The sequence below is a fragment of the Chiloscyllium punctatum genome, unplaced genomic scaffold (assembly GCF_047496795.1).
Source record: "Chiloscyllium punctatum isolate Juve2018m unplaced genomic scaffold, sChiPun1.3 scaffold_293, whole genome shotgun sequence".
NCBI lineage: Eukaryota > Metazoa > Chordata > Chondrichthyes > Orectolobiformes > Hemiscylliidae > Chiloscyllium > Chiloscyllium punctatum.
In genome coordinates this window covers 17,359-161,537 of record NW_027310027.1, presented here as the reverse complement: position 1 = coordinate 161,537, position 144,179 = coordinate 17,359, and the positions used below count along the sequence as shown (strand labels likewise).

The window sequence follows — 144,179 nt, the reverse complement described above, 5'->3', positions numbered from 1 at the left end:
CACAGAGAAACCAGGGCAATGCGGGATTCAATTACATGCTGAAGTGGAAACCCATCTACTCAGTCAAACTGGGGACAGACTATTCAACAATCCCGTGTGTGGGAAGGGCTCAATGAGCAGAATACTCCAGAGTAACCAGCAAGATTACATATACTTGAAGGAGATCAATTCAACTGTCAATGCTGCTGTTAATCCCAACCAGCTGTCAGTTTCATAGCGTCAAAGTCATGGACTCAAACAGCATGAAAACAGGCCTTTCACTCCTACCAGCTCATACTGAACATAATGACAAACTAAACGAGTCGCATCTAACGGCTCTTGTAACTGCTGAGGGTTAATAATGCCCTTGTGATATTATTACTGCATTGTTAATATGAATGTCCAGATATAATTCTGTGGACACGGGTTCAAACGCTGGCATGGCAGATGCTGGAATTTTATTTAAATAAATCCCTAGAGTCTAATGTTGATGCTGAATCAGTCCATCTGATTCATTAATGCCTGATAGGGAAGGAAACTGTCATACCTATCTGGTCTGGCTGGTATGTGACTCCAGATCCATAATATCGTGGTTGATTCTGATCTTCGCTCTGGGCAATAAATTATGTACCAGGCATGAATGAATAGCTTTTGTTAATTCCACTGATACTTTCCTATTCATTTATCGATCCAAATATCCTGTAAATATTGTAAATGTACTTTCATTCATCACTGCCTCAGGAAGTGAATTGCACACATAAACCATCCTCTGTTAAAAAAAGCCTCTCATGTCTTATTTTAAATCCATCTTTTCACTTTAAACACTTGAGGTGCCCCTCCTTGGAGAAAAGACAGTTACAGTTAACTCCAGCCGAACTCTCAATAATTTATAAATTTCTATCAGGTCGCCTTTCAAACTCCAGTGCTCGAGTGAAAATATTCTCAGCCGATCCTGCTTTTCGTTATAAGACAAACCTTCCCCACTAGCCATACGCTGGTATACCTGTTCGAAACCTACTCAAGCTGAATAATTTCCTTGCTATTACTGGGCGGCAAGAACTGGACACAGTATTCCAGAAGACGCATCACCCAATGTCCTATTCAACTTCAACAGAACGTACCAACTCCTACGCTCAAAGGACTGAACAATGAAAGCAAGATGACTTTTTTTTTAACCATTCTGTCGATATATGAAGCAAACTAGAATGAATTATGTCCTTGCATTCCTGGCCTCCGTGTTCCACAACACGATGCAACGCCCGATCATTAATTGTATAAGCATACTAATATTTGATGTAGCAAAATGCAATAACTTCCATTTATCCAGATTGAAATTCATGTGACATTTTTCAGCCCAAAGACGCAATGGATTAAGATCCTTCTGGAATCTTAGATCACCTTCTTTACAGTCTCCAATTCTGCTGTCCTCTGCAAGCTTAAGAACCATGACTTCTATGAGTTCTATTGTATACTCATATAGGTCAACGATTTTTAATTATTTGTCGTGGCCATCATTTAGCTGTTTGCAAATCAGGTAACAATTAGGCATGACCTTAACCATGAGGAAGAGAGCCATAGACTGCAGGGAGATTGGAAACAATTGGCAAGAAAATGTGCTGAAAGGATTTCAATCCAGTGAAGTGGGTGATAATGAATTTGAGGACGCACAATGAGAAAAGTGTGAATACCGAGTGGTTTAAAGTAATAAAAGAGAAATTGGAGTAGACATTCACGAATGTTTGAAGATGATTGGACAAGGGATCAAGTGGTCTCGAGAGGTTGGAGATACTTTCTGTTCTTGACAGCAGGTGGGAATATAAGAGCAGGGAAATGATGCTGGAACTTCAGCAACGGCCTATTCAAGATCAATAGACAGGGGAATCAGATGGACGGAAGTGCGTACTGCAGGTGCTGGAAATCAGAATCAAGATTAGAGTGGTGCTGAAGAAGCACAGCAGGTCAGGCAGCATCCGAGTTGCAGAAAAAAATAACGTTTCGGGCAAATGCCCTTCATCAGGAAAAAAGGTGGGATCCTCGTGGGTGGAGAGATAAACGGGAGGACTGGGTCTGAGAAGAATTTAGCTGAGAGTGCAAGAGGTGGATAGAGATGGGGTGAAAGGTGATAGGTCGGAGAATAGGGTGGTGCGGATAGGTGGAAAGGAAGATAGACAATGGGACAGGTCAGTAGGATGGTGCCAAGATAGAAATTTGGAACTCGGATAAGGCGGCCGTGGGGAGATGAGGAAACTGGTGAAGACCACGTTGATGCCCTGGGGTTGAGGGTCCCGAGGTGAAATGTCTGGCGTCTGGTGGTGAGGGAATGGTGGTGTAGGAGACCCAGGAACTGCATGTCCTTGGGAGAGTCGGAGGGGGAGGGTGTGCTAATTGATGTTTTTGGTCATGGGGCGTTGGAGTTGAATGTTGTGGGTGCCCTGGAAATGTTCTCTGAAGCGCTCTCCGAGAATGTGTCTGTTGGCCCCAATGTAGAGGAGACCGCATCGCGAGCAACTGATGCAATAAATGACATGTGTGGAAGTGCACATGCACATGTGATGGATGTGGAAGGCTCATTGGAGCCTTGGAAGAATGTGAGAGGGAAGATGTGGGTGCAGGTTTTGCATTTCCTGTAGTGGCAGGGGAAGGTGCCGCGAGGGGAGGTTGGGTCATTGGAGGGCGTGGAATTGACGAGGTAGTCGTGAAGGAAACAGTCTTTGTGAAAAGTGGATAGGGGTGGGGAGGGAAATATAAATTTCCCTGTCACTGTTGGAATTGCAAAACCTGCACCCACAGCTACCTCCTCACCTCTGTCCAAGGCTCTAATGGAGGCTTCCACATCCATCAAAGTTTCTCCTGCACTTCCACACATGTAATTTCTTGTACACGTTCCTCCCGATGTGGTCTCCTCTAAGTTGGAGAGAGGAGATGTGTTCTCACACAACACTTCAGAGGATATCTCCAGAATACCTACAAGAATCGACCCCAGTGCCCCATGGCCAAACATTTCAACTCCCCCTCCCACTCTCCCGAGGACATGCAGGTCCTGGGCCTCCTGTATCGCCACTGCCTCACGACCCGATGCCTGGAGGAAGAAAGCCTCATCATCCGACTCAGGACCCTTCAACCATTTGGTATCAATTTGGACTTCACCCGTTGCCCCATTTCCCCTCTCCTACCTTACCCCAGTTCCCACCTTCCAGCTCAACACCATCCGCCTGACTTGTCCAACGTGTGTATCTTCATTCCCACCTATCCACTCCACCTACTTCTCTGACGCATCATGTTTACCCCCCGCCTGCATCCACTTACAGCAATCTCAGCTCCCTTCTCCCCAGCCCCACCCCATTACCATTTATCTCTCCATCCCATGTGCTCCCAGTCTCATTCCTGATGAATGGCTTTTGCCTGAAACGTCCATTTTTCCTGCTCCTCAGATGCTGCCGGACCTGCTGTGCTTCTCCAACACCACTCTAATCTGAAGGGGAGTCTGTTGATTGAGAGGGTTTTCGGATATTTTCTATTGTTGAACACAGGCTGTGGATGATAGCAGAACTTTTACAACCACCAGTTTAGGGAACAGCTAAAGTACTGAGCACAAGTCTGGTCATGGCATAAATCAACATTATTCCTAAAATTGTCAGATAAAAGATGGAAGGCTGAAGTATGCACCTTTGCCCATCAAGACCGTTTCACCAATGAGTTTCTCACTGATTCCTTTCCAAGTCAGGGTGCAATGGGCCTTGGAGGGTAACTTGAAAATGGTGGCGTTTCGTTGCATCTTCCAACCTTGTCCTTATAGTCAGTACAGCTGTTGAGCCTTGAAGGTTGTCAAAAATGCACGAATGACTTACTCCAGTGCATCTTATAGTTGGTGCACTCTGCTGCAATTGTGCCTTAGCGGTGAAGGGAATGAATATTGCAGGTGTTGAAGAGGGTACACTCAAGTGACTGCATTGTCGTGGACGGTGTCCAGTTCCTGAAGTGTTATTGAAGTTACACCCATTCAGGCAAATGGAGAGAGTTATATTCCACGTCTCATTTGTGCCTTGCAAACGATGTAGGATTCACAGAACAATGAGTTGAGATTATAATCAAAAAAATGTCTCAAGAACATGTTATTGTTGTCAAAGCGTTTATGTAGCCAGTTTCTGTAAGATTTTCCCCCCGAAATAATAGCTCTGTGGACGATTACACGGGGTTATTTGTTTACAGTAAAGTTATTGAATGTCAATGAGATATGATTAGTTTCTCATTTGTCAGAATGATCATTACTCTATTTCGTCCTTGTGTGGACCAATCTGATTCCAGTCGCTGTCTGATTTCAAGATCCAATTCCCGTCTGTGCTCGAAATTTCAACCGTTTCTTCACATACATGTCTCCACCTGCCTTCGTAATATGTTAGGATTCTACAGGGGACAGCAGAGATAATGAACATGTTGTCAACACTGGAGAAAATGGAGCTTCATGGAATGATTGGTTAGGCTGGGATAATTCTCCTTGAAACAAAGGAGAGGGAGGGGAGCTCTATAATCACATAATAACATTTATAAACGTTCAATATTCATGGGATCTTGACAGGGTCGTTACGGGCAGGTGGTCCACCCTCTAGTATGAGGAGAGCACCAGAGGACATGAACTCAGAATTAGATATTGCCTATTTAATTCAGAAATGAGGAGTAATTTCTTTGCTCAGGGGCCAGTGAATCGGTGGAACTCCTTGCCGAAATTGTTGTTGAGGCTGCGTTGTTGCGTATTTTTAAACTGTGCCAGACAGATATTTAACCAGAAAGATGATGAAGCTTTGTCGTGGCAATGCTGGAGAATGGAGTTGAGGATTATTAGATCAGCCATGAGTTCGTTGAATGGTGGAGCAGACTCAATGGGCTGAATGGCCGACTTCCATTCCTACATCATTTGGTCTAACGCCCTATTTGATTGATACCTTTAGAATTCTGAGGGGATGGAATGATGTAATAGAAAAGGTTTCTCAAACTGATCAGACAGATCAGGAACTAAGCTCATAATTTCATGACCAGGAAATATGCTGTGACCTGGATACAACAAATGGCACAGGGCACGCCGAGGATGGGTATGTGCAGATAATACACAATAGACAATAGACAATAGATGCAGGAGTAGGCCATTCAGCCCTTCGAGCCTGCACCGCCATTCAATATGATCATGGCTGATCATTCCCAATCAGTATCCTGTTCCAGCCTTATCTCCATAACCCTTGACACCACTATCTTTAAGAGCTCTATCCAATTCTTTCTTGAATGAATCCAGAGACTGGGCCTCCACTGCCCTCTGGGGCAGAGCATTCCACACAGCCACCACTCTCTGGGTGAAGTAGTTTCTCTTCATCTCTGTCCGAAATGGTATACCCCTTATTTTTAAGTTGTGTCCTCTGGTTCGGCACTCCCCCATCAGCGGATGTTGTGATTGCTCAAGAAAATTGTTGCCAACTTGGTGATCACGCTGGATGATTGATCGCGGTATGATTCACACAGCAAAAGGTTGTGAAATAATGAAAAATTCGTTTCATTGGAAAAGATTTCTGCGGTTCCAATTCAATTGACTGTTTAAAATACTGATCAGAACTTTGTGTGGAGTGTTACATTAAAATTCACAATCCCACTAGATAAACTATTGCACCTGATCTCTCCTTATTTGTACCCCTTTCATTCGATGTAAATTCATAGAACGTCAAGATGGAATGAAAGGAGAAAAGAAACGTTTGCACTCGTTTTCATTATCCCAATGTAACTTACAACAGAATCAAATTGCTTTATTTCGACTTTGATGAGGTATCGATTTATCACAAATCTCCGGTGCAATGAAGGGCAAGAGAAAGATTCTCCACGTTAAATGTTGCATTCAATTTTGCTCCGAATTTATTTCAGCTTAAAGAAAATACTGATGAGAAAATCAGAAGGTTGAACTACAAAACAAGATGGCAGTTTTGATGCTCAGTTACTTTGGCAGATTTCAATGGGTATCAAATGAACCCAACATCATGGCGATCGTCCTCCCATCTTTAAGGCATGGGATTAAAGCAGGAAATCGATCTCCAAGCGACGGGTCACTTCCTATTCATTATGGAATAGCTGTCATCGACAATAGACAAAATCTGCTCAGTTTCATTTATAATGCTTTATGTGGAATATTAATAGAAATCTTTCAAAACTATGAAGTTTTTTTTGCTGAATCTTACTCAGCTGCAGACAATTCCGATATTCCTTTGCACCTGAAGTCGTCCAAATTAGATATTGTTTCCTCGCACCTTCTAGCCCCTACACCCTCCTTTACACTTTTACCTGGCCACAGGCTATCTCTCACCTGGTGAAAATCACTGCTTCTGTGTCTCTAAATGTGCCTTTCCAAATATTTTGGAAACGGATTGTCTGAGTGACAGAAATTCTACTCCCATTATGTCTTTGCCCTACATCGATGGTTTTGAAATCTTGACTTTCAGAAATTTATGAACTTGAAAGAGTGAATATACTCTGGAAAACTTCCATTCGGTTTTACTTGGTTTAGTTTCAAATTTTCCAAAACACAAATAAATAAAATTCCATCCCCACTAAATACCGTCTGCATCGTCTCCAATGTCTTAGCAGCCGAGTAAATGATAGCAGTGTCCTCTCTGATAGAATCACAGGTTCCCCCTACAATGCAGAAAGTACAGTTCAGCCAATCGAGTCTATAGTGAGACTCTGAACAGCATCTCAACCAGACCTAGCTCCTGTCTCTATCCGCGCAGCCCTCTGGCTTGTGATTTCAAATAAACCTGCTGGAATAAAACCTGGCATCGTGTGACTGCTGACCTTATCACCGCGTTACCCATGGCTAATTCACTTAACTTACTGAATTCACTCCCTGGACACATCAGCGCAATATAACATGGCAGATCCACCTAATCTATAGACTTAAGAGCAGTGTGAACCACTGAGCAAATGTACCATCACATTGACCACGATCTGTATCATGTGTAACGGCTTTACACACTGGGAACTCCGCCTAGTGAAAGCAAGCTGCGCCCACCAACCCGAATTCAATGCATCCAAACGCGGTTCTACGCTGTACAACCTCAGTAGTTCTGCTGGAAATGTCTCTGCGCTCAGATCTGAATAGGTTTATTCTGTTTTCTTCCTCAGATTCCTGCTTTAAATAAACATATCAGTCAGGAACAACTCTATATAATGGTTTTCATTGCAACACAAACACAATGTGCAGTTTGCTGAAGTTACGTGTTTGCACTTTCACTGACACTCCGTCTCGCCAGGAGCTGCAGCCCTTCCCCAGCTGATTCAGACACCACTGTGCTTCCTGTGACATGTCCCATCGAGAATGGAAGGCCAGGTATGAATAACCTCCACTGGGGAACAGAACGACAGCTTTAAAACTTGACGATGCCCCCAGGGGAGAAATGAGTCATGTGACGGGTGGGGACACGAACCAGGATACTGTGGAGGACAACAACATCGAAGGAGGCCCTTCAGCCTGTTGTGGCCTCACTTGTCAAACACAACTGCTTAACGACCTGAATCACGTTTTCCATCGTTTAGCCCATAATCTTACATGTTTTGGCATCGCAAATTAACATCTCAATTTTTTTAAGGTTAGAATGATTTCCGCCTCTTTGACCCTTTCCGCAAATCTACTCAAACCTTTCTGCCTTTTCCCGAAATCTCTTGGCCGCAGTGTTCGATCCCTCCATCAATAACAAAAGCTTCTTTCAGTCTATCCTATCCATATCCCTCAGTATTTAGTACATCTCAGTCATGTCTTCTCCAATCTCCTCTGCTCGGCGACAAACAACCCCAGTCTGTCCAATCTCTCCTCACAACTGAAACTCTTCAGCCCAGACAATATCCCTACTGCAACGTTCCCAGTGCGATCACATCCATGCAGGACTCTGAATTGCAGAACTGCACACAGTCATCTAGCTAGCTCCGAATGAACTTTTTTTTTCTATTCTGTTACAGTATGAGGGCGTCGCTGGCTCAGCAGTATTGATTGGTATCCCGAATTGCACAACGGGCAGTTGAGACTCAACCATATTGTCGTGAGTCTGGAGTCACATGGAGGCCCGAGCAGGTAAGAATGACAGTTTCATTCCTTAAATGACGTCAGATGGTTTTGTTTTTTTTTCAACAATTGAACATGGATATATAGGAGTTATAAGATTCGTAATTCCAGATATTTATTGAATCCCAATTCTACCACCGAGCATGATCGGAGTCAAACCCAGGTCCCTGGTGTCTGAATTAACAGTTCAGTGTTCAGTGGTAATAGCGCTTGGCCATTACAGAAAAGCAGTGAAACTGATCTTATCCAATGAAGTCACTTTTCCCCGATACTGTCCCGTGCCATTTTTCTGACCTTGACCTCCCAAATAATATCTGGTCCATATCAGTAAAAGCTGCTCCATGAGTATTGATCTCACAACAGTGGTAACCATTTGGATCAAATGGTCTGCAGATCCCGATGGTAGGGTTGGGGCACGTTCACCCAGCAACAGTGACCCCAGCCACACAGACTAATCGGTATCAATCTGAGAGTCAGTGTTAGATTCTGCAATACCTTAGTGAAATAGGAAATGACTCTGAAAACACATGAGGAAAGAGCAGCGCTCCAAAAGCTAGTGCTTCAATTAAACCTGTAAGATCATAACCTGGTGTTGGGTAATTTTTAACTTTGTACTCCATAGTCCAACACCAGCATCTCCAAATTAATGAAATGCGGGTATGGGATGGAAAGTTCGGTTAGTGATCGTAGGAGGGAAAAAATCTCTGAGAACGGGTGGATTTGAATTCTGACATATGAAACACAGAGATGTGAGCGAGCAGAGCTTGAAGGAAAAAAAAACTCACATGGAGAAAATCAAAACAACTGATTTATGTGGGCCTCACAGAAGACTGGGAGACATAGATGAATTATTGCTGTGACTCGGATTCGAACCGAGGCTGCTGCGGCCACAACGCAGAGCACTAACCACTATCCGATCATGGCAACCCACAGACAAACATCCTAAGCGCGTGCAATAAGTACAGTGCCATAAGAAATGTTAGGCAGCGACCAAATGCACAATATCAGTGCTTAGCGAACAGTTGCAGATATGTGGGAACTCAGAATGAACTGGCAGTTTAACATCGGTTCCCCCAGTGGCTGTGGTGATTCTATCATTAATGTGTTGAAGGCTGAGATCAATAGATTTCTACAAAACATCAAAGATTCCGGGGTCAGTGCAGCTTTTGTTACCTGCACATCCACCAATAACATTTATTGTATCCGTTGCTCCCAGTGCAGTCTCTGGTACATTGGGGAGACTGGGCGTCTCCAAACAGACCGCTTTAGGAAACATCTCTGGGACACCCGCACCAATCAACCACACCGCCCCGTGGCCCAACATTTCAACTCCCCCTCCCACTCTGCCGAGGACATGGAGGTCCTGGGCCTCCTTCACCGCCGCTCCCTCACCACCAGACACCTGGAGGAAGAACGCCTCATCTTCCGCCTTGGTACACTTCAACCCCAGGGCATCAATGTGGACATCAACATTTTCCTCATTTCCCCTTCCCCCACCTCACCCTAGTTTTAACTTCCAGCTCAGCAATGTCCCCATGACTGGTACGGAGTTGTCCTCCCTGCCTATCTTCTATTGCACCTATCCATTCCACCCTCCCCCCAGACCAATCACCTTCACCCCCTCCCCCACTTACCTATTGAACTCTATGCTACTTTCTCCCCACCCCTACCCTCCTCTCACTTATCTCTCCACCCTTCAGGCTCTCTGCCTGAATTCTTGATGAAAAGCTTTTGCCCGAAACGTCGATTTTACTGCTCCTCGGATGCTGCCTGAACTGCTGTGCTCATCCAGCACCACTAATCCAGAATCTGGTTTCCAGCATCTGCAGTCATTGTTTTTACCAAATTTTTGTTGAAATGTATATTTCAATAGCAATGCAGTTTACCATCGGTTACTTCACGAGTTTCCCCACACAAGGCAGTAACCACTGTTGCCACATAGGCCCATTTCCTAGCCCCAGAATCAGAGGAACTGAGTGGCGCAGTCGCAAATAACCAACTTGATATCAAGATGGGAATGAGGTTGCAGAGATACTCGATGGCTCAAGTGAGGCAACCGGAGAAAGCACGGTGTTTCTATGACGGTTTAGAGGCGTAAGCAATTCCGAGGTTGGGAGTGCTTCTGGTCAAAGGCGGGGCAGAATGGAAAATTTGTTCCAGTTTATAATAACAGCAATCTACATTGCATCTTGCTAAGACAGCTGAGTGCCACAACTGTAGCGGGGGCAGCGGGTTTGAAGTTTAATTTTGCTTCATTATCACCCAGTTCCCTGGAATGAATTGCTTTCACCAGTTCTATTTCCAATTGTTTAATATCTCCCTGTAGTCTGCGGCTTTCTTCCTCATGGTTAATTGCATGACGAACTGTTGTATGATCTGCACACTGCTAAATCACGGCCACGACAAGTAAATATGACTCATTGATCTATATGAGAAAACAGTGGAACACACAGCAGGCATGCTTCGTAGGTATGCAGGCGACGCCAGAATTGTAGACAGTGAGGAAGATTATCTAAGTTTCAAAAGGATCTTAATCCAATGAGTATTTGTACTGAAAAATGTAACATGGAGTTCAATCTGGATAAATGGAAGATATTGCATTTGGTACAACAAAAAAATATGGCTTTGCGTATGTTGGAGAGCACGGACGTTCGGTGTGCAGGTACATAATTCCTTGTAATTTGCATTACCAACAGACAAGATTGTTCAAAGGCATTTAACATACTTCCCTTCATTGTTCAGTCCTTTGTGTATAGTAGTTGGGACGTTATGTTGAAGTTTTGCAGGACATTGATGAGGCGTCTTCTGGAATATTATGTCCAGTTCTGGTCGCCCATTTGTAGGAATGATATTATTCATTGGTGTAGTATCACAAAAGGTATACACGCTTGTTGCCTGTGGAAGGTTTGAGTTATAATGAAAGGCTGGATAGGCTGATACTATTTTCAGATTCGAGATCGGGGTGCTGGAAAACCACATCAGGTAAGGCAGCATCCCAGGAGCAGGAAAATATTTTTTTTCGCGCAAGTGTCCTTCACCAGGCTCTTCCCCGAAACGTCGATTCTCCTGCTCCTCAAATGCTGCCTGATCTGCTGTGCTTTCCCAGCACAACATTCTCGACTCTGATCTCTCATCTGCAGTTCTCACTTTCTCCTAGTTGAGAGTGTTTTCACTCTAGCTTAGGGGTTTGAACGGCCACCTGACAGAAGTTTATGAATTATTTAGAGACAAGTTTAGAGTTAACGAAGGCGGCCTTTTCGCAAGAGGGGAATGTCAAGTCGAGAGGGCATATGTTTATGATGAAAAGAGAGATCTTTAAAAAAAAGACATGTGCGGCATTTTTTGAGGGACGGTGTTTTACATGTGTAATTAACTTGCTGAGGAAGTGATTGATGAGGGAATGTTTGCAGCATTTAATGGACAACTGATTCCAAACATGAATGGGCAAGTAGGATTTTAAAAATAAATGTATTCATGCCTAGTAGGTCATTTATTTCCCAGAGCGCATTTAAGAGTCAACCACGGTATTATCCATCTGGACTCTCCTGTGGGACAGAGCAGATGAATAGGGCAGTTTGCTTCCCGAACTGGCATGAGTGAATCAGATGGGACTTTCCACACAACTGATTCAGGTCATCACGAGAGTCTTCAATTCCAGGTGCTTATTGAATTCAAACTCCACTATCTGCCATGCCAGGACCTGAACCCTTTGTCCCCAAAATATTACCTGTGCTTTGGATAAACAATGCAGTAATAAAACTACAAGGGCATTATCACCACTCAGCGGGTACAGGAGGAGGCAGACGGGAATGGGTTAGTTTGGCAGTATGTTCAGCATGGATCGGTTGCACTGACAGGCCTGTTTTCATGTTGTATGACTCTGACTGACGCAATGGAGCAGGCAGCTGGTTGGGATTAACAGCCGCATTGACATCATAATCGAACACCTGATGGGATATGTAATCCTGCTGGAGTCTCCGAGGTTGGTTTGCTCAGTGATCCCTTCCCACACACGGGACTGGTGAACGGTCTCTCCCCAGTGTTACTGGTTAAATGAGATTCCATTTCTATGGTGAATTAACTCTCTTCCAGCAGTTACCACATTGCCCTGCTTTCTCTGTGGTATCAGTGTCCTTTTTTTCTACACAGGGAGAACGATCCTTTTAAATTGTGTCCACACAGATACAAATCCTGTTTTCCATGTTATGAATGTGTTTTCATTCTTCCTCATTCTCCCACAGGGTGTGCGTATCACTGGTGATGACAACATTTATTCTTTGCCCCTCGTTCGTTGCTGTCTGGCTACACCACACACCCGGATGTGATCCCAGCCTCGGGTGTCTGTCTGTGGGCAATCTACACATTCTCTTTGTGTTTGCGTTTTTATTTCTCCCTCTGACAAAAGATGTGCCAGTTACAGGGATCAACAATGGGAAATGCAGGCTTTTGGGACAGGGAATACCGTGGGGTCTGGTGGAATGCGCTTCGGCTGTACCGTGTGGACTGGAAGGTCCGATTTGACTGCTTCGCCACGCGGTGGAGATTCTTGAATTAAGGGTCAGCTCATGTTTTTCTGGTCCTGGAGTCTCTCGTAGGCAGGACTGGGTGAAGATGGTTGAATCCCCTGCATCGGGGACATGAATGAATGGGATTGCAGGAAATTAAAGTCATGATCTCTGTTCCTGAGGTCAGGCTTGTATTTCATGTTTTATTTGTCGAACGTCAACATCAAAATTTCCGGTGTCCCAACCCACAAGGTAGACTAGTTTAAAATATCACTGCCAGCAGCACCTTCTCCAGGTTGAAGTCTTGACTGTGTGGAAGAAACTGAGCTGATGCGAGCAAATGTAGCTGCCACCGCCAGTGTCGGAAACACAGACCCAAACAGCAAAATCATCTTTGCAGCAAGACCATTGCAAAGTTAAGGGCTCAACACGCTCCAACTTGTGCCACTCAGCTGTCTTCGAAAGATGCTCCGGAAATCGCTATGATAGTATAAACTGGGACAACCATTCCCTTGAGCAGGAGCACACTCAACCGAGGAATTTCTTGCGCCTCTATACCATCACAGAAGGACAGGACGCTCACCTATTGCATCACTGGAACCAGAGAGTAACTCCGCGCGCACATTCCCATCCCCATTTCCGGTTGGATCTGGGCGGCTGTGCTGATGTTAAGCTAAAATGCTATTGAAGCATACATTTCAACAATATCCTGTACTGTCCCCCGAGTCTTTGATGTTTTGTCGAAATCGATCGATCTCATTGTCATTCAAGGGATCTCCACAGTCTCTGAGGACATCGAACTGAAAGATTCAGCTCATTCTCAGTTCCCACATGTCTGTCACTGTTCGCTGAGTACTGATATTGTACATTTGCTGTTCTTCCGAACATTTCCTCTGCTAGTATACTTATTGCTGCTTGCAAGCATCCAGTTCAATGATTGCTGTGATCGTGGTTGTCGGTATTTTGCATTGTGACCACAGCAACCTCGATTTGAAACCAAATCACGGCACGAAGTGTTCTCTCCGTTGTCCTTTTTGTGACACATGCTAAGAAAGTAATTGTTTTACCTTCAAATTCCACTCTCTTACATCTCTGCGTTTCATATATCAGGATTCAAACACGCCCGTTGTCAGAGATTCCGGTCCTTCCCACGATCATTAAACCTCCTTTCTGTCCCTCCTCCCATTTCTCTGAGGCAATGCCCAATCTATCACCCTCTTTCACATTCATACTGTTCTGTCTGTGCTGCTGCTGCGGTCACTGTTATTGGGTGAACGTGCCCCAATCCCACCATCCCTTCAAACAAGTCGATCCATTTGGATACCGCGGCTGTGAAATCAATCCCCGTGTAGCAGCTTTTACTGACATAGGCCAGAGACAATTGGAGCGTCAGGCTCATGGAAAATACCCAGGGCAGTTTTGGTGAAAAGGCATTTTGTTGTTCAAGATTAGCTTTGTGGCTTTCTGTGTTGGTCTTCTGGTAATTTCATAGGACTGATAATCCAAAGACCGAGGTAATAGTCTGGGTACTCGGGCTTGAATCCCACAATGCCATTATCGTCAAATTTGGATTCAATAAATATCTGCATTGAAGAATCTAATGACTACTATATATCCAATGACAATGGTTGATAAAAAAAAATCTGTTTCATTGATGTTATTTCGGGATGGAATTTGCTATCCTTAATTGGTCTGGGCTGCATGTGACTTCAGACTCGTAGCAATATGGTTGAGTCTCAACTGCCCTCTGGGCAATTTGGAATGGGTAATAAACTCTGCCCAGCCAGAATTGCCCTCATACTAATCCAGAAATTTTAAAAACAAATGCTCATTAGCCTCAAGCAAGAGTATTGTGTGCAGTCTTGCAAGTCACATTATAGCAGGGATGCGATCACACTGAGAACATTACATGAGATATTTACCGGGATATTGTTTGGGCTGAAGAGTTTCAGTTTGGAAGAAAGACAGGACAGAGTGGAGTGTTTGTCGCAGTGCAAAGGAGATGTAGACAAGACATGATTGAGTTAGGGTGTGGTCAGTGTTGACTGAACGAGTTTGCCATTGATGGAGGGATCGATCAGTAGGGGCCAGAGATTTAAGGAGAAAGACAGAAAGGTTTGAGAAGATGTTCGAAAAAGCTTTATCAGCCAGCGGGGGGTTGGAATTTGGAATACACTGTCTGCATTGTTCAGAGCGGCAGAAACCCTTATAGCCTGAACAAATATTAAGATGTGAACTTTTGATGCCAAGACAAATCAGGCTGTGGGGTAAGCATTCTGAAATGGGATTCAGTTCATTAGGCATTGTTTTTGACAAGTGTGGCCACAATTGGTGGAAGGGCCTCCTTTGACACTCTTGTCCTCGGTAGTATAATGGTTAATATCCCCGCTTGTCACAGGGCTCAATTCTCCACTGGGCACGATGTAAATATTTTTAAATTGTCGCTCCATTTCCAAGTGCGGGTATTGATACCTGTCCTTCCATTCTCGATGGGTCATGTCACAGGAAGGACAGTGCTGCCTGAATCAGTGGAGGAAAGGGCTGCAGCTCTCAGGGAGGCAGGGTGTCAGTGAAAGTGCAAACACGTGACCTCTGCAAACTGCACCTTTTTACTGTGTTGGAATGAAAAGCATTTGACAGACTTGTTCCGGATTGAAGTGTTTATTGGAAGCAGGAAGGTGAGGAAGGAACAGCGTAAAAGCGTTCAAATATGAGTGCAGAAACATTTCCCGCAGCACGAATCAGATTGTAAAGCATGGAGTAGTGTTTCGATACATTGAATTTGGGTTGATTTGCTTTGATGAGGCTGAGTTACCAGGATATAAAGCCATTAAGAATGATACAGGTTTTGCTCACGATGATGGAACATTGGCTCAGTAATTCGCATTGCTGTTCGGTCAGAGGGTTATATTGATTGGCCAAGTTAAATTGCCCTCTCGTGTCCAGGGATTGAATTAAGTAAATTAAGTGAATTAGCCATGGGTAACGCGGGGATAATGCCAGAAGTCACAGGACGCCAGGTTATAGCCCAACAGCTTTTTTTTTTGATATCATAATGGGGAGGGTTGCCCCTTCTTCTGGTGAAATATGAAGAAATGGGGAGGGGAGCTAGGTCTGGGTGAGATGCTCTTCAGTGTGTCGACACCGGCTTGATTGACTGAAATGCTCTCTCTGCACTGTAGGATTCTGTGATTCTCTCGGAGAGGGTTATGAAGGTGTTTGCTGGGGTGTAAAGCCTTTAGAGACGATGCTGAGACGGGGTGTACTGAGGATGAGATTTTATTCACTTGTTGTCTTCGAAAAATTAGAACAGTTATCCCTGAACCAAGAAAGACTTAATTGGGGTAGGGGGTTCATGTTATGAGATGTTTGGACAGAGTAAATAGGAGGAAAATTCCATATTTCAATTGAGTAAACGTCTAGACGTCAGGCATTCAAAACCTTTGATGAAACCTTTGAAGGACAAAGAAATGATGAGAGCAGAATCGCTGTTACTCCGAGAATCTGTTTTTCAAGATATTTGGAAAGGCACATTTGGTGACATACAAGGAAAAAAATTCACAAGGAGAGAGACAGCGTGTGGCTAGGTAAAGGTGTAGGGGTGTGGTGTAGTCGGTCGGAAGTTGCGGGGAAACAATGTCTAAGTGGGTTGACTTTAAATGTAAAGAATTTCGTGAACGTGTGCAGCTGAATATCATTCGATTCCAAAACCTCTGGACTTCGAAAGATTTGGCATAATATTCTACCTGAAGCATTGTGAATGGAACTGAGTGGATTTTTCTTATTGTGAAGGGAAGATATTCCATAATGAATAGGAAGTGACCAGTTGCTTGGAGAGCGACTTACTGCTTTAATCACATGCGATAATGATGTGAGGACAAATACCATGATGTTTGGTCCATTTAATACTCGTTGAAATCTGCCAAAGCAACGAGCAACAAAACTGGTGGATTTTCTTTTGCACTTTAACCCTCTGATTTTCTAAGCAGTATTTTCCTAAAGCTGAAATAAAGTCTGAGCAAATTTGAATGCAACATTAATCGTTCCAAGGAGATAAATCTAATTCACTTGTGATTATTACAATGAACATTGTGAGGTTGCAGCAAAATTAAAATGAAACGAACAAAACAGTGTTTCTTGCGATTTAATCCAATTCAGGTTCAGCCATATGAGAAAGGCCATTGAGCCACAACATCGCCTTTATTTCCCTCTCCATGGCTGCTTCTTGACGTGAAAGAGAAAGTGACTGAAGAAATTATGAGTCAAATGTAGATGTGATTATGAGGGAAAATTCTTGTTCTCTGTTTCATTCCGACACAGTTCTGACTCAGAATGTATCAATGACAGCTATTCATTCGGACGAGCATGGCGATTTGTTGGCATTTGCTGTTATTATAATTCAGGTGCAAGCAGAATCACAATGGTGTGGATTTGATTCCGCTCTGCAAATTTCTCATCCTTCACTTTCACCACATATAACCTGATGAGGTGACATGTCACCGCTCTACAAAATGTGCTGAGAAGACTGAATGATTGTGGTGGTGGGTTATTACACCACTGTGCTCCGCATTCACGAGTTCGAGTCACACTCTGGTTGCTAACTTCACAAACCGCTCCAGCAGTTTTTATTGGCACCTCACACGTCTGGTATAGAATGGATAGAGAATCTTGTTCTTGCCCTTCACTGCACGGGAGATTCACGAATAATCGGCATCACATTAAAATCGAAATGAAGAGTGAGAGCAGTCATTCTATTCAATTGTAGATTAACTTGGTGTAATGAGAAAGAACGCATTTTTCTTTCCGCCCCACATTCCATCTCGTCTTTCTATGAATTTGCATCGAAAGAATGAGAAACAAATAACAACAGATCGGGAGCACAAGTTTATCCAGTGGGGGGTGGGGGGGGGGGGGCATGAGTATCTTAACCTAACACTTCACACAATGATCTGATCAGTAATTCAAACAGTGACTCGGAATTGGAACCACAGAAGACTTCTGCAATGAAACGAACCTTTCATTCTTTCACAAGTTTCTGCTGTGTGTGAATCATACAGCGATCCATCACCCAGCGTGATCACTGACTTGCCAATTTATAAGGTCTACCAACTTTCTTCAGCTTTCACAACTTATGTATGCAGCCACCTGTGCTGTGCCCAGTGCCATTTGTTATCCCCAGGTCACAGTACATTTCGTCCTCCTGAGATTATGAGCCTTGTTCCTGATATGTCTGATCTGTTTAATAAACCTTTTCTATCACTTCATCCCATCCCCCCACAATTCTGAACTTATTAATAAAATAAGGCGTTTGACAAAATGTTAAACAAAAGGGAGTTTGCCATTCAGCCCATGGAGTCTGCCCCACCATTCAACGAACTCATGTTTGATCTGATAATCTTTAACTCCTTTCTGCCCACTTACCTCGTCAAATTTTCATCATCTTTCTGATTAACTATCTGGCACAGTTTGAAAACACCCAACAACACTGATGGCACAGATTGTTTGGCCACTGAGCAAAGAGTTGACTCCTCATTTCTGAATTAAATGGGCAATATCTAATTCTGAGATTATGTCCTCTGGTGCTCTCCTCACAGCATGGGGCAAACCACCTGCCCGTATCTATCCTGTCAAGATTCCACGAATATTGAACGTTTATGATTCGTGTTATATGATTTTAGAGCACCCCTCCACCTCCTTTGTTTCGAGGAGAATAATCCCAGCCTAACCAATCATTCCACGAAGGTCTATTTTATACAGAGTTCGCAACATCCTCGTAAATCTCTGCTGTCCCCTGCAGCGTCCTTACATATTCTTAAGACAGGTGGAGAAATTTCTGTGATGAAATGGGTTGGAATTTCGGCCGCAGACCAAATACAGCAACGATAACTCTGACAAATCAGAATCTAATCATATTCGATTGTCATTTGATGGCTTCATTGTAGCTGAATTCCTCCGTGTAATCGTCCTGACAGCTAGTGTTTAGGAGAAATGGAACCTGATCGTGCATAAAAGAAGTTGACGACAAAAATATGTCCGTCGGTCGACTTTGTTTGATTATTAACTCAACCCTTGTCTCCGTGAAGCCTACATCGTCCACAACGCACACATTAGATGTTGAACAGAACTCTCTCCATTTGCCTAGGTGGGTGCCGCTGAAATACCACTGAAGGAACTGGAAACCCTCCACGACAATACAGTCACTTACTGTACATTGTTCAATGCCTGAATATTTATTCACTTCACTGCTGAGGCACAATTGCAGCAGAGTGCACCACCTAGAATATTCACTGAAGTAAGTCATCCAGGCTTTGTTGACAGAACCTTCAAAGCTCAAAGACTGTACCGACTATAATGACAAGGTTGAAGATGCACTGAAACGTCACCATTTATGAATTACCCTCCAAGGCACATACTAGCATGACTTGGAGAGGAAGCAGTGGTAAATTCATTGAGTGGTGAAGCGGTCTTGATGGGCAAAGAGTTATACTCGAGCCCTCCACATTTCATTTTACAATTTTGAAAAATGTTGTTTATCGCATTGACCAGACTTGTGCTCATTCCTTCAGTTGTTTCTAAAACTGGCGTTTGCTAAAGATCGAATATCATTCTCAGACTGTGGTCAACAAAGAGCCTCTCGTACAACTGATCTCCCTGCCCAACAATCTTCAGAGATCTGTGAATATCTACTCCAAAATCTCTTTGGTCCTGTACACCACTCAGAATCCTCACTGCTATTGTTTCAACTCTCCAAATTCATTACCACTTATTGGTTTGGATTCAATTCCATTCGCCGTTTTTCCTTTCCACCTGATTGATACATCCCTGCGATCCCTGATATTATTCATCACAGTCACCAAGACGACCAATTGTTGCATCATCTGTAAACATCTAAACGTGACTCCTACAACTATGTTTGAATTATTGATCTACATCAGGAAACAGTGGCACTTCACTGGAAACAGGCATCCAAGCATGGTTCATTGCTGGATGGGATGAACACCTGCAATAACAGCAGAATCGGACCCTTGCTATCTTTTGTAAACCAGATTGCAACTCAGCAGGTTGGTCTCCTGACTGATTCCTTCTCACATAGGGGAGTGGTGAATGACCTGCCCACATTGTGACTGAGGAAGTGAGTTTACATTTCAGCCGGTAATTAAATCCCTTCCTACAGACCCCGTCCCCATGGACCTGACTTCTTGGAGGCGTGGGTATTCTTGTGTCTATTTAGTTTGGATAATCAGCTGAATTTGAGACCACGCTGAGACGATTCCCAATTTTCCCTGTCATCCATGTATCTTTTGTATCCTTCCTTATTCTCCCAGGAGTGTGACCATCATAGTCTGAACAGCATTTGTTGTTCATCCTTAACTCTCCTTGAACTGAGTCAGAGGGAATGTATGGGTGAACCGTACTATTGTGGGTCTGGAGTTATATGTTGGCAGGTCTCTTTAAGGACGGCAGATTTCCCTTTTGAAGGTACATGAATGAATGGGTTTTCAGCAAATTAAAAATTTTTGTCAGCCTTCCTCTGAGCGGGTTTATATTCCAGATTTTATTCATCGAATCTAATTACCAGCAGCTGCAATGTTCCAGTCTCCAAGGGTTGCTCGCCCAAATATCGCCATTATATTTACAGATGACACGAAGTTTGGTGGAGTAGCAGAAAGCATAGTGGACTGTCAAAGAATGAAGGAGAATATAGATGGGGCAGTTGAGCGGAGAAGAGGCAGATGGAGTTGAATCCAGGCAAATGTGAGTTGATGCATTTTGGGAAGTCTAATTCCTGGACAGATGCATGTGTAGGAAGAGTGCAGAGGGATGCTTTGGAATTGGGTGATAGGTTTAGACAATGGATTTGGATCAGCTCAGGCTTCGACATCCAAAGGGCGTGTTCCTGGGCTGTAAATTTTCTCTGTTCTTTGTTCTTCTTTGTTCACTACTCTGTCAACTTCATGCTACATTGCTGCATCTCAGAGAATGATATTGTCAATTCTAATTTTCACAGAGGGAATGAGAATATGACATGTGGCTGTGTCGGAATGAAAGTGATGTACGCTGGTCTGGAGTGTTTACTGGGAGCAAGCGGCTGATGTGGAGATGATGTGATCAAAAACAGCTCGTACTGTCGAAGTAACAAAACAGCGCATTGTTAAGAAAAATTTCAGAGAATGCTTTCAATTAATCGATCTCTCGCTGAAGGCTCCAGCACGCTTCAGCTGATCCAATCTGTATTGCGGGTTAATGCTGGTGTTGTATCCTAATACAACAATTATGCTCTTCGTCCCCGCCTTTGACCAGGAGCACTCCCAGCTTTGGCATTTCTTTCGCCTCGGTGCCATCATAGAAGAACCAGGTGCTCATCTTCAAGCCAATCAATCCATTTCGATACTATGGTTGTGAGATCAATTCTCATGTTACAGCTTTTACCACATGGACCAGAGATTATTCGAACATCAGGCTATGGAAAAGGACACAGGGCAGCACTGAGGAAAAGAAAATTTATTCGAAAATACTTCTGTCTGTGGACTTCTACATCATTTATTCCACTTGCTCATTTAGCTCTGTCTTGTCTATTGTGTGCAGTTCTGCTATTCGCATTATAGAACGGATATGATCGCACTGGAAATGATGTAGGAGAGATTTAACAGGATATTGTCTGGGTAGAAGAGTTTCAGTTGTGAAGAGAAATTGGACAGACTGGAGGCGTTTTTCTTAGAGTTGAAGAGATTGAGAGGAAACATGATTGAAATGCATAAAATAATCAGGAATATGGATGGCATAGACTGAAATCAATGTTTTTCTTTGATGGTGAGATCGATCACGGGGGGAGGGGCAGGGTGGCATAGATTTAAGGATAGAGGAGGAAAGGTTTGAGTGAATGTGCAGACAAATGTCTTGAAACAGCCGTGGGTTGAAATCTGGAACTCATTGCATGCACAGGTTGCAGAGGCAGAAATCCTCAGAACTTTCAGAAGTTTTCCGATGTGAATTTGCCAAGACATACAAGGCTATAGGCCAAGTAATTTTAAAAAGTGTTCCGATAGTTAAGCGAATGTTAATTTCCAGTATTAACACTTAGGCTTATTTTTGCATAGAATTCCTGGGTAGTACCACCGCCTGTCACTGCGTGAGGTCGGGTTCAATTTGCTTCCAGGACAGTCGCTTGCATATTGGGAGGTCTCAGTGGGTAGAACTGCACCATTCAGCGTCAGAATTCCGCCTTCGATTCAAGTCTTGTGTGACTGACTGTGTGGAATTTGCACACTCCTGCTCTCTCTCTCTCTCTCTCTCCCGTGTGAGTTTCCTCTGGCTGCTCTGATTCCTTCCCACAATGCAAATGTGTGCAATTCAGGTAAATGGCAAACAAAATCTGAATGGACTGTAAGTGCTGTAAATAAGAGACAAAATTCAGAATTGCAGGTCGGGGAAAACAGAATGACCATTTCGGGTCAACAGACCCTTCGTAGGACCTGATTTTAATTCTCAATGTTAATTCTGATTTCTCTCCACTGATGCTGCCTGACTCGCTGAGCTTTTGGAGTAATTTCTATTTTTGTAGGTGCACCATAAATGCTGGTTTAGAAAGATAGAGTGGAGAGTGTGAATCTCTTCCACGGCACAGTGCAGACTCAACTGGCCAAATGGTTTCTGTATGCACTGTGTCTAATTCCATTAACTCTGAATCTAGAAGTTTTTGTCCTTTTTTTAGTCTTTGGTTTTCACATCTCTCCTGTCATGTGAATTGCAGAGCAGGACAATCGACGGTTCGGACATAAGCCACCACCAAAACTTTACCACCTGACGCCTGGAAGATGAACGCCTCATATTCTGCCTTGGGACCCTGCAACCACACAAGATAAATGTGGATTTCAGCGGCTTCCTCATTTCCCCTCCCCCCACATTATCACAGTCTAAAACATCCAACTCAGCACCACCCTTCGGACCTATTCATCTCTACCCCTCTGACTTATCACCTTCTCCCCTCCTCCATCCACCATTTGCTTTCTCAGCTACCTTGCACCCAACCCCAACTGCCTCCCAATTATCTCTCAGTCCCCACCCTCAAGCCTCATTCCTGATGAAAGATTTATGCCAGAAACGTCGATTCTCCCGCTCCATGGATGCTGCCTGACCTGCTGTACTTTTCCAGCACGACACTATTGCCATGGCGAAGATAGACAAGCTCAGTTCAGGCTCTTTATCTGGGAGCGGAGAAGGCTAAGTGAGGAAGTGATTAAGGTGCACATTAAGGGGATCGGTATGTGTGATAGGAATGAGCTTCTTATGGGAAGAGTTAACATCCAGGGTTTTCTGTTAAACGCAAGGGAGAGAGGATGCTCAGATGAGATATAGGAAGAACGTTTTCACTCTGAGAGTATTGTATCATTGGAAATCACTGTTTGAACTGTGGTAAAGCTATGAGTCATCAAAATATTTCAGGAGTATTTAGCCGAATACTTGAGAAGCGAGAGCACTCTTGGATAAGGACCAGTTACCGGAAAGTGGGGTGAAGATGTCTGATGAAAGATCGCAACACTGCACAAAAAATACAGAGCATGAAAGCATGGGAAGGTTAAAGGCATGGAAACGACTGGCCAACTGTTACAAGGGGTCTCCGGAATGCTACATTCGTCAAAAGGTCACTGGGGCAGGATGGGGCCGCTGTGGCAGGATGGGATAAGTGTAGTGGAATGCTCCTACACCAATTAGCAGAGTCAGACTGAGGCTGAAAGGTTACTATGGCAGGCTGAGATAATATCAATTATATTATATTCCTACTAAATATTATCATGGCAGTTTGGGAAACGTCGTGACAGTACATACTTAGGACATGAATTTAAATAATTAATTGATAATAGAGTCAGCCTGCTTGAGACACTTGTAGCAGGATATGGCATTAAATATCTAATTAGTAGTTCGTAGAGTCAGCTTGGGATAGGAAAACATTGTGATAGATGGGGTAGGTAAATATCTAATCATGACAGGTTAGTCTGGGATGGAGGTTCATTGTAGCACAGGAGGCAGTAGAATATTTAATAGTTACAGTAGAATAAATTAGGAAAAACAATAGTGGCAGAAGTAGAACGATAATCGGAATTAGCACCATTGGTTTATTGTATAGCTGGAGTGAGGTAATTCTGACTAACACAGTTGGCATTCTGATAAGCTAACAAGACATGATTAAAGAAAAAGGTATAAAGTGATGGAGTTTAATTCAGATGCATGTGAGGTGCTGAATTTTGGGAAAGCAAATCTTCACAGGACTTATACACTTAATGGTAAGACCCTAGGGAGTGTTGCTGAACAAAGAGACCTTGGAGTGGAGGTTCATAGCTCCTTGAAAGTGGAGTCGCAGGTAGATAAGATAGTGAAGAAGGCATCTGGTATGCTTTCCTTTTTTGGTCAGAGTGTTGAGTACAGGTGTTGGGAGGGCATGTTGCGGCTGTACAGGACATTGGTTAGGCCACTGTTGCAATATTGCGAGCAATTCTGGTGTCCTTCCGATCGGAAAGATGCTGTGAAACTTGTAAGGGTTCAGAAAAGATTCACAAGGATGTTGTCAGGGTTGGAGGATTTGAGCTATAGGGAGAGGCTGAACAGGCTGGGGCTGTATTCCCTGGAGCTTCGGAAGCTGAGGAGTGACCTCATAGAGATTTACAAAATTATGAGGTGCATGGAAAGGATAAATAGACAAAATATTTTCCCTGGGGTTCGGGCAGTCCAGAACTAGAGGGCATAGGTTTAGTGTGAGAGGGTTAAGATATGAAAGAGACCTAAGGGGTAAACTTTTCACACAGAGGGTGGTACGTGAATGGAATGAGCTGCCAGAGGATGTGGTGGAGGCTTGTACAATTGCAACATTTGAGAGGCATGTGTCTGGGAAGGGTTTGGAGGAATATGGTCCGGGTGATTGCAGGTGGGACGAGACTGGTTGGGATATCTGGTCGGCATGGACAAGTTGGACAGCAGTGTCTGTTTTGATGCTGCACATCTCAATGACTCTATGACTCTATGCCATGGACCCTGAGTTTCGTGCGAGTCAAAAATTTGTTTTCTGAATGTCACTGTTTTTGTTTGCCAATAAAAGATCTCCTTGAAAAACTCCCCATCTCCTGGTGATTGTCGACATCTTCTCGATGACAACCGCAACTTTGGGTGCAGTAAAATTGTGGCGAGTGCAGCTCTGTGGCGCAATGGAAAGTGTGTTAGATTTCTACAAATTTTGGAACTTTGCAATTCAATGTTTGTGGGTTTGAACCGCACTAGAATTGGAGTTAAATTCAATTTTCAGCTGAACCGTTGAGTGTTGTGCTGTTTCATCGCTAATTCCTATCGTCTGGAGTTCTCATCCCTGCTACTGACCAGAGGAAATTCATTACCTTCTTGGTTGTGAGTTTTTAAAGAATCACATCGTTTGAATAATGATCAGATCAGAATCAGATGCTCATCGGCAAAACCTGCAAAATTCGTGCAGAAACCCACTGTGCGACGTGTTCTTGGATGTCCGAATGGTGAAGATTATTGACGGATACAATATGTATCATGTTACCTGTATGAACAGAAATTTTCGATTGCTTAAATGTCTTTATCGCATTGTATGACAGGTTGTTGTGGATGAGCTGGGCAAAGACATTGACATGTTTGGTCAGCCATGATCATATCAAACGGCGGATAGACAGTGAGAGGATTAATCCCACGCTGTTGGTCTCATTTTTCTCACAAACCAGTTCGTCAGCGAACTGAGCTAACCGACTTCCATTCAATGCAGAGCTAAACCAAACAGATCAGTGCATTTGAATTATATAATATTTCATGTAGAATGAGCTGCTGCAACTTCCAACTACATTAGCTCTTCTTACACTTAACATTTTCAATTGCAGGTGTTATGCAATTTCTTTCCTATGAATGTTAACCACTTCCAGAGTGTTTCCCTTTTGCACCCCCATCCAGGCAGCCCAGAATCACTGTCGCTGTTTAATTCACTTCTTGTGTGCCTGCACGCGCTTTTCGAATATTCTGGAATCAGCTCCTAAAATGTTTTTATTTCTGAAAATTCATCTCTGAATGCAATAACTCTCAGAATATAAAATGCCTGACCAAAATTATTTCCCATTCCCTGCTGGGTTTGAAGTTCTAACGTCTAGTTTCCACTCACTGAAACGAGGAAACTTCCCTCATATTTACTCTTAAGATCTTCACATCAGCTGGATAACCTCTATTCGAACACAACTAAGTCTCTCCTGATTTCTCCCGCATTATTCTTTATCTATGCCATCATCCCATTAAACCGTCTCTTTTCTTTTCTGGTGGCTTTATCTCCCAGTAAACCTCATTTCCTTCATTTCGAACAACATGGTATCATGGGCGTGTCATTCCTAACGTCTTTGTATTTCAGTAAACGGTGCCCGTGTCATTATTCATGTCATTATATCCCTGCAAATTTCAACCTGAGAAAGGATGCTGGGTCGAATTCAATGCATGAAACCTCACCACTAATCTGTGCAATCTTATTACCGAAACAGGAAAGGTGGAAGCAATTTCAATTACAGCTGCAACAGAATCGGGTCAAATCCCAGTCACATACTTGACTGTTGTTCTTATAGTTATTTCTTCTCTACGTGTGCTGAAGTTACACAGTGAGGGATCAATTACTATTGCCAGACATACATAAGGGGGCGTATGAAATGCTGAAGTTGTGAGACCGGAGCAGGTTTTTATTGACATAGACCATTCACTGTTCGAACATCAGTCTTAGGAATTAGACAGAGAGCGATTTTGAGCAAAATTTGAGCAGGGACATTTACGCCATAACGTAATACCAAATTATGTGGTTACTTTGTTTTTTTACCTCATTTGTGTGTTTTGCCTCATTGAGGATTTTGAAGTTATCCTCTCTATACAAAAGTTTCGTGCTTTTGCACCATTATACAAAAGATGCAGTATAATAACACCCAATGCTGTTTCAGTCTACTTGTACAGATATTGACCCCTGGAAACAGAACTATGCACTCACCTCGAGTCTGGAAAATAATTTGTTACATTCCCATTCTTATGGATCTTTTCATTACATCAGCTTCTGTTCTTCACAGAACCCGATTCAGCAGATCTTGTCACTGAGTCATTACTTTGTATGTGTTCAGATCATGTGAGCAGAATATCACAGTCCATAACCCTGAAGTCAGACCACACTCAGGAAACTGTACTCTGCTCTCGATCATTTCATGAACACCAGGAAGAAATATCTGTGATCTTCAAAATTTACTCACCTGTTTTTCAGAAGCAAGATAAACAATTCCAGGTTTCTGCTTTTGTTGTCACACCGACAAGGTTGTAATTGCTGGAACCAGTTGAGACTGTCCGCTCTTCCATATCAATTTTCTCCCCAGGAAGTGTAAAGATAATCGTCTGAATGGGATTCTCCAAAAAAGAAGAATCTTTTTATCGATTGATTTCTGGTTTAGGGCCGACCAGGCTTCCGCTGGGCCTCTACGCTAGCGCTGATCACGGCAGTTTCCCGCAGTCTTCAGCGTTTTTGTAGCAAGTACCTTCGAGGATGACATCAAAAGATATTTGCTGTTACTGTATGATACTCTACCAATAAAGACAGCTCTATCAATGGAGGCAACTCAGTCTGCTGGGATGGGAAAATTTCTGCAGTGTGTCCTGCGGATCAGATACAGTGCACTTTATCATTCAGATCATACAGAGTGAGAGTGCTCGAAAAGGCAAAGCGAGATTTCCCCACAGGAGTTTATTGTAGGTGGAACAATACCAGTGGCACTACCCTAACCGAGGAACGAACAGTCTCAGAAGTCCATTTGGCAAGTTTACTTTTCAGACTCTGGTCACCATGCTCCACGAGCCCTGCAGCCTGTGGGCAATAAGCACAATGAAGTTGGTGGTGGATCCCAAAATGAAAGCATAATTCTTCATTAATATGCCCAATAAAATGGGGGTGAGGGGCTGGGCATTGTCAGAAGGTAGACAATATCAAATACCAGAGCAGGTTATAATCTCCTTGAGTAAAATATTTACAACAGTTTTAGCAGTAGTGTTGGAAGTGGGGTAAGCTTCAACCCATCAAGGAAAAGAAAATGAACAATGACCAAAACATAATTATAATGCTGACACCTTTGCAACTCAATGAAGTCTTTAAACATCTTTTGCAGTTGGCATTAGGTGGTCAGAGGTCGACTCACACTTTTCAGAGAACATAGAACATAGAAAGTACAGCACAAAACAGGCCCTTTGTGGTGGTGGTGTGTGTTTCTGTGTATATCTGTTCAGTGGCAGGTGACAAGATGGTCATGAAGGTTTGTGTGTGTGTTCCTGCATATATCTGCTCAATGGCAGGAGGCACGTTGTTCATGGAATGCTGTGCTTGTGTGTGTGTTTCTGCGTGTATCTATTTAATTGCAGGAGATAGGGTGGTGGTGGAGGATTGTGGTTGCATGTGCGTTTTTGTGTATATCTGTTTAAGGGCAGTAGGCAGGGTGTTCGTAGAAGTTTGTGTGTATATATTTCCGTGTATAACTGTTTGATGAGAGGAGACATGGTGGTCAAGGAGGTTTGACTGAGTCTGCGTGTGTGTTTCTGTGCATATGTGCTTAATGGCACGAGACAATTTGGTGTGTGTATGTTATTGTGTATATCTGTCCAATGGCAGGAGGCGGGGTGTTCATGGAGTGTTGTGCATGTGGGTGTTTCTGCGTATATCCTTTATAATGGCAGGAGACAGGGTGGTGGTGGAGGATATATGTCTGTGTTTGCGTGTCTAAGTGCTTATTGGTAGGAGACACGTTGGTTGTGGAGGTTTGTGTGTGTGTGTTTCTGTGCATATCTGTAAAATGGCAGGAGAGAGGGTGGTGGTGGTGGAGGGGTGTGTGTGTGTTACTGTGTATATCTGTTTAATACCAGGAGACAGATGGTTGTTGGAGGGTTGTCTGTTTGTTTGTTTTTTTCTGTGTCTGTCTGTTTAATGCTGGTGTTAGGGTGGTGGTGCAGGGATGTGTATGTTTTTCTGTAAGTATCTGCTTAATGACGGGAGACAGACTGGTGGTGGTGGAGGGTTGTGTGTGTCTGTTTCTTTGTATATCTGATGAATTGCAGGAAACAGTGTGGCGGTGGAGCGTTCTGTATGTATGTGTGTTTCTGTGTATATCTGTTTAAGGGCAGGAGACGGTGATGGGAGAGGGATGTGTGCGTGTTTCTGTGTATATCTGTTTTATGGGTTGGAGAGAGTGTGGTGGTGGAGGGGTGTGCGTGTGTGTTTCTGTGTATATCTGATGAACGGCAGGAAACGGGGTGGTGGTCAAGAGATGTGTGTGTTTGTGTGTTTGTGTTTGTGTATATACCTGCTTAAAGGCAGGAGACAGGTGGTAGTGGAGAGTATAGTGTCTGTATTCCTGTATCTATGTGCTTACTGGCAGGAGACAGGGTGTTGGTGGACGGTTGTGTATGCATGTGCGTTTTTGCGTATATCCGTTTAAGGTCAGTAAGCAGGGTGTTCATAGAACATAGAATATAGATCATTATGGTGCAGTACAGGCACATCGGCCCTCAATGTTGCACTGACCTGTCATTCCAATCTGAAGCCTATCTAACCTACATTATTCCATTTACGTCCATATGCTTGTCCAATGACGACATAAATTTAATTAAAGTTGGCGAATCTACTACCATTGCAGGCAAAGCATTCCATACCCTTACTACTCTATGAGTAAAGAAACTACCTCTGACATCTGTCCTATATCTGTCACCTCTCAATTTAAAGCTATGCCCCTCGTGCTCGCCGTCACCATACTTGGAAATAACTCTCCCTGTCCACCCTATCTAATTCTCTGATTATCTTATATGTCTCTATTGAGTCACGTCTCAAACTTCTCTCCAACGAAAACAGTCTCAAGTCCCTCAGACTTTCCTCAGACGACCTTCTCTCCATACCAGGCAAGATCCTAGTAAATCTCTTCTGTACTCTTTACAAAGCATACTTCGTATACTTCTTATATTGCGGTGACCAGAACTGTACACAATACTCCAAGTGCGGCCGCACCAGAGTTATGTACAGATGTAGCATAACCTCATGGTTTCAGAACTCGATCCCTATATTAATGCCTTCCTAACAACACAGTCAACCTGGGTGGCACTTTCAAGGATCTGTGTACCTGGACACCGAGATCTCTCTGCTCATCTACACTACCAAGAATCTTATCATAAGCCCAGTACTTTGAATTGCTGTTCCTCCGACCAAAGTGCATCACCTCTCACTTGTCCACATTAAACTCCATTTGCCACTTCTCAGCCCAGCTCTGCAGCTTATCTATGTCTCTCTGTAACCTACAACATCTTTCGTCACTATCCACAACTCTACCGACCTTAGTGTTGTCTGCAAATTTACTAACCCACCCTTCTACTCCCTCATCCAGGTCGTTTATAAAAATGATGAACAGCAGTGGACCCAACACCAACCCTTGCTGCACATCACTAGTAACTGAACTCCAGATGAACATTTCCCATCAACCACCACCCTCTGTCTTCTTTCAGCAATCAATTACTGATCCAACCTGCTATATCTCCTACAATCCCATTCCTCCGCATTTTGAACGATAGCCTACTGTGGAGAACCTTATCAAATGCGTTGCTGATATCCATATACACCACATCATCCAGTTTACTCTCATCTACCTGTTTGGTCACTTTCTCAAAGAACTCAATACGGTTTGTGAGGCACGACATAACCTGCACAAAACCGTGCTGACTCTCCATTATCAAATTATTATTTTCTAGATGATTGTAAATCCGATCTGTTATAACCTTTTCCAACACTTTACCAATAACTGAAGTAAGGCTCACTGGTTTATAATTATCAGGGTTGTCTCTACTCCCCTGCTTGAACAGGGGAACCACATTTGCTATCCTCCAGTCTTCTAGCACTATTCCTGTAGACAATGACGATTTATAGATCAATGCCAAAGGCCCAGCAACATCCTCCCTTGCTTCCCAGAGGATCCCAGGCTAAATCCCATCCAGCCCAGTGGACTTATCTATTTTCACACTCTGCAGGATTTCTAATACCTCTTCATTGTGAACCTCAATCCCACCGAGTCTAGTAGCCTGTATCTCAGTCTTCTCCTCGATAACATTGTCGATTTCTAGAGTGAATACTGTCGAAAAATATTCATTTAGTGCTTTCTCTATCTCCTCCGACTCTTCACACAACTTCCCATTAATATCCTTGATTGCCCCTAATTTTACTCTTGTTATTCTTTTATTCCTTAAATACCTATAGAAAGCTTTATGGTTTACCCTGATCCTATCGGCCAACAACTTCTTATGTCTCCTCCTGACTCTTCTGAGCTCTCTCTTTCGGTCTTTCCTGGCTACCTTGTAACCCTCAAGTGCCCGAACTGAACATTCACATCTCATCCGACCGTAAGCCTCCCTCTTCCTCTTGACCAGAGATTCCACTTCCTTCGTAAACCACGGCTCCTGCGCTCTACAGCTTCCTCCCTGCCTGACAGGAACATATTTATCTAGGACTCTCAGGAGCGTTTCCTTGAATAAGCTCCACATTTCTAATGTGCCCATTCCCTGCAGGTTCCTTCCCCATCGTATACTTCCTAAATCTTGCCTAATCGCATCGTAACTGCCGTTCCCTCAGCTGTAAATTTCGTGGAAGTTGTGTGTGTGTGCATTTCCATGTATAACTGTTTGATGACAGGAGACAGGGTGGTCGAGGAGATTTGAGTGAGTGAGTGTGTGTTTCCATGTATATGTGCTTACTGGCACGAGACAGTTTGATGTGTGTGTTTTTTGTGTATATCTGTCCAATGACAGGAGGCAGGGTGTTCATGGAGTTTTGTATGTGCTTGTGTGTGCGTGTGTGTGTATGTTTGTGAGTTTCTGCATACATCTTTTTCATGGCAGGAAACAGGGTGGTGGTTGAGGGATGTGTGTGTGTTTGTGTGTATATCTGCTTAAAGGCAGGAGACAGGGTGGTGGTGGAGGGTTGTGCATTGGGTTCAGTGTCTACCTGTTTAATGTCAGGAGGCAGGATGGTCATATTGGGTTGAGTGCATGTGTGTCAATGTGTATATATATTTAAGGGCTAGAGACAGGGTGGGAGTGGATTGTGCTGTGTGTGTGTTTCTGTGTATAACTGTTTAATGGCAGGTGGCATGTTGGTGTGGAGGGTTGTGTGTGTGCTTCTGCGTATATATGCTAAATGGCAGGTGACATGATTGTGTGTGAGTGTTTCTCTGTATACCTGCTCAATGGCAGGAGACAGGATTGTCATGGAGGGTTGTGTGTGTTTCTGCGTATCTCTATTCAATGTCAGGAGACAGTGCTGTTGAAGGGTAGAGTGTCTGTGTTTCTGTGTCTGCGTGCTTAGTGGCAGGTGACAGGGTGGTGGAGGATTGTGTATGTTTCTGTGTATACCTGTTTAAAGTCAGTAGACAGGGTGTTCGTGGAAGGTTGTATGTGTGTTTCTGTGTATATCTGTTTAATTGCAGGAGACGTGGTTGTGCTTGAGGGTTGTGCGTGCGTTTCTGTGTATATCTGCTTAATGGCAGGCAACAAGATGTTGGTCGGGGGTTTTGTGTGTGTTTGTGTGTGGGTGTTGCTGTGTGTATTTGTTTAATGGCATAAAACAATGTGGTGGTTAACAGTTGTGTGTTTGTGCATTTATACGTATATCTGTTTAATCGCAGGGGACAGGTTTGTGGTGGAGGGTTGTGTGTGTGTGTTTCTGTGCATGTCTGTTTAATGGCAGGAGACAGGATGATGGTGTCGAGATTAGTTTGTGTTTCTGTTTATATCGGTTTAATCGCCAGAGAGAGTGTGATGCTGGAGGGTTGTGTCTGTGTGTGTTTATGTGTACGTCTGATTAACGGCAGCAAACGGGGTGGTGGTGGAGGGTTCTGTATATGTGTGTGTCTCTGTGTATATCTGTTTCAGGGCAGGAGACATGATGGTGGTCGAGGGTTGTGTGTGTGTACTTTTATATATATCTGCTAAATGGCAGCAGAACAGGGTGGTGGTGGACGGACGTGTGTGTGTTTGTGTGTATATCTGTTAAATGTCAGCAGACAGGGTGGCGGTCGAGGATTGTGTGTGTGTGTGTGTTTTTCTATGTATATCTGTTTAGTGGCAGGAGAAATGGTTGTGGTTCAATTGTAGAGTGCGTGTTTGAATGTATATCCACTTAGTGGCAGAAAATAAGGTTGTGGTGGAGGACTGTGTGTGTGTTTCTGCATGTATCTATTTAATGGCTGCTGACAGGGAGGTAGTGGGGGGTTTGTGTGTTTCTATATATATATTAAATTGCAGGAGACAGGCTGGCAATGGAGGGTTGTGTCTGTGCTTCTGTGTATATCTGTTTTAGGGCAGGAGACAGGGTGATGGTTGAGGGTTGTGTGTGTGTGTATTTCTGTGTATATCTGCTCAATGGCACGAGAACAGTGTGGTGGTGGAGGGTTGTGTGTGTGTGTGTGTGTGTGTGTGTGTTCTGTGTATATCAGTTTAATGCCAGGAGACAGAGTGTTGGTGTAGGGTTGTCTGTGCGTTTTTTTTGTGCCAGTCTCTTTAATGGTAGTTGATAAGGTGGTGGTGCAGGGTTGTGTGCGTTTTTCTGTATATATCTGCTTAATGACAGGAGACAGACTGGTGTTCGTGGAGGGTTGTGTGCATGTGTGTTTCTGTGTATATCTGTTTAATGGCAGGAGACAGGGTGGTGCTGAAGATATGCGTGTATGTTTCTGTGTACAACTGTTTATTTGCAGGAGACAGTGTGTTGGAGGAGGATGGTGTGTGTGTGTTTCTGTGTATATATGTTTAATTTCAGGAGACAGTGTGTTGGAGGAGGATGGTATGTGTGTGTGTTTCTGTGTATATATGCTTAATTTCAGGAGACAGTGTGTTGGAGGAGGATGGTATGTGTGTGTGTTTCTGTGTATATATGTTTAATTTCAGGAGACAGTGTGTTGGAGGAGGATGGTATGTGTGTGTATCTGTGTATATATGTTTAATTTCAGGAGACAGTGTGTTGGAGGAGGATGGTATGTGTGTGCGTTTCTGTGTATATATGTTTAAGGACTGGTGACAGGGTGGAGGAGGAGGGTTGTGTATGTATTTCTGTATATCTCTGCTTAATAATAGGAGAACAAGGTGGTGATGGAGGATTGTGTGTGTGTTTCTGTGTATATTTATTTAAGGGCAGGAGACAGGGTGGTGATGGAGGATTGTGTGTGTGTTTCTGTGTATATTTATTTAAGGGCAGGAGACAGGGTGGTGATGGAGGATTGTGTGTGTGTGTGTTTCTGTGCATATCTGATTAATGGCAGGGAACAGGGTGGTGATGGAGGCTTGTGTGTGTGTTTCTGTCTTTCTCTGTTTAATGGCAGGAGACAGGGTGGTCGTGGAGGGTTGTGCATGTGTGTGTTTCTGTGTATATCTATTTAATTGCTGAGGACAGGGTGGTGGTGGAGAGATGTGTCTGTGTTTCAGTGCATATCTGTTTAATGACAGGAGACAAGGTGGTGGTAGGGCGATGTATGGGTCTGTGTTTCTGTGTATATCTGTTTAATGGCAAGAGACAGGGTGGTGGTGGAGGGAGTATGTGCGTGTTTCTGTGTCTGTCTGTTTAATTGCAGGAGACAGGGTGGTGGTAGAAGGTGGTGTATGCGTGTTTCTCTGTATATCTGAAAAATCGTAGGAGACAGGGTGGTGATGGAAGTTTGTGTGTGTTTGTGTTCCTGTGTATATCTGTTTAATGAAAGGAGACAGGGTGGTGGTGGAGGGTTGCTGTATGTTTCAGTAAATTTCTGTTTAATAGCAGCAGACAGCGTGGTGGTGGAGGATGGTGAGTGTGTGTTTCTGTGTATAACTGTTTAATAGCCGGAGACAGGGTGGTGTTGGAGTTTTGTGTGTGTATTTCTGTACATATCTGTTTAATTACAGTAGACAGGTGGAGGGTTGCGTGTGTGTTTCTGTGTATACCTGCTCAATGACAGGAGACAAATTGGGTGTCAAGGATTGTGTGTGCGTGTGTGTGCTCCTGTGTACATCTGTTTAATGGCAGAAAACAATGTGGTGGTGAAGGGGTTTGTGTGTGTTTCTCTGTATATCTGTTTAATTGCAGGAGACAGCGTGGTGGTGAAGGGTTGTGTGCGCGTGTTTCTGTGTATGTCTATTTAATGGCAAGAGACAGGGGGATGGTGTCGAGATGTGTGTGTTTCTTTTTATACCTGTTTAATTGCCGGTGAGTGTGTGATGGTAGACCATTGTGTGTGTGAGTGTGTGTGCGTGTGTTTCTGTGTAGATCTGTGTAATGGCAGGAGACAGTGTGGTCCTGAATGATTGTGTGTGTGTGTTTCTGTGTATATCTGCTTGTTGTTCGGAGGCAAAGTGTTGGTGCAGGGTTGTGTGTGTATGTGCTTCTGTGTATATCCGCTTGATAGCATGAGACAACGTGGCGGTGGAGGCTTGTGTTTTGTGTTTTAGTGTATATCTGATTAGTGGCAAGAAACAGGGTTTTGGTGGAGAGTTGTGTGTGTTTCTGTGTATATCTACTTAATGGAAGGAGACAGCGTGATGATGGAGGGTTGTGTGTGTTTCTGCATATATTTGCTTAATGGCAGGAGACAGGGTAGTGGTGGAAGGTTGTGTGCTGGTGTTTCTGTCAATAACAGTTTAATAACAGGAGACAGGTATTGGTGCAGGTTGGTGTGCATGTTTATCTGCATTTTACGTGAACCGTACAATTTGCTGCAGACACATTCACACATGGAAACGAGCCACATTGATAACAACTGAGTTGGAAACGTTTTGGAACTGAGTTGGAAGAGTGTCTTTTTTTAACGTTTTCAAGATGTCAATTACGCTGAACAGCAACGCGCTATTGGAAACAGAAAGGTGAACGGTACAATGGCTTCAACTTTCAGTGCTGAATGCCACTGAGCCGCAGGAGGAGCGACTGCGGCTTGTTTCTGTCGTGTAGCGGTCATCACGTTCGGCTTAAGTGCAAAACGTCCCCAGTTCGAAAGTGGGCAGAAACTGCTTTGTTCCACAACTGCAGCCTTTGACGTAGACAAGAGCCGAGCTTTCTTGCTTGCTTTCCCTTCTGCAAACCTGCCTTCGAATTTGCTTGAAGAAATCTGCTCTCGAAGTGCACTGCAGTACAATTCCATTTAAATACTGTGCAAAGAATTGCAAATGATCATATGCCTTCTGTTTGAGAGTGTAGTTACCCCCTTCTGATCCTTCCACGAAAAGCAGTACCGCATTTGCATTCCTTGCGCAGGCGGCCCGGTTCAAAGACAGGGAAGAAGCTGATGCGCTGGTGTCACAGCGCACCACGGATTCCTGAACTTGTCTGTCTGTCAAATGTATCCCAAAGTCGTCTCTGAAAGACCTCATTTGGAAGGTGTCTGTCGTTATTCAACGTACGAGAATTGGCACCAGAGGTCCTGAATCATGTTTTGGAGCAGTTCGCACGTTAGTGGCTCATTCAATCAGCAACAGCAATGAAAGAAATTACACTCTCAGAGGAACCTCTTGACCTGTGCTTTCATAGCGTCGCTAGTATTAAGGTGCGCCCCGAGATCTAAACCACGTTGGAACTGAAACGGAGGAATCGACAGAGAGTCTACAGAATGACATTGCATCCATTTGGTTTTCTTTAAATCACTGAGGAGCAGGAAAATGTAAACGGGGAGGGCGACTGGGGAAGTCAGGCAGTCGCAGCTCTGGAGAAAATCCTTCTTTGTGACTCACTCAGCAACCAGACACGTGAAGGTGACTCAGGCGTGAGAGCTCTTCACATCGTGAACAAAAAGCAATCAAGGGCCCTTACCACCTCTTCCGGAGTCGAGGTGGGGTGAGGTAATTACCTTTTGACTTCTGTTACTATTTTCAGAAACTGCCTTTCAGATTGAGGTGAACAGAAACTGCATTTCTAAAAAGCACCATGGAATTTGTTAAACTTTATTGAGTCGCTTCTCGTCGATTCCCACACAGGTTTCCAACTCAGTTGCTATTCATGAGGCTCATGTCCAGGTGTGAACATCTCTGCAGTGAATTGCACGGTGAAGGCAAAAGGCAAGGAAAGTGGCATCTCGAACCGGCCCCGAGGTCAGACCTTCCTCACAATGTAATCTGTCGTTCTCGGATTGGAATGCGACCTCCGGTTTTAGGGTGGAACTTTCTTTGGGAACCATATTCTGCAAAACAGACAGAGTGACTGAAACTATGCTGCACGGTATGATTTGGGACACGGCCTGCTCAGCTTTGGGCATTTTCCCTGTAGTCCGGTGTGTTTCATGTTCCGTGCAAACGTGAAAGTTGTCCTGTTTAGAGCAATGGGTGAAATCATTTAGCAAAGCAAGAATCCGAATTGCAGTAATGTCAAGCAGCTGATGGTAATTTGACCCAATCATAACCGATCATATATTCTCACGCAACCACAGATACATTTGTAGCTGAATCCAGTCTGAGAAGATAGACTCAGCTTACCATTGATTTTTGTCTGATTGATGGGCTGTCTTTATCTGCTGAGAAATTGATATTGTAGACGGGCACATCCGAGCAGCTGTGCGAGTCGGAGAGGGATCAGAGAACCCTTTTCACGTGAGTTTGCATCTGTTGTTATGCAGGAGCACAATTGGAATTGCAAGAAAATGACGAGCAGCGCGTGTTGGTAGTGTGGCCGAGCGCTCTCTATCGCTGGATTAAGGCTGCAGTCTCGGCCGAGGCGTGGGTTCAAATCCCACCACTGCCGTTTCCTCTGAACATCTCCAGCGGCGCAGCTTGATTATATGCTGTTTCGATTCCTGCTGCATTTCTGTTTAAAACAGAAGAAAAATGGATTTGCTTCCCGGGGAATTGACTGCGGTGTGTGAAAGCGCCGAATTTTCCAAAGTGTCTGTGCTGTCGTGATCGTGTTCACCTCCCGCGCGGAAAATCGCCAGCAGCTCTACTGTTGCTTTCAGTTACAGGCAAGTTGAGCTTTTACTGGAACCGAATGGAGACTGTTATTTCATCGTTGTTGCGAAACAGAGTCCTACGGTGACTCGACTCGCCGTCATTCGGTTTTCTGGCCAATGTGAAAATCGTTCCAATGTATTTCGATGTCATATGTTATTGAATTTCTCCCACTTTCTTCATTTCCGTCCTGGAGTCATCGGAAGGGAAAGGTAATCTAATCGAGACTGCGATTGGTGAAATTCACTTTTTATGGCCCATTATTATGTTCTTTCTTTGTCTCTTTGCAGCATTGTCTGGGAAGTGGTGGTGCACTCAGGCTCCAGTATGTTAGAAAGAGTAGTTTGGAATTGCCCTGTTGTTAGTTGTGTGATTACTTTATGGCTCATGCCCCCGGACTGTCTCACATTTAGCATTCATGCTCGCTGTGTCTGAAAATGCATTTGGTTTTCCAGTTTTGTTTGTGTTCCGTGTTAAATGCTTTCTGTTTTGCGATTCGCTCAATACATTACGAATTAACAGGGTTTCTGAGGAAACTTCCAGCTGCAAAAATCTTCAACTGAGAATCTGGTAAACTTTCACGGAGTATGGTCAGTCGGAGCAAAAGTAAGGATGTCGTTCGTTTCTGCAGTGTTTCACAATACTACCTTTCCCGTGAGCAGTCGAACAGACTGAATGATTTTGCCACAGACTGCGACGGTAAGGTCCGCAAAAACGTAATTCTTTAAAGCAGGTGTGAGCAACACAACGTTATGGGGTACACCGCGTGGAAACAGATACTTCGGTGTATCTCGTCCATGCTCACCACATAGCCAAATTTAAACAAGTCCCCATTCAACAACGAGCTCATGGAAACAGAAAGGTGAAAGGTAGAATGGCTTCAACTTTCAGTGCTGGATGCCACTGAGCCCCAGCAGAGACGGCTGAGGCTTGTTTCTGTAGTGTAGTGGTTATCACGTTCGCCTTACACGTGAAAAGTCCCCAGTTCGAAACTGGGCAGAAGCTGCTTTGTTCTTCAACTGCAGCCTTTTACATGGACAAGAACGGAGCTTACTTGCTTGCTTTCCCATCTGCAAACCTGCCTTCGAGTTTGCTTAAACAAATCTGCTCTCGAAGTGAAATGCAATGCAGTTCCATTTACTAACAGTGCAAAGCCTTGTAAAGTTTTTCTCCAACCTGGTTCTGATCAAATGCCATTCTGTTTGAGAGTGTAGTTACCCCCTTCTGATCCTTCCACGAAAAGCAGTACCGCATTTGCATTCCTTGCGCAGGCGGCTCGGTTCAAAGGCAGGGAAGAAGCCGATGCGCTGGTGTCACAGCGCACCACGGATTCCTGAACTAATCTGTCTGTCAAATGTATCCCAAAGTCGTCGCTGAAAGACCTCATTTGGAAGGTGTCTGTCGTTATTCAACGTGCGAGAATTGGCACCAGAGGTCCTGAATCATGTTTTGCCGCAGTTCGCACGTTAGTGGCTCATTCAATCAGCAACAGCAATGAAAGAAATTACACTCTCAGAGGAACCTCTGGACCTGTGCTTTCATAGCGTCACTAGTATTAAGGTGCGCCCCGAGATCTAGGGTGGAACATTCTTTGGGAACCTTATTCTGCAAAACAGACACAGTGACTGAAACTATGCTGCCCGGTTTGATTTGGGACACGGCCTGCTCAGCTTTGTGCATTTTCCCTGTAGTCCGGTGTGTTTCATGTTCCGTGTAAACGTGAAAGTTGTCCTGTTTCGAGCAATCGGTGAAATCATTTAGCAAAGCAAGAATCCGAATTGCAGTAATGTCAAGCAGCTGATGGTAATTTGACCCAATCATAACCGATATATTCTCACGCAACCACAGATACATTTGTAGCTGAGTCCAGTCTGAGAAGATAGACTCAGTTTACCATTGATTTTTGTCTGGATTGATGGGCTCTCATTATCTGCTGAGAAATTGATATTGTAGACGGGCACATCCGAGCAACTGTGCGAGTCGGAGAGGGATCATTGAACCCTTTTCACGTGACTTTGCATCTGTTGCTATGCAGGAGCACAATTGGAAGTGCAAGAAAATACAGAGTCGTGCGTGTTGGTAGTGTGGCCGAGTGGTCTAAAGCGCTGCATTAAGGCCGCAATCTCGTCTGAGGCGTGGGTTCGAATCCCACCGCTGCCTTTTCTTCGGCACAGCTTGTTAAAATGCTGTTTCGATCCCTGCTGCATTTCTGTTGAAAACAGAAGTCTCTGAAAGACCTCATTTGGAAGGTGTCTGTCATTATTCAACGTGCGAGAATTGGCACCAGAGATCCTGAATCATGTTTTGGAGCAGTTCGCACGTTGGTGGCTCATTCAATCAGCAACAGCAATGAAAGAAATTACACTCTCAGAGGGACCTTTGGACTTTCACCAGAGCTGCAACTTCCTCACTTCCCCACTCGCCCTCGCCGTTTACATTTTCCTGCTCGTCAGTGATTTAAAGAAATCCAAATGGATGCGATGTCATTCTGTAGCCTCTTTGTAGATTCCTCCGTTTCAGTTCCAACATGGCTTATATCTCGGGCTGTACAGTAATACTAGCGATGCCACGAAAGCACCCCTGTTCCCTCAATGCTATAACAGGCCATTTGTTTGAATAAAATTATCCTCCAAAGAGTAACCCACCCAAACACTTTTTCCGATCATATTTCTTCACATTTACAGCTGACTAATACACATATCCCTGAACACAATGTGCGATTTAGCATGGCCAGCTCACCTAACCTGCACATGTTTGGATTGTGGGAGGACACGACAGCAAAGTCGCATCGACTTGGGGAGAACGTGCAAAGTCCCCACAGTCACCCGAGGAGAGAATCAAAACAATGTCCCTGGCGCTGTGAGGCAGCATTGCTAACCACTGAGGTACCATGTAATCTTATGCAATCAGTAAAATCAGTGAAAGATATGAAAAAAACAAGTTTCAAATGAACACTCTCCGGCATTGTCAACGCATGTCAATCTTGCATTCAATACGAATAGGTGTATGGAAAACAATAAAAAACAAAATCCCGGCAATTCATGAATAAACAATAATTAAAAGTTTAATTTGATCAAAGGTCATAACAATGTTTCGATGAATTGCAATTTTTAATGACACATGTAGGTAATTAGCTAACTAATGAATAATTGGAAGTGGCATATATTTACTTAATGAAGAAAGCGACTTGTTTTCCCTTTGTTACACAGCAGCATAATAATGTGTGTGTGTGTGTTCGAAATGTTTCAATCAAGCTCTTTCTCACAAAATAACTGATGACTTACGATCACTTAGCCTTGTCACCTTTAAAACCACAACATTGTCAAATATTTTCCAGGAATTTACAACCAGAAGAACTAGTTAACTTCTTTTCATAGGAACCCAAAGAGAATAAGTAGTGGACACTGTGAATTCGTTGAGTCAATGCAAGAATTCAACTGAAGACAACATCACTTCTTTCCAAAATGTTCAAAATTTTAAAAAATCAGAATTTATTGCCATTGTTGAATGAAAGAATAGAGATGCTAATTCATTTTCATTTGATTTTGTTGCATGAAATATCCGTAAGCCGTATTATGATTACAAGCACAATAAATGTGAGCATTGAAGTCAAATATAATTAATTGAATTCAACGATGTTTCAACAGGCAAAATAAAAATTGATATTTACAATGATTGAGAGATTGTGCACTGCAATATCTTTGCAGTGGTTCATGTACTGTGCCGTAAATCCAAATTTGTGCAACCTACTAGATTGAATAATTATTATTTTTATTCTAAATCAGCAACAATTTAATTTTCAAAGTCTGTCAATGCATTAAAGAATAATGAATAATCTCTTTTTGCAAGTGATTGAGCAATGTCTGGAAATGAACTGGAATTATTTCAGTTAAAAGTAATTACATTTCCCTGAATTTTAAGGCTGAGATTACAGTGATCATTTAAATGAGCAAACATCAGATATTTGCAATGACGTTAGATGGGAAGTCATTGGTTTCTTTGTGGGGTAGGTGACCTGAAAAATAAAGGCATTTTCATACTGTACTATTCGTACTCAGAAATAATGGATTAAATCTAAATGTGAATCTCATTATACTTGTTCAAAAGACTTATTTATAAATAATTGTGCCATTACTGTAATGGCAATGACTTGATAATGAATGCTGTATTTTGAAGAATTAAAATGATACAATATTTCAAAAGCACTTTGCTGTGATGTTGATTTGATATTTATTAAGATCAGTAAACCGAGGCATAAAACATAGTACCTAGCTTTAGGGATTGAAGAAAAATGAGCCATTCTGTGATTATTGAGCAAAATTCTTCTTTTTTAAGTAAAAAATGTACGTAATACAAGAATTGTGAATTTCCATACACCGGATTCCTTGTAGAGATATGATACATCAATTTATATGATCAATATTATGATCAATGTTGAAAGATTTGTGTCAGAATTTGGAAGAGAATTCGTAAGTCATGAAAGTGAGCTTGAAACTGAACAATGTAGTCAATGACATGTGGCGTATATGCGATTTTAATAATATTGTCATTTTTGGACAATGATGAATAATGTTGGAATAGAAATGCCAAAAATATCAACATGGCCAAAGCAATTCTTTTCTTACAATGAAATGAAAACAATAATCATTTTGTAGCAGGCATGATTTGAAATAGCAGTTTTTTAAATATGACATATACAGTGAAGACTAACCCTTTTTCAAAAATGTAGGAACTTCACGAATTTAAAATGCAGTATTTGTTCAAATTGTAATACAATGGTTATAATTTGAATTGTCTCTTGTAAACACACAACAAAAAAGGAGCTTAAAGATTGTTAGATTGACAAAAATTTGCTTCCCAACGTTATTGTAGTATCCTCAATATCTGTGATAAAGTAGAATTATTGGTTTAAACAATATAAATCAACATGAACGACTGAACTGAAATATAACACATCAATTGCATTAACTGCATAGAATAGTAAATAAATGCTTACTGCTGTCATTTGTCCCAGGAACAATAAGACACTTACTCAGGTTATTCCACTGAATAGTAATCAGCTGATGATGAATATCTTTGTGTCGCTTTATGTGCACTGTTTTGTGTGAACATTGATTTCAATAAATTTAGATATTTACATGAATTAGGAACAGGCTGATAACTGGGTGTGAAAGATCTTATTTAAGATTAGACAATTTTTAGTATTCTCTAGGTTTGCTGAACAAAACACAGTTAAGTCATCATACAATAAACTGGATTAGAGAGAAATATGCAAAATTCAATTTCAAATGGATGCACTCGGATATTTTCACAACATTTCAATCTTACATTCAATATAAATAGATGAGTGGAAAACTAAAAACAAATTTAAGACAACTCATAAACAGATCAATAACTAAAAATTGATATATAGTAGGAAGTCGCATTTGTTTATTTAACTGAACAACTTGATTTTTTTCTCGTATTTACACCTTTGAAGCATCAAGTTCTATGTGCAGTCTGAACTCAGCTCTTCAGAACAAAAGAAAATCAAGGAATATCTGTACTTTGCATATTTCATCTTTGTGAGTGCAACATTATCAAATATTTTGCAAAGAATATTGATTGAGTGGAATTAGATACATTCTGTTATTCGTGGACTGAAGAAAATATATAGCAGATATTGTGATTATTGGAATGAACAACAAATGAAAACATATCTAATGTTGAATTGAAAGGCAATTCATTCGATTCTTAGATATTTTCTTATCAACATTCAGAGCTGCTCTGGCACAGCTCTGTGCAAGGTGGGAATTGAAATTGTACCCTCTGGTCTGGTAACAGAGACACGACCAGATGTGCACAAGATTCCTTCATAACATTCCCAACCAGGCTGGGCAGGGCTGAAAACTAATCAGATGTTTATTGTAATAATTGGATTGGAATTAAATGGTTGGATACTGTGTGTAATCTACTTAAAATTCAGTAGCAATTTACAATAATGATGGGAGTTAACAAATGTCTTAATTAAACATGATTTTTATGATCACTTGGGGAATGACAGCTTGACAGGATGGTGTGATTAGTGTGCATTATATATAAAAAATTAATTTAATTATTCTATATGGTCAGAAGTTTCTCATTTTCTGAAATGCAGATTAAAATGTTTTTGATAGACATGTAAATTGGAACAAAATGATGAATTGGTTCGTCAATGTGCCTATTCAGCTGAAGACAACTTTCATTCTTTCTGAAAATGTACGATTTCTAAGAAGTCACTATTTCCTGTGATTGTTTAATGAAATAAGATAGATGCCAACCTTTTTTTGTATGCTTCAAAAAATTCATGGGGATTTGAATGATTTTGCACATGAAACATATTCAATTGTAATTGTGATTAAAAACACAATAAATGTTAACATTAAAGTGATTTCCAATCAAATCAATTCAAAAGTGTTTCCAAGTTTAAACTGAAAAGCAATATTCAGAATGATTGAGTGATTGTACATTGCAACGTCCTTGCATTAGTTATTGTATGGAAACATAGTTCCACATGTCCACCCCTTACCGAATTGAACAATTATTAGGTATTGGCAACAAATCGATTTGAAAACTTTTATTAATGAATTTAAGAATAATGAGGTATCTCCTCTTCCTATTCCACTGAGTAATGTTCAGAAACGAAGAGAAAAATTGCAGTGTAAAATAACTGGTATTCTCTGAATTCCAATGGCTGAGAAGACTGTGATCTTTCAACTGAGCAAAAGACATATATTTACAAATGATGTTGCAATGGCAATTATTGGTCTTTTGTGGGTATATTGGCCTGATCAAACAGGTTTTAATATTGTAGCACTCACACTAAGAAATATGGAAGGTATTAAAAGCACATTGTTTTTGTTATAAAGCCGAAGTTAAAGTATTGCATAATTATTGTAATTGATCATTGTTTCTAAAATCCTGATAAATAAATTGACTTAATATTTTGAATGCACTTTGCTCTGATGTCGATTGTATATTCATTAAGATTAATAAACTGAAAATTAAAATTTAAAACTTGGCTTTAATAATTTAAAAATCTCAGCAACAATTGACATCGTTCAACTTTTTTTTGGTCGGTTCATGTCTATTTTATTAATGTAACTTTTATCATGATACATGTTTAGATAAATGTCAGCACTAGGAAGAAAATAATGAGGATGGGAAAGTGAGTATTATCGTGAACTAAACATCGAGTTCATGTCATTTGGTACAGGAAGTCATTTTGTCGCAAAAAACTAATAATTCTGTGATTATTGATCATTGACAACTACTGTTGGAAGAAAATAAAACTATCTCAAAATGAAACCAAAAAATGAATATCATTTTGGAGGTCACATGATTTGAAAAGCGGACATTGTCACTTAATGTGACGTTTGAGCTGAAGAATCGTTCTTCCCCCCTCCCCCCGCCACCCCCATGTGTAGTCCTTTCAATAATTTAAAATTTAGCTTAAGTTGAACTAAATAACAAATGGATATTCCTCCATTATTTTCTTGCACACAAAAAATAAAAAAAACAGGAAAATGATATCGCTCTGCAAGGAATAGTTTCACAGATAATAAGTGTTTATATTGAATTAAAATGTCACCAAAGCTGGAGGAGTGATTTCCCCTGACAAGGAATGAAGACTGAGGAGATAGGCCGAACTCAGGCAAGTGGAAGATGTTTACTCATGCTGCAATCAGTTAATGCAGGGATCATCCCCCGAGACAAATCTAGGAAGGGAGATCCATGACACACTGTAACGTGTACAGTAAAAAACAGTATTTTTACACACCTTCTGTATTACAATGTCCACATGCAATGTAGTTACAGTCCTTCCCTCATTATACAGACACCCGATCCTGTAGAACAACTAATCTTGGATGAACATCGCTATGGATAGCCCGAGCTTCCTATTGCTTCATGGTGTTTTACAGGTGGTATAATCTCCAGGCCTTGGGATCTCTCTGTGCATTTTATTTCCTCAGATTACAAAATTAATTGTTGCAGTCCTTTGGGTCTCTCACTCTGCCTTATTTACGATTCTCAAGAATATGTAATTAGAAACTTTTTAAATGTTCTGAGCAACGTTAGTGGGCAGCATGGTGGCACAGTAGTTAGCACTGCTGCATCACAACGCCAGAGACCCGGGTTCAATATCCTGCCTCAGGCGACTGACTGTGTGGAGTTTGCACATTCTCCCCGTGTCTGCGTGGGTCTCCTCCAGGTGCTCCGGTTTCCTCCCACAATCCAAAGATGTGCAGGCCAGGTGAATTGGCCATACTAAATTGCCCATAGTGTTACCTAAGGGGTAGATGCAGGAGTATGGGTGGGTTGTGCTTCAGCGGGGCGGTGTGGGCTTGTTGGGCCGAAGGGCCTGTTTCCACACTGAAAGTTATCTATCTATTCTCCAAAAAAAATAGTAACTATTTCTGGCAATCAAATCCTGTCTGTTTCCCTGATAGCCGCTGTGGAAGTTAGCTGGGCTCTATCCTGCAGCTGGTGTTTATTCATTCACTGGGAAAATTATTCTTTCATTAATGAAAGTCAGGATTGGTCATTTTACTGTATGCTGGCATTCTCTTATCACTATCTGGTGTATGACTGTCTGGAATGGCATACTTATGGACTTGGAGTAGGATTGTACTAAATGTTCTTTTTTAACTTACGACTGAAACAGATTGTTCGTCTCATTTATCTCCCCTCCACCATTTTGTGTTTTAATTCCAAGGCAGGCTGCTCGGGGCTTCCCTACAGCAGCAAATCTACAAGGATTTCAGCACTAAAATAAAAATTAGCATTCGCTACCATTAGGAAACAGTACCATGCAATATGCCTACGTCACTGAGACTTAATTCCACACTTAAAGCCGACTATACTGGATTTGATCAATGATTACATATTAGATATAAGTAACATTTAGTGTTAAAACTAGTCACGGTAAACTTAAAATAATTATAAATGTCATATTACAATCCGTCACATGTAGAATTGAACATTAATTATTGGAGTCTAAAACAATCAGACGTATCTTCATTTGTAAGGCGAATATGAATCCAATGATTTCTGTGAACATTCAAATGAGAAGGTATCAGATATTTCCTGTCAGTGTTGGATGAGGAATCATTGCTTGGTTTGTGGTTGTGTTGACCTGGAATAAAAGATAATTTTTTCTTTGTAAAATTGGCACTACTAAATAATGATTAAATTGAACTGTGAATCTCACGATATTTGTTACAAAACCTAACTTGAATTACTGTGTGATTGTTGGACTAACAATGAATTGGTAATCTATTTTAGAACACTGACACATTAAGTGATTCAATATTTCCAAACGGGTTTGCTGTGATATTAATTACATAATAATTAGTATCAGTGAACTGAGAGTTAGAATGCTGGCATGATGTTTTGGAAAATATTTTCGATATGCAGTGATTATTGATCATTCAACATTCTCAGATAAAACTGCAATCTGTAATTGCTGTCTCAGCTTTTCTTCTGTAGAAATACAATATATAATCCATGCAACTTTTCATGTCATCAATATTCAGACATTTGTGTCGGCATTACAAAGAAAATAAATCGACAAGGAACATGGGTATCATAGCAAAAAACAGTCAACAGCATTTATAGAGAAAATTTTTAAACATTGTCTCTGAGTGAATACATAAAAAGGTTGAATGGGGATCTGTTACAATGTATTGAGCCGCATTTACATTTTTAGCACGATGATTGGGGGAACCTATCAGAAAACTCGCCTATATTTAGGAATTCCTTTATCTCAAAACATGTTACTATCAGCATCCTTTGTCGTAAGTGAAGTCTATTTAATGGTGTGGGAAAGATGTGTGTATATGATAAGAAGGAATCTCTTGCATATATTTGGGATGGTGTGAAAGCGTGATGTTTGTTGTGGTTATTCATCTTGAGAACAATACAATACTGACAAAAGGTTTTGCACTGAACAGTAGTTAGGTGGCCTTGAATACCATCGTGTGGCTTTATGTGCAGTGATTAATTTATTTCAAGAGCTTTTCAATAGCAATCATATTTTCCATGATTTGTAAAATGATTAATAATTTTGTGACAAACATCCACATGTGGTTATGAGCTGGATTTAAAGAATCCAATGTGTTGGTGTGAAAACCCTTCATTATTGACATTTCCAAGCGAGGTGTATAATGCTCAGGCACTGGCTGGAATTCAAGGTGTAAGAAAATCTGATTCACCCTGGAGCTGATTGATTCTAACTGCTGTTTGATTGAAGTTGATTGATATTGTATTTGTCCCGATTTCTCTGCCTGTGGGTGAATTTACAACGTCCAATTTCTGTCCATGGGTCACTTCACATCACTGGAGGTTTAAAATATAATTCTCATATTGTGATAACAACGAATTTTCAATTAAAGTTTGTGTGTTAACAAACAAAACGATTTGTTGTTTTCCAGGAATTTCCACTGACATTGATTAGATATTTATTAAGATAGATAAACTGAGAATTATAATCTAGTTGCAGGATTGTTGAATTGTTCAACCACAGACTTAAGGGTTTTATTTTGGGAATGATTTGGAGGCGCCAGTGTTGGACTGGGCTGTACAAAGTTAAAAATCAAACACCAGCAGTTTATTAACCAATATGTTTATTTTGAAGAACTCGCTTTCAGAAGAACCAGCGTTCATCAGCTGTTTGTAGGAACAGCGCTCCGAAAGCCAGTGCTTCCAAATAAACATGTTGGACTATAGCCTGGTGTTGTGCGATTTTTAACTTTGTTTTTTGGAAGGAATGTTTTCTTTATTCAAATATACAGGCTGTTCAATAACTCTATCGCGCCTTTCTTGATTTTCTTCTAGATTTTCTCATGTAAAATTCACACAATTTTCACTGTAATCAGTATTTCAAATTTCCGTCAGATCTAAGATGAAACGAGGATCAATTAATGAGTACTTCCATGAATGGAAAGCACAATAAATTCACTTTGCAGAGGCAAGATTCAAAATTTATCTGAATAAGCAAATAAACATTTTGAATGGAAAATATCTGAAAATGTTTACATTCAAATTTGAATGAAGTCAAATAACTTCTTTTTGAAATACATGGCCTGAAAACCTGTTTGAAAACATGAACAAATCAAGACTATCAATATGTCTTGCTCTCAGTGTCCTCGGCCAATTTTCAGAAAGAATAAACACCACTTTCAGCAGAAAGTATCATGTGTAATTACTGAATTGAAAAATAAGGTGATCGCTCTTGTATTTATTGGCAAGAATGTTTACTGTGGTTATTGCACTCAGTAAAAATAAGATCAAGACCAATGGCTGTTAGAATCATCAAAAACTATGTGACATGCGTTTATTATTATTTAATAAAATAATTATTAAATTATTTTAATAATTTTAATAAATTTTAAAGATATTAAAAATTATCTTTAATAATTTTAAAGATTCTGCGGTGTAAATAATATTTAAGGTGAGGGGGAAAGATTTAAAAGGGGTCTGAGGGGAAACTTTTCCACACAGTGTGTTTCACATTTTGGGATGAGCTGTGAGAGGAAGGGCAGTTGCTGGTACAATTACAACATCTAAAAGACTTTTGGACACTTTATTGGATAGAAAACTTACAAACGGGTATGGGACAAACACAGGGAAATGGGACTAGTTTAGTTTAGGAAACCTGGCCGGAATGCTAAGTTGGGCTGAATGGTCTGTTTCTGTGCTGTGTCAGTCTAGCATTCTACAATTCAAACTTCACTGTGATTGGTAAAGGAAAGAACAAACGGGTGTTAATTGTATTTTGTGTCCATAAAAAAGTGTCATGAATTTTAAATAATTTTGTCACATGAAATATTTCGCTCTTATTGTGATTAGAAGTACAATGAACGTGAGCATCAAAGTGAAATATAATTAAATCAATTCAACTGGTTCCATGGTTAAGATAAAAATTGATATTCACAATCATTGTGAGTTTGTAAATTGCAATATCTTCACATTACTTCATGCACTGAGCCATTATTACACATTTATACCCCCTACTGAATTGAACAATACTTAGATATTAGCAACACTTAGATTTTCTAAAATCTATCAGTACATTTAGAAGGAGAAATCTAATTTTGCTGCATGACTGTGCAATGCGCAGACATGAACAGGAAGTATTGCAGAGAAAAGTAGTTACAGTTCTCTGAACTCATAAGGCTGAGATTACTGTGATTATTCAAATGAGCAAAAGTCAGTTTTCGAAGCGTGTTGGATGCAAAATGATTGATTCCATTGTGGGATAGTTGACCTGAAAACATTGTTGCAATGGATTAAATTAAAATATGAAATAAAACAATATATGGATCTGACGATACACGTTAGAAAGCCAAATAACTTATTCAGCAATTATTATAAGGATAATGAATTCCTAATAAATGTTGTATTCTGAACAAATAAATTGACACAATATTTTAAAAACACTTTGCTCTAGTGTTGATTAGACGCACATTAAGATCGGTAAACTGATGACTGAAATATAAAATCTAGATTGATGGATTGAGGACAATAAATCAGCCATTCATTAGTTTATGAAAAGAATTTATTTTTTTCTCAAAATGCAGACAATACAGGAGTAATGTATTTCATTCAATTAGTTTACTTTTAGAAACATGTGTTTTTAATTTATGTAATTTTATTCCGATCGATGTTCAAATATTTGTGTCTGAATTAGGAAGCAAATAAAAAGATAATGAAAGTGAATATGATAGTGACCACAAGATACAGTTCATGACATTTGATAGAAAAAGGAATTTGCATAATCTCATGACTATTTAATGTTCATAAATAATTAACTCCTCAGGTACTGAAGCAGTCCAAGTCCAACGACAACAAGATCAGGACAATATCCAGGCTTGGGCTGACAAGGGGTAAGTAACATACATGCCACACAAATGCAGGCTATGTCCATCACGTATAAGAAATAACCTAACCACCATCCCTTGACATTCGATGGTGTTACCATGACTGAACACCCACTATCAACACTGTCCTGGGGATAATCGTTGATCAGGAACTGAATTGGTCTCACCACATAAACACAGTGGCTACAAGAGTAATTCAAATCCTGGCTCCTGAAATCCTGTCCAAACGCTACCAGGCACAAGTCAGGAGTATGTTGGAATACTCCTCACTTGCCTGGTTGAGTGCAGCCCTTACAACACTCAAGAAACTTGATACCATCCGGAATAAAGCAGCCCACTTGATTGGCACTGCGGCTACTGAGCATCAGTGGTGCAATCTCTACCTCTTCTTATTAACAAGGATAAAAGAATTTTACATTGTTCAACTTTCTCATCAAAACCGAGTACAGTATTCACCGCAGCCCTCTTTTATACTAACCAGCAGCATTTCCATCACCAATAGCAGCTCCTCTTAAAATATTTTGTCAGTAACTTGTAATTAACTGATTGCTCCAATTAAAACTGAAAGCGTGTTACTGTAAAAGCGCAGCAGGTCAGTCAGTATCTACGGAGGAGGAGAATCGACGTTTCGGGCATGAGCCCTTCTTCACGAAGGTCCTGAAGAAGCAGTGAACCAAATTTTGAAATGATCTTTCTAAACATAATATCGATCAGGTTAAAACTGAAGTAGGTGTCTTACACAACTTGCTGCAAGGACACAGACAGTAGAATCTGAGGTGATCATGAGTATGTGGAGGTGAATTTGGGAGACAAGCTGGGACTGTATTGGATTAGTCATGGTGAGAGGGAACAAATGCTGGATGCAGGGTTTCAGCAGCTGATGGACTGACGCTGAGGCGAGCCATCGGAAACTGAGCAGGAGACCACCATCTAATAGGACAGAGAAACTGATCCATCAGCCTGAAACTGAGTGACCACGTGGCTGTCAGTGACTCCAACACAAGTGAATGGAAACATTGCTCAGAGCCTGTTTCTGTACAACTCAACACAACCAGGAAATGGAAAGTGATTAATTAGCTGAAAACAAAGCCATTGCTCTGTTAGAGTCTAAACCATTCAATGTTCAGTTATTGAACATTATTGATTCTCAGAATATTCTACCCTGCAGAATCACAGTAAAAGGGGAAAGTAAACAACATTCTTGGCAAAGACATAATGAACCAACTGCTTATATAAAAACAGCTCAGCAAAAAGGGCTGAATCCTCCACAAACTGACAAACACAGTTACCATCAGATTTATAGATAGACAATGAAATTCTTCAGAAAATCACTTCCCTGCTTATGGTGTGTGGGAGAAACCATTCTCAGTGAGAACTGCCACTTATTTCCTTTAAAAAGAGTCTCATGTTCCCCTCAGAAAAGCAGGTGTGTTGCTCACTTACAGACTGACTTACAGACAAAGGAAACCTGATCAGGGACTCGCAGGTTAATTAAGCTATTAATGACAGTCCATTGCACACAACAAGAGCTTAGACCACAACAGATTCTAGTGAAACCAACAATGCAATGAAAAAGGTTTATTAGTCTTTATAATCATGCAGCCTCTCTCAATCAAATAATCCCAGTCAACTTCCAAACATTTTAAAACTATTAATACCAATGTATACATATTTATTTCCTTTCCTAATTTCCTCCAAAAAATATCTGATTATTCTCTTCAAAGTATATTTTAAATGATTAATTCATAATCACAATTCATTTCCAAGTATTCTTAGAGCAAAACAACTTGCAAACTAAAATAGTTTTCATGTCAATAATGACACTGGAAACTTTGTTATGTAGTTTACCCATATTTCCAAATATTGTTTTGGTTCATTATTGCAGTGGAGCTAAAATTGAAGTCTACTTATTTTCTTTGATATCCTTCCATTACTTTATTCCCTAATAACAATGCCCATGGTGTAATGGGTTACAAGCATTGAATAAAATTGAATTTTCATTGCAAGAACTGGTACAAATAATCACATGTTGTCGTTGATTATCATTTATTTTCATTGTATGATCACATTAAATTCACTTAAATAATCACAGTACAATTCTCACCTCGATAGATATGTCGAGTGAATGTCAAATTATTCTTATTTCAAGTAAAACCAAATTACATTTTGCTCTGTTTTATTCCAGGAATGACGGAATATGTTGCATTATTATGACAAACAGGAACAGGTGAAGGTGGTGGCTCTCAGACGTGAGGCCTTAAAGCCAAAGAACCAGGTGGTAGTTACAGTGGGGGAGGTACCTAGTGCCCCGCTCTCCTCAGAAGGCAGTGAGGATGGTGACACTGACTGGAACGGGTTAGATGACAAAGCGCACACGTATGGACAGAGAGACGGCAATGAGTGGGATCACCCATTGCCCTATAAGGTCCAAAAGGCCCTCTCTATGGAACCACTGGGCATCTAAGCTCAACTTGGACAGACAGTAGGGAGCAACAAACGGAACTGACAGAAATCAAACATGAACCGTTCACCTGCTGAATGACAGATGTTGGTGAGTTAACACCCAGCCTGATAGAGAAATGGTAATAATGGGCCTTATTGGGAGAATATAGATGAATTAATTGAGGTACAGTCTCACCGATGATGGTGTCAGGCCAAAAACTCTCAGGCCAAGATGCCCCGACATGTACATCAGAACCTGTCTCTGCAATGAGAGGGTGCGGGTGCGAGCCGATTCCCCCAGTGCACAGCTGATCAGTGTCTCCAGGCATTTACATATATTACAAGGACACACTGGGGAGGGTACAGGCTGAATGGGCTAAAATAACCTTGGTGTCTCAGGGAACCAAGGGTAATATCGAGGATCATACAGAGAGGAAGCCTGAGGTGTGTAAGGGCCACGGGGGATTACCAAATCCCAATCTGTGATGATGATATCAGTTTGTTGTTTTTCAACTGGGACCCCATTTAACTATAATTATAAACATGTGACTCCCAGTGGGAGATCATTCTAACCACCTTCTGAATTGGACCATGAGTGCTGAGACAAGCTCAGAAACACAGGGGAATAGCTGCAGTACAGGGAGGGTAACCAGACTGGCAATTTTACAAGTAAAGCAGTAAAGGACATATTGCCAACGAACGTAGGCAGAGAGAGGGAGATAGATATTCACATTGTATGTGTGCATGTGTTCACCTAGGCACATGAATATTCTTTGATGCTGTGTTTGGGAACCAGCAGAGCATAATATTAATACAGGAGCATCTATATCAATTACCAATATGGATTTGCCACATATCACCTCAATTGCTAAAATGAGAGCAGTCGGAGAGGGAATCGAGGAAGCTGGATGAAATAAACCTCTCCCGACGCAGATCACGGATGTGGCAAAATATATTCAGATATGGGAGTGGGAAACTGGGGAAGGGACCATTCTGGGAGTTGCAAGTTTAGAACAGTTAGGACCAACTATTGATTTAGAGACACAAACTGTAATATGGGAACAACCTGAACAGGCCTGGGACAGGAAGCAAAGGAAAGGCGACATCTGCAGAGTAGTTACCTTGCAGGGAGACTGGAACAGTCAGGGAATCTGAGGAGTTATAGCTAGGACCCAAACAGCAGTGTGGATAACTTAAACAGGAATGTGGGTTATTACCTGTAGATACTGTAAAGATCGAGGGCCCTCTCACACCCCACACAAACAGGATCTCATTAAAGCTGAGGAGGCAGTAATTGCGACAGTAACAGATTGACAGAAGCAGGGAATAGTCAGATGGACAGTATCCCAGACTAACTCACAGAAGCCGGACAGCTCATCCCACCTCACTATTTAGTATACCTCCCTCAGTAAATCCGCCACTAAAGAGTATCCTACATGAGCGAACCACACCACTGTATTTAATGGACTGAAATCGCAACAGTACATAGTCTCAACCCTTGATATTGTGAATGGGTTCTGGTCCATACCTGTGCACCTGGAATCCCAGAATAAGCTGGCGTTTACTGGCTGAGGAAAACAGCACACCTGGATCCAGTTACCTCAGGGATCCCACAATATTCCACTATACCCACCGATATATGGCTGATGGAATTAGTCACATTGATCTTTCCAACACCTCATTACCTCAGTTGGTGAGAAAGAACATATCCAGATATTAAACAGAATATAGTGCCAGGTCAGGCAGGACGGGCTTAAAATTAACCCACAGAGAGTGGGAAGGTAGGGGACCTGGGACATCACATCAGGGAGATCAAATCAGGAAGGGAGAGGGGACAATCCCAGTGGAACGACAGACCATGATTTTAAAACTATCCACCCCCACAGCGTGAAGGGGGTAAGGCAAACATTAGGATTGTTTAATTACTGTGGAAAGTTTGTGGAGAATTCTCCAGAATTGGCAGAATCATCACAAACCCTGACAGAAGCACGGACATTAGCCAGGGGTCAGGGAGTCAACATCTACACACACAGTCAGCATGCCTTTGGTATTGTTCATGACCATGTGTTGGCCTGTGCTCGGTGAGGGTACATCACCCTGTCTCGGGGTCACATAGAGCACGAAGCACAGGTCAGATAGTTAGTGGGAGCAGTTAACTATCCCAGTGAAGCAGCAATAATGAAAGATTAGAGCTCACAGGGAAGTAGAAACCCCACACCAACGGGGCAGTAAGTATGTGGGGAACGCGAGTGAAATACTGACTGAAACAGTGCAGACATTTGGGGAAGTGGCAGTGGCAGTAACTGCAGAAGTGAGTAAGGAAAGTTTAAAGACCTTCGCAGATACAGCCCCACAACAGGAGAATGAGGAATGGGAAAAGGGTGGGGCAGTAATATGACACAACAGAGTCTGGATTACCCAGCAGTGCCACTACACTGTATAAGACAAACATTATTAAAACATATCATGGGCTGGCCCATACTGGTGAGGATAAAATGCAATATCAGATGATCCACTACAATCCTTGCCTGGAACAGGGAGAAATACAGCAAGGTTTTGTCGAAGGTGTGTAGTCTGTTCACAGTGTGAGCCAGGGAAAGCAATCAGGATAAAATGGAGGCAGCAGCAGCGACCCAGAGGCCCATGGGAACAAGTACAGATGGGTTTTACACACCCACACCCACCCCAATCCCAGGGAAGGAGGTCCTGCTGGGTTTTAATAAATAGGTTAACTCAGTGGGTGGAATCATTCCCCTGCAGATTCTGACCAAGGGACACATGTTACAGGGAACATAGCTAAAAAGCTATGTGCCCTGTTTAATACTGAACAGAAATCCCATCACCTTACCACCCCCAGAGCTCTGTGACAGTAGAAGGAATGACGCAGACACTTAAAGCTCGTCTGACTAAGGCTCTCTCAGAGACAGTACAGCGATGGGTTAGAGTACTCCCCACCAGCCTAATGAAACTGAGGACAAGCCCAGAAAAGGGGACGGGGCTGTCCCTCTTTGACTTAATAACTGGATGGAAGATGCAGATGGCACAGGGTATAGTAGTGGGAGAACCGGAGATGTGTGGTAGTGGGAGGGCTGGAGATGTGCAATGATAAGGTTAGGGTTAAACCATTTGTGAAAGAGCTAACAAAGCAGCTGCATGAGTTGAGAGAATCAGACTGTGAAAGGGAACGCGGAAATATCGGAGCTGACATTCCAAACCCTGGAGTTCAGGTCAGGGGGCAAATATTACTGGAACATATGAAGTAAACACATCAAAATGCTGGACTTATCTGGGGGAGCCGGAGAGGGACATCTCCCATCATGTATTAGTAAGGAGCTCTGAATAAACGTTGGTCGTGCTGCTCAACGCAGAACTCAAGGCTCCTCTTTGATATTTCTCTCAGCAATAGTTGTGCAGGGGCATGTTGCTGGCTGGAGGTCTATGGCTAGTGCTGTTCCACAAGGATCAGAACTGGGACATCTGTTGTTTGTAATGTATATAAATGAAAAGTTTGAAAATGTAAATGATTTAATTAGCATGATTCGGAGATGCCGGTGTTGGACTGGGGTTTAATTAGCAAGTTTGTAGATGGCGCAAACTGTTGAACTTGTGAATTGTGAAGAATGATGTCAAAGGATACAGCAAGAAAAAGATGAGTCGGAAAGTTTTGTGGAGAAACTGCAGATATATTTTAATTCAGACAAGTGTGAGGTGATGTGTTTTGGAGGACACATAGCAAGAGGAATGTATACTATAAACGGAAGGGTCCTGAGCAGCACTGATATACAGAGCGATCTTCAGTTGCAAGCTGAAAGATCCCTGAAAGTGGTGAAGGAGGTGAATGGCAGGCTTGCCTTCTTCAGTCAGGGGAGTGAATTTAAAACTATAATCAGGCCACCTTTGGGGGATTGTGTGCCGTTTTGATCACCACATTATAGGTAAAATGTGAAGGCGTTTGGGAAGGTGGAAGCAAGTTTTCCAGGAGGTTTCCTGGATTGGGAGAGGTTGGAAAATCTTGAATTGTTGTCTTTGAAAAGTCAATGGCTGTGGGGTGACACAACTGGCACAGACAGAGTTTGTAAACCATGGTTTACTACAGAAATTGCATCCCTTGTTAAGAAGAAGAAAGAGGCTTATGCGTTGATGAGGCAAAATGGTACAGATGAAGCAATAGAGATTACAGATCAGCTAGGAAAGATTTAAGGAGAGAGTTAGGGACAGCAAAGGGAGGACACAAGCAGTCTTCAGCAAATAGAACAAAGGATAACCCTGAAATTTTCAATAGGTATGTGAAGAATAAAAGGATGTTTAGGGTAGGAATAGGGCTAATCAAAGACAGAAGTGGGAAGTTTTAATGTTTTTCATGTATTGTTATTTTTATGGGTGGCACGGTGGCACAGTGGTTCGCACTGTTGCCTCACAGCACCAGAGACCCGGGTTCAATTCCCCCCTCAGGCGACTGACTGTGTGGAGTTTGCACATTCTCCCCGTGTCTGCGTGGGTTTCCTCCAGGTGCTCCGGTTTCCTCCCACAGTCCAAAAATGTGCAGGTTAGGTGAATTGGCCATGCTAAATTGCCCGTAGCGGTCGGTGAAGGGGTGAAATGTAGGGGAATGACTCTGGGTGAGTTGCACTTCAGCGGGGTCGGTGTGGGCTTGTTGGGACGAAGGGCCTGTTTCCACACTGTAAGCAATCTAATTTCAAAGTTGAGTGTGGACCCTGCAGAGATCAGAAAAGTGCTAAATGAACATTTCTCATTGGTGCTTACACAGTAAAAGGAGAATATTGTAGAGGACAAAAATGAGGTACGCGATACTAGACCAGAAAGGATTGAGGTTAGTTATGCACAGGTGCAATCAATTCTAGAATGAGTGAAAGTAGACAGGTCCCCAGCCCGGATGGGGTTTATCCGTGGATTCTCTGCAAAGCTAGGGAAGAGATAGCAGAGCCTTTGGCTTTGGTATTTGAGTCATCATTGTCAATGGGTTTAGTACCCGAGGACAGGAGGATTGCAAGTGTTGTGTCCTTGTTCAAGAAGGGCAGCAGAGATGACCCAGGTAATTATAGACCAGTGAGCCTTACTTCCATTGTAGGAAATGTTTTGGAAAGGATTATAAGAGATAACAGTTATAATCATCGAACAAGCAACAATTTGATTTCAGATAGTCAACATAGTTTTGTCAAGGGCAGGTCGTGTCTCACAAACCTCGTTGATTTTTTTGAGAAGGTGACCAAGCATTTAGATGAGACTAGGACAGTTGACGTGGTATACATGGACTTCAGTAAAGCCTTTGATAAGGTTCCACATGGTAGGTTGTTAGAGAAAATGCAGAGGTATGGAGTTGAGGGTGATTTAGCAGTTTGGATTAGAAACTGGCTTTCTGAAAGAAGGCAGCGAATGGTGGTTGATGGAAAATATTCAGTCTGGAGCCCAGTTACTTGTGGTGTTCCACAAGGATCTGTTTTGGGACCACTGCTGTTTGTCATTTTTATAAATGACTTAGACGCAGGCATAGGTGGATGGATTAGTAAATTTGCAGACGACACTAAAGTCTGTGAAGTAGTAGACAGTTTGGAAGAATGTCACAGGTTTCAGGGGGATTTAGATAAACTGCAGAATTGGGCTGAGAGGTGCAAGTGGAGTTCAATGCAGCGAAATGTGAGGTGATGCACTTTGGGAGGAATAACAGGAAGGCAGAGTACTGGGTCATTGGAAAAATTCTTGGTAGTGTGGGTGTGCAGAGGGATCTTGGTGTCCATGTACATAGATCCCTGAAAGTTGCCATCGAGATTGATAGTACTGTTAAGGCGGCATACGGCATGTTAGGTTTCATTGGGAGAGGGATTGAGTTCTTAAACCACAATATCATGCTGCAACTATACAAAATGCTGGTGCGGCCACAGTTTTAATATTGTGTACAGTTCTGGTCGCCCCATTACAAAAAGGATGTGGAAGCATTGGAAAAGGTGCAGAGGAGATTTATCAGGATGGTGCCTGGTGTGGAGGGAATGTCTGAAGAGGAAAGGCTGAGAGACATGGATCTGTTCTCATTGGAAGGAAGGCGGCTAACGGGGGATTTGGTAGAGACATACAAGATGATCAGAGGATTAGATATGGTAGACAGTGAAAGTCTTTTTCTTAGGATGATGAGGACAGCTTGTATGAGAGGTCATAACTACAAATTGAGGGGTGATAGATTTAAGTCAGAGACAAATTCTTTACACAAAGAGAATGGTAAGTGTGTGGAATGCCCTACCTGCTAAGGTAGTCAACTCAACCACATTAGGGAGATTTAAACAATCCTCAGAAATGCTCATGGATGATTTTAGGATAGTGTAGGGGGACGAGTTGAGAAAATTCCACAGGTCGGCACAACATTGAGGGCCGAAGGGACTGTTCTGCACTGTATTGTTCTATGTTCTATGTTCTATAAACTCAATCTTTTTCCAAGGTAGAAATGACAAATTCTAGAGGCCATAGCTTTCAGGGGACAGGGGGAAAGTTAAAGAAAATAAAAACCGGGAGAACAGTAGATGCTGTAAATCAGAAACAAAAACAGAAGTGTCTAGAAATGCTCAACAAGTCTGGAAGCATCTGTAAAGAGAAATCAGAGGTCACATTTCTGAAGAAGGACCCGAAACATTAACGGATTTTTATTTTCACAGATGCTGCAAGACCTGCTGAGCATTTCCAACAACATGTGAAAGTTTAATGGGAGTTATATCAGGCAAGTCTCGTATGCAAAAGGTGATAGATGACTGGAAATGTACTTTCCTGGGAGGTGGTAAATGCAGAAACAATCACAATGCTTTAGAGGCATTTGGGCAGGCACATAAGTGGACAGGGGTTGGCAGGGATATGGATCATGTCCAGGCCGGTGGAAATGGTTTGGAATGGCATCATGGTCTGCACAGACATAATGAGCCAATTAATCAGATGCTGTACTTTTCTGTTTTCCAGGGGGTACTGTGCATGGAGCGAGAGGTAATATTTTTTTCTAACACACAGTGAGTTGATACATTTTGAGAGAAGCAATGTAGAAAGGAAATATATATTTAGATAGCACAGACACAAAGAGTAGAGACTGAGGGAAGGGCGGGGGAATGTGTATAATTCATTAAAGGAGAGAAAACATAATCAGAGTGTTTTGATCAAAATATATGGGAACCTGGGTTTCATTAATAAAGGGAATGAGAACAAATTCATGGAAACAATTTCAGTGACTGATTAGGTCACAATCAATCATTGTATCCAATTCAGGTCAACAAATTCCTGCTCAGGAAGGATCTGAGTGATCTTCAGAGTGTGCAGTACAGACTTACTGGTGTGGTGCACTGATGAAGAAAATGCAGTCACTGGATTGATTTGGAAAAAAGATTGTTATTTTCTTTGAAGAAATCAAGTTGAATATATCTTAATAGATTAAAATGGATAAGATTATAACTACCTAGATAGAGCAGACAATAAAATAAATTGCACTCAATAGGTGATGGCTCAAAACTTAAGATCAAATATAACGTTTTGAGAAAGTGGAAGATTGCAATGTTCCGCTGACTGTATTGGCTGGAAATATGCAGAACGTGCTGCCTATTATGGTGTTGCAAGTAGAGATGATCAAAGATTCACAAATACGATTATATCAGATCTGAGGGAAATAAACTTTCAGGGTTTTGAGGACAGTTGGAGAATGAGAATAAGGGATTCTGCTGCAGAGAACCAGCTTGAATTTGATGGGCCCCTTTCTGTGCTATAACACATTTTTTTGTACTTGCTTAACTTGGTCTGGTTATTTGTCTTCAGGGGTTAAATTATCATTAAGGTAAATCTGCTCTGTGCTCATGCTCAGACCAACACAGGTTGTCCTTCCACAGCAGGAGATAATGTTTACTCCTTTATAATTGGTTCTGGGGGAGTCCCCAGGTAGGGTACCCAGAACTGAAAATCTGCTCCAGGGTGTTTTAACCAGGATTGTGAATATCTTGGAACATCTAGTGCCACACCAATACCTGAAATACTTTCCGACTGAATGACTAAATGAAATATGTTCCTTCCACAACATGTTGCTGGCTGGAGTTCTGTGGTCAGTGTTGTTCCACAAGGATCAGAATTGGAACATCATTGTCTGCAACATACATCAATGCTTAGCATGGAAATGTAAACGATTTGATTAGCAGGTTTTAGATGGAAGAAATTGATGAAGTTGTGAATCGTGAAGAATATTGTCCAAGGATACAGCAAGAAAGAGATCAGTAGGAAAACCTGTACGGAGATAGATATTGATCCAGACAAGTGTGAGGTGATGTATTTTGTGAGGCTCATTGCAAGAGGAATGTATTCACTAAACTGAAGGGCTCTCAGCAGCATTGATGTACACAGGGTTCTCCAGGGGCAAGTTCACAGCTCCCTGAAAGTGGTGAAGGAGGTGGATGGCATACTTGCCTTCTTGTGTCAGGGACTGAATATAAAACTGTCATTAGGCAACCTTTGGAGTATTGTGTGCTGTTTTGATCACCACATAAAAAGGAGGATGTTGAGGCTTTGGACAGCGTGAAAACAGGTTTACCACGATGTTGCCTGGATTGGGAGAGGTTGGAAAGACTTGGATTTTTGCGTTGGGAAAGTCAGTGGCTGTGGGTGATCCGAAAGGCTCAGACAGAGTGAATAATCTGAATCTTTTCCCAAGGTGAAAACGGCAAATTCTACAGGCCAGAGTTTTAAGGGGAGTGGGGGCAAGTTTAAAGGAAATGAAAACTGAACCAACTGCAGATGCTGTAAACCAGAAACAAAAATATTTTTCTGGAAAAGTTCAGCAGGTCTAGCAGCTTCTATGAAGATAAATTAAAGTCAACGTTTCTGAGGAGGGGTGACCAGACCCGAAATATTAACTCATTTTTCTTCACAGATGCTGCATGATCTGCTAAGCATTTCCAACAACACCTGAGCAAGCTTAAAGGGAGTTGTGTCAGACAAGTTTCTTATGCAGAAGCTGGTAAGTGCCAAGAATGTACTTTCCTGAGAGATGGGAAAAGCAGAAACAATCACAATGTTTCAGAGGCATTTGGACAGACAGATAAGCAGGCATGGATTGGCAGGGATATGGACCATGTACAGGCAGATGGAATTAGTTTGGAATGGCATCATGGACCGCACAGACATGGTGGGCCAATTATTCCGGTGCTGTCCTGTTCTGTTTTCTAGGGGGTAGAATGTGTGGAGCGAGAGATAATATTTTGAGTGGAATATGTCTCTTCTTTAGAACACACAGTAAGTTAATACATTTTGAGAGAAGCAATGTAGAAAGGGAATATATATTTGCATGGCACAGACACAGAGAGCAGGACAGCAGGAATGGGGGACAATGTGTACCAATCCTTAAAGGAGAGAAAACATTATGTGTTTTGGGTAAAACAAATGGGATGCTGGGCTTCATTAATGGAGGAATGATAACAAACTCACGGAAAAGATTCTGACCCTTGACAAAGCTTGAGTTAGGTCACAGTCAATCATTGCATTCAATTCTGGTCAACATATTCCTGGTCAGAACGAGGAAGTTAAAATACCATAGAGGGACCAGTTCCATACATTTTGCTTCTCTTTCAGGACACCGTGGGGTCTCAAGGGTTAAACATTACCTTGCAAAAGGCCTTATTTCATCAACTGAAGGCCTGTACTCTTAGAATACAGACAGAACACCTCAGAATGGTGGAGGCTGACAGTATCTCAAAATAGAACCTCTTGCAGCCAGACATGTGGATTGCCCCGTAATCCCAGACAGAGGAATTTGCCCTTTTCAGACAAGACTGGTAGCCCTGGGCACAACTCTGTTAAACTGCCTCCCACTCCCATTGTCTTACCTCCCCTCCATATTGGCATAGGTAAGTGAATCCCTTATTTACTGAAGGAAGAACCATTCTGCCTTAATCTCCTCCCATCAACACATAATCAACACATAATCATGAACAATACGATCATCAGTTTCTGTAATCCATCACACGTTATCACAGACATCGCTTTGTAAGGTCATAATTACCTACTTTAAACTATGCAAAGACAATCGTCCATGTGATTGATATGCCTTTGTCTAATTCCTATTAAATATACTGTCTCTGTGGGTAAGGCAGAGATTCGTGAAGAAGAGTGTCTACAAGTAGACACTCAGCTACTTTAGAGACATTTTGAAACTCTCGCCGGCTGTCCAATAATAAAGTTACTGCTGTTGTGCAGAAAACTTGCATCGTCTGGATTTGTGGAACAAAATAGGCATCAACAATGAAGGATATGAGTGATCTTCAGACTGTGGCATATAGGCTTACTGGAGTGGCTCACTGATGAAGAAAATGCAGTCACTGGATTGATTTGAAAAAATTGCGATTTTCTTTGAAATGAAGAAGTTGGATATATTTTTGATAAAGCTGTATAAGGTTATAACACACCTAGATACAGCAGACAAAAATATCTGCATTCGATAGGTGATGGCACAAGAGTTAAGGTCAGATGTAAGGTTTTGAGACAGCGGGAGATGAGTAAGTGTTTCTGCTGACTGTATTGGCTGGAAATATGCAGAACATGCTGCCTACTATGTTGGTGCAAGGAGAGAAGATCAATGATTGATAAAAACAATTAGATCAGTTCTGAGGGAAATAAACTTGCAGAGTTTGGGGTACGTATGGGGAATGAGAATATGGGATTCTGCTACAGAGAGACAGCTTGGATTTGATGGGCCTCTTTCTGTGCTATAATGCATTTTATTTGGACTTGCTCAACTTGCTCTGGTCACCGATTAAGTTGTCATTGAGGTACATCTTCTCAGTGTTCCTACTCAGACCAATACAGGCTGTCCCTCCACAACAGGAGATAATGTTTACTGCTTTATACTGGGTTCTTGGGGGGGGGGGGGGGGGGGGGTGATGGGGACGGGCTATCGGTGTGTGTAACAGTCTGTCAACATTTATCTGAAATGGCTCAACACCAGTGCAGCCACACCAGGGATCGACTCTGGAAATGTGGGGAATGCCAGAAGGGAATTCTTTACCCATCCCACCTGGAAACTGGCCAAACCAGTCAGACTGGGGGGCCGTTCACCTGCTCTGTGTGTGTGAGGGGGAAGGGATTCACTCAGGCATCCATCCTGCTGAGACACCAGTCAATTTACTGATAACCACAGTTGAAGGACTTTTTCCTCTTTTTCACGCCAAGTAATGAACAATGGTTTTGACAGCTCATAAAGTTGTGCACACAGAAATTAGCTTTGGAAATGTTCACAACATTGTTGAACATGCACAGATTCACACTGGGTACAGATTTTTATTTTCCTTTATTCATTCACAGGATGAGGGTGCCGCTGGCCCGGCAGCATTTACTGCCCATACCTCATTGCCCATAGGGAAGGTAAGAGTCAACCACATTACTGTGGATCTGAGGTCACAATGTTGGCCAGACCAGGTAAGGATGGCAGCTTCATTCCTGAAAGGGCATTAGTGATCCAGATGGGTTTTTCTGACAATCGATTAATGGTCATCATTAGACTCTAATTTCACAAGTTTTTTTATTGAATTCAAATTCCCCCATCTGCTGCAATAGGCTTTGAACCCAGGTCTCCAGAACACGATCTGGGGTTTTAGATTAACTGCCTCGCGACAATACCACGAGACCAATACTTCCCCACATCGCTGTCCATCTGCACAGAGTGAACAGTGATTTTCTGGTTCATCAGAACTGGGTAATCACACATATGTTTGCTCAATGATTGCAGGAGTTGGATGTTGATTGGCTATTGACATCCATCTCCGAACCATGTATTCTGGGGTTTTTTTCTGATGATGATTGGAAGCATCATCAGTCTTGTTATCTTTTGGGGGTAAAAACAGTTTCAATTAGCTTTCTGCTAAATGCATGGCAATCAATTCTATCTCACAACTCACAGGCACATTAGTTTCTTTTGAAGGGCTCTCCATCTCCCCAACCTCCTTCATCCTCACCTCCAGCAATACAATAATCTCACAGTCTCTTTGTGACTATGAATGAGATAATCTGATCAGCTGCTTCTTCCCCAGCTCCTATGTCAAGTTGGATCTTGAACTCCCCTTGCTGCAGTTGTGGTCCTGCAACATTGTACAGTGTTTCTTGTATTTCATGACTTGGCCTATCAGTGTTCATGATACTGCATGTATTATATGGGGCCAACAGTGTAAGAGTTTAGCTCATTCCTTCCAAGAACTGCAGTAGAATTGTACTCCAACAAATCTTATACAATCAGGGCCCCGCATATTACCCAACTTGCCTCTTACCATCAAACCAGAGTATCAGTCCTCATTCAACTGTGAGAATTCAGGAGGGCATATCAGTAAAAGCAGCATGAATACCTAAAAATGAGGTGTTAACCTGATGAAGTTCCCAAAGAGGACTACTTGTGTGCCTAACAGCATAAGCAGCAAGTGATAGACAGAGTGAAGCAATCCGGGAAACAACAGAACAGATCTAAGATTTGCAGTCCAACCAAATCCAGTTGTGAAGGAAGTCAGAGCACAGCTGGAGTTCTGAGGACAGTTCTCTTCAAGATATTAACCAACAAGAATGTCAGACTGGATTAATTATCGTAAAACTCAAGTCCGTTTGATATTCATATATTTACAATCAGTGTTCAATTCACCAAATGTAGCTGAAGGTAAAGATAATCTTCAAGTAATTGTCACGATGGAGACATCTGAATACTTGGTCAGCAACTTAAAGCCTATTGTGTTTAGATAGTAATATTTTTAAAGAGATTTTAAAAAGTAAGGTGACTTGAGTATAATGGAAGCAGTTGATTGGTAGGTAGCTGATAATGTTCTTTTAATCTGAAGTTAATTTAGGATGTGTTAACAAATAAACACATGGTAGGGAATCCCAGCCCCATGGAGTGCAAATCCAGTTCCAAGTGGGAAACCAGGACACGTCTTGTGTGATCGACAACCACAAGAACACGGAGGTGACATGGGAAATATCAGCAACACTCATTTGACTGCAGTTAATGTACTGCACACACTTCTGATCCCCTTATTCCAGGGTTAATGTGATCACACCAGTGAGGATACAGAGGAGATTGATCAGAATGTTTCTACAATTGGAAAATTCCTGCTCTGAGGAAAGGTTGGATAGGCTGGGGATGATTTCCGAGGAGGATGACCTGAGATTTAATTGAAGTGATAAAATGCTGAGGAATCCAGATCGAGTGTCTAGGAAGGAGCTATTCATTAACTGAGAGGTCAGAAACTGGACGATTTAGATTGAAACAAATTCCCAGAAAGAAGGGGAGAGGAGAATTCATTTCACTCAGAGATGGTGGGGAGCAGGAAATCATTGATGGGGTGGCAGAGGCAGTAACCAGCATCACATTAGAATAAAAGGACATGGATGTAACTGCGATGCTGGAACATTAAGGGCTGTGGACTAAAGTCTGCAGAATGGGATCATTGTGATTTATTTAACATTTCTCCAGAATATTAAACTCAAGTCCAATTTGAGAATTTATGAACATCATTCGACCTGAATTCCAAATGTCAGAATAAATTTATCAGAAAGTTACAGCACAGATAGAGGCCACTTGGCCTATCCTGCATATGTTGGCTGAAATAGAATGACCCAGGCTTTACAGCGTTCTGTACTCACCAATGAGAGCAACAATTTCAGACTGTGTACTCTGCCCTCAATGTTGTTATAATCTGCTTTTTCAATGTATTTCTTTGACAGCTGCTCACCTTGTTTCCTGGTTTCTTTCCCAGCTCTAACTCCATTCCCCATGGCCTTGAGGGACTACCATTTCTGTAATTTAATCTCTCCTGTCTTCCCCCGTGTGACAGAGTGTCTTTTTGTCCTTGTCTCCCTCCCACCTTGCTCACATCTTGTTTCAGTTCTGATTGTTCCCAGACCTCTGTGACTTCACTGCGCCCCCTGGGTCAGTGGCACGAGTTTTGAATTCTATTTCTCATGAGATAATCGGAAATCTTTCTGGCTGCAGTTTCTCCCAGATTTTATTTTGAAAAAAAAGAGGATTTGCGTCAAAGTCAAGTATTTCTGAGCCTTCATCCCACAATCCTGAGCACTTAGACATAATATGTGACCCTCCCACAGATGTGCAGGTTTGGTGGATTGGCCATGCTAACATGGCCAATAGTGTGTAGGTTAGGTGGGTTGAGTTAGCCAGGCTAAATGTGGGGTTATGAAGGTAGGGTAGGACAGCAAGTCATTGCATACTGGATGGACCAAATAGTCTCTTTGTGCGCCTAAGGGATTCTGTAATTCTAACTAGTTGTGATTGTTGTCACATTTTCCTAAGTCCAGGTTCATTCAACTCAGGTACACATGCTGCCTTTTGTGTTTTTGTGGGTGCTCAATCAATCCTTTCCTTCTGTTTTACATCAAATTCACACTGTGTGTGAGGGTGGGAATTTATGTAAATATAAATACTCCAACCGAACCCCCTCACAAGTCAGGAACTGTTTCTGGTACGAGCATCACTCACAACAGGAAAATAAAGGTTCAGTCATAAATCTGACAGAGAAACAGTGGGTATAATCACCAGGAAAGGCATAACAGCTTAAAAATCTTTTCTTAAGAAAACAGGAGGCTGAGAGACAACCTGGTACAAGTAGAAAGCTTTGTATCTGTGTTTTAAGAGATTTGAGGTTGAAATCATTGCGTTTGAAGCATGTTTCATTGCTCCAGGTCATCAAAGGTACGATCTAAATGTGCATCTTTCTTACTGCCTATCTGTCTGAGTCAACAATCAGACGGATATGTCATTGTCTGAGTGTTTTCCCAAATCCCTGATTGAATCTGCCTCCTCCCACAATTTCAGGTGCCAGCTGCCTCGAGTCCACCCACATGGGCATGTTGAAGAGCATGACAGGAGAATGGATTGAAACCGAGAGTTCAATGCCAGAATGAAATAGGAAGAAGGAAATAAACAGTATTTTTGGATCCCAGGGGATACATGCTCCAGGATTAGTCCTTATGGGCATTCCCGCAGTAACACGAGACAGCATCCCATGATGAGAGTTAAATCCGGGTGGCAGTAGAAGGAACCACTGAACATGAGCAGGTTTAGTTCAAACACAGGAGGTTTGTTCAGTCAGTAACAGTGTGTTAAACATGGAGGTGAAGTGAGCAGTGAGGGGAAATGTTACCACAAGCTGCAGATGGATAACTTTCACTGAAATAGGAGGAAGTCATTCAGCCCTTCAACCCTGCTCTGCCATTCAATAGATCATGGCTGATTTGTGGCCTAAGTTGGAATTTTCAAAACCATTCAAACACATCAATTAACTACTCTGCACCAGACAAGATCAATATTCAAAAACTAAACATCTGCAAATGCTGGGAAATCAGGAACAATACCAGAAACTGCTGGAAAAAATCAGATCTGGTAGCATCTGTGGAGAGTGAACCTTTGGGTCCAGCGACCGGTCAAGTGATCACCTGCAGCTGACCATTCTGCAACACTCTCTGGAATAGGTTCTGGTGCGAGTGGAATGAGACAGTCAATAACAATTTAGAAAATAGGAGGATGTGCTCAATCAGAATAAAACACATTTTGGTCTTTCACTTTTAATTCAACTGCAAAAATTATTCATTATCATTTCAGAAATAAGATAATAGGCCAGAAATCAACTCTTCATGTCATTGGGTCTGAGAAACTGTTAATTCTGACCTGGTCCAGCCTACAAGTGAATCCAGACATTGAATAACGTGGTTGACTCTGAACCATCTCTTGGGCAGTTAGAATGGATGATAAATGCTGCCCCAGCACGTGATGCCATGATCCCACGAACAAACAAAACAAATCTGATCGCTGTGGTTACTTGTGAACTCGCCGGTGTTATTGGAAGAGGATGAATGGGAAGGTTTATGGGGTAAAGGCAGAAGACTGGCATTCAGTGAGGTGATCCTTTGGAGAGCTGATGAGCCAATCAGCCTCCTTTTGCACAGTAACAATTCTGTGAATATTTCATTCTGAGCCTTATGAGGAAATATCTGGGCAGGGTTTGTAAAGAGGTCAGATTGAATGAGGGTCTCAGTGAGCACAAGTGAGACACAAGTACAGAGAGGTTTTGGGATAGATTAAATTAAATTTTATACATTTGCATAGTCATCAACATGACAGCAGTTAAAACTGGGAGTCTAATTAGAGCAGCAAATAAATCTTAAACAGTTACGCAGCTAAAGGGGATGCTGGGTAAAGATACTGTAGTTCGCGTTTATTTTATTCCAGGCACACCAGCCTAGGAGCACATCCTTCCTGTATGTATCCTCTCGAGCTCTTGAAGATTTTTGTTCCTTTGAAGTGTTTCATGTTTAGATACTCCAGAGAAGACAGCTTCAAGCTCCTTAATCTCTCCTGCCAGGGCAATGCTGCTGTTAGATTTAAATTCACTGCTGCATGTTACTGGCTGCTTCATGGACTGGAACTGGCAATTGAGAATGAAAGGTTACTGTATAAAATATCTTCAATGGTATTACCAGACGGGAGTGGTTTTAGGAAAATTACCTTGGCTTACCGGCATTGAGTGTCAGAGCACTTCCTGTTGTGGGGCATCCTGTTTAGATTCAATCTATTGATAACTATTAGAACTGACTTGTACTGGCTCCGTCAAAGTGGTCAGAGCATTATGGCTGTCATCGAAGGTGGTAACAAATTTCTCATGGGTTAAAAATCATAAAAGATAAAGTAGTCTGAATTGCAGAACTGCACACAGTAATCTAGCTAGGATCCCGCTGGGCTTCTGTATATCGCACTGACGACAGCTGTTTCCAGCCGTCTTCCGCTTTTTTGTTGCAAGTACCTTCGCGGATGACATCAAAAGACGTTGGCTGTTACTGTGTGATACTATACCAATGGAAACAGCTCGATCAATAGAGGCAGCTCAGTCCGCTGGGATGGGTTAATTTCTGCAGTGTCTCCTGCGGATCAGATGCAGTACATTTTATCATTCAGATCATACAGAGTGAGAGCGCTCGAAAAGGCCAATTGGTCACTCGTACCTGTGTCAGCTCGGGAGTTACAAAATATGGGTTAAAGCGGAAACACTGGGGATTGGATCATGTTTCAAGTATTTACGTGAGGCAGGAAGCAGTGATTAGGATCTGACTACAGGAGCAGCAAATAGGTTGTATAGCGCATAGGAGAACTTTGAAGTATTGAATTCTGATTGATGGGCCGATCATGCTTTCACTAGGCCACGCTGTTGCAGAAGATAATATGTCAGTGTCTCTCGCAATTGTGATGTCGCAGGCAAATATCACCGTTACTTTGCAGGAAATTCCTTTTTCCAATGTGACGACAGTCTGTATGTAAAATAGCTTCTAAATTTAATCCTTTCTCATAAATAATTCCACTCCATCTCAGTGTGTTCAATTGTCTTCTTTCTAATTTACCTGTTATTGTGCCTGCATTGAAGTTGCTTTGCTCCTTCTGCGAATCTTTTACAGTCTGGGTGATGTGATGCATTTGTATTGACCCACCTTCTGACAGAATTTTCCACTTCACTTCAGCCCGTCCTAACTTCGCTATCTGATACCATTCCCGTTGTCTGGGTGTTAAGCGCTCGTCTCAGACACAGACTACCCTCACCCAAAATAAACGCAAAACTCAGACACACTGTGATCACTGCAATATACCGGCCATTCGAACTGACAACCGGAAGCGGCAGAGACAGGCCACGATAAATGCCGGAAGAAACAGCACAGAAGCGCGTCACAGGAGGTTCCCAAACACTGAGGATGTCAACTCGACGAAACGTTTGCAAGACAAATTCCCAGCTCCACAACAGAACCACAACAGGGGCTCTATTCTCTTCTCATGAGGAAGAAGGTACTTATCTCAATCTGTGGAATTCCCTATTCAAAATGCGGTGGATGCCAGGACAATGAGCCAATTTAATGAAGAGATACAGATGTTTAATTTGCAATGAGATGAAGGGTGAGAGAGCAGGCTGGAAAATCCAGCTGAGACCGATGTGAGCTCAATCATCACCGTATTAAATGGTGGGGCTGGTTCTCCAGTGCCCAGTGCTTATCTTCTAACGGTAATAACTGGAAAGCTGAATCCAAAAATCACCAACTTCACCAAAGGAGATTTTCGGAAAATGACAGATAGTCAAGTGCATTAGCATACCAAGCTTAGATAGTGAGGAAGTGTGTAGGAGATAATGATTTTGCAATTTTAAACTCAGGGGAGAGAGTGATTTATGGTTTTAGACTGTGTGGTACATTCACACCGTCCAGAATACTCTGTTGTGATTACCTATCCTGTACTTTATTACACAGCCAAGGTCTCTGACAATGAAAACCAAAACACCCAGGAAACATCGCCTCCCCTCTTAATCTGATAAAAGAATTCTGAGAAGTCTGGTTGAACTTAGAACACAGATGGAAAGCTGGAAGATTAGATCCACTCCCAAGATCCAGTGCTTAAACAAAAGGAGACTACAATAGAATGAGGCAGGAGTTGGCTAATGTGGACTGGAAACAAAGACTTTATGGTGGGAAAGTTGGCGGACAGTGCAGGAATATCAAAGCCATTTTTCGAAGTGCTCAGCAAAAGTATATAGCAGGGAAAAGGAAGGACTGTAGGAAGAGGAGTCATCTGGCAAGGGTGGCTCAGGAAATAAGGTAGTCTATCAAAATGAAATAAAATACATAAATATTGGCAAAGACCAAGGAGATTAGAAAAACTTTAAAGATCAACAGAAAGCGAGATGGAATTGGCGGAGAAAAGTGATTAATACCTGTCCCTTGGGCTGGAATAGCAGTTTACCCTGCTGAGGGGAACATATTGTGTGGGGAATATATGGCCTCTGTAATTGCTGAAGTACTTAACTGTTACCATTGAGATAATCTTAGAACATAGAACATAGAACAATACAGCACAGAACAGGCCCTTCGGCCCACAATGTTGTGCCGAACTTCTATCCTAGATTAAGCACCCATCCATGGACATATCCAAATGCCGCTTAAAGGTCGCAAATGAATCTGACTCTACCAATCCCACGGGCAGTGCATTCCATGCCCCCACCACTCTCTGGGTAAAGAACCCACCCCTGACATCTCCCCTATACCTTCCACCCTTCACCTTAAATTTATGTCCCCTTGTAACACTCTGTTGTACCCGGGGAAAAAGTTTCTGACTGTCTACTCTATCTATTCCCCTGATCATCTTTCAACCTCTATCAAGTCACCCCTCATCCTTCGCCGTTCCAACGAGAAAAGGCCGAGAACTCTCAACCTATCCTCGTACGACCTACTCTCCATTCCAGGCAACATCCTGGTAAATCTTCTCTGCACCGTCTCCAAAGCTTCCACATCTTTCCTAAAGTGAGGCGACCATAACTGCACACAGTACTCCAAATGTGGCCTAACCAAAGTCCTGTACAGCTGCAACATCACCTCACGACTCTTGAATTCAATCCCTCTGCTAATGAACGATAATACTCCATGGGCCTTCTTACAAACTCTATCCACCTGAGTGGCAACCTTCAAAGATCTATGTACATAGACCCCAAGATCCCTCTGTTCCTCCACCTGACCAAGAACCCTACCATTAACCCTGTATTCCGCATTCTTATTTGTTCATCCAAAATGGACAACCTCACACTTGGCAGGGTTGAACTCCATCTGCCACTCCTCAGCCCAGCTCTGCATCATATCTAAGTCCCTCTGCAGCCGACAACAGCCCTCCTCACTGTCCACAACTCCACCTATCTTTGTATCATCTGCAAATTTACTGACCCACCCTTCGACTCCCTCATCTAAGTCATTAATAAAAATTACAAACAGCAGAGGACCCAGAACTGATCCCTGCGGAACTCCACTTGTAACTGGACTCCATGCTGAATATTTACCATCTACCACCACTCTCTGACTTCGACCGGTTAGCCAGTTTTCTATCCAATTGGCCAAATTTCCCTCTATCCCATGCCTCCTGACTTTCCGCATAAGCCTACCATGGGGAACCTTATCAAATGCCTTACTACAATCCATGTACACTACATCCACTGCTCTACCCTCATCCACATGCTTGGTCACCTCCTCGAAGAATTCAATAAGACTTGTAAGGCAAGACCTACCCTTCACAAATCCGTGCTGGCTGTCCCGAATCAAGCAGTGTCTTTCCAGATACTCGTAAATCCTATCCCTCAGTACCCTTTCCATTACTTTGCCTACCACAGAAGTAAGACTAACTGGCCTGTAATTCCCGGGGTTATCCCTATTCCCTTTTTTGAACAGGGGCACAACATTCGCTACTCTCCAGTCCCCTGGTACCACCTCAGTTGCCAGTGAAGACGAGAAGATCATTGCCAACGGTACTGCAATTTCCTCTCTTGCTTCCCACATAATCCTCGGATATATCCCGTCAGGCCCGGGGGACTTGTCTATCCTCAAGTTGTTCAAAATGTCCAACACATCTTCCTTCCTAACAGGTATCTCTTCTAGCTTATCAGTCCGTTTCACACTCTCCTCTTCAACAATACGGTCCCTCTCGTTCGTAAATACTGAAGAGAAGTACTTGTTCAAGACCTCTCCTATCTCTTCCGACTCAATACACAGTCTCCCACCACTGTCCTTGATCGGACCTACCCTCGTTCTCGTCATTCTCAGGTTTCTCACGTACGCATAGAATGCCTTGGGGTTATCCTTGATCCTATCCGCCAGGATAATCTTGATCAAGTTAAAAATCACAGCACACTCCAAAGGCTTGTACCTCAAAATAATCCTGTTGGATTGCAACTTGGTGATGTGTGGTTTTTAACTTTGTCCACCCCACCACCGGCTCCTCGACATCAGAATCCTGAGAGATACCCCACTGAAACTGAAGCGCCTGTCAGATACTTGAGGGAGTCACAGGGGTGTGGGGGAAGGGTATGTGGTTTAACCACAAAGTGCTGAACTGAACTAGACTTTCTAACTGCCGTTGCCATGGAGATAATACTGAGAGACAGTCTCTATTCAAAGTCCCAAACCACAACGGTATACAAATGGGAGCTGTACATCCGACAGGCAGGGAGTTACCTGATGCTGTCTGGAGGTATTTTGTATGTACACTATCCAGGTATCTGCCATGTCTCATAAATGAAGATTCAAAGAAGACCTCTCACAGTTCTGTGCCGAGTTATTCCTATCCAGCAGGGTTCAGGAATATGAGTACACAGCAGTCAGCCTTCACAGTGGAGGATACGAAGAACAGGACAGGAATTGATAAGGAGACTGAGGAAGGTGAGGACCTAGATAATAACAATTATCGTGAAAGAGTTAGAGCTGGGCAAGTTAATGGAGCGAAAGGTACACAAGTCTCATTGCCCTGATGGAATACATCCCAGGATACCAGAGTTAGTGGGAGAAATAGGAAATGCACTTAGAATTGTAGAATCTTACAGCAGAGATAGGCCCTTTGGCCCAAACTGGCCCATGCCGACCAGAATGTCTATCCACACTAACCCCATTTCCCTGCACTTGCCCATTTGCTTTTGACCCTTTCCTATCCATGTATTTGTCCAAATGCCTTTTCCCTGTTGTGAGTGTTCCTGCCTGACCCACTTCCACTGGCAGGTCATTCCATATACATACCACCCTCTGTCGAAAACAGTTGCCCCTCAGCTTCCCTTTTATTCTTTCTCCGCTAACCTTAAACTGATCTAATCAAGCCGTCCAATCCTTGAGTTCCTGGGAAAAGGATGAGTGCATTCACCTTATCCATGACCCTCATGGTCTTATACACTTCTAGAAAATAACCCACTCAGTTTCCTCTGCACTAAACGTAAAATCCTCACTTGTACAACCTCTCCCTATAACACAGACCCCGAAGCGCTGGCAACATCCTTTTAAATTGTTCTGCACTTTTTACTGTTTCATACAGGAAAATACATTACATTCATCATATTCTCACTATTTCCCCACGGTGCTGGAACCGACATGACAATGCAAATCGATTACAATCCATGATCGAGAATGAACTCCTTGACAACAATCCCGTTTTGATAGTGTTTCCCATGGTGCAGGTATACGAGTGTCTTTCTGGTTGTATGGTTAATTCTCACAGATACATTTGGAGCTGAAAGGAGTCTGAGAAGATAGACTCAGCTTACCATTGATTTTTGTCTGGATTGATGGGCTCTCATTATCTGCTGCGAAATTGATATTGTAGACGGGCACATCCCAGCAGCTGTGCGAGTCGGAGAGGGATCATGGAACCATTTTCATGTGACTTGGCATCTGTTGTTATGCAGGAGAGCACAGTTGGAAACGCAAGAAAATGGTGCGCGCGGCCGGCTGGTAGTGTGGCCGAGCGGTCGAAGGCGCTGGATCCAGGTTCCAGTCTCGAAAGGGGCGTGGGTTCGAATCCCACCACTGCCATTTCTGCAGATCAACTCCAACGCTGCAGCTTTTTTGTTAAAATGCTGTTTCTGTCCCCACTGTATTGATGTTGAAAACAAAAGTAAAATGGCTTTGCTTCCCGGGGAATTAACTGTGGTGTGGGATAGTGCCGAATATTTCAAAGTGTCTCTGTCTGTCATGATCGTGTTCGCCTCCCGCGCAGAAAATCGCAAGCAGCTGTGCTGTTCCAGGCAAGTTGAGCTTGTACTGGAACCGAATGGAGACCGGTATTTCATCGCTGTTGTGAAACAAAGTCCTGGGGTGACTCGACTCGTCATTATTTGGTTTTTCGGCCAATGGGAAAATCGTTCCAACGAATTTCGATGTGATATGTTGTTGAATTTCTCCCATTTCCTTCGTTTCCGTCCTGGAGACATCGGAAGGGAAAGGTAATCTAATCGAGACTGTGATTGGTGAAATTCACTTTTTATGGCCCATTCTTATTAGGTTCTTTCTTTCTCTCTTTTCAGTATTGTCTGGGAAGTGGTGGTTCCCTAAGGCTGCAGTATGTGTGAAAGAGTAGTTTGGAATTGTCCTGTTGTTAGTTGTGAGATTACTTTATAAATCATGCCCTCGGACTGTCTCACATTTAGCATTCATGCATCTCTGTGTCTGAAAATGCATTAGGTATGCCAGCTTTGTTTGTGTTCCGTGTTAAATGCTTTCTGTTTTGCGATTCGCTCAATACTTTACGAGTTAACAGCGTTTCTGAGGAAACTTCCAGCTGCAAAAGTCCTTAACTGAGGATCTGGGAAAATTTCACAGAGTATGGTCAGTCGGAGCAAAAGTAAGGAAGTCGTTCCTTTCTGCAGTGTTTCGCAATACTACCTTTCCCGTGAGCATCGAACACAGTAAAGGATTGTGCCACAGACTGCGACGGCAAGCTCCGCTAAAAAGTAATCCTTTAAAGCAGGTGTAAGCAACACAACGTTTTTGGGGGACACCGCGTGGAAACAGATACTTCGGTGTATCTCGTCCATGCTCAGCACATAGCCAAATATAAACAAGTCCGGTTCCCCAGTATTTGGCCCCAAACCCTCTCAACCCATCCTATCCAGAAACTCATGCAATTTTCTGAGCCTCCTCCGCTTCCTCTGGGAGCTCATTCCATACACGCACAACCTTCTGTGTGGGAAATGTGCCTCAGGTCCTTTGTCAATTTCAGCCCACTCACCTTAAACCTATGCTCTCGAGTTTTCAACTCACCCCAACTTGGGTAAAACACGTAAATACTCAGTTTCCAACCCTTCCATTAGATCATGTCGCAGTCGTTACGCTGCAGGGAAAGTCGTCCCAGCCTAGTCGACCTCGCCCTACGGTCCAAACATTGACCACATCCTTGTCTATATTTTATCATCAATTTCACGTGTCTTTTTTTTATGTTTTGAAGATGTCAATTACGCTGGACAACAACGAGCTATTGGAAACAGAAAGGTGAAACGAAGAATGGCTTCAACTTTCAGTGCTGGATGCCCCTGAGCTGCCGGATGGGCGGCTGCAGCTTGTTTCTGTAGTGTAGTGGTCATCACGTTCGCCTCACACGCGAAAGGTCCCCAGTTCGAAACTGGGCAGAAACTGCTTTGTTCTTCATCGGCAGCCTTTTACATGGACAAGAACGGTGCTTTCTTGCTTGCTTTCCCATCTGCAAACCTGCCTTCGAAGTTGCTTGAACAAATCTGCTCGCGTAGTGAAATGTAATGCAATTCCATTTAATGACTGTGCAAAGAATTGTAAAGTTTTTATCCAAACTGGTTCTGATCATATGCAATTCTGATTGAGAGTGTAGTTACCCCCTTCTGATTCTTCTACGAAAAGCAGTACCGCATTTGCATTCCTTGCGCAGGTTTGCCCGGTTCAAAGACAGGGAAGAAGCTGATGCGCTGGTGTCACAGCGCACCACGGATTCCTGAACTAGTCTGTCTGTTAAATGTACCCCAAAGGCGTCTCTGAAAGGCCTCGTTTGGAAGCTGTCTGTCGTTATTCAACGTACGAGAATTGGCACCAGAGGTCCTGAATCATGTTTTGGAGCAGTTCGCACTTGAGTGGCTCTTTCAATCAGCAACAGCAATGAAAGAAATTACACTCTCAGAGGAACCTCTGGACCTGTGCTTTCATGGTGTCGCTAGTATTAAGGTGCGCCCCGAGACCTAAGCCACGTTGGAACTGAAACGGAGGAATCGACAGAGAGGTTACAGAATGACATCGCATCCATTTGGTTTTCTTGAAATCACTGAGGAGCAGGAAAATGTAAACGGCGAAGTCGAGTGGGGAAGTCAGGCAGTTGCAGCTCTGGAGAAACTCCTTCTTTGTGACTCACTCAGCAACCAGACACGTGAAGGTGACTCAGAGGCGTGAGAGCTCTTCACATCGAGAACAAAAAGCAATCAAGGGCAGTTAGCACCTCTTCCGGAGTGGGGGTGGGGTCAGGTAATTACCTTTTGACTTTGTTACTATGTTGAGAAACTGCCTTTTAGATTGAGGTGAACAGAAAATGCATTTCTAATAAGCACCATGGAATTGAGCAAAATTTATTGAGTCGCTTCTCGTCGATTCCCACACAGGTTTCCAACTCAGTTGCTATCCATGTGGCTGATGTCCAGGAGTGAACATCTCTGCAGCAAATTGCACGGTTAGGGTAAAAGGCAAGGAAAGTGGCATCTCGAACTGGCTCCGAGGTCAGAGCATGCTCACAATGTGATCTGTCGTTCTCGAATAGGAATGCGACCTCCGGTTTTAGGGTGGAGTACATTGTTTGGGACTCTTTTTCTGCAAAACAGACACAGTGACTGAAATTACGCTGCACGGTATGATGTGGAACACGGCTTTGTGCATTTTCCCTGTAGTCCGGTGTGCTTCATGTTCCGCGTAAACGTGAAACTTGCCCTGTTTCAAGCAATGGGTGAAATCATTTAGCAAAGCAAGAATCGAAATTGCAGTAATGTCAAGCAGCTCATGGTTATTTGACCAAATCATAACCGATCATATATTCTCACAGATACATTTGGAGCTGAAAGGAGTCTGAGAAGATAGACTCAGCTTACCATTGATTTTTGTCTGGATTGATGGGCTCTCATTATCTGCTGCGAAATTGATATTGTAGACGGGCACATCCCAGCAGCTGTGCGAGTCGGAGAGGGATCATGGAACCATTTTCATGTGACTTGGCATCTGTTGTTATGCAGGAGAGCACAGTTGGAAACGCAAGAAAATGGTGCGCGCGGCCGGCTGGTAGTGTGGCCGAGCGGTCTAAGGCGCTGGATCCAGGTTCCAGTCTCGAAAGGGGCGTGGGTTCGAATCCCACCACTGCCATTTCTGCAGATCAACTCCAACGCTGCAGCTTTTTTGTTAAAATGCTGTTTCTGTCCCCACTGTATTGATGTTGAAAACAAAAGTAAAATGGCTTTGCTTCCCGGGGAATTAACTGTGGTGTGGGATAGTGCCGAATATTTCAAAGTGTCTCTGTCTGTCATGATCGTGTTCGCCTCCCGCGCAGAAAATCGCAAGCAGCTGTGCTGTTCCAGGCAAGTTGAGCTTGTACTGGAACCGAATGGAGACCGGTATTTCATCGCTGTTGTGAAACAAAGTCCTGGGGTGACTCGACTCGTCGTTATTTGGTTTTTCGGCCAATGGGAAAATCGTTCCAACGAATTTCGATGTGATATGTTGTTGAATTTCTCCCATTTCCTTCGTTTCCGTCCTGGAGACATCGGAAGGGAAAGGTAATCTAATCGAGACTGTGATTGGTGAAATTCACTTTTTATGGCCCATTCTTATTAGGTTCTTTCTTTCTCTCTTTTCAGTATTGTCTGGGAAGTGGTGGTTCCCTAAGGCTGCAGTATGTGTGAAAGAGTAGTTTGGAATTGTCCTGTTGTTAGTTGTGAGATTACTTTATAAATCATGCCCTCGGACTGTCTCACATTTAGCATTCATGCACCTCTGTGTCTGAAAATGCATTAGGTATGCCAGCTTTGTTTGTGTTCCGTGTTAAATGCTTTCTGTTTTGCGATTCGCTCAATACTTTACGAGTTAACAGCGTTTCTGAGGAAACTTCCAGCTGCAAAAGTCCTTAACTGAGGATCTGGGAAAATTTCACAGAGTATGGTCAGTCGGAGCAAAAGTAAGGAAGTCGTTCCTTTCTGCAGTGTTTCGCAATACTACCTTTCCCGTGAGCATCGAACACAGTAAAGGATTGTGCCACAGACTGCGACGGCAAGCTCCGCTAAAAAGTAATCCTTTAAAGCAGGTGTAAGCAACACAACGTTTTTGGGGGACACCGCGTGGAAACAGATACTTCGGTGTATCTCGTCCATGCTCAGCACATAGCCAAATATAAACAAGTCCGGTTCCCCAGTATTTGGCCTCAAACTCTCTAAACCCATGCCATGTTGTGTGCCATTGATTTCATTGACATTGAGATATTTTGCTTATACAGGAAGGGATTCATAATCACGTAAAGTTCGTAATTAAAGTCATATTTTCTTTTTTAAAATTATGAGAATTCCTTTGTGAAACAGTGATTTAGAGATGCCGGAGTTGGACTGGGGTGAGGAAAGTTAAAAATCACGTGACACTATGTTATAGTCCAACAGGTTTATTGGGAAGCCCTAACTTTCAAGGTGATGCCTCTTCATCGGGCGACCTTCATCTCTTCATCCGCTCGGACTAGAGAATAAGGATTGGTGTACGTGAGGAGTTGAACTGCACCATAATGATGTGTTAAATGTTTATTGAAACTCTTCTGCAGAATTAAGTTCACAGAATAAACAATATTTGAACATTCTTGAGTTGACTAGAAGTAAAATCCTGTTGCCCACCATATGAATAATACCCGAATGTATTTTGATTTAATAAAATGAATTTCATTACTTAGATACTTTAAAATTTTAAAAACTGCAGTGTCCTCAAATCTAAAATTTGGATATAATGTAATATGATACATAATGTTATTAATGACCTGAAAATAATAAATTGCAGATTAAGAGATTATTGGAATGAACAACAGACAGAAGCAGATCCAAAACTGGATTGAAAATCAATTCAAACTCTGCTTAGATATATTCTAATCACCATTCCAAGCTGCTCTGGCATATCTCTGTTGGAGAAGGGAACCGAACCCACACCTCCTAGTCTCATAAGAGTGACACTACTAGAGATCCACAAGTGTCTTTCATTATGTTCCTAACAAGGAAGGGTGGGATTATAATCAATTGTGATGATTATAATACATCATAATCAAATGAAAACTAATCAATATTCATTCCGATAATTGGGCTGGGAATTAATTAGACTGTTTCTGTGTGTAATGGACTGAGAATGAAATAATAATTCCCAATAATGATGGTACTAAGCAGAAATGCACTTACTTAAAAATTAAAATCATGACAATTGAAAGAAAGATAAATGCACATATCATGCGCTTATTGTAAATTCATGAAAAATATGACTGCGGAATGTGTTTAAAGCCGTTTTTCTTATAATGAAACGATAGCTAGAATGCTTAGCAGCAGGATGTAATCGCAAAAAAAACATTCAATGTGACTATTCAGCTGCAGGCAGCTCCCCTTCCTTACACATATGTATAACTTCCAACAATTCAAAATTTACTCTGATAAAGAAAAGAACATACGCATGTAAATTCTTTTTTCTTGTTGACAATAAAGTCGCAAATTTGAATTTTTTTTAGCTTTAAAGTATTTAACTATTCCTGTGATCAGAAATACAATAAATCTTCATGTTGAAGAAAAATATGATCAAATCAATTCAAATCAAAATAAATATCGATATTCACAACAATTGGGAGAGTAGACACAACAATATCTTTCCATGTACTGAGCCATAATTCCACTTTTATACCCCTTACTGGAATGATCAATTATTAGATATTAGCAATAACTAAATTATTAATATGCTGTCAGTGAACTGAATATTAATGTGAAATCTCACATTGCTGTTTGAAAGAGCAATGTGTCGATATAAACAGTAATTCTTAGTGAAATGCCTTAGACATCTCTTAATCAATGAGGCTATGTATACTTTGATTGTTGAAACGAGTAGCATTCAGTTACTTATAAAGAGCATTGGATGGAAATCACTGCTTTTTGGTGCAGAGCTGAAAGATTTTGTTATTGTAGTATTGGCAGTAAGAAATAATGGATTAAATTATGATGTGCATATCACCTTACTAAATATTTTCAAGTTTTCTAAAAGGCTTCTGGTCCAATCTTCAGTTTAACAAGGGGAAGTTTGGGTCAGAACATCAGTAACTGCAAACAATTTCGACACATCTCCATCAAAGTTATTAATCTGATAATTCAGAACAAATATCAAAAACTTACCTCCGTAAATTTAGTTGACTATATTTTTAGATTGTAGTAAAGTTCGTTCTCTACTTATTTCCTTCCTATTTCTGACACCAGTGGCTAAATATGGATTAGATTAAATGTCATATGAGTTAGACGTTCGTTTTCTCTCACAGATCCGTGCAGCACAGGAATTGGTTATTTGGCCCATAACGTTGTGCTGAACATAATGCAAAAGAAACTCATCCCTTCTGCCAACTCTTGGTCCATATCCTTCCAAATTATCGAAATGAACATTAAAGAGCCTTAATGTATCTGCTTCCACCACCAACCATGGAAGTTCATTCCAGACACCTACCACTCCCTGTGTAAAAACAAATTGCCCGTTACATGCCCCTTGAACTTTCCCCCTAACCTTAAATGCATGTCACATAGTTTTTGATGCTTCAACTATGGGAAAAACTTTCTGACCGTCAACCCTATCTACGTATCTCATGATTGTAGAGACTTCCATCAAGTCTTCCCCCAGTCTCCGCCACTCCACAAAAAAGCAATCTGAGTTTTTTCTCGCCTCTCTGAATCCAGGCAGCATCCTGGTAAAAGCCCTCTGTACCCTCTCCAAATCCTCCATACCTGTCCTGTAATGTGGAGAACAAAAGTGAATAAAATACTTCAAGTATGCCTTAACCAGTCTTATAAAGTTACAACATGGCTTCCTGACACTTGTAACCAGTTCTCTGACCAATACAGGCAAGCATACCATTTGCCTTCCTAACCACTTTCAGGGAGCCATGGTCTTGAACACCAAGATCCCTTTCAATAATAAAGCTGTTAGGGTCCTGCTATTAACTATCTACTTTTCCTTAACATTTGAGCTTCCAAAGTGAAACACCTCACACTTGTATGGATTAAACTTCACCTTTAATTACTCTGCCCATATCTGCAATTTATCTTTTTCCTGCTGCATTATATGACAACCCTCTACATTGTCCCCAACTGCACTGAACTTATTAACTCCCCCAATTCGATTATAATCCATTTCACTTCTATATAATTGTATCACAAACAGAAGGGTTCCAGTACAGGTACCTGTGGAAAAAAGACAGGTAATGAGGGAAATGCAGAATTCTTGACGAAATGAGGTTTTTTTTCAATGACAGAACAATTCTGATGAATAATCTTCTAAGGTGTGATTTTTGTTTTTAAATTAACCCAATGTTTTAATTCTCAGTTTACTGATCTTAATGAATATCCAGTACAAACTGCTTTGTTAATATTGAATCATTTTAAGTGTTGAGTTCTAACGTTAATTATTGTTTAATTGTTATTTCAATTCTCACACCATCAGGAGATTCACATTTTAGTTGAATCCATTATTTCTTAGTGCCAGTATCATAATGAAATATTAACATTCTTTTCAGGTCAACTCACCTGCAATCAACCAAAGTTTTCTCATCCAACATCTAACTATCTCATTCTCTTTCATTTGAGTTCTCATATTAATGGAAGGATCATTAAACAGTCTTATCAATTAAGAGATGGCTAACTATTTTTCATATAAATATTTCATTTTTTTCCAACATATTGCACAATTACATTGCAAAAAGAGTTTTCTTATCATTATTAAATTTGTTATCAGCCATTTTAAAACTAATTATGGTCAATATCTAACCGGCAAACATTGTTGAAATCCAATATCTCCAGCTGTCGATGTGGAGCTATGGCTCAATACATCAACTGACGTAAACAATATTGCACTCTGCAATCTCTTAATCTTAGCAAAAATAATTTTAAGTGTTTACGCTTAGATGGATTGAATTGGTTGTGAGCAAAAATGCAGACTGAAGAAAGGTCACTGGCCCAAAAGTTTTCACACTGATTTCTCCCCACAGATGCTGCCAGACCTGCTGAGTTATTTTCCAGCAATTACTGATTTTGCTTGTGATTTCCAGCATCCACAGTTTTGTTTACATTCTTGTATTGATTATATTTCACTTCAATTCTAACATTTCTATATATCTGATTATGACAATAAGAGCTAAATATTTTTCATGTTAAACATGATTTAAATTTTCCGAGTTTCTTGTTTAAATAAACCAGAATTAACAAATGTTTGCTCTATGCTATAACAATAAATCTTGAATTCTTAGCAATCACAATTTTTTGAAAATGAGGAAAGTTATCTTTCGCTGAATAGTCACATTGAAAGACTAATGCTTTATTTCCATTTCATGTGCATTACAAAGCGTGTTAATTTTTATTTATGCAGATGAATAACTGCTTCAAACATATTGACTTACTTGATTATCATGAGATCTATGTTTATTTAAGATCATTGTTGCTTCGTTCCTTCATTATTAGAAATAACTAATTCTTTTTATCGATCCATTACACTCTGGAACTGTCTAATACAAGCCTAGTCCAATTATAACAATAAATATCTCAGTAGTTTTCCCTGTGAATAAACACAGTAAGTATGTGATTATAGTCCTGCCCTTCCTGCAAGGGAATATTATGGAGGACTCCGGTAATGTCTGTACTAGTAGACCAGGTGGCATGGGTTCAATTCCCACCTTCAACAGAGGTGTGTCAAATCACCTCAGAGTTGATGAGAAAATATCTAAGTGTCGATTGAACTGCTTTTCAACCAACATTGTCTCAACTTGTAACTGTTGTTCATTATAATGATCACAACATCTTGAATTTATTTGCTTCACATCACTGATTAAAGTATGAATGTTATTACGCTGCTTCTAAATACCTCTCAACTTTTAGTAACTTTGCAGTCTTAAAGATTCTACGATTTAAGGTGAGGGGGAAAGAATTAAAAGGGGTCTGAGGGGCAACGTTTCCACACAGTGTGTTTCACATTTTAGGATGAGCTGTGAGAGGAAGGGCAGAGGCTGGCACAAATACAACATCTAAAAGACTTTTGGACTGTTTATTGTATAGAAAACGTCCAAAGGGGTATGGGACAAACACAGGGAAATGGGACTAGTTTAGTTTAGGAAACCTGGCCGGAATGCCAAGTTAGGCTGAATGTCCTGTTTCCATGCTGTATCAGTCTAGCATTCGACAACTCAAACTTCACTGTGATTGGTAAAGGAAAGAACAAACGGATGTTAATTCTATTTAGTGTCCATAAAAAAGTGAAATGCATTTTAAATAATTTTGTCACATGAAATAGTTCGCTCTTATTGTGATAAGAAATACAATGATTGTGAGCATTGAAGTGAAATAAAATTAAATCAATTCAACTGTGTTTCCATGGTTAACATAAAAATTGATATTCACAATCATTGTGAGTTTGTACATTGCAATATCTTCACATTACTTCATGTACTGAGCCATTATTACACATTTATACCCCCTACTGAACTGAACAATAATTAGATATTAGCAACACTCAGATTTTCGAAAATCTATCAGTACACTTAGAAGAAGGAGAGATTCAATTTCACTACATGACTGTGCAATGCGCAGACATGAACAGGAATTTTTGCAGTGAAAAGTAGTTACAGTTCTCTGAATTCATAAGGCTGAAATTACTGTGATTATTCAAATGAGCAAAAGTCAGTTTACAAAGCGTGTTGGATGCAAAATGATTGGTTCCATTGTGGGATAGTTGACCTGAAAACAATAGCATTGTTGCAATGGATTAAATTAAAATATGGATTAAAATAATATATGGATCTGACGATACACGTTAGGAAGACAAACAAATTATTCTGCAAGTATTATAAGGATAATGAATTCATAATAAAAGTTGTATTCTGAACAAATAAATTGACTCAATATTTTAAAAACACTTTGCTCTGATGTTGATTAGACATACACTAAGATCGGTAAACTGAAGACTGAATTATAATACCTAGATTGATGGATTGAGGACAATAAATGAGCCATTCAATAGTTATTGAAAAGAATTTATATTTTTGTCAAAATGCAGACAATACAGAAGTAATGCATTTCATTCAATGAGTTTACTTGTAGAAACATGTGTTCTTAATTTATGAAATTTTATTGTGATCGATGTTCAAACATTTGTGTCTGAATTAGGAAGTAAATAAAAAGATAATGAAAATGAATATGAGAGTGACCACAAGATACAGTCCGTGATATTGGATAGAAAAAGGAATTCGCATAATCTTATGAGTATTTAATGTTAATAAAATATAACTCCTCAGGTACTGAAGCAGTCCAAGTCCAAGTACAACAAGACCTGGACAGTATCCAGGCTTGGGCTTACAGGAGGCAAGTAACATACATGCCACATAAATGCAGGTTATCACGTATAAGACATAACCTAACCACCATCCCTTGACATTCGATGGTGTTACCATGACTGAACATCCACTATCAACATTATCCTGTGGATTATCATTGATCAGGAACTGAACTGGTCTCACCACATAAACACAGTGGCTACAAGAGTAATTCAACTCCTGGCTCCTGAAATCCTGTCCAAACGCTACCAAGCACAAGTCAGGAGTGTGATGGAATACTCCCCACTTGCCTGGATGAGTGCAGCCCTAACAACACTTAAGAAACTTGATACCATCCGGAATAAAGCAGCCCGCTTGATTGGCACTGCTGCTACTGAGCATCAGTGGTGGTGAGGGTGGATGCTTGTGGATGTCCTACCTGCAATCTCTGCCTCTTCTTATTAACAAAGATAAAAGAATCTTACATTGCTCAACTTTCTCATCAAAACCGAGTACTGTATTCACCTCAACCCTCCAACCACAAGGGATGAACTCAGATTTCTCCAGTTTCCTCATTTCTCCTCCACCTACCTTGTCTCAATCAAATCCCTCGAACTCAGCACCACCTTCCTAACCTACAATCTTCTTCCTGACCTCTCCGCCCCCACTCCATTTGAATCCTATCACCCTCACCTTGACCTCCCTCCACCTATCGCATTCCCAATGCCCCTCCCCCAAGTCCCTCCTCCCTACCTTTTATCTTAGCCTGCTGGACACACGTTCCTCATTCCTGAAGAAGGGCTCATGCCCGAAACGTCGATTCTCCTGTTCCTTGGATGCTGCCTGACCTGCTGCGCTTTTCCAGCAACACATTTTCAGCTCTGATCTCCAGCATCTGCAGTCCTCACTTTCTCCTCCAGCCCTCTATTATACCATCCAGCAGCATTTCCATCACCAATAGCAGCTCCTCTTAAAATATTTTGTCAGTAACTTGTAATAAACTGGTTAATACAATTACAACTGAAAATGTGTTGCTAGAAAAGCGCAGCAGGTCAGGCAGCATCAAAGGAGCAGGAGAATCGACGTTTCGGGCATGAGCCCTGCTTCAGGAAGGTCCTGACGAAGCAGTGAACCAAATTTTGAAATGATCTTTCTAAACATAATATAGATCAGGTTAAAACTGAAGTAGGTGTTTTACACAACTTGCTACAAGGACACAGACAGTAGAATCTGAGGTGATCATGAGTATGTGGAGGTGAATGTGGGAGACAAGCTGGGACTGTATTGGAGTAGTCACGGTGAGAGGGAACAAATGCTGGATGCAGGGTTTCAGCAGCTGATGGACTGACACTGAGGTGAGCCATCAGAAACTGAGCAAGTGACCACCATCTAATAGGACAGAGAAACTGATCCATCAGCCTGAAACTGACTGACCAGATGGCTGTCAGTGACTCCAACACAAGGGAATGGAAACATTGCTCAGAGCCTGTTTCTGTAACATTCAACACAACCAGGAAATGGAAAGTGAATAATGAGCTGAAAACAAGGCCACTGTTCTGTTCGAGTCTAAACATTTCAATGTTCAGTTATTGAACATTACTGACTCTCAGAATATTCTAACCTGCAGAATCACAGTAAAAGGGGAAAGTAAACAACATTCTTGGCAAAGGCAGAATGAACCAACTGCTTGTATAAAAACAGCTCAGAACAAAGGGGCGGAATCCTCTACAAACTGACAAACACAGATACCATTAGATTTATAGATAGTGATTGGAATTCTTTCGAAAAACACTTCCCTGTTTATGGTGTGTGGTAGTAACCATTCTCAGTGAGAACTGCCACTTATTTCCTTTGAAAAGAGTCTCTGTTTCCCCTCAGAAAAGCAGGTGTGTTGCTCACTTACAGACTGACTTACAGACAAAGGAAACCTGATCAGGGACTCGACGGTTAATTAAGCTGTTAGTGACAGTCCATTGCACACAACAAGAGCTTAGACCACAACAGATTCTAATGAAACCAACAATGTGATGAAAAAGGTGAATTAGTCTTTATAATCATGCAGTCTCTCTCAATCAAATAATCCCAGTCAACTTCCAAACATTTTAAAACTATTAATACAATGTGTACATATTTATTTACTTTCCTAATTTCCTCCAAAAATATATCTGATAATTCTCTTCAAAATATATTTTAAATGGTCAATTCATAATCACAATTCATTTCCAATTATTCTTAGAGCAGAACAAATTGCAAACTAAAATTGTTTTCACGTCAATAATGACACTAGAAAATTTGATCTGTAGTTTAACCATATTTCCAAATATTGTTTTGGTTCATTATTGCAGTGAAGCTAAAATTAAACTGTATTTATTTTCTCTGATATCCTTTCATTACTTTATTCCCTAATAACAATGCCCATGGTGCAATGGGTGACAAACATTAAATAAAATTGAATTTTCATTGCAAGAACTTGTACAAATAATCACATATTATTTAGTTCATTCATTGTCGTTGATTATCAGTTATTTTCACTGTATGATCAAGTTAAATTTACTTAAATAATCACAGTACAATTCTCACCTTTATAGATATGTCGAATGAATGCCAAATTATTCTTATTTCAAGTAAAAATAAATTCACGTTTTGCTCTGTTTTATTCCAGGAATAACAGGATGTGTTGAATTATTATGGGAAACAGGAACAAGTGAAGGTGGTGGCTCTCAGACGTGAGGCCTTAAAGCCAAAGGGCCAGGTGGTAGTAACAGTGGGGGGAGGTACCTAGTGCCCCGCTCTCCTCAGAAGGCAGAGAGGATGATGACAAAGTGCACACGAATGGACAGAGGGACGGCAATGGGTGGGATCACCCACCACCCTGTAAGGCCCAGAAGGCTATGTCCATGGCACCACTGGGCATCAAAGCTCAACGTGGACAGACAGTAGGGAGCAACAAAGGGAACTGTCAGAAACCAAACATGAACAGTTCACCCGCTGAATGACAGATGTTGGTGAGTTAACACCCAGCCTGATAGAGAAATGGTAATAATGGGCCTTATTGGGACAATATGGATGAATTAGTTGAGGTACAGTCTCACCGATGATGGTGTCAGGCCAAAATCTCTCAGGCCAAGATACCCTGACGTGTACATCAGAACCTGTCCCTGCAATGAGAGGGTGAGGGTGTGAGCTGGTCCCCCCCAGTGCACAGCCGATCAGTGTCTCCAGGAATTTACAGATATTACAGGGACACACTGGGGAGGGGACAGGCTGAATGGGCTAAAATAACCTTGGTGTCTCAGGGAACCAAGGGTAATATCGAGGATCATACAGAGAGGAAGCCTGAGGTGTGTAAGGACCACGGGGGATTACCAAACCCCAATCTGTGATGATGATATCATTTTTTTTGTTTTTAAACTGGGACCCTATTTAACTGTGATTATAAACATGGGACTCCCAGTGGAAGATCATTCTAACCACTTTCTGAATTGGACCATGAGAGCTGAGGCAAACTCAGAAACACAGGGGAATAGCTGCAGTACAGGGAGGGTAACCAGACTGGCAATGTTACAAGTGAAGAAGGAAAGGGCACATAGCCAAGGAATGTAGGCAGAGAGAGGGAGATAGATGTTCACATTGTGTGTGTGCATGTGTTCACGTAGGCACATGAATATTCTTTGATGCTGTGTTTGCGAACCAGCAGAACAAATATTAATACAGGAGCATCTATATCAATGACTGATATGGATTTGTCCCTTACCACCTCAATTACTAAAATGAGAGCAGTCGAAGAAGGAATCAAGGAAGCTGGATGAAATAAACTTCTCCCGACGCAGATCATGCATATGGCAAAATATATTCAGATGTGGGCTGTGGGAAACTGAGGAAGGGACCACTCTGGGAGTTGTCCATTTCGAACAGTTAGGACCAACTATTGATGTAGAGACACAAACTATAATATGGGAACAACCTGAACAGGCCTGGGACAGGAAGCAAAGGAGAGTCGACATCTCCAGAGTAGTTACCTTGCAGGGAGACTGGAACAGTCAGGGAATCTGGGGAGTTAGAGCTAGGACCCAAGCAGCAGTTTGGGTAACTCAAACAGGAATGTGGGTTATTATTTGTAGATCCTGTAAAGATCAAGGGCCCTCTCACTCCCCACACAAACCGGATCCCATTAAAGCTGAGGAGGCAGTAATTGTGACAGTATCAGATTGACAAAAGCAGTGAATAGTCAGACCAGCAGTATCCCAGACTAACTCACAGAAGCCGGACAGCTCATCCCACCTCACTATTGAGTATACGTCCCTCAGTGAATCCGCCACTAAAGAGTATCCTACATTAGCGAACCACACCACTGTATTTAATGGATTGAAATCACAACAGGATATAGTCTAAGTCCTTGATGTTGTGAATGGGTTCTGGTCCATACCTGTGGACCTGGAATCCCAGAATAGGCTGGCATTTACTGGCTGAGGAAAACAGTACTCCTGGATCCAGTTACCTCAGGGATCCCACAATATTCCACTATATCCCACCGATATATGGCTGATGGAGTTAGTCACATTGATCTTTCCAACACCTCATGACCTCAGATATTAAACAGGCAGGCCAGGCTTAAAATTAACCCACAGAGAGTGGGAAGGTAGGGAGAGATGCCACTGCTCTGTTAGAGTCAAAATCATTCAACGTTCAGTTATTGAATATTACTGACTCTCAGAATATTCTAACCTGCAGAATCACAGTAAAAGGGGAAAGTAAACAACATTCTTGGCAAAGACAGAATGAACCAACTGCTTGTATAAAAACAGCTCAGAACAAAGGGGCGGAATCCTCCATAAACTGACAAACACAGATACCATTAGATTTATAGATAGACAATGAAATTCTTCAGAAAAACCCTTCCCTGTTTATGGTGTGTGGTAGTAACCATTCTCAGTGAGAACTGCCACTTATTTCCTTTGAAAAGAATCTCTGTTTCCCCTCAGAAAAGGAGGTGTGTTGCTCACTTACAGACTGACTTACAGACAAAGGAAACCTGATCAGGGACTCGACGGTTAATTAAGCTGTTAGTGACAGTCCATTGCACACAACAAGAGCTTAGACCACAACAGATTCTAGTGAAACCAACAATGCGATGAAAAAGGTGAGTTAGTCTTTATAATCATGCAGCCTCTCTCAATCAAATAATTCTAGTCAACTTCCAAACATTTTAAAACTATTAATACCAATGTATACATATTTATTTCCTTTCCTAAGTTGCCTCCAAAACTATATATCTGACTATTCTCTTCAAAATATATTTTAAATGGTCAATTCATAATCACAATTCATTTCCAATTATTTTTAGAGCAACACAACTTGCAAACTAAAATAGTTTTCATGTCAATAATGACACTGGAAACTTTGTTATGTAGTTTAACCATATTTCCAAATATTGTTTTGGTTCATTATTGCAGTGAAGCTAAAATTAAAGTCTATTTATTTTCTCTGATATCCTTCCATTACTTTATTCCCTAATAACAATGCCCACGGTGATATGGGTGACAAGCATTAAAATAAAATTGAATTTTCAATGCAAGAAGTGGTACAAATAATCACATATTATTCAGTTCATTCATTGTCGTTGATTATCAGAGTTATTTTCATTGTATGATCACGTTAAATTCACTTAAATAATCACAGTACAATTCTCACCTCTATAGATATGTCAAAGTGAATGTCAAATTATTTCAAGTAAAACCAAATTCACATTTTGCTCTGTTTTATTCCAGGAATGACAGGATGTGTTGAATTATTATGGGAAACAGGAACAAGTGAAGGTGGTGGCTCTCAGACGTGAGGCCTTAAAGCCAAGGGCCAGGTGGTAGTAACAGTGGGGGGAGGTACCTAGTGCCCCGCTCTCCTCAGAAGGCAGTGAGGATGATGACAAAGTGCACACGAATGGACAGAGGGACGGCAATGGGTGGGATCACCCACCACCCTGTAAGGCCCAGAAGGCCCTGTCTATGGCTCCACTGGGCATCAAAGCTCAAACTTGGACAGACAGTAGGGAGCAACAAGGGGAACTGACAGAAACGAAACCTGAACCGTTTACCCACTGAATAACAGATGTTGGTGAATGAACACCCAGCCTGATAGAGAAATGGTAATAATGGGCCTTATTGGGACAATATGGATGAATTAGTAGAGGTACACAGTCTCACCAAAGATGATGTACGGACCCTCCCTCGAGCCAAGATGCCCTGACGTGTACAGCAGAATCTGTCCCTGCAATGAGAGGGTGAGGGTGAGAGTTGGTTCCCCCAATGCACAGCCGATCAGTGGCTCCAGGAATTTACAGATATTACAGGGACACACTGGGGAGGGGACAGGCTGAATGGGCTGAAATAACCTTGGTGTCTCAGGGAATCAAGGGTAATATCGAGGATCATACAGAGAGGAAGCCTGATGTATGTACGGACCACGGGGGATTACCAAACCACAACATGTGATGATGAAATCGGTTTGATGCATTTAAAAGATGACATGGGACCCTATTTAACTGTAATTATAAACATGGGACTCCCAGTGGGAGATAATTCTAACCACACTCTGAATTGGGCCATGAGAGCTGAGGCAAACACAGAAACACAGGGGAATAGCTGCAGTACAGGGAGGGTAATCAGACCCACAATGTTACAAGGGAAGCAGGAAAGGGCACATAGACAAGGAATGTAGGCACAGAGAGGGAGATAGGTGTTCATATTGTGAGTGGCCTGTGTTCATGTAGATATATGCATAGCCCATGAATATTCATTGATGCGCTGTTAAGGGGCCAACACTTTCATGATTCTAACACCGGAGCATCTTTGACTTTTATGGCTCACCCTACAACTCAAATCCTCCAACCCTAACAACATCCTTGTAAGTCTTTTTTGAAACCTTTCATGTTTCACAGCACCCTTCTGATAGGAGGCAGGCCAGAACTGCACACACTATTCCAAAAGTGGCCTAACGAATGTCCTGTACAGTAACATGACCTCCCACATCCGATACTCAATGCTCAAACCAATAAAGGAAAACATACTGAACACCTTCATCATCCTATCTGCCTGCAACTTGACTTGCAAGGACTATGAACCTGCCGTCCAAGCTCTCTTTGTTGCGCAAACGTCTTCAGGGCCTTGCCATTCAGTGTACAAGTCCTGCCCTGATTTGCTTTTCCAAAATGCAGCACATCACATTTACCTAAATTAAACCCCATCTGATCAATATCTTATTGTAATCTGAGGTAACCTTCTTCATTATCCACACCCCTCCAATTTTGTATGACCTGTAAACTCATTTACGATACCAAATTATTTAAATGAATGACGAAACAAATCCAGAAATAGACATCCATTTCTCAGAGTTTGAATGTGCTCTGTGTAAATCCTGCCCAATGACTCTGTACCAGAGAAAGGCTGCACATGCGCCTGGCTGCACCTTGCCCCCTACAAAGCTGGTGGCTCCACATGTGTCCAGAGAATTCTTGCCCCGAATAAAGATGGCGGCACACACTCATGCCTGCTGCCACACTGAGGCAATTCCCCGTTTACTGAAAACACGAGACTGGGACGTTCAAATTTGTGTTTTCCGACGTGCACATTTTGTTTGTAAAACCTCTCCGCTCATACAGAATCGCTCTCACCTCCTGCGGTTCCACAGACAACCTTGATGATTTTTGTGGGTACCTATTCTCTGCCTGGTTACTCGTTTGTCCTTAGTGTATTTGTACAATCACTCTGGATTCTCCTTAAACCTATTTCCTGAAGCTATCTCATGTCCCCTTTTTGCCCTCCTGGTTTACCTCGAGTATACTCCTACTGCCCCTATACTCCTCTAGGGATTCACACAAATATAGCTCTCTGTACCTGCCATATGCCTCCTTCATTTTCTTGACCAGGCCCACAATATCTTTCGTCAGGCAGCATTCTTTACACCTACCAGCCTTGGCCTTAACAGGAACATACTGTCTGTGTACTCTCATTGTCGCAGGCCTATGGAGGCAATGGCAGATGAGGACAGAGAAACAATCATTCTCAGTAAAGAGGTAATGTTGGGAAAGATAACAGCCTGAAGGTAGATGGGTATCCAGGCTCTGATGGAATGCATCGCAGGGACTAAAAGAGGTGGGTGAGGGGAGGGGGGGGGGGAAAGAGATAACAAATAGACCTCGTGATAATTCACTACCATTTGTTGGATTCTGGGATGGTTTTGACAGACTGGAAGCTGCAAATATGGTGCCACTATTTTTCAAAAAGGACCCGTTAGCTTAACTTCTGTAGTGGGGAAAATGCTTGAATCTCTCAAGGAAGTAGTGGTGAGATATCTGGGTAGAAATTGTCTCATTGAGCAGACACAGCATTGATTCATGAAAGGCAGGTCACGTTTAACGCATTTACTGGAATTATTTGAGGATACGACGAGTGCGTTGGACAAGGCGGACTCGGTGGATGTGGTGTACATGGATTTCCAGAAGGTATTCAACAAGTTGCCACACAAAAGGCGGCTGAATAAGGTAAAAATGCATGGCATTGTGGGTAATGTATTATCATTGATACTGGATTGGTTAACCAACAAAAAATAAAGAATGGGAATAAACGGGTGTTTGGATTAATGTTGGCACTACAACTGTTTGCAATTTACACAAATGTTTTGGAGTTGAGGACCAAGTGTACGGTGTCAGAGTTCATATTTGATACAAAGATGAGGTAGAGCAATGTCTGCAGAGGCCACTGTCAGTCTGCACAGGGATACAGATCGGTTAAGTGAGTGGGTAAGGATCTGGCAGATGGAGTTCAATGTTGGGATATGTGAGGTCATCCATTTTGGCTGGACTAACAGCTAACTGATGATGAAATGGTGAAAACGTGCAGCATGCTGCTGTGCAGAGGGAGCTGGGTGTCCTTGTGCATGAATCACAGGAAGTTGGTTTGCAGGTGCAGCAGGTAATTATGGCAGTGAAGGGAATATTGTCCTTCATTGCTAGAGGGATGGTTATGCTGCAGCTGTACAGGGTGCTGGGGAGGCCACCCCTGGAGTACTGTGTACTGGTTTGGTCTCCTTACTTCAGGAAGGATGTACTAACACTGGAAGGAGTACAGAGGAGGTTCACTAGTTTGAGTTGGGAGTTGAGGGTTGGTGTATGTGGAGAGATTGAGAAAACTGGTTCTATAATCATTGTAATTTAGAAGAATGGGAGGTTGGAGAGGAAACAATAAAATTATGAAGGGAGTAGATAAGACAGAAGCAGGGAGGCTATTTCCACTGGGGGCGGGTCAAACTACAGAGCATTACCTCAAAATAAGGGAGAGCAGATTTAGGACGGAGTTCAGGAGGAGCTTCTTCAGCTAAAGGGTTGTGAATCTGTGGAATTCCCTGCCGAGTGCAGCATTTGACATTCTCAACTTGAATGCCTTTAAGGCAAAATGTAGATTTGTGAACAGGAAAAGAATTAAGGGTTATGGGGAGAGAGCAGGAATGTGGAGTTGAGGCCATGAAAAGATCAGCCCTGATCTTATTGAATGGTAGAGCAGGCTTAAGGGGCCAGATGAAAGTTCTTGCCTTGTGCCATCAAAATTGGCCTTTGTCCAATTCAGAACCTTAACTTTTAGATCTGGTGTATTGTTTTCTGTATCTATTTTAAAACTAGTAGAATTATTAGAGACTCCCAACAGTGTGGAAGCAGGTCATTCAGCCCATCACATTGATACTGACCTGGAGAGCCTCCTAACCTCCCCCTGTAACATTGCATTTCCCAGGGCCAGCCAACCTACACATCCCTGAACACTGTGGGCAATTCAGCCTGGACAATCCACCCAACCTACACATCCCTGAACACTGTGGGTAATTCAACCTGGATAATCCACCCAACCTGTACATCTTTGGACTGTGGGAGGAAACCAGAGCACCCGGACGAAATCCTTGCAGAAAATCCCAATAAGGTGATCATCCCTTTCTTATTTCCCAGTTCCACCTAAATAACTTCACTGGCGTACTCCCAGGAATATCTTCCCTAAGCAAAAACATAATGCTGTCCCGAATCAAAAATGCCACTCCCCCTCCTTCCTTCTCCCCCTTTCTATTTTTCCTATAGCATCTATACCCTGGAACATTAAGCTGCCAGTCCTATCCATCCCTGAGTGATGCCTCTGTAATTGCTATAATATCCCAGTGCCATGTTCAAAACCACACCCTGAGCTCATCTGCCTTCCCTGTCAGGCTTCTTCTATTGAAGTAAATGCAGTGCAACTGCTCAGTCCGACTTCATTCTGTGCCTTGCCCTTGCCTGCCTTGACTATTTGACTTCTGAACTGTACCAGCCTCAGACATACCTCTATTCTCACTATCTTCTTGGGTTTACACCCACTCCCTCACTGGTTTAATGCCTCCCGAGTATCACCAGCAAGTCTCCCTGCCTCGATGTTAGACACCTTCCAATTCAGGTACAATCCATCCTTCTTATGCAGGTCAACTCTACTCCAGAGGAGATCACAATGATCCAAAAAACGTGAATCCTTTTCCCCTGCACCAGCTCCTTAGCCACTCATTGAGCACCTCCTCCTCCTCCTCTGTACTATGGACATTTTTCAAGATGTCACCATTTATTTCCCCACATTCTATATCTCCCATGTACTTCTTCACAGTAAACACTAATGCAAAATACTTGTTTCCTATCTCGCCCTTCGCCTGCAGCTCCACACAATGGCTGCCTTGCTGATCTTTGAGGGTCTCTATTTTCTCCCTAGTTAGCCTTTTGTTCCTCATGTATTTACAAAAGCCCTTTGGATTATCCTTAACCCTATTTGCCAAAGCTATCTCACACCCCTTTTTTGCCTCCTGATTTCCCTCTTAATTATACTCCTACTGCCTTTATACTCAAAAATTTTTTGGATTGGAATAAATAAAAAATATAACATCCTGACAAAACAAACGAGGGTAGGACTTACACTCAATAAAAGTAGGGCCTTGAGTAGTGATATGGGAACAAAGAGACCGAGGGCTTCAGATCTTTGAAGTGTGTGTTCCATGTGGACAGGGTGGTTAAGAAGGTGCTGAGCACACTTACCTTCATCGTTCAGACCTTTGAGTCCAGGAGTTGGGACTATATGTTGAGGATGTACAGGACGTTGGGCAGGCCACTTCTGGAATACTCTGTCCATTTCTGGTCATGCTGTTATAGGAAGGATGTTATTAAATTGGAGCAGGTTCAGAAGAGATTTACCAGCATGTTGCCATGAATGGAGGGATTGTGTTCTAAGGAGAGGCTGGATAGGCTGGGAATTTTTTTCACTGGCGTGCACGAGGTTGAGGGGTGACCTTATTAGAGGTTTACAAAATCAGAAAGAGTGTAGATAAGGTGAATAGCCAGGAGAGAGGGGGATTCAAAACTCGGGTGCATTCATTTTGAGAAGAAATGAGAAAGATTTGAGGGGAAAGACATTAGGGCTTTTAAAAAAAAAATTACACACGTGGAATGAACTTCCAGAGGAAGTGGTAGCTGTGAATACAATTACAATATTTAAAAGACATTCAGATAAGTACGTAAATAGGAAATATTTGGATGGATGTGGACCAATCAGAGGCAGGTACAATTAGTTCAGTTTGGAATTATGGTCGGCATGGACTGGGTGGACCACAGGGCCTGTTTCCTTGCTGTATAACATTAGGAGTCTAATCCTCACTAACTCTAAATTCCTCCATCCTCAACTCTCCCAATCACTGTCACTTCATCTAGCCTCACAACTCTTCCTTATTTATATAATTCCTCACCAGCCACAGAACGCTCCCTATCTCATGTCCTCCAGTTTCTCAGATCTCTGTGATATGTGCCTTTCTTTAGTTCCAGCCTTGAGGATGTCCTCATTCACTCAGATTGTTTGGAGGACAAACTGGTACAACCTGGTCCTCCAGTACTGCTCTCTGCCCCCTATTGGCCTGCGCTGACATCAATCATCGAGGCCCATTGCGAGGTGGGTGGTGGGATCCTCCCTCTCTCTGCCCTGGGATGAGCTTCAACATTCACAGTCAATGGGGCAATATCACAGAGCACAGGGGCTGGGGCTATTCAGCCCATTTGGGATGTACCCTCTCCCTCTGGAGATGCTGCAAATCTGTCCCAATTCCCTTCCCATTTGCCCATAGCCCCCAAATCTTCCCTTAAAAAGCAAAATTCCAAATCTGTTTATGAATAACTGCTGAGTCTGTGTCCAGCTGCCATTCAGACTTTTCCAGATACTCAGAACTTTCTGAATAAAATAATGTTCACATATTCACATTATTTGCCAATTACCTGAAAATAGTTACTAAAATTGTGACATTGTTAACAATTCCCCTCTCTCTGCAGATTAGATATCCTAGAAACAAATTTGCACCTGGTCAAAATCACTGCTTAACCTTCTCAGCTCCAAGGACAATTATCTGTGCTTCTACTGGCTCTCCACAAAAGAGGAACATATCTTATTTTCATTTATTAGTGTCATAGAGATGTACAGCACAGAAACAAACCTTTGGTCCAATTTGTCCATGACAATGAGGAATCCTCAATAAACGGAGCCCCATTTGCCAGCTATTGGTCCGTATCATTGGAAACTCCTCCTATTCACGTACCCAATCGGATGCCTTTCAAATGTTGTAATTGTATCAGCCTCCACTACTTCATCTGGCAGCTCATTCCACACATACACCACACACAGCTTGAAAACTTTGCCCCTTAGATCCATTTTAAATCCTTGCCCTCTCAACTTTAGTCCATGTGATCTTGTTTTGAACCCACATAACTGGGGGAAAGGACCCTGGCTGTTCACCTTATCCATGCCCCTTATGATTTTATAAATCTCCATGAAGTCACCTCTCAGTCTTTGACTCTCCAGGGAAATTACCCCTAGCCTATTCACCCTCTCCCTGTAGCCCACATCCTCCAACCCTAGCAAAGTCTTTGTAAATCTTGTCTGAACTCTTTCAAGATTCACAACATCCTTTCCAGAACAGGGAATTTCGAACTTAAAACATAATTCCTGAAATGGCTTAATCAATGTCCTGTCCAGCCACAATTTGATGTCCCAGCTTCTGTAGTCAATGCATTGACCAATAAATATAAGCATACCAAACACCACCTTCACTAGTCTGCCTACCTGCGACTCTACTTTCAAGGAACAATGAACCTGAACTCCATAGTCTCTATGTTCAGCAACATTCCCAAGGACTTTACCATTAAGTGTACAAGTCCTGCTCTGATTTGCCTTTCCAAAATCCAACAGCTTACATTTATCTAAATTGAACCCAGTCTGCCATTCCTCACTCCAATGGCCCATCTGGTCAAGAGCCTGTTGCATTCTGAACTAACCTTCTTCATTGTCCACTACACCTCCAATTTTGGTGTCTCCTGTATACCCACTGACCATATCTCATATATTCACATCCAAGTCATTTATTTAAGGACCCAATATCCATTCCAGCAGGACAATGCTGCTCACAGGCCTCCAGTCCGCAAAGCAAGCCTCCATCACCACCCTCTGCCTCCTACCTACAAGCCAGTTTTGTACCAAAATGACTCGTTCTCCCAACATTTCATGTTATCTAACCTTGCTAACCAGTCTGCTCTGTGGAACATCGTTCAGTGTCCATAAAGACAACGCCCACAGTCTGCCTTCATCAATCATCTTTGTCACATCTTCAAAAAAACTCAATCAAGTTAGAGAGAGAGAATTTCCCACACACAAAGCCATGTTGACTATCCCTAATCAATCCTCGTCTTTCCAAATACATGTAAATCCTGTTCCTCAGAATCCCTTCCAACAACTTACCTACCACTGACGTTAGGTTGACTGTTCTCTTGTTCCCTGGCCTTTCCTTACCACCTTTTTTAAATAATGGCACCCATCTTCCAGCACCTCACCTGTCACAAACAATGATATAAATACCTCAGGGAGGGGCACTGCCATCACCTTCCTAGCTTTCCACAAATTTCTGGGATACACCTGATCAGGTCCCAGGGATTTATCCACCTTGCTACTGTTTAAGACTTTCAGTACTTCCTCCTCTGTAATATAGACACTTTTCAAATTATCACTATTTATTTCTCCAAACTCTCCAGAATAGAAGAGCATAGTATTTCTCCCACCTCCTGTTGTTCATAGATGGCCTTGTTGATCTTTAAGGGGTCCTATTCTCTATCTGGTTATTATTTTATCCTTAATATATTTGTAGAATCTCTTTGGATTCTCCTTAAACTATTTCCTAGAGATATTTCAAGTCCCCTTTTTGTTCTCCTGATTACCCTCGAGTATATTCCTGTAAAAACGTGATTCTGTACTCCCAATTCCGCTGCCTCTGCCATATCTGCTCCCAGAAGAAGCAATTCCACTCCAGGACATCCTAGAAAGGTTTCCTCTTTCAAAGACCGCATTTCCCTCCCACTTGATCAACAATGCACTCCAACGCATATCCTCCACTTCTTGTACCTCCGCCTTCCCCCCACCCCTCCAACCACAATAAGAATATAATCCCCCGGTCCTCACCTGCCACCCACTAATCTCCATTAACCTCTGCTATGTCCGCTACCTACAGTCAGACCCCACCACCAGGGATATATCTCCCTCCCCAGCCCTTTCTATCTTCCGCAGAGACCATGGGATCTTTGGTGCTGATGTGCTGCCCCACGGATACCTCAGTCACTCACCCTGCCAAATGGCCGAGTGAGATTATCACTAGATGGATAATCCAGATACCCTGATAACGTTCTGGGGCCCAGGGTTTGGATCCCGTCATGGCAGACAGTGGACTGTGAATTCAATAAAAATTTGGAATTAAGAATCTATTAAAGACCATGAATCCATTGTTGATTATTGCAAAGAAAAACCCCATCAGATTCGCTAATATCCTTCAGGGAAGGAATCTGCCATCCTTACCTGGTCTGGCCTACATGTGACTCCAGACCCACAGCAATGTAGTGGACTCTTTACTGCCCTTTGGGCCCAGCCAGTGACACCCTCATCCTGTGAATGAATAACAAAGAAGGTCAAGTCTTGTACACAACTATACTGTTCTTACAGATAAGTGATCTCTTAATAAATTTGCTTCTCAACTCCCTGCTAACTATTGGGGAAGGGGGTCAACATTACCATCCCAATAAGGAGATCATCCCTTTCTTATTTCTCAGTTCCACCTGTATAACCTGCCTGGATGTACTCCCAGGAATACCCTCTTGAAGCCGAGTTGTAATGCTATCCCTAATCAAAAATACCTCTCCCCCTGCTCTGTTGCCCCCTTTCTATCTTTGCTATTGCATCTATACACTGGAACATTAAGCTGCTGGTCCTATCCATCATTAAGTCATGCCTCTGTAATTGCTATAATACCCCAGTGCGATGTTCAAAACCATACCCTGAGCTCCTCTGCCCGACCTATCGGGCCTCCTGCATTGAAATAAATGCAGTGTAACTGCTCATTCTGTGCCTTGCCCTTGTCTGCCTTGACTGTTTGACATCTGAACTGTACCAGTGTCAGACTGAGCTCTTCCCTCACTCTCTCTCTGGGTTTACCCACATTCCTTCACTGGTTTAATGCCTCCTGAATAGCACTAGCAACTGTTCCCTTCCAGTGCCAGTACAATCCATCCTTCTGATGGAGGTCAATTCTACCCCACAAGAGATTCCAATGATCCAATAATGTGAACTCTTCTATTCCCATGTCATTGATACCAATAAACAATAGCCTCCCCTCAAAATGGTTATTCTCCCCTTTAAGAATATTCTGCTCCCTCTCTGAGAAATCCTTATACAAAAATTACACATTCGAATAATAAACCTTACAGACATCAGGTCATCATAAAAGGATTACATGACTCACTGAAGGTTTGGGGAAACCTTTTGAGAGAATGCGATGATTCAAAGGAGAATTTTTAAGCAGCAAATGGGATTGATCTGGAACACAATACTCACACACACAATGTGAATATCCAGATCCTGATATACTGAGTAATTCAATCAGAGTTTAGAAGAATATTTACTGAGATTACCATCTGAATGTCCACCTGTAATATCCTGTAATACAAGTTTATAAAATCTGTCACTCTCAGTTCAAGTTAGAAACCCACACCATCCCCTCCTCGTGGCCCAGGATTACTGTACATATTACCCTTGAGGGCATCAACAGTCAACTCAGAGGGACATCTGTGGGTTTCTAGGAGATTCCAACTGGAGAGCTCATGTGACTGAACACAGCAGTTAGAACATAGAACATAGAAGAATACAGCGCAGTACAGGCCCTTCGGCCCTCGATGTTGCACCGATCAAAGCCCACCTAACCTACACTAACCCACTATCCTCCATATACCTATCCAATGCCCGCTTAAATACCCATAAAGAGGGAGAGTCCACTACTGCTACTAGCAGGGCATTCCATGAACTTACGACTCGCTGAGTGAAGAACCTACCCCTAACATCAGTCCTATATCTACCCCCCCTTAATTTAAAGCTATGCCCCCTTGTAATCGCTGACTCCATACGTGGAAAAAGGTTCTCACTGTCAACCCTATCTAACCCCCTAATCTTTGACACATTGGAGAAAATGATCCAAGCGTCAGTGAGATATGGGGAACAAGAATTACTTTCTTTTCTTTCATTCCGTGCTGCCGCTCTGCCTCATCAATAAGACATGGGTGTGAAAGGCTAATGCCTAACGATGGGCAAGTTGTCTCCATCCTGACCAATGGGTAGGAAGATCCTCCCAAACACTCCAAAGCGTATCCCTAGAAAGATAGCAACTCTGCCTGCTTTCCACTGCCTTCCCACTGCCCAGTGTTCCCAGTAAATGTTTGGAAGAATGGGAAAGGGGGATATCTCCTAGAAAAGGCATAACCGGAAAGGTCTAAGAGGATTATGAAAAAAGAGAGAGATGCACAGGAGAAGGGGGCAATAAGTTGCCAGATGGGGTGTAACTTGGGAAAATGGGAAGTTGCTCATTTTGGAGGAGTTAATAAAGAACAAAGTACTATTTAAATGGTGGAAACTGTAGAAAGCTGCACCACAAAGGGACCGGGGTAATTGTTCAGTAAACACAGAAAGCTACCACACAGTTACACCAGGGAATCAGGAAGGGGAATTGAATGTTTTGTTTCAAAGTTTTTCAGTATTAGAGTTTGGAGTCTCTACCTGAGAGTAATGTGTGGAAGTGCTGGTGAGACCACCATATCTGCAGGAATGAGAGCAGTTTTGGTCCGTTCAGATAAGGAAATGTGTCACTTTATTGGAGGCATTTCAGGGAAGATTCAATGAGATGATCCCTGGTTTGGAGGGATTATCTTTTAAATAAAGGCTGAAAAGGTTGGGACTCTACTCACTGGATTTTGGAGAAAGAGAGGTGATCTCAGTGAGACAGATGGGATTCTTAAGGGGTTTGGCAGGATAAATACAGAGGGAATGTGTCTGAGGGTAAATACTGAGAGGGGGGTCTGAAACCAGATTCTGAGTCACTAAATCAAGGGTTCTGTTTTGGATTCAAGTTTAAGGCGACACAGACGCAGGTACGGGTTTTCAGTAGCAATGGAGCTGGGGTGAGGTGGAGAGAAGCAACGTTGAAGAGATTGGATTTCCTGGTGTTGCGATTGTGTGGATGTCTGATCAGAAGGTCATCTTGGGGTCAGATATAACAGCAATATTGTGAAGAGTGTCGTTCTGCCTCAGAGTTCCCAGTGGGAGGGAGGGGCTCAGCAGAAAGGTAAAGGTAAGGCAATGGGTTTAACCATGACAATGTTTCATTGGAGGAAATTGCAGCTAATTGAGTAGTGGAATGTGATAAGCAGTTTGATAACTGAGTAACAGTGGAGTAATGGAGAGGGATGATGGGGAGGGCGAGCTGGGCATCGTCAGTGTACATGTCAAACCTAACACTGTTTTTGGATGATATCACTTCCCGGCACTATGTACGTGAGATACAGGAGAGACCAAAGATAGATCGTTGAGGGACACCAAATGCAAGGAATTCAGAAAGGAAAGGGAGAATGGAGATGGAGCAGGATTTTCCAACAACAGTGAGGTCAAATATCAGTTTTTCACAGAATGGGAGAGAAGGACATAACCAGAAAAGACCAACAGACAGAACAAGGAACAATATCTATGAATTGGCGAAGGGGAGTGATGAGGCGGCAGCGGAGGAAAGAGAGTTGGAAAGGGAGTTTAGTGAGATTAGGGTAAAGGGTCAAGGTGAGCTCTGATAAGGCTTGACAAGACACTGGAGAAAGATGTAGGTTTAGGACAAAAACCAGGAACACCACGTGAGGCAGTTTGGCTCAGTGGGCTAGTGGGAGGGAGAGAAACAGCAGATCGGATTATCTCAGTCTTAGTGACAGAGAAACTCCATGTGCTCCTCACTCGTTGTTGGAGGGGAGGATGGAGGAGACAGGATGATGGACAGTGTTTTACAAAGAAACAAAACCAGGGTTAGTGATATTTAAAATGAGTGATCAAACCTGATGTATTTCGGTTTTATCCAGAATATTAAAACAAACGACTGAAGTCCTGGTTCGAATCCCATCTTGGCAGACGGTGGAATCTGAATTCAAGAAAAAAAAAAGAATGTATTAGGAATCTGCTGATCTCCATGAAACCATTGTCAATGGCGAAACAAATCCTGCCAACCTGACAGCGGCCCAGCCAGCTACTCACTGAAATAATCACTGCAAAGTCTCAACACCGGAATGAAACTGGATGGACCAGTTGGCAACTAACAAGGCACCAGAAATTACAACCACAGAATCAGCCCTCTCGATGGTGCAACATCCTACTCACGAACATAAGGTTTTTGGTGCCAAAATGTGGAGAGCTCTCACAGACTAGTCAAGGAACAGCCTGACATAGTCATACTCACGGAATCATCCCTTACAAACATTGACCAGACACCACCATCACCATCCCTAGATATCGAGAGTGTGGTGCTGGAAAAGCACAACAGGTCAGGCAGCATCCGAGGAGCAGGAGAATCGATGTTTCAAGCCTAAGCCCTTCATCAGCCTGACCTGCTGTGCTTTTCCAGCACCACACTCTCGACTCTGATCTCCAGCATCTGCAGTCTTCACTTTCTCCTGAAATCTCTGATACGTCCTGTCCCACCGGCAGGACAGACCAGGCAGAGGTGGTGGCACAGTGGTGTACAGACAGGGAGGATTTGTCCTGGGAGTACACAGCATTGGCTCCGGAGACCAGTAGGTTTCATGGCTCCTGCTGATTACCACATACCATCCTCCCTTGGCTGATGGATCAGTTCTCCTTCATGTTGAACAACATTTGGAGGAAGCACTGAGGCAATAAAATGATGTCAAATGTACTCTGGGTACAGGATTTCAATGTCCATGATCGAGACTTGCTCTGCAACAGAATTACTGACTGAGCTGGTCAGGTCCTAAAGGGTATAGCTGCTCAACTGAGTCTGCAGCGGGTGGTGAGGGAACCAACAAGAGGGAAAAACATACTTGATCTCATTGTTATGAATTGACCAGCTGCAGATACATCTGGCCATGACAGTATCGGTAAGAGCGACCATCACACATTCCTTTTGGAGACACAAGTCTTGCCTTAAAGTTGAGAAAAACCTTCATTGTGTTGAGTGACACTATCACCGTTCTAATTGGGACAGACTTTGAAGAGATGCAGGATCTCAAACTGGGTATCTCTGAGGCACTGTGGGACATTAACAGCAGCAGAACTGTACTCCAGCACAATCTGTAAAGCTAAGTGATCCTACGTCCAGTGGAACAGATCGGAGCTCTGCAGTTCTGCCACACCCAGTTGTGAACGGTGATGGATAATTAAACAACTCACTGGAGGAAGCATCACAGATATCCCCACCCTTACTGATGGAGGGGTCTCACACACCCATTCACCAGATAAGATGACAGCATTTGCAGCAATCTTCAGCCAGAAGTGTAAAGTGGGATGATCCATCTTAGCCTTCTCCAGTGGTTTCTAACATCACAGATGTGAGTTTTAAGCCAATTCAATTCAGTTTGAATAACATCAAGAAATGGTTAAATAGTGCAAAGGCTATGGGCCCTGCCAATATTCTGGCAATAATACTGATGGTTTGTACTCCAGAACTTGCCACCCACCAAGCCAAGTACCACTCCAGCACTGGCATTGACCAACAATGTGGAACATTGCCCAGGGATGTTCAACACAAAAACACAGGGCAACCCAACTCAGGCAATTTCCCTCTATCGGTCCACACTCGATCAGCAGTAAAGTGATGGAAGATGTCATCAACAGGGCTACCAAGCAGCAGCTGCTCAGCAACAGCCAGCTGAGTGACACTCATTTTAGGCTCCACCAGGACCACTCAGCTCCCGATTGTGTTACCGCCCTGATTCACAATCTGGCTACCAGCTGAATCCCAGAGGCGAGGTGAGGGTGACAGCCCAGTCCCACTCCAAGATCACTAATTCTAGCTGATTCCACCCTTGTCTCAGCTCATATACTGAAACTCTCATCCGTTGTGTGTTATCTCCAGACTTCATTTTCCAAACACACTCAGGGCCAGCTTCCCATATTCAACCTCCCTGTAATCTCAAGAAAGTCTAAATCACTGCTTGTTGATTCATCAAAAGGCTCCTAATTAGAATCAACAGCGTACAGCCATAGAGATGTACAGCATGGAAACAGACCCTTCGGTCCAACCCGTCCATGCCGACCAGATACCCCAACCCAATCTAGTCTCACCTGCCAGCACCTGGCCAATATCCCTCAATTTAAAATTCTCACACTTGATTTAATTCCTGGCTGTCATAGTCCCTAACTCCCTGCACCACACACACTTTGAGACCTGGACAACCCATTTTCTTCGAGACTCCCAACCATTTGTTAATTCATTAGTTCACCTGTGTGGCTGTTTCTACACTTGCTGAAGCAGCATGGTCTGAAATTTGCAGCCAAAACCTCACAGGTCTGCTTTCCACCTTTAAGACATCCCTCAAAACCTGCTTTTTGGCAATGCTTTGGCAATGACCTAATATCTACATCTCTGGCCTGAGGTCTAAAGTTCTCAATAGTATTTTTGTGAAACTATAAGCATGATAATAGAAATACAAAATGTTGAGAGGGGGAATGAGAGCAAGGGGGTGAGAAAAGGGGAGAGAGGGGTGAGTGAGAGAGGGGGAAGAGAGCATAAGAGGGGAAGGGAGAGAGAGGGTGAGAGAGAGATGGGTTGAGAGTGAGGAGGGGTGAGAGAGAGGGGCGAGGGGGTGAGAGAGAGGGGCGAGTGAGTGAGAGAGGGGCGAGCGAGAGCGCGAGACCGAGGGGGGCAAGAGGGGGGGCAAGAGAGAGAGAGAGGTGCAAATGAGTGGGAGGGAGGGGAAGGAAATGAGACGGAGAGTCTGAGAGCAAGAGAGCGCACGAGAAGGGGACGAGAGAGAGAGCGCGAGCGAGAGAGAGAGAGAGAAAGATAGATATCGAGGAGGCAAAGCTGATAGGGAGAGATAGAGGGCAATCCAGTGATAGAGGGATGAGAGAGAGAGGGATGCGAGGGAGAGAGAAGTCGGGTGAGAGAGAGAGTTTGGGTGGAGAGTGAGTGAGGGGGTGAGAGAGAAAGAGAGGGTGAGAAAGAAAGAATGAGAGTGAGGGGGTGAGAGAGAGAGTCAGAGAGAGAAGTCTCAGTGAGGACCAGTACAGCAGAGGTGAAAGCAGGTCCCTCACAAGATGATGTGAATGAAGCCTAGAATGTTGCTTTACCTTGCCCAGTTCGGTGTCTATGTCCTGTCTTCCAGGTCTGAATACAGAAGGTCACTAACCCCTCCCTGTGCTGTTCACTGTGAGTGATCTTACCGACTGCAGGATTTACTGAAGGCTCCAGACCTCCCTCTTCATGTCTCTCTGACTGACCAACCGTCTTTGATGTGGTTATGGACGAGACAAGAGTTAGGAATTCGGCTGAGACAGGAACATCCAGATGACCTACAGGAGACAGAGAAACAGACAGAATGGGAAATTAGACTGATGCAGTGAGGGTTACACATGGAGAATGGCACTGAGTCCCACAGAGATCTGGAAAATCCCTGTCTCCATCCCTGGCCTGTGCTGCTGTGTCCCTCTGGAATGGAGAATGCTGTTGGGTCAGGATCTGGAGTAGCTGCAAGAGTGAGAGACACTGACAGAGGCAGCAATTAGACCCACACAGTGAGGGATACCACATGGAGAGAGACTGAGTGATATCACCAGAGTGCAGGAAGGTATCAGGATCACACAATGGTCATGATGAAAGGGTTGTGATTCATGGTGCACGGGGATCCGTACTCAGTGACAGGTTAGCTACGAGTGGGACAGGTGATGGCCTCGTGCTATTCTCACCTGACTGTTCATCCAGATGTTAATGCTGGTGTCCAGTATAACCCACCTAACTGCCTAATATTCTTTCCGAATGGAAATCTGTTATAGGCAGCGGGTCTGGCCTACATATGATCCAGACCCAGAGCGATGGGGTTGACTCTAAACTGATCTCTGTAATGATCCAGCAAGGCACTCAGCTCAAGGGCAGCTCAGGGTGGGCATGCGATGCTGGCCTGCCAGAGACAGCAACATCCCATGAGTGAATTAAACATAACACTGCTGGGAGCAGTGTCCTGGTCAACCATGTCGGTAAGCTTATGGAAAGGACTTTAAACTGACAGAGAGGATGCAGGGCCAGGGTTCAGGTGAAAGGAGCTTTCCAAATCCAAACAGAAATGGCAATGTAGCTGAAGACAAGCAGAAAGGAACAGGAAGAGACAGAGTTTAACTGAAACTGTACATCAGTGAATTGGACTGTGACAAGAAATTGTGGAAAGAGTCAATCGTAATGTTCTTTTTTGGAATGGATAAAGTCTCTACAATAAGGAGGATAGACTGGGGCACAGAGATAAATGAGATTTAGTGGTGACAGGGTGAACAAAAGGTGGAACATGAATATTCTATTGTACACCTCCTTGAGGGGTCTCAGGGAGTGCAGGATGGGTAACCCTGACAGTAATGGGTAACAAAGGCATAACAGAGAAAGCATTTGGCCTCAGATGATGAAGCTGAATCAGTCCGAATGGAGATTCTGGGTAACACGTGTCAACAACACAAGCAGGTGAACAGTTTAGAGGCTGCCTAACAGCATTTCATTGCTCAACCCTGTTCCACATTCCAATGTATTCCTGTGTAATACAAAGGCACTGTGATAATTCTGGGAGACTTCAGTCTTTGTATAATCTGGGACAGTCACATCGGCAAAAGGGATGTTCTCCGAACTCCTCTTTGAATGTTTGTGTCAGTGTTTCTTTGAATAAGACATTGTTGAAACGGCCAGGGAGGTGACTATCTCAGATCGACCGTTGGGTGATGATGCTGTGGGAAGGAGTAATGTCACACTGAGATATCCTCTGGGAAATTGTAGTGTCGTGGAATTCAGTGAGATGATGGATTTTTAAAGTGACCATAAAGCACACCCTACAATCACAACCAAAGCCATTGACATGTGTTTGAGAGGAGAACTGACCAAGGTAAACAGGGGAAACCGTGAAGTGTATGGCTGGAAATGGACAGTACAAAACATTTACAGTCAGAGAGATGGACAGCACAGAAACAAGGCCTTCGGTGTCCAACTCATCCACACCACCCACATATCCGAACATAATCTCATCACATTTGCCAGCACTTGGCCCAAATCCCTCTCAACCCTTCCAGTTCGTATACCCATCCAGATGCCTTTTAAATGCAGTAATTGTATCAGTCTCCACCACTTCATCTGGCAGGTCATTCCATACACGCAACACCCTCCACATCAAAACGTTGTCCCTTACGTTCCTTTTATATCTTTCCCCTCTCATCCTGAACCTAGGCCCTCCAGTTCTGGACTCCCCCACCCCAGGGAAAAGACCTTGTCTGTTAAACCTAACCATACCTCTCATAGCTTTAGAAACCTCCATATGGGTTATCCCTCGGCCTCAGACATTCTCGGGAAAACATCCCCAGCCCATTTAACCTCTCCCTTTAGCTCAAATCCTCCAATCCTGTCAGCGTTTGTGCAAATCTTTTCTGAACCATTTCAATTTACACAACATCATTCCGATAGGGAGGAGACTAGAATTGCACGCAATATTCCAAAACTGGCTTATCCAATGTCCTGTATAGCTACAACATGACCTCCTAACTCCTCTACTCAATGCACTGATCAGTAAACGCAACCATACCAAACACCTTCTTCACTATCCTATCGACCCACAATTCTCCTTTCAAGGAACAATGAACCTGCACTCCAAGGTCTCTTTGTTCAGAAACACTCCCTGGGACATTAACATTAAGTGGATCAGTCCTGCGAAGAGTTGCTTTCCCAAAATGCAGCCCCTCCCATTTATCTAAATGAAGGTCCATCTCCCACCCCTCAGCCCATTGGCCCATCAGTTCACCATCCCGTTGTAATGTGAAGTAACATTCTTCACTGTCCACTACCCCTCCAATTTTGGTGTCATCTGCAAACTTACTAACTATACCTGCTGTGTTCACATTCAAATCATTTATATAATTAATGGAAAGTAGTGGGCACAGCACCGATCCTTGTGGCACTCCACTGGTCACAGGTCTCCAGTCTGAAAAAAAATACCCCCCACACCACCCTCTGTCTTCTACCTTCGTGCCAGTTCTGTATCCAAATGGCTGGTTTTCCCTGTATTCGGTGAGATCTATCCTTGCTCTCCAATCTCCCATGTGGAAACATTTCGAACACCTTACTGAAGTCTATATCACTCATCCACCGCGCTGCCCTCATCAATCCTTTTGTTACTTCTTCAAAAAACTCAATATCTTGAGCCATGATTTCCCACGTACAAAGCAATGCTGACTATCCCCAATTAGACATTGCCTCTGTAAACACATGTAATTCCTGTCCCTCATGTATCCGTCGCTCAACGTGCCCACGACTGATGACAGGCGAACCAGTCTGTAGTTCCCTGGCTTGTCCATACCAGCCTTCCTAAACAGTGGCACCATGTTAGCCCAACCTCCAGTCTTCTGGCATCTCACCTGTGAATATCGATGATACAAATATCTCAGTAAGAGGCCCAGCAATCACTTCTCTAGCTTCCCACAGAGATCGAGATTACACCTGATAAGGTCCTGGGGATTTATCCACCTTTAACCATTTCAAGACATCCAGCACCTCCTCCTCTGTAATGTGGACATTTTGCAAGATGACATCATCTATTTCCCAATGCTACTTCTCAAACCATCATTCTATTCGATATCTTCCATGTCCTTCTCTACAGGAAATACTTGTTCAGTTTCTCCCCCATCTCCTGCAGCTCCACGTGCAGACTGTCTTGATCATTGAGGGGCCCTATTCTCTCCCCAGGGACCCTTTTGTCCTTTATGGATTTATAAAAACATTTTGGATTCTCCTTAAATCTATTTGCCAAAGCAATCTCATGTCCCCTTTTTGCCCTCCTGATTTCCCTCTATCCCTACACAACACTGCACTCACCCCCTCCCTGACTGATCACTACACAAACTGCAATCTCCCCCTCCCTGACTGATCCCTACCCAACACTACAATCTCCCCCTCCCTGACTGATCCCTACCCAACACTACAATCTCCCCCTCCCTGACTGATCCCTACCCAACACTGCAATCTCCCCCTCCCTGACTGATCCCTACCCAACACTGCACTCACCCCCTCCCTGACTGATCCCTACCCAACACTGCACTCACCCCCTCCCTGACTGATCCCTACCCAACACTGCAATCACCCCCTCCCTGACTGATCACTACACAAACTGCAATCACCCCTCTCCCTGACTGATCCCTCCCCAACACTGCAATCTCCCCCACCCTGACTGATCCCTACCCAACACTGCACTCACCCCCTCCCTGACTGATCCCTACCCAACACTACAATCTCCCCCTCCCTGACTGATCCCTACCCAACACTGCAATCTCCCCCTCCCTGACTGATCCCTACCCAACACTGCACTCACCCCCTCCCTGACTGATCCCTACCCAACACTGCACTCACCCCCTCCCTGACTGATCCCTACCCAACACTGCAATCACCCCCTCCCTGACTGATCACTACACAAACTGCAATCACCCCTCTCCCTGACTGATCCTTACCCAACACTGCAATCACCCCCTCCCTGACTGATCCCTAACCAACACTGTAATCACCCCCTCCCTGACTGATCCCTACCCAACACTGTAATCTCCCCGTCCCTGACTGATCACTACCCAACACTGTAATCTCCCCCTCCCTGACTGATCCCTACCCAACACTGTAATCTCCCCCTCCCTGACTGATCCCTACCCAACACTGCAATCACCCCCTCCCTGACTGATCCCTACCCAACACTGCAATCACCCCCTCCCTGATTGATCCCTACCCAACACTGCAATCTCCCCCTCCCTGACTGATCCCTACACAACACTGCAATCTCCCTCTCCCTGACTGATCCCTACCCAACACTACAATCTCCCCCTCCCTGACTGATCACTACACAAACTGCAATCACCTCCTCCCTGACTGATCCCTACCCAACACTGCAATCTCCCCCTCCCTGACTGATCCCTAACCAACACTGCAATCTCCCCCACGACTGATCCCAACCCAACACTGCAATCTCCCCCTCCCTGACTGATCCCTACCCAACACTGTAATCTCCCCCTCCCTGACTGATCCCTACCCAACACTGTAATCTCCCCCTCCCTGACTGATCCCTACCCAACACTGTAATCACCCCCTCCCTGACTGATCCCTACCCAACACTGTAATCACCCCCTCCCTGACTGATCCCTACCCAACACTACAATCTCCCCCTCCCTGACTGATCCCTACCCAACACTGCAATCTCCCCCTCCCTGACTGATCCCTACCCAACACTGTAATCTCCCCCTCCCTGACTGATCCCTACCCAACACTGTAATCTCCCCCTCCCTGACTGATCACTACCCAACACTGTAATCTCCCCCTCCCTGACTGATCCCTACCCAACACTGTAATCTCCCCCTCCCTGACTGATCCCTACCCAACACTGCAATCACCCCTCCCTGACCGATCCCAGCCAACACTGTAATCTCCCCCTCCCTGACTGATCCCTAACCAACACTGCAATCTCCCCCTCCCTGATTGATCCCTACCCAACACTGTAATCACCCCCTCCCTGACTGATCCCTACCCAACACTGCAATCTCCCTCTCCCTGACTGATCCCTACCCAACACTGCAATCTCCCCCTCCCTGACTGATCCCTACCCAACACTACAATCTCCCCCTCCCTGACTGATCCCTACCCAACACTACAATCTCCCCCTCCCTGACTGATCCCTACCCAACACTACAATCTCCCCCTCCCAAGGAAAAAAAAAAATAACTCGAGAGAAAAATAGGACACTTCAAGGACGAAAGTGGACGTGTGTGCAGAAATGCAGGAGTTATTTCCCCTCTGTGTTGACCTTGGAGAAGGACATGAAGGCCTGGGAACTTGGGAAAGTTAGTGATGATCTCTTGGTGTCAGTCCATATCACAGGAGAGGATGTGTTGAATGCATTAGAATGTATGAAGGTGTATAAATCTCCTGGACCTGACCAAACATATCCAACAGCACCTCAAGAGGTGAGGGAAGTTCTTGTGGAGTCCCTGCTGATCTTTTTGCCTCACCTTTAGCCACGGGTGAGGTCCTGGAAGACTGGAGGACAGCATATGCTGCACCCTTATTCAAGAATGGCTGCAAAGATAAACCTGGGAACTATAGATCAGTAAACCTAACATCCGTGGTAAGTAAGTTACTTGAGAAGATGCTGAGAGATTAGATAGACATGCATTTGGAAATACAACATTTGATTGGGAGGAGTCAGCAAAGCCTTGTGCATGGGAGACCATGCCTCACAAATTAGTCAGCGTTCTTTATTGAAGTGATCAGGAAGTTTGACGAGGGCAGGCCAGTACATCTAGACTCTACAGATTTCAGGAAGGCCTTTGATAAGGTTCCACATGGTACCTTGCTCTGGAAGATTAGATCGCATGGAATCCAGGGGGCGTTGGCAAGCTGGGTACACAATTGGCTTGATGGTAGGAAGCAGAGTGTAACAGTCAGACTGGAGGCCTGTGACTCATGGTGTGCCTCAGCGGTCATAGAATCATAGAATCCTTCCTCTGTGGAAACAGGCCCTTCGGCCCAACAAGACCACTGGCCCTCTGAAGATTATTCCACCCAAGCCCATTCCCCTACTTTATTACTCTACATTTACCCCTGAGTAACGCAACTTACACATCCATGAACATTCTCGGCAATTGAGCATTGCCAATTTACTTGACCTGCAGATCTTTGGATTGTGGGAGGAAACCGGTGCACCCAGAGGAAACCCACGCAGACATGGGGAGAATGTACAAACTCAGTTGGTGTGGCATGGTGGCTCAGCGGTTGGCACTGCTGCCTCACAGCGCCAGGTACCCAGGTTCGACCCCAGCCTCGGGTGACTGTGTGGAGTTTGCACATTCTCCCTGTGTCTGTGTGGGTTTCCTTTGGGTGCTCCGGTTTTCTCCCCATTCCAAAGATGCGAAGGTCAGATGAATTGGCCAGGCTAAATTGCCCATATTGCTAGGTACATTCGTTAAGGGTAAATGTTGGGTAGGGAGAATGGCTCTGGGTGGGTTACTCTTCAGCAGGTCGGTGTGGTTTGTTGGGCCAAATGGCCTGTTTCCATACTGTAGGAAATCTAACCCTAACAGGATCTAACCCCCACAGAGCATCCTGTGAGGTTGGAATTGAACCCAGATCCGCGGTGCTGTGAGGCAGCAGTGCTAACCACTGAGCCATTGTGCCACGCAGCTGGTCAGTGCTAGGCCCATTGCTGTTTGTCATCTATATCAATGATTTGGATGAGGATGTTTAAGGCATGATTAGAAAGTTTTCAGATTACACTAAAATAAGTGAGGAAGGTTCTCAGCAATTGCAACAGGACCTTGATCAGCTGGGGAATTGGGCTGAGAAATGGCAAATGGAGTTTAATACAGACAAGAGCGAGATCTTACATTTTGGAAAGTCACATCAAGACTGCGGTTTCATGGTGAATGGTAGGGCCTGAAGGAGTGTCGTGGAACAGAGGGACCTTGGATTCCAGGAGCACGGCTCTCTGAACTCAGGGAGACAGGGCAGTGAAGAAGGCTTTTGGTACACTGGGCCCTTCACCAGTCAGGGCATGGAATATCGAAGTTGGGAAGGTCTGTTGTAGTTGTGCAGGATGTTGGTGAGGCCGCACTTGGAATATTGTGTTCAGTTTTACCCACCTTGCTATCGGAAGGATGTTATTGTACTAGAAAGAGGACAGAAGAAATTTACAAAGATGTTGCCAGAACTCAACTGGACAGATAAAGAGAGAGGTTGGACAAGCAAGGACATTTTCTTTCATGTGTAGGACACTGAGGGGGGTGTCCTTATAGAGGTGTATAAGATCATGGGTGGCATGGATAGGATGAATGCACTCAGTCTTTATCCAAGTGTTGGGGAATCAAGGATGAAAGGGCATCAGTTTAAGGTGAAAGGGGAAGATTAAAAGGGAACCTGAGGGACAATGCTTTTACCCAGAGGGTGGTACACATACGGAATGAACTACCAGTGCAAGTGGTCGAGGAGGATACATTTAAGAACATTTAAAATGCACTTGGACAAATACATGGAGAGGAACGTTTTGGAAGGATATGGTTCAAGTGCAGGGAAACGGGGTTAGTGTGGATGGACCAGTTTGGGCCAAAGAGCCTGTCTCCGTGCTGTAGAACTCTATGAACATACCTAAGTGTCCCATAATACAGAAGCGACCAAAGCAATAGGAACACAAGCCGGTACAAATGTGTAACAGTCCTGCAGAATTTCACAGGAAGCCAGCCTGGCCGTGCAGTGAAGGGTTCCTGGTACAGGAGCTGTGGTGAGATGCCCACAGAGAACCGGGGAAGGAAGCTGGAAAGCTCACTCCACTGCCGATAGCCTGGAGGACCCCCGGCTGGGATAAGGCAGCTGGGATCCAGTCACCCCAGGGAAACCTACAGGCTGTGACAGAGCTATGTCCCCGACACAATGAGCAGGACAGAACAGGGCAGGAAAATCTCACCCACATGGGACTACTCCAGTTCCAATTGGGAAGAGTCCAATCCAGTGAAAGGAGGGTCTCTGGGGATGGGTAGGCAGCCTCAGGTTACATTGACAATCTGGAAGGACAGTGTATGAGCTCCAAGCAGCTGCATGGGTCCTGTACACCTGCAACACGGAACAACTCACATCAGGCCCTAGGAGGAGGTGCCAGGAGCAAATACAATCCCTAGGGAACTGGGAACTCTCCCAGAATGGGATAATGTGTGCCTTTGTGGTTCTACCTCCCCAGGGAGATACTGACAGGCTCCACACTGACACATCCACACCCGCTCACAGATGGGGACTCCCACTGCCTGTCTCCCAGGTAACTGCACCTTTTGCCCCCCGCGCTGACTCACAGCCGAACTCAGATTCCATGAATCATGTGGTTCCCCAGTGTAAAGCAGATTATGGTCTCACTCCGTACACAACAGCCATTCCAGGCACCCAGCTGGTGGGCAGCACTACAAAGGCCACTCTGTTTGATCCTGTCTCAAACCCAGATACATTTTTGGTTGAGACAGACCGACAGTCTGTCATACACGGACTGGATGCTGACAAACAAACTAAATTAATCACCATGTGACTTTGTCCACCAGGCCATTCAGCCCTCGCTGAGGGACAACAGTGAGGGAGGGACATCCATGATGAAATGAAGGCAGCGGTCCTTAATGCTCGAGAAAAGTCCCATCCCGGGTTAGTGACAAACAGCGTAAATATTTGTTCCAGGAGAACACCCACACGAACATGTCTCACTGTCAGTTACAGCAGCTCACCAAGGGCTGGGTTAATGACAGCTGTAAGGACACTTTCAGTGGGGCACTGGGCCTGGTATGAGGAATTCCAATTATCCCAAGTGACAATGTTAGGATGGGGATCTTTGAAATCGAAAGTATCGGAATTACATTTAAAAAGGTACTTGGATGGGTTATCATGATTCCCTCCCACATGCTGTGGAGATAGAGGGGACATTGACAGGGACCACACTTACGTAAATAGAGAATAGACAATAGACAATAGACAATAGATGCAGGAGTAGGCCATTCACCCTTCGAGCCTGCACTGCCATTCAATATGATCATGGCTGATCATTCCTAATCAGTATCCTGTTCCAGCCTTATCTCCATAACCCTTGACTCCACTATCTTTAAGAGCTCTATCCAATTCTTTCTTAAATGAATCCAGAGACTGGGCCTCCACTGCCCTCTGAGGCAGAGCATTCCACACAGCCACCACTCTCTGGGTGAAGTAGTTTCTCCTCATCTCTGTCCTAAATGGTCTACCCCGTATTTTTAAGTTGTGTCCTCTGGTTCGGCACTCCCCTATCAGCGGAAATATGTTTCCTCCTGCCAGAGTGTCCAATCCTTTCATAATCCTATACGTTTCAATCAGATCCCCTCTCAGTCTTCTAAACTCAAGGGTATACAAGCCCAGTCGCTTCAGTCTTTCCGTGTAAGGCAATCCTGCCATTCCAGGAATTGACCTCGTGAACCCACGCTGCACTCCCTCAATAGCCAGAATGTCTTTCCTCAAATTTGGAGACGAGAACTGTACACAGTACTCCAGGTGTGGTCTCACCAGGGCCCTGTACAGCTGCAGAAGCACCTCTTTGCTTCTATACTCAATCCCTCTTGTTATGAAGGTCAGCATGCTATTAGCCTTCTTCACGACCTGCTGTACCTGCATGCTTGCCTTCATTGACTGGTGGACAAGAACACCCAGATCTCTCTGAACAGCCCCTTTACCTAATTTGATACCATTGAGGTAGTAATCTGCCTTCCTGTTCTTGCCACCAAAGTGGATAACCAGACATTTATCCACATTAAACTGCATCTGCCATGCATCTGCCCACTCATCTAACTTGTCCAGGTCACCCTGTAATCTCCTAACATCCTCATCACATTTCACCCTACCACCCAGCTTTGTATCATCAGCAAATTTGCTAATGTTATTGCTGATACCATCTTCTATATCATTTACATATATTGTAAAAAGCTGCGGTCCCAGCACGGATCCCTGCGGTACCCCACTGGTCACTGCCTGCCATTCCGAAATGGAGCCGTTAATCACTACCCTTTGTTTCCTATTAGCCAACCAATTCTCTATCCAATCTAGTACTTTGCCCCAATACCGTGCGCCCTAATTTTACTCACTAACCTCTTGTGTGGAGGAACAGGCCAGACCATGGCATTCCCATCGCCTGTCATTAACGAATTCGGCTCCTCTCACATCAAGCTGTGGTCCTAACCACACTCACCTTGATATATCTCGGGATCCCGGTGGTTAGGATTGCAGGCTGTAACAGATGGGTACGATCATGGTGAATAATGCCTGGACACACCCCCAGGGACTGGAAGGTAGATGGAACTCCCCGGGTGATCACCTTAGTTTCATTCATTTGCAGTGTTTGAGTGTTCCTGGCTGGGCCCAGTATTGATTGCCTGTCCGTAGCTGCTCGGGAGCTGGTTTTGGTCGTGAGCTGCCTCCTTGAACTGTTGCAGGTGGTGGACTCACAATGTCCTTCGGGAAGGAATTCCTGGAGTTTGAGCCAGCAGGTCTCATTCACTCGCATTTATTCTGCTCACCGGATGTAGGCTATGCATCACAATTCTGTATGGATTCTCAGAACGGAATATGTTTTGTCGAAACAGTTTGGAGAGCCACAGTCACTCAGTGGTTAGCACTGTTACCTCACAGCGCCAGAGACCTGGGTTTGATTCCACTCCTGAGCGACTGTCTGTGTGGAGTTTGTACATTCTCCCGACATCTGTATGGGTTTTCTCCCACTGTTCAATGGTGGGCATTTTTGACAGATTGCCCGTAGTGTCGAGGGATATTCAGGTTAGCTGGAATAGCCATGGGAAATGTAGGGTTTCAGAGATATCATCAGGGGATAGATCTGAGTTGGATTCTCTTCAGAGGGTCATTGTGGACTCGATGGGCTGAAGGGCCTGTTTCTGCTCTGTAGGGATTCTATGATATCACTTATCAGCCATATGACAATCAGTTTGACCAATGTACAAAATGGCTTTCGCTCAAACAGCAGGCTACTCTGACAACAAACATAACCAGCTTTTAAAATTAGGTTTGTAATTTATTGTATAAGCTTCTTTCTATTCAAAATATTGGGTGGGGGAGGGGGAATGGGTGAAATTTTGCGGTCTTCTTGTTAAAACACAGATAGACAGCTAAGAGATGCTGGGTATATTTGACAAGTTATACTCCCAAATCACAAAAGCCTGACAGCAGCCAGATGGTTATCCCATCAGCATAATGTAAAAGGCAACAGTTCCCCTGGGCAGACATATCCCTAATAACGTCTCCACTAAACAAAGGAGGGCCCAGACAGGAAGGTACCGGGTCCTGCTACACAAAGAAACTGACAGGAACAAGCCATCCAAATGATTAGCAACGCTTCAAACTATTAACTGATTCTCTGAATTGGCCAGAAGTATAGAAAGCTCTGGGAAACCATCCAGAAATGAACGAAACCAGGGATCACCTGCAGACTGATCTCTTGAATTTTCTGGAGGCTTTCTGAGGTGACCAACATGGCAAGGGACAGAGACCAGCTCACCATCCAGAGAGAGGGAGAGAGAGAGGGAGAGAGACAAGCTGAAGAAAACCTCAGGAGCATGGGAGAAAGGGAGTGTGAAAAACCATTGAGAGAGAGAGAGCTGGAACCAACTGGAATACTGAGTGTCACCCCTTCAGTCTGTCCATGCTTCAACGCCTGTTTGTCTCAGTCTGACTTCCCCTTCTCTCTTTGTCCTTCTCTCTCCCTGTCTGTCTCTTTCTCTCAATCTGCCTTTCTCTCACACCCTCCCTCTCACTGTCTGTCTCTGCCCCATCTTTCTCTCATCCCCCTTCTCCATCTCCACTCGCTCTACCTCTCTCTTTTTTTCTCACCCTCCCTTTCTCTTTTTCTTTATTTCAGACCTGAAAGTGCTCACCCAATTTTGACCCCGCTAAAAACATTTGCCCCTCATTTTAACTCTCCTCCCAAATTTATTCCCTTCCCCAAATACCTTCCCTCCCTAATACCTACCTTACCAACTGTGCCCCCCTCAAATATTTCGCTGCCCCCAACATTGCTGTGAGCCCCACTCCCTGGGGCAGAGGGAAATGAGTGGAAAAGTGTGGAGCTGGAAAAGCCCAGCAGGTCAGGCCTGAACCATTGACTCTCCTGGCTGACCAACTGTGATTCCCCAGCTCCACACTTTGTAACTCTGACTCTCCAGCATCTGCAGTCCTCACTTTCTCACATAGGTAAATGAGTCTGGGTTGACTGACTCACCTGTAACGATTTTAATGTACAGCAAGATCCCAGTCCGAGAATTACAGAAGGTTTACATCACAGATGGAGTCCTTTCTGCCCATCATCCCCCCTCACCCATTAAATGATCCTGGACCGGTTCAGGATCCTCAGGATTGGCCCCTGAATGGCCTCATTGACTATCCTTCCTGTGCAGACCTCTTCACAACCCTGTCTCAGATTTTGCATCACATGCTATCCCTCCCTCCATCTCTCTCTGACAACAGCCCCTCCTTTCTCCACCAACCCCAAAACTCCATCAAACCCTCCCCCTGTCTCTGGCTGTCCCACTCTCTCCTTGTCTCCCACTCTCCCCCTTCCCATGCAGACTCACAGTCCCTGGGCTGGAGGACATAGTGCAGAGACTAACTCACCTTTTGACTGACTGCAGTAATGCACAACAAGATCCCACTCTGAAACCGTCGCCAAGTACACACACTGTCCTTCTCCCTCCATATATGCCCTTCTCACTTTCTGTCTCTCCCAGTCTCTCTCACTCTGTCCTTTTCTAACTCCGCGTCCCTGACTCTTACTGCCCATTTCTCTCTCTCCACTTTCTCCATCTCCACTCTCTCCATGTCTTTCTCTCTTTTTATCACTCTCCCTTTCTCTTTTTCTTTTTCTTTATTTCAGACTCACTCAGAAAACTACTTCATGTTCCTTCCACTCACCCCCTCCCCACAGTGGGTGTAAAACCTAGGAGAGACCAGGCACTGAGGCAAGCTCTTCCCAATGCCCCTTCCCCCAGTCGCTAGGACAGAGCAGAGGGGTCCAGGGAGAAAAAGGGAGAGCAACTACACGAGAGAAAGAGAGATGGATGGACAGACAGTGAGAGGGAGGGAGAGAACAAGAGAAAGGCAGAGGGGGGTAGAGGAAGTGAGAAGAACTGGGAGAGAGCAGACAGAGAGAGAGAGAGAGAGAGAGAGAGAGAGAGAGTTAAACTCCAGGAAGAGAAATACAATGTCAGACAGATACAAGGAGAAAATGGGAGGAGAAAGACAGGGAGAGTTCAGGCAGACAGCAAGACAGAAATCCCAGGGAGAGATATAGGACAGAGAGAGAGAGGAGTTACAACAGCAGAGAGATAGAGCTGAGAGAGTGGGGTGGTAGTGGGGGCTATGATGTTGCTAGAGTGATGTACAGACAGGAATAGCAAGATCCCACAGAGCTGAGAGACAGATGCAGAGAGAGATGAGCAAGGTGTTAGTTTTGTGAAAGACTGAATGATTAAGCATTCCTGAAAAACCAGGTGAGGTGACAAAGGGGGAAGGGAATCTACTGGGAAATGTAAACAGGACAGAGATGTGAAGGATGGTGAGAGATAGGGATTGAAGGAAAGATGTGGGAGAGAGAACTGGGAAAAACAAAAACAGACATGAGAGCTGCAGAGAGAGAGGGAAGGAGTGAAATCTGTGGGATCAGATCCCTCTCTAGCATTATGCTCCTTTGTCTCTCCCCGTTTCCACAGACGGCCTGAATCCCACGATTTGTGTGTGTGTGTGTGTGTGTGTGTGTGTGTGTGTGCTCTCGTCTGATAATTCCGTATCGCAGAATAATTTGATTCTCTGTCTCTGTACTGTCCAGGTTTCAGCTCCCAAATCAATACTAAATCATTCACGATTCTATTGAATAGTAGAGCAGGCTCGAGGGGCTGAATGGTCTCCTCCTGTTCCTATTACAGATGGTCTTATGTCCTTAACACTACCTCCCAGCTCTTGGCCCCCACACTGGAGGTTATGACTCCACAAGGCCCTGATCTGTAGAGTGCTGCACCCTTCCATGAGTCTCGGAGGGAACCAGTCTGATTTGGATTGGAGTTGCAGCCTCTCAGTGAGAAGTGAAATCTCCTCGAGGTTCCCCTCAGTCTCTCACTGTAAGGTGGAGCAGGCCAGTCTCAGGGAAGCAAACAGCAGGCCCGGTCTGCCCTGTCCTCCAGCTCCATTTCAGAAGGCCACATGGGAGGGGCTTGGTTCCTTCATCAGCTTCCCGTGCTCTCCCTTCTGGGTTAGGGTGGGGGCCGAATGGCCTTGCTCCTGGCTCTTCTTGAGGTGCAGGCTGGCAATGATTGGGTTATACACGGCATGCCCCTGGAGTGAGGTTGGTTAGCTCAGTTGGCTGGTCAGTTAGCTTACCACACTAGCTGAAGTTACTCTGAAGGACTCTCCTTCCCAACCTCTCCCCTCAGCTGGGCCCTGGTGACCCTCTGATTAAATCCCCACCAGACCCCACTCTGTAATGAGGAGCTGTCCCATGCTCTGGTAAGACTACAGTGACATTACATTGGTTTGTACCTGGGGCACTGTGTGCAGGACTAGTCACTGCATTGCCAGAGGGATGTTAGTGTGTGGGGAAGGTTTACTGGATGAATCCCCACTGGAATGAACAGCACTCTCTTTCCCCCAGTTAATTCACTCTTGCAGCCTTTGTGTCTTTGGAGACACGAGGACCACCTCACCTGAAACAGCAGCTGGATTTTATATTCATGGGCACCTGATAAGATTGGCTAGTTTACACACACACACACACACACACACACACACACTCTCTCTCTCTCACAAACACTCACTCTCTCAAACATACACACACTCTCACTCCCTCAAACACAGACACACACACACTCTCTCACAAACACACACTCAGACAGACACGTACAAAAACACATAATCCCTCTCTCACACACACAGACACACAGAGATACGCACACATGCACTCTCTCTCACACACACGGACAGACACTCGCTTTCTGTGTCTCTCTCTCACAGAGATAAGCACACAAAACCACGGTTACTGTACAAACGTGGAGGAAGGTTCAATGGAGAGGTCACTTTCCAAGGACTGAACCCTGATCTCGCATGATGACTGCTCCAGGGAGACAAACAGCAACTGCAAATGACTTGTTGGATCTTCCTGTGCACCGCATCTTGCATCGATAGCATTGGTCTGTTTGGGTGCCTGCTTTTCTGGAGAGTCTCCAAGCATCAAGTGACCATACATTGACAACAGTTTTTCTCCAATCCATGTTTAAGGCACCTGGTGATGTTATTTTTCACTGATTGTTTAAAAAGATCTGAATCTTTTAAAATGGACGTGGCCTCCATCCCAAACCATTTCCACAAGCCACGCTGACCATCCCTAATCAATCCTTGCTTTTCCAAATCCATGTAAATTGTCTCTCAGAATGCCCTCCAACACCTTACCCCCCACTGCCATCAGGCTCACAGCTCCATAGTTCAATGGCTGTTCCTTGCAGCCTTACTTCAATAATGGCCCATCATTAATCACCCTCCAGTCTTCAGGCACCTCACCCGTTGCCACTGATCGGTCCATCTGACAAGGCCATCTCCATCCTTCTGTAATCTAAGGCTATCATCCTCAGTATTTATCACCCAACCAATCTTCATATCATTCATGAACCCAATGATTAACCCTCCACCATTCAAATCTAAATCTTTTCTATCAACCACATCAGCAAGACCCCAACAGCGAGACATGAACAGACAGAGATTTCTAACTGGGCCATCACTGTCTGCTTCCTGCCACTCAGCATTCTGCGCCAAATTCCTTGGATCTTGAGTTTTTATGTTCACTATCAGTTTCCAATATGGGTCCTGATAAAAGCCTTACTGACCTCCAAGCAGGCGACAGGAAAGTGTTGCCCCTTTTTACACACCTGATCACCTCCTTAAAAAGTGCAATCCCATTGGTCAGACCTGACCCCTCCTTAACACAACCATTCTGACTGGTCTTCATGAACTCCAGTCTCTTTAAATGCTGATTAATTCTATCTCCCAAAATTGCTTCCAACAGACGTCCCACCCATGATATTAGCCTGACTGGCCTGTAGCTGGCTGATATATCTCATGCTCCTTCTTGAATAACAGTACCACCTTGTCAGTCCGAAGACATCTCTCCTGTGGCCAGAGGGGATTTGAAAATGTTTGCAAGTGTACCTGCTCCTTCCTCCATCACCTCATTCGGTAAACTGAGATACATTTGGAGATTTATTGGGTTGGAAGAAGGCCAGAACACTCAGAACCATCTCTCTCTCTATATATGCTAATTCATTTAATTGTATCAAGGAGCATCTTCACAATTTCATATCAACCCTGTCCCAATGAGCACTGACAAAATGAATCCATTCACTGTAGCCTCTGGGTCCATGCACAAATTCTCACTGTGTTCCACAACTTACTCTTTCTGTCATTATCAATTCACCATTAATGTCACTGTAAGGTACTTTCAGATTTTTATTTCCTCTCTTAGCACTCCTCTCTCCCAGGCAATTCGCCTGCGATACGATTTGGAGGAGTGTGGATTAGCATTGGGAAGCTCAGAAATAAGGAACACCCGACTGTGCTGAGTGTGGGGCAGTGGGATTCATTTGGGATGAGCACATGGAAGCTGAGGAATAAACCTCAGTCCTGCAGCATGAAAATATACAATTGAGCTGGCAGGTCAGTCACACGAAACGAAAACTTGATCCCTGGGAAAAGAGGGTGGTAACCAAATGAAGGCGGTCTGTTTGAACACAGCCTCTGGAATTTGAACGTGGGAATCATTGCTGAGCAGGGTTTGTAGGAAGCAGAGGCAGAAATATACTGAACAATTTCAGATATTCCTCTTAGACCACAAGACATGGGAGCAGAAATTAGGCCATTCAGCCCATCTGATAGTGTGGCACTCACTCAGTCCTGCCTCTCTTACAATGCAGGTAGGCCCCAGACTGATGCGCTGACAGTGCAGCACTCCCTCAGTCATGATCCTCTGACAGTGCAGCACTCCCTCAGTACTGACTCTCTGACACTGCAGCACTCCCTCAGTACTGACCCTCTGACAGTGCAGCACTCCCTCAGTACTGATCCTCTGACACGGCAGCACTCCCTCAGTGCTGTCTCTCTGACACTGCAGCACTCCCTCAGTACTGACCTTCTCACAGTGCAGCACTTCCTCAGTACTGACCTTCTCACAGTGCAGCACTGCCCCCAGATTGACCCTCTGACATTGCAGCAATCCCCCATTACTGACCCCCCTGATAGCGCAGCACTCCCTCAGTCGTATCCTCTGACAGTGCAGCATTTCCACAGTACTGACTTTCCGACAGTATGGCACACCTGCAGTGCTGACTCTCTGACAGTGCAGCCCTCCCTCAGAACTGACCTTCTGACAGTGCAGCACTGCCTCAGTACTGACCCCCTGACAGTGCATATCTCCTACAGTACAGTCCCTCCGACAATGCAGCACTCCCTCAGTAATGACCCTCTGACAGTGCAGCACTCCATCAGTACTGATCCTCTGACAGTGCAGCACTCCCTCAGTACTGACCCTCTGACAGTGCAGCACTCCCTCAGTAATGACCCTCTGACAGTGCAGCACTCCATCAGTACTGATCCTCTGACAGTGCAGCACTCCCTCAGTACTGACCATCTGACAATGAAGCACTCCCTCGGTACTGACCCTCTGACATTGCAGCACTACCTCAGTCCTGACCCTCTGACACTGCGGCCCTCCCTCAGAACTGACCCTCCGACAGTGCGGCACTCCCGCAATACTGAGCCTCTGACAGTGCAGCACTCCCTCAGTACTGACCTTCTCACAGTGCGGCCCTCCCTCAGAACTGACCCTCCGACAGTGCGGCACTCCCGCAATACTGAGCCTCTGACAGTGCAGCACTCCCTCAGTACTGACCTTCTCACAGTGCAGCACTGCCCCCAGATTGACCCTCTGACATTGCAGCAATCCCCCATTACTGACCCCCCCGAGAGCGCAGCACTCCCTCAGTCGTATCCTCTGACAGTGCAGCATTTCCACAGTACTGACCTTCCGACAGTATGGCACACCTGCAGTGCTGACTCTCTGACAGTGCAGCCCTCCCTCAGAACTGACCTTCTGACAGTGCAGCACTGCCTCAGTACAGACCCTCTGACAGTGCAGCTCTCCTACTGTACAATCCCTCCGACATTGCAGCACTCAACAGTACAGACCCTCCGACATTGCAGCACTCCCTCAGTAATGACCCTCTGACAGTGCAGCACTCCCTCAGTACTGCTCCTCTGACAGTGCAGCACTCCCTCCGTACTGACCCTCTGACATTGCAATACTCCCTCAGTCCTGACCCTCCGACAGCGCCGCCCTCCCTCAGTACTGACCCTCCGACAGTGCGGCACTCCCTCAGTACTGACACTCTGACAGTGCAGCACTCCCTCAGTACTGACACTCTGACACTGCAGCATTCCCTCAGTACTGACCCTCTATCAGTGCAGCACTCCCTCAGTACTGACCCTCTGACAGTGCAGCACTCCCTCAGTACTGACCCTCTGACAGTGCAGCATTCCCACAGTACTGACCCTCTGACAGTGCAGCACTCCCTCAGTACTGATCCTCTGACAGTGCAGCACTCCCTCAGTACTGACCCTCTGACAGTGTGGCACTCCCTCAGTAATGACCTACTGACAGTGTGGAACTCCCTCCGTACTGACCCTCTGGCAGTGCAGCACTCCCTCAGTACTGACTCTCTGACACTGCAGCACTCCCTCAGTACTGGCCCTATGACAGTGCAGCACTCCCTCAGTACTGATCCTCTGACAGTGCAGCACTCCCTCAGTACTGACCCTCTGACAGTGCAGCACTCCCTCAGTACTGACCCTCTGACACTGCAGCACTCCCTCAGTACTGACCCTCTGACAGTGCAGCAATCCCTCAGTACTGGCCCTCTGACAGTGCAGCACTCCCTCAGTACTGACCCTCTGACAGTGCAGCACTCCCTCAGTACTGACCCTCTGACAGTGCAGCACTCCCTCAGTACTGACTCTCTGACACTGCAGCACTCCCTCAGTACTGGCCCTCTGACAGTGCAGCACTCCCTCAGTACTGACCCTCTGACAGTGCAGCACTCCCTCAGTACTGACCCTCTGACAGTGCAGCACTCCCTCAGTCCTGGCCCTCTGACAGTGCAGCACTCCCTCAGTACTGACCCTCTGACAGTGCAGCACTCCCTCAGTACTGGCCCTCTGACAGTGCAGCACTCCCTCAGTACTGGCCCTCTGACAGTGCAGCACTCCCTCAGTACTGACCCTCTGACAGTGCAGCAGTCCCTCAGTACTGACCTTCTCACAGTGCAGCACTGCCCCCAGATTGACCCTCTGACATTGCAGCAATCCCCCATTACTGACCCCCCCCGAGAGCGCAGCACTCCCTCAGTCGTATCTTCTGACAGTGCAGCATTTCCACAGTACTGACCCTCTGACAGTGCAGCTCTCCTACAGTACAATCCCTCCGACATTGCAGCACTCAACAGTACAGACCCTCCGACATTGCAGCACTGCCGCAGTAATGACCCTCTGACAGTGCAGCACTCCCTCAGTACTGATCCTCTGACAGTGCAGCACTCCCTCCGTACTGACCATCTGACATTGCAGTACTCCCTCAGTCCTGACCCTCCGACAGCGCCGCCTTCCCTCAGTACTGACCCTCCGACAGTGCGGCACTCCCTCAGTACTGACTCTCTGACAGTGCAGTGCTCCCTCAGTACTGACTCTCTGACAGTGCAGCGCTCCCTCAGTACTGACACTCTGACAATGCAGCACTCCCTCAGTACTGACACTCTGACACTGCAGCATTCCCTCAGTACTGACCCTCTATCAGAGCAGCACTCCCTCAGTACTGACCCTCTGACAGTGCAGCACTCCCTCAGTACTGACCCTCTGACAGTGCAGCACTCCCTCAGTACTGACACTCTGACAGTGTGGCACTCCCTCAGTACTGACCCTCTGACAGTGCAGCACTCCCTCAGAAATGACCCTCTGACAGTGCAGCGCTCCCTCAGTACTGATCCTCTGACAGTGCAGCATTCCCTCAGTACTGACCCTCTGACAGTGTGGCACTCCCTCAGTACTGACCTTCTGACAATGCAGCACTCCCTCAGTACTGACCCTCTGACAGTGGAGCACTCCCTCAGTACTGACCCTCTGACAGTGCAGCACTCCCTCAGTACTGACCCTCTGACACTGCAGCACTCCCTCAGTACTGACCCTCCGACTGTGCAGCACTCCCTCAGTACTGACCTACTGACAGTGCAGCGCTCCCTCAGTACTGACTCTCTGACAGTGCAGCACTCCCTCAGTACTGACCCTCTGACAGTGCAGCACTCCCTCAGTAATGACCCTCTGATAGTGCAGCACTCCCTCAGCACTGACCCTCTGACAGTGCAGCACTCCCTCAGTACTGACCATGTGACAGTCCAGCACTCCCTCAGTACTGACCCTCTGACAGTGCAGCACTCCCTCAGTACTGACCCACTGACAGTGCAGCACTCCCTCAGTACTGACCCTCTGACAGTGCAGCACTCCCTCAGTACTGACCCTCTGACAGTGGAGCACTCCCCCAGTACTGACCCTCTGACAGTGCAGCACTCCCTCAGTACTGACCCTCTGACAGTGCAGCACTCCCTCAGTACTGACCCTCTGACAGTGCAGCACTCCCTCAGTACTGACCCTCTGACAGTGCAGCACTCCCTCAGTACTGATCCTCTGACAGTGCAGCACTCCATCACTACTGACCCTCTGACAGTGCAGCACTCCCTCAGTACTGACCCTCTGACAGTGGAGCACTCCCCCAGTACTGACCCTCTGACAGTGCAGCACTCCCTCAGTACTGACCCGCTGACAGTGCAGCACTCCCTCAGTACTGACCCTCTGACAGTGCAGCACTCCCTCAGTACTGATCCTCTGACAGTGCAGCACTCCCTCAGTACTGACCATGTGACAGTCCAGCACTCCCTCAGTACTGACCCTCTGACAGTGCAGCACTCCCTCAGTACTGACCCACTGACAGTGCAGCACTCCCTCAGTACTGACCCTCTGACAGTGCAGCACTCCCTCAGTACTGACCCTCTGACAGTGGAGCACTCCCCCAGTACTGACCCTCTGACAGTGCAGCACTCCCTCAGTACTGACCCTCTGACAGTGCAGCACTCCCTCAGTACTGACCCTCTGACAGTGCAGCACTCCCTCAGTACTGACCCTCTGACAGTGCAGCACTCCCTCAGTACTGATCCTCTGACAGTGCAGCACTCCATCACTACTGACCCTCTGACAGTGCAGCACTCCCTCAGTACTGACCCTCTGACACTGCAGCACTCCCTCAGTACTGACCCGCTGACAGTGCAGCACTCCCTCAGTACTGACCCTCTGACAGTGCAGCACTCCCTCAGTACTGATCCTCTGACAGTGCAGCACTCCCTCAGTACTGACCCTCTGACAGTGCAGCACTCCCTCAGTACTGAGTCTCTGACACTGCAGCACTCCCTCAGTACTGACCCTCTGACAGTGCAGCACTATCTCAGTACTGGCCCTCTGACAGTGCAGCACTCCCTCAGTACTGACCCTCTGACAGTGCAGCACTCCCTCAGTACTGGCCCTCTGACAGTGCAGCACTCCCTCAGTACTGATCCTCTGACAGTGCAGCACTCCCTCAGTACTGACTCTCTGACACTGCAGCACTCCCTCAGTACTGGCCCTCTGACAGTGCAGCACTCCCTCAGTACTGACCCTCTGACAGTGCAGCACTCCCTCAGTACTGGCCCTCTGACAGTGCAGCACTCCCTCAGTACTGACCCTCTGACAGTGCAGCACTCCCTCAGTACTGACCCTCTGACAGTGCAGCACTCCCTCAGTACTGATCCTCTGACAGTGCAACACTCCCTCAGTACTGACCCTCTGACAGTGCAGCACTCCCTCAGTACTGACTCTCTGACACTGCAGCACTCCCTCAGTACTGACCCTCTGACTGTGCAGCACTCCCTCAGTACTGATCCTCTGACAGTGCAGCACTCCCTCAGTACTGACCCTCTGACAGTGCAGCACTCCCTCAGTACTGACTCTCTGACACTGCAGCACTCCCTCAGTGCTGACCCTCTGACAGTGCAGCACTCCCTCAGTACTGACCCTCTGACAGTGCAGCACTCCCTCAGTACTGACCCTCTGACAGTGCAGCACTCCCTCAGTACTGACCCTCTGACAGTGCAGCACTCCCTCAGTACTGACCCTCTGACAGTGCAGCACTCCCTCAGTACTGGCCCTCTGACAGTGCAGCACTCCCTCAGTACTGACCCTCTGACAGTGCAGCACTCCCTCAGTACTGACCCTCTGACAGTGCAGCACTCCCTCAGTCGTATCCTCTGACAGTGCAGCATTTCCACAGTACTGACCTTCCGACAGTATGGCACACCTGCAATGCTGACTCTCTGACAGTGCAGCCCTCCCTCAGAACTGACCTTCTGACAGTGCCGCACTGCCTCAGTACTGACCCTCTGACAGTGCAGCTCTCCTACAGTACAATCCCTCCGACATTGCAGCACTCAACAGTACAGACCCTCCGACATTGCAGCACTCCCTCAGTAATGACCCTCTGACAGTGCAGCACTCCCTCAGTACTGACTCTCTGACACTGCAGCACTCCCTCAGTACTGACACTCTATCAGTGCAGCACTCCCTCAGTACTGACTCTCTGACAGTGCAGCACTCCCTCAGTACTGACCTTCTCACAGTGCAGCACTGCCCCCAGATTGACCCTCTGACATTGCAGCAATCCCCCATTACTGACCCCCCCGATAGCGCAGCACTCCCTCAGTCGTATCCTCTGACAGTGCAGCATTTCCACAGTACTGACCTTCCGACAGTATGGCACACCTGCTGTGCTGACTCTCTGACAGTGCAGCCCTCCCTCAGAACTGACCTTCTGACAGTGCAGCACTGCCTCAGTACTGACCCTCTGACAGTGCAGCTCTCCTACAGTACAATCCCCCCGACATTGCAGCACTCAACAGTACAGACCCTCCGACATTGCAGCACTCCCTCAGTAATGACCCTCCGACAGTGCGGCACTCCCTCAGTACTGAACCTCCGACAGTGCGGCACTCCCTCAGTACTGACCCTCTGAGAGTGCAGCGCTCCCTCAGTACTGACTCTCTGACAGTGCAGCACTCCCTCAGTACTGACACTCTATCAGTGCAGCACTCCCTCAGTACTGACCCTCTGACAGTGCAGCACTCCCTCAGTACTGACCCTCTGACAGTGCAGCACTCCCTCAGTACTGGCCCTCTGACAGTGCAGCACTCCCTCAGTACTGACCCTCTGACAGTGCAGCACTCCCTCCGTACTGACTCTCTGACACTGCAGCTCTCCCACAGTGCTGTCTCTCTGACAGTGCAGCACTCCCTCAGCACTGACCCTCTGACAGTGCAGCACTCCCTCAGTACGGACTCTCTGACACTGCAGCACTCCCTCAGTACTGACCTTCTCATAGTGCAGCACTGCCCCCAGATTGACCCTCTGACATTGCAGCAATCCCCCATTACTGACCCCCCCGATAGAGCAGCACTCCCTCAGTCGTATCCTCTGACAGTGCAGCATTTCCACAGTACTGACCTTCCGACAGTATGGCACACCTGCAGTGCTGACTCTCTGACAGTGCAGCCCTCCCTCAGAACTGACCTTCTGACAGTGCAGCACTGCCTCAGTACTGACCCTCTGACAGTGCAGCTCGCCTACAGTACAATCCCTCCGACATTGCAGCACTCAACAGTACAGACCCTCCGACATTGCAGCACTCCCTCAGTAATGACCCTCTGACAGTGCAGCACTCCCTCAGTACTGATCCTCTGACAGTGCAGCACTCCCTCCGTACTGACCCTCTGACATTGCAGTACTCCCTCAGTCCTGACCCTCCGACTTTGCGGCACTCCCTCAGTACTGACCCTCTGACAGTGCAGCGCTCCCTCAGTACTGACTCTCTGACAGTGCAGCACTCCCTCAGTACTGACACTCTGACAGTGCAGCACTCCCTCAGTACTGACCCTCTGACAGTGCAGCATTCCCTCAGTACTGACCCTCTGACAGTGCAGCACTCTCTCAGTACTGACCCTCTGACAGTGCAGCACTCCCTCAGTACTGACACTCTGACAGTGAAGCACTCCCTCAGAAATGACCCTCTGACAGTGCAGAGCTCCCTCAGTACTGATCCTCTGACAGTGCAGCACTCCCTCAGTACTGACCCTCTGACAGTGTGGCACTCCCTCAGTACTGACCCTCTGACAGTGTGGCACCCCCTCCGTACTGACCCTCTGGCAGTGCAACTCTCCCTCAATACTGTTCCGATGACAGTGCAGCACTCCCTCAGTACTGACCCTCTGACAGTGAAGCACTCCCTCAGAACTGACCCTCTGACAGTGCAGCACTCCCTCAGTACTGACCCTCTATCAGTGCAGCACTCCCTCTGTACTGGCCCTCTATCAGTGCAGCACTCCCTCAGTACTGACCCTCTGACAGTGCAGCACTCCCTCAGTACTGACCCTCTATCAGTGCAGCACTCCCTCTGTACTGACCCTCTATCAGTGCAGCACTCCCTCAGTACTGACCCTCTGACAGTGCAGCACTCCCTCAGTACTGACCCTCTGACAGTGAGGCATTGCACGTATACTGACCCTCCCACAGTGTGGGGCACCTTCATACTGACTTTCAGATGATGCGGCACATTCTCTGATCATTCAGTACTCCCTCAGAACTGACCCTCTGACACTGCAACAGCCCCTTGGCCCTGCGCCCCTGACGGTGCTGCAATCCCTCAGTACTGACCCTCTGACAGTGCAGCACACCTTCAGCACTGCTCCTTTGACACTGCAGCACACGCTCAGAAATGACGCCCTGACACAACAGCATTCCCTCAGTACTGACACTCTGACACTGCAGCACTCTCTTTGCACTGACATTTCTACAATGTGGCATTCCCTCAGTACTGACCCTCCGACAATGTAGCCCTCCCTCAATACCGATGCGCTTACAGTGCAGCACTCCCTCGATACCGACCCTCCGATAACGTGGCATTTTCTCAGTACTGACTCTCCGACAGAGCAGAACTCCCTCAGTACTGACCCTTTGGCAGTGCAGCTCTCCCTCAGTACTGACCCTCTGAAACAACACTCCCTCAGAACTGACACACTGACCGTGTAGCGCTCCCTCAGTAATGACCCTTTGAGTGTGCATCACTCTCTCAGTACTGACCCTCTGGCAATGCAGAAATCACTCAGTACTGACTGTCCGACACATAGTGTGGTGCTCCCTCGGTACTGACCCCCTCACAGTGCGGTGATCCCTCAGTACTGACCCTCTCACAGCGCAGTGATCCCTCAGTACTAATCCCCTCAGAGTGTGGTGCTCCCTCAGTCCTGACCCCCTCACAGCGCGTTGATCCCTCAGTACTGACCCCCTCAGAGTGTGGTGCTCCCTCAGTACTGACCCCCTCACAGTGTGGTACTCCCTCAGTACTGACCCCCTCACATCGCGGTGATCCCTCAGTACTAATTCCCTCAGAGTGTGGTGCTCCCTCAGTACTGACCCCCTCACATCGCGGTGATCCCTCAGTACTGACCCCCTCGCAGTGCGGTGATCCCTCAGTACTGACCCCCTCACAGCGCGGTGATGCCTCAGTACTGACCCCCTCACAGCGCGGTGATCCCTCAGTACTAATCCCCTCAGAGTGTGGTGCTCCCTCAGTTCGAACCCTTTCACAGTGCAGCGCTCCCTCAGTAGTAACCCTCTCACAGTGCGACACTCTGACAGCATGGCCATCCATTAGTACTGACCATCAGAGAGTGCGCACTTCATCATTACTGACCCTCTCACTGCACAGCAATCCCTCCATCCTGACTCACTGACAATGCAGCACTCCCTCCATTCTGACCCTCTGACAATGCAGCACTACCTCCACACTGATCCTCTGTCAATACAGCACTCCCTCCACACTGACCCTCTGACAATGCTGCACTCCCTCCACACTGATCCTCTGATAATGCTGCACTCCCTCCACACTGATCCTCTGATAATGCTGCACTCCCTCCATACTGACCCTCTGACAATGCAGCACTCCCTCCACACTGATCCTCTGACAATGCTGCACTCCCTCCACACTGATCCTCTGACAATACTGCACTCCCTCCACACTGATCCTCTGTCAATACAGCCCTCCTTTCACACTGACCCTCTGACAATGCTGCACTCCCTCCACACTGACCCTCTGACAATGCTGCACTCCCTCCATACTGATCCTCTGTCAATACAGCACTCCCTCCACACTGATCCTCTGATAGTGATGCACTCACTCAGTACTGACTCTCTGACAGTGTGGAAGTGGCCCTATACTGACCCTCCGACAGTATGGCCCAATCTCAGGACAAAACCTCTGACAGTACAGCACTCCATCATAACTGATACTCTGACAGTACAGCACTGCCTCAGTACTGACTCATTGACAGTGTCGCACTCCCTCAGTACTGACTCATTGATAGTGAAGCACTCCCTCAGTACTGACCCTCAGGCTCGGTCCTGCTCCTCTGACAGTCCAGCAGTGCCTCAGTACTGACCCTCTGACAGTGTAGCGCTCTCTCTGTACTGACCCTCTGACAGCGTAGCACTCTCTCTGTACTGACCCTCTGACAGCGTAGCACTCTCTCTGTACTGACCTTCTGACAGGATGGTGCTCCCTCAGTACTGACCCTCTGTAATTTTTGACCCACCCTGAGCTTCTTCATTACGCTGATTTGAACAGAGGTAAAGAAACAGAGTTAGTGACCATCCACCGTCACCCTGTAATAAAACTTATTTTCAAATGTGGCTTGTATGTGATTCCCACAGCCTCTAATAGTTGCCTGGAAGGTGGGGGTGGGGTGTACTCTCTTGCTGCAGTCCTTGGGTGTCCCACAGTGATGTTAGGGAGGGAGCTCCAGGAGTTTGACCTGAACCATGTAAAGAGCTCTCTTACTGGAGTGCCCTTTTTAAAGTTGGGAAGTTATTATAGACCAGGAGGACCTGAGAGCTGCTGTCTTGTCAGAGAGAGAGGCCTGGTGGGTCACACACCTCAGGTGAGAGGCGAGGTTGAGAAGCTGGGGCCTTCATGGTAATTTCAGACATGATAGAGATTGAACCAACAATGTTGGCATCACGAACCTGTTAGCTGTGGTAACTGACCCCCCTTTGTAGCAGAGGGATTCAATCCCTTTAATAGAGCAAGCTTGAGAATTCAACACTAAAATCAATCTGTACGGACGCGCTAGAGACCTGAAACATCAATACAGAGATTGCTGAAGAAGCTCAGCATGTCTGGCAGCATCTCTGAAGGGAGAGGGAGAAAGAGACAGAGAGAGAGTTCACATTTCAATCCAGTGATTTCTGCGGGAAAGTTCCTTCAGAACAGACCGTTTTGAGGAAGAGTCACTTGGAATGCGAATTGTTCCTCTCTCTCTCTTCACCGTTGCTACCTGCTGAATTGTGCTGAATTTCCCCACCATCTGTTTACTTGAGAACTACCTGATCCAAGTGTCACTGAGTAATTCAGTCTGTGTTCAATGCCCTGAGGCTGCTTCTGCTGAAAGTTGACAAACAGGTTTAAGGCTTTGTAAGGTATTGTATTCGGAGGGCGGGCTACATGGGAGAACAGATACAGAACAAAGGCACACGGAAATGTTAGGTCTGAGCTATTCCTTCTGAACTAACATCACAAAGTTACATTGATCAGGATCTTTGTGAAGTGCCTTTGTCAAGTGACCCTTCCTCAAAACGGTCTGTTCTGAAGGAACTTTCCCGCAGAAATCACTGGATTGAAAGGTGAACTCTCTGTCTCTTTCTCCCTCTCCCTTCAGAGATGCTGCCGGACATGCTGAGCTTCTTCAGCAATCTCTGTATTGATGTTTCAGGTCTCTAGTGCGTCCGTACAGATTGATTTTAGTGTTGAATTCTAAAGCTTGCTCTATTAAAGGGATTGAATCCCTCTGCTACAAAGGGGGGGTCAGTTATCACAGCTAACAGGTTCGTGATGCCAACATTGTTGGTTCAATCTCTATCATGTCTGAAATGACCATGAAGGCCCCAGCTTCTCAACCTCGCCCCTCAGCTGAGGTGTGTGACCCACCAGCCTCTCTCTCTGACAAGACAGCAGCTCTCGGGTCCTCCTGGTCTATAATAACTTCCCAACTTTAAAAAGGACACTCCAGTAAGAGAGCTCTTTACATGGTTCAGGTCAAACTCCTGGAGCTCCCTAGCTAACATCACTGTGGGACACCCAAGGACTGCAGCAGGAGAGGACACCCCACCCCCACCTTCCAGGCAACTATTAGAGGGGGTGGGAATCACATACAAGCCACATTTGAAAATAAGTTTCATAACAGGGTGACGGTGGATGGTCACTAACTCTGTTTCTTTACCTCTGTTCAAATCAGCGGAATGAAGAAGCAAAGGGTCAGTTGAAAATGACAATGATATCCTTTCGTAGGTTGGTGTTTATTAGAGTTTGTATCGACAGTATGAATGTTTGAGCACTTATTCAAGGGCATGCAGGTAGCTGCCAGAGGAAGTGATGGGGGCTGTTATAATTGCGACATTTAAAAGGCATCAGGATGAGTATGTGAATAGGAAGGGTTTAGAGGGATATCAGCCAAGTGCTAGCAAATGGAATGAAATGAGATGAGAATATCTGGTTGGTATGGGCAAGTTGGATAGGACCGTCCATTTCCAAGCTGTGCATCTCTGTGACTCTGTGCCTCTGAATAGTCTATTGCAGAGAGTTTCATCTCAGTGACTCTGTGCCTCTGAATACTCTATTGCAGAGAGTTTCAGACAGGGTTTGGTTTGTGTGTCTCTCTCATGCTTCCTCAGAATCTGCAAACCCTATGTCTCCAAATTTCCACAAGACTCTGTTAAATAGAAAAAAAGTGGGTCGGTGCTGAGGGAGTGCTGCAATGTCGGAAGGTCAGTACTGAGGGAGTGCTGCACTGTCAGAGGGTCAGTACTGAGGGAGTGCTGCACTGTCGGAAGGTCAACACTGAGGGAGTGCTGCACTGTCGGAAGGTCAACACTGAGGGAGTGCTGCACTGTCAGAGGGATTGAATCCCTCTGCTACAAAGGGGGGTCATTAACCTCAGCTAACAGGTTCGTTCTGCCAACATTGTTGGTTCAATCTCTATCATGTCTGAAATTGCGATGAAGCCCTGAGGGAGTGCTGCACTGCCAGAGGGTATTACCTAGGGAGTGCTGTACTGTCAGAGGGTTAGTACTGTGGGAGTAATGCACTGTAAGATGGTCAGTACTGAGGGAGAGCTGCACTGTCGGAGGGTCAGTACTGAGGGAGTGCTGTACTGTCAGAGGGTTAGTACTGTGGGAGTGTTGCACTGTAAGATGGTCAGTACTGAGGGAGTGCTGCAATGTCAGAGGGTCAGTACTGATGGAGCGCCGCACTGTGAGAGGGTCAGTACTGAGGGAGTGCTGCACTGTCAGAGGGTCAGTAATGAGGGAGTGCCACACTGTCAGAGGGTCTGTACTGAGGGAGTGCTGCACTGTCAGAGGGTCAGTACTGAGGGAGTGCTGCAGTGTCAGAGGGTCAATACTGAGGGAGTGCTGCACTGTCAGATGGTCAGTACTGAGGGAGCGCTGCACTGTCAGAGGGTCAGTACTGAGGGAGTGCTGCACTGTCAGAGAGGTCAGTACTGATGGAGCGGTGAATTCTCAGAGGGTTATTACTGAGGGAGCACTACACTGTAAGAATGTCAGAACTAAAGGAGTGCTGCACTGCCAAAGAGCTGCACTGTCAGAGGGTCAGTACTGAAGGTGTACCACACTGTCACATGGTCGGTATGGGGGCAGAGCCACACAGTCACATGGTCTGTACTGAGGAAGTTCTGCACTGTCAGAGGGTCAGTACTGAGGGAGTGCTGCACTGTCAGAGGGTCAGTACTGAGGGAGTGCTGCACTGCCAGAGGGTCAGTATTGAGGGAGTGCTGCACTGCCAGAGGGTGAGTACTGAGGGATCACCGCACTATCGGACAGTCAGTAGTGAGGGACTGCTGCATTACTAGAGGGCCATTTCTGAGGAGTACTACACTGTCAAAGGGTCAGTACTGAGGGAGCACCACACAGTCAGCGGTTCAATCCAGAGGGAATGCCGCACTGTCTGAAGCTCTGTACTCTGAGAGCACTGCACCATCAGAGGGTCAGGACTGAACGAGCACGACACTGTCAGAGGGTCAGTACTGAGGGTGTACCACACTGTCACATGGTCGGTATGGGGGCAGAGCCACACAGTCAGATGGTCTGTACTGAGGAAGTTCTGCACTGTGTGAGTGTCAGAACTGAGGGAGTGCTGCACTGTCAGAGGGTCAGTACTGAGGGAGTGCTGCACTGTCAGAGGGGTCAGTACTGAGGGAGTGCTGCACTGTCAGAGAGTCAGTACTGAGGGAGTGCTGCACTGTCAGAGGGTTAGTACAGAGAGAGTGCTACACTGTCAGATAGAGAGTACCCTGAGGCACTGCTGGACTGTCAGAGGTGCAGGACTGAGGCAGAGGGTCAGAGCTGAGGGAGTGCTACACTGTCAATGAGTCAGTACTGAGAGAGTACTACACTGTCAATGGGTCAGTACTGAGGGAGTGCTACATTGTCAATGGGTCAGTACTGAGAGAGTACGACACTGTCAATGGGTCAGTACTGAGGGAGTGCTACATTGTCAATGGGTCAGTACTGAGAGAGTACGACACTGTCAATGGGTCAGTGCTGAGGGAGTACTACACTGTCAATGGGTCAGTACTGAGGGAGTACCACACTGTCAATGGGTCAGTGCTGAGGGAGTGCTACACTGTCAATGGGTCAGTACTGAGGGAGTACTTCACTGTCAATGGGTCAGTACTGAGGGAGTGCTACATTGTCAATGGGTCAGTACTGAGAGAGTACTACACTGTCAATGGGTCAGTGCTGAGGGAGTGCAGTACTGTCAGAGGTTTTGGCCTGAGATTGGGCCACACTGTCAGAGGGTCAGTATAGGGCCACTTCCAAATTGTCAGAGGGTCAGTACTGAGGGAGTGCTGCACTGTCAGAGAGTCAGTACTGAGGGAGCACCACACTGTCAGAGGGTCAGTCCAGACGGCAAGCCTCCCTATCAGAGGATCTGCACTGAGAGAGCACTGCACCATCAGAGGGTCAGTACTGAGGGAGTGCTGCACTGTCAGAGGGTCAGTACTGACGGAGTGCTGCACTGTCAGAGGGTCAGTACTGAGGGAGTGCCTCATTGTCTGAGGGTCAGTACTGAGGGAGTGCTGCACTGTCAGTGGGTTAGTACTGAGGGAGTACTACACTGTCAATGGGTCAGTACTGAGGGAGTACCACACTGTCAATGGGTCAGTACTGAGGGAGTACCACACTGTCAATGGGTCAGGGCTGAGGGAGTACTACACTGTTAATGGGTCAGTACTGAGGGAGTGCTACATTGTCAATGGGTCAGTACTGAGAGAGTATTACACTGTCAATGAGTCAGTACTGAGGGAGTCCTACTCTGTCAATGGGTCAGTGCTGAGGGAGTGCAGTACTGTCAGAGGTTTTGGCCTGAGATTGGGCCACACTGTCAGAGGGTCTGTATAGGGCCACTTCCACACTGTCAGAGAGTCAGTACTGAGGGAGTGCTACACTGTCAGAGGGTCAGTACTGAGGAAGTGCTACACTGTCAGAGGGTCAGTGTGGAGGGAGTGCAGCATTGTCAGAGGATCAGTGTGGAGGGAGTACTTCACTGTCAATGGGTCAGAGCTGAGGGAGTGCTACACTGTCAATGAGTCAGTACTGAGAGAGTACTACACTCTCAATGGGTCAGTACTGAGGGAGTGCTACATTGTCAATGGGTCAGTACTGAGAGAGTACTACACTGTCAATGAGTCAGTACTGAGGGAGTCCTACACTGTCAATGGGTCAGTGCTGAGGGAGTGCTACACTGTCAATGGGTCAGTGCTGAGGGAGTGCAGTACTGTCAGAGGTTTTGGCCTGAGATTGGGCCACACTGTCAGAGGGTCAGTATAGGGCCACTTCCACACTGTCAGAGAGTCAGTACTGAGGGAGTGCTGCACTGTCAGAGAGTCAGTACTGAGGGGGTAAAACACTGTCAATGGGTCAGTGCTGAGGGAGTGCAGTACTGTCAGAGGTTTTGTCCTGAGATTGGGCCACACTGTCAGAGGGTCTGTATAGGGCCACTTCCACACTGTCAGAGAGTCAGTACTGAGGGAGTGCTACACTGTCAATGGGTCAGTACTGAGGGAGTGCTACACTGTCAATGGGTCAGTGCTGAGGGAGTACTTCACTGTCAATGGGTCAGAGCTGAGGGAGTTCTACACTGTCAATGAGACAGTACTGAGAGAGTACTACACTGTCAATGGGTCAGTACTGAGGGAGTGCTACATTGTCAATGGGTCAGTACTGAGAGAGTACTACACTGTCAATGGGTCAGTACTGAGGGAGTGCTACATTGTCAATGGGTCAGTACTGAGAGAGTACTATACTGTCAATGGGTCAGTGCTGAGGGAGTACTACACTGTCAATGGGTCAGTACTGAGGGAGTGCTACATTGTCAATGGGTCAGTACTGAGGGAGTGCTACATTGTCAATGGGTCAGTACTGAGGGAGTAAAACACTGTCAATGGGTCAGTGCTGAGGGAGTGCAGTACTGTCAGAGGTTTTGTCCTGAGATTGGGCCACACTGTCAGAGGGTCTGTATAGGGCCACTTCCACACTGTCAGAGAGTCAGTACTGAGGGAGTGCTACACTGTCAGAGGGTCAGTACTGAGGAAGTGCTACACTGTCAGAGGGTCAGTGTGGAGGGAGTGCAGCATTGTCAGAGGATCAGTGTGGAGGGAGTGCAGAATTATCAGAGGATCAGTGTGGAGGGAGTGCAGCATTGTCTGAGGGTTAGTGTGGAGGGAGTGCAGCATTGTCAGAGGGTCAGTGTGGAGGGAGTGCAGCATTATCAGAGGGTCAGTGTGGAGGGAGTGCAGCATTGTCAGAGGGTCAGTGTGGCGGGAGTGCAGCATTATCAGAGGGTCAGTGTGGAGGGAGTGCAGCATTGTCAGAGGATCAGTGTGGAGGGAGTGCAGCATTGTCAGAGGATCAGTGTGGAGGGGGTGCAGCATTGTCAGAGGGTCAGTGTGGAGGGAGTGCAGCATTCTCAGAGGATCAGTGTGGAGGGAGTGCAGCATTGTGAGAGAGTCAGTGTGGAGGGAGTGCAGCATTGTCAGAGGGTCAGTATGGAGGGAGTGCAGCATTGTCAGAGGGTCAGTGTGGAGGGAGTGCTGCATTGTCAGAGGGTCAGTGTGGAGGGAGTGCTGCATTGTCAGTGAGTCAGGATGGAGGGATTGCTGTGCAGTGAGAGGGTCAGTAATGATGAAGTGCGTACTCTCTGACGGTCAGTACTAATGGATGGCCATGCTGTCAGAGTGTCGCACTGTGAGAGGGTTACTACTGAGGGAGCACCGCACTGTGAAAGGGTTCGAACTGAGGGAGCACCACACTCTGAGGGGATTAGTACTGAGGGACCACCGCGCTGTGAGGGGGTCAGTACTGAGGGACCACCACACTCTGAGGGGATTAGTACTGAGGGACCACCGCGATTTGAGGGGGTCAGTACTTAGGGAGCACCACACTCTGCGGGGATTAGTACTGAGGGACCACCGCGATGTGAGGGGGTCAGTACTGAGGGAGCACCACACTCTGAGGGGATTAGTACTGAGGGACCACCGCGATGTGAGGGGGTCAGTACTGAGGGAGCACCACACTCTGCGGGGATTAGTACTGAGGGACCACCGCGCTGTGAGGGGGTCAGTACTGAGGGACCACCGCGATGTGAGGGGGTCAGTACTGAGGGAGCACCACACTCTGCGGGGATTAGTACTGAGGGACCACCGCGATGTGAGGGGATCAGTACTGAGGGAGCACCACACTCTGCGGGGATTAGTACTGAGGGACCACCGCGCTGTGAGGGGGTCAGTACTGAGGGAGCACCACACTCTGAAGGGATTAGTACTGAGGGATCACCGCGATGTGAGGGGGTCAGTACTGAGGGATCACCGCACTGTGAGGGGGTCAGTACTGAGGGAGCACCACACTCTGAGGGGATTAGTACTGAGGGATCACCGCGATGTGAGAGGGTCAGTACTGAGGGAGCACCACACTCTGAGGGGATTAGTACTGAGGGATCACCGCGATGTGAGGGGGTCAGTACTGAGGGATCACCGCGATGTGATGGGGTCGGTACTGAGGGATCACCGCACTGTGAGGGGGTCAGTACTGAGGGACCACCGCGATGTGAGGGGGTCAGTACTGAGGGAGCACCACACTCTGCGGGGATTAGTACTGAGGGACCACCGCGCTGTGAGGGGGTCAGTACTGAGGGAGCACCACACTCTGAGGGGATTAGTACTGAGGGATCACCGCGATGTGAGGGGGTCAGTACTGAGGGATCACCGCACTGTGAGGGGGTCAGTACTGAGGGAGCACCACACTCTGAGGGGATTAGTACTGAGGGATCACCGCGATGTGAGAGGGTCAGTACTGAGGGAGCACCACACTCTGAGGGGATTAGTACTGAGGGATCACCGCGATGTGAGGGGGTCAGTACTGAGGGATCACCGCGATGTGAGGGGGTCGGTACTGAGGGATCACCGCACTGTGAGGGGGTCAGTACTGAGGGATCACCGCGATGTGAGGGGGTCAGTACTGAGGGATCACCGCACTGTGAGGGGGTCAGTACTGAGGGATCACCGCACTGTGAAGGGGTCAGTACTGAGGGATCACCGCACTGTGAGGGGGTCAGTACTGAGGGATCACCGCACTCTGAGGGGGTCAGTACTGAGGGATCACCGCACTGTGAGGGGGTCAATACTGAGGGAGCTCCACACTATGTGTCGGACAGTCAGTACTGAGTGATTGCTGCATTGCCAGAGGGTCAGTACTGAGAGAGTGATGCACACTCAAAGGTTCATTACTGAGGGAGCGCTACACGGTCAGGGTGTCAGTTCTGAGGGAGTGTTGTTTCAGAGGGTCCGTACTGAGGGAGTGCTGCACTGCCACTCGCTCAGTACTGAGGCATTGCCAGACTATCAGAAGTGCAGGACTGAGGCAGTGCCGCACTGTCAGAGTGTCAGTACTGAGGGAGTTCTGCTCTGTCGGAGAGACAGTACTGAGAAAATGCCACGTTATTGGAGGGTCGGTATCGAGGGAGTGCTGCACTGTAAGAGCATCTGTATTGAGGGAGGGCTACATTGTCGGATGGTCAGTACTGAGGGAATGCCACACTGTATCAGTATCAGTACAGAGGGAATGCTGCACTGTAGAAATGTCAGTACAAAGAGAGTGCTGCAAAGTCAGAGTGTCAGTACTGAGGGAATGCTGTTGTGTCAGAGCGTCATTTCTGAGGGTGTGCTGCAGTGTCAAAGGAGCAGTGCTGAGGGAGAGCTGCACTGATAGAGGGTCAGTACTGAGGGAGTGCTGCACTGTCAGAGGGTCAGTACTGAGGGAGTGCTGCAGTGTCAGAGGGTCAGTACTGAAGGAGTGCTGCACTGTCAGAGGGTCAGTACTGAGGGAGTGCTGCACTGTCAGAGGGTCAGTACTGAGGGAGGGCTGCACTGTCAGAGGGTCAGTACTGAGGGAGTGCTGCACTGATAAAGGGTCAGTACTGATGGAGTGCTGCACTGTCAGAGGGTCAGTACTGAGGGATTGCAGCACCGTCAGGGGCGCAGTGCCAAGGAGCTGTTGCAGTGTCAGAGGGTCAGTTCTGAGGGAGTACTGCAGTGTCATAGGAACAGTACTGAGGGAGAGTTGCACTGTCAGAGGGTCAGTACCAAGGGAGTGCTGCACTGTCAGAGGATCAGTACTGAGGGAGTGCTGCACTGTCAGAGGGTCAGTACTGAGGGAATGCTGCACTGTCAGAGGGTCAGTACTGAGGTAGTGCTGCACTGTCAGAGGGTCAGTACTGAGGGAGTGCTGCACTGTCAGAGTGTCAGTACGGAAGGAGTGCTGCACTGTTGGAGGGTCAGTGCTGAGGGAGTGCTGCACTATCAGAGGGTCATTACTGAGGG

At 44.6% G+C, this 144,179-nt stretch overlaps 1 long non-coding RNA gene and 3 other non-coding genes across 5 annotated transcripts; 3 read left to right on the top strand and 1 right to left on the bottom strand.

The window, feature by feature from the left end:
* Positions 1-41,712: 41,712 nt before the first annotated feature.
* On the bottom strand, positions 41,713-107,761 carry LOC140472302 (uncharacterized). Of its 2 annotated transcripts, none has more exons than XR_011957533.1 (5): positions 107,637-107,761; positions 104,294-104,376; positions 100,734-100,820; positions 92,007-92,070; positions 41,713-46,711 (listed from the first exon to the last, which is right to left on the bottom strand). It is a non-coding gene; the product is annotated as an uncharacterized lncRNA (long non-coding RNA). The 2 variants fall into 2 exon arrangements; XR_011957532.1 differs by lacking the exon at positions 41,713-46,711 and adding an exon at positions 81,274-82,690.
* Positions 75,200-75,281, top strand: trnal-cag (transfer RNA leucine (anticodon CAG)). Its single transcript has one exon. It is a non-coding gene; the product is annotated as a tRNA-Leu (tRNA).
* On the top strand, positions 76,807-76,879 carry trnav-cac (transfer RNA valine (anticodon CAC)). Its single transcript has one exon. It is a non-coding gene; the product is annotated as a tRNA-Val (tRNA).
* trnal-cag (transfer RNA leucine (anticodon CAG)) lies at positions 78,530-78,611 on the top strand. The gene has a single exon. It is a non-coding gene; the product is annotated as a tRNA-Leu (tRNA).
* Positions 107,762-144,179: the final 36,418 nt, after the last annotated feature.